General features: G+C 43.1%; 1 protein-coding gene across 1 annotated transcript; it reads right to left on the reverse strand.

Moving 5' to 3' along the window:
- Positions 1–1,710: 1,710 nt before the first annotated feature.
- SCN8A (sodium voltage-gated channel alpha subunit 8) lies at positions 1,711–115,669 on the reverse strand. The gene is made up of 27 exons (XM_073788662.1): positions 115,467–115,669; positions 114,092–114,421; positions 88,724–88,842; positions 86,723–86,812; positions 85,942–86,070; positions 84,216–84,307; positions 73,145–73,366; positions 72,128–72,191; positions 70,227–70,368; positions 68,115–68,321; positions 66,969–67,262; positions 55,944–56,306; positions 46,553–46,685; positions 41,310–41,548; positions 34,993–35,166; positions 32,544–32,900; positions 29,240–29,710; positions 28,588–28,705; positions 27,906–28,060; positions 24,833–25,006; positions 19,294–19,416; positions 13,013–13,297; positions 11,166–11,219; positions 10,518–10,655; positions 9,435–9,539; positions 6,129–6,399; positions 1,711–2,869 (listed from the first exon to the last, which is right to left on the reverse strand). Exons 2-27 carry the CDS (start codon positions 114,365–114,367, stop codon positions 1,722–1,724), a joined length of 5,943 nt encoding a protein of 1,980 aa, XP_073644763.1. The 5' UTR covers positions 114,368–114,421; positions 115,467–115,669; the 3' UTR covers positions 1,711–1,721.
- Positions 115,670–144,179: the final 28,510 nt, after the last annotated feature.

A 144,179-nucleotide genomic window follows, 5' to 3' on the forward strand; every position in this document is an offset into this window, starting at 1 on the left:
GCAAAGCCACCCTCCAATGACAATGGGCAGGTCCCTAAGCAGATGGCAAAACTGGCCGAAAGAATGTGCTGGGGGAAGCTGGAACTTCTTAAGAATTCATATTAAGTCGCTTTCTCGTGAGAACCAATGCAGTAAAGAAACCAAGTGGGCTGGGTTCAGAGGCGGCCCCATCTCTACTGAGGTCCCACCAGTGACTATTCTAATAATAAATGAAAGAAAGCACAGCTGTAGCTCCAGTGCTGTGGCCCTCACCCACCTCTGTGGGTAAAGGAAGCCCTGCTTGGTGGAAAAATGTGACGGAGGCAAGAGGAACCGTGCAGTGTGTCAGCTTGTGACAACCCCTCTGTAGAAGAGAGGCCTGTTCAGAATATCTGAACCCCTCTCCACATGAACCCAAGCCCAGAGAAAGCCACAATGCAGAAGGACGTGATACTGATGAAGTGAGCACCCCTTTACCCCCAACGAAAGGTTGTTTTAAGTTCCCCCAAATGACCCTCTAGAGATACCATGCTACTTTGAATAGCACTTTTATCTCTACCCCCAAAAAAGTCAGTTCTCCAGTATGAAGGCTAAACAATCATCATAAATATTGCAAGATAGAAATGAAAAAAATTTTTTTGATTTTTGTTTTTAGCCCTAGGATTTGGTTTTACAGTGACGTTAATACAAGCCATTTGAGATCAAAATCTCCCCATGTATGGGACACGGAGAGCAGCATTAAATAGTTCATCTTTCAAAATGTGCAACAATGGCTGTATGTTAGAGATGTCTGTTAAACATATACACACAACGGATCCATCTGCTTGTTGGACTGGGTTTGTTTTTTGTTGGTGGTGGTAGTCAATTGGTTGGTTATGTTTCCCTACCCGGAAGGTGTACGAAAGACTTCTAAGAATTCAGAAAGAATTGCAGCGGGTATGGAACGCTTACCATTTTTTTCCTCCAAATACAGTGAACGGTGCAGGGCTGGGTCCTGTCCAAAGGCTGACCCAGTGCAGGGGACAGGATTAGTAGTGTCCTGTGGTGTATGGTTCTCATGCATGACTTCTGATCACGGCATGCCATCATGCAAATCATTTCTACGCATTGAACGAGCACAATGTTTGGAATTGGCCTGAGCAAGTCCTCCTCAGCCTGAAGAAACCTGATTGTTTTCCCCCACCCATCTCCAAACCACGTGAAGCCCATGTGGAGAAGATGCGGCTTATGTCAAAGAAACTGACAATTAAATGACATGGGCTAAATGTGAGTGTGTGTGTTTTTTTCTTTTTGCTGCTTAGCCTAACTAACGTAAGAATGCAAATAGAGTTTGCATGAACAAACAAACTTTTAAATTGATGCTTTCTGCTTCTGAGAATCAACAGAATGAAAAAATAAAATCCATTTGGCTGCAACGGAAATACACTGGTCCCGGCAGCCTCGCCTCTGTTTTTGTATCCTGTTAGTTTTGTCCTAAGTTGCATTGACTGATGTGGAACATGCAGTAACCACCTGCCCAAGCATTAGAAAAATCTGTGAGTCCAGGGAGCAGGGTCCTTTGCCCTTGGCAGGTCACTGCTCAAGATGCAACCGTGTTACATGGTAAGCAGACTACGTTTGGTATAGATCTTCGGGTTAAAGTGTCTCCACAGCTGTTCTGCATTGATAATATTCAGGAAGTTTGTAAACAATCTTTCACTTGCGAGTTTTAAATCTGTACAGTGTTTAGTTTTTGCTTCCCTCTAACACTTGGATTCTCTGACCTCTTTTTGTCTTCTGGCTCTTTCCCTTCTTCCTTCCTCTGCCCGTTGCTGTTTCTCCTTCTCGGGTTTAGTTACACTGTCATAGGATGGGAGGGAGGCTGTAGACGGGGTGCTCTCTTTCTTCTCCCGGTGGGCGCCTCCATTCTCCAGCTTATTGGAAGTTGTCTTTTTGCAAACGAAGCCCCGCCTTGCTAAATGTCCCCGGTAGGCGCGCTGCAGGACCACCGCTGACACCTCTTCCTGCTTGCGCCGCAGCGTGGTCGTGATTGGCTCGTAAGACATTTTGGAAGGATTGGATGCCACGAACCTCTCCTCCATCTGCTGCCGGAGGATGTCCAACTCTCCGCTATCTCCCAGGACCCGCTTGGTGAAGGCAAAAAGGATGTCCAAGCAGTGGATGCGATCCCCGCTGACCATTGGCAGATCCATGGCGATGAGCTCGATGGTGTTGGGCTTGGGCACCCGCAGAGGATGCTCCAAGGCGTCTGCAAAGTCTGCCAGCTTACTGTACTCGATGAACTGGGTGGCATCGGGGTCGAACTTCTCCCAGATCTCGTAGAAGGTCTCAAAGTCATCCTCACTCAGAGGGTCTGCACTTTCCTCCGTGGCTACGCTGAAGTTCTCCAAGATGATGGCAATGTACATGTTCACCACGATCAGGAAGGAGATGATGATGTAGCTCACAAAGAAGAAGATGCCCACCGAGGGGTTCCCGCAGTCTCCTTTAAAGCCACTCCCTGGGTGTTCCTTATCCAGACTGCAGTCGGGGGGGCGGTTTAGGATGGGCAGCAGCAGGCCATCCCAGCCGGCCGAGGTTGTGATCTGAAATAGGCAGATCATGCTGTTGCCAAACGTCTCAAAGTTGAACATGTCATCAATGCCAGCCTCGTGCTTTACATACGCAAAATTGGACATCCCAAAGATGGAGAAGATGAACATGACCAGGAAGAGCAGAAGGCCGATGTTGAACAGAGCAGGCAAGGACATCATTAAGGCAAAGAGCAGGGTACGAATCCCCTTGGCGCCTTTGATCAGACGCAAGATGCGCCCAATACGGGCCAGTCGGATGACTCGGAATAGGGTTGGGGAAACAAAGTATTTCTCAATTATGTCAGCCAGGAACATTCCTAAGAAGAGGAACAGAAGATGTGTTACTGAGCCCGGAGATGCCCTTTCTCTTTACGTATGTCGCCTGGCACTATGGAACCCTTAACTTCAAAGGACTTTATAGAATGAGTGCCTTGCTATTCAATCTGAACCCTCACAATAAAAAACTTTCTCAAAAGAAAATCGCATGTCTCAAACATATAGAGAAGCCGAGAAAACAAGAAAATGGACACCTAGGTACCTGACACCCAGATACAAAACTTCCTTCCACTCATCACCCCCAGAAGCGACCACTATCCTGCAGATGACATGTCTCACCCCAGTGTCTTCATAATTTTGCTATGTACGAACCCATAAATAATATATAGGTAGCAGCCTACTCTGTTTAAGGAATTATACCGTATCTCTCTTTCTAGATCTCTAACTTGCTTTTGAGACGTAACATTATGTTTGTGAGATTGATCTCTGGTGTTAAATTCGTTTTTTTTTTTTTTCAGATTTGTCCGTGCATAACTTTCTGAGGTGTTATGGCTTCTTCTCCAAAATGCTATCAAATTACCACATCCACAAACAGTGAATGAGAAGTCCTGGCTCCGCCCCGTAACTTCACTACCCAATGGCTGTGAAGCCTTAGTCCGCTAATGCCGCTAATTCTCAGGGCATCTTCTTCCTGGCTCTGAAAAGATATTTTTGGTTCTCATTGCCCCATGTTCCTACCTTACCAAACTAGCCTACAAACTAAAGGGACCTCTCGGGAGTAGTTTTCAACTCAAGAGCTTCTAGATTTTTGTGTTTAAAGCCATCCATCAAAACCCAGTATCACCAGGTAAAAATGTCCAGACGTTAATAGGATATAAAAGTAGAGGGTGGGGCTTCCCTGGTGGCACAGTGGTTGAGAGTCCACCTGCCGATGCAGGGGACGCGGGTTCGTGTCCCGGTCCGGGAGGATCCCGCATGCCGCGGAGCGGCTGGGCCCGTGAGCCATGGCCGCTGGGCCTGCGCGTCCGGAGCCTGTGCTCCACAACGGGAGAGGCCACAGCCGTGAGAGGCCCGGGTACCGCAAAAAAAACAAAAACAAAAGTAGAGGGTGAAACACGCACATCAGAGGGCCTTTTTCTGTTTACATTCATCCAGGGGTCCACTTCCACCAGACCACTTGCCTTTAAAACTAAAGAGCGATAACGGGAGCCCAGTGAGGGGCCGCAGAAGGAAGAGGAGATGAAAAGGTTGGGAGACGACAGCTGAAGGCACGGCAGTGACACCACGTGCTCTTCCTTCAGGGTCTTCTCTTGCTGTCGAGGCCCCCACAAGACAGTGTGAGCACATCTTCATTTAAATAAAGAAATCTCTTCCAACCATAAGGATTCATAAATATTGGGGTAGTGAACTGCAGGTTTTAAGGTTTTAAGCTATGAATCTTAACTTTCAGCTTTCAAGAAAATCTCTGCCTCAGCCAGGACTCAAGATGATTTCTCAGCTCTCCTCTTTTTACTTCTCAATTAAGTCATAACCAGTGACCACAAGAAGTCAGGTAATGTACGTAATACTTGCATTCCGTACATGGTGGGCAACTAAGGCTTCAGAGAGGAGATGATGCCTCAGTAAGGTTCTGTAGGATGAATGTGTATTTGTGCCCAGAGACAAGGGGAGAGAGATGGGCAGACAGCAATCCAGGCAGTGGGATCAACATTTAGGGGGTCCTCCAGGAGGTTCCAGGGAGAGTTTTACCCAAACTCCTCTTAAATTAAAAAGATTTTTTTCTAGCTTTTGTTTCTGAACAGATTAATGACATTTAAAAAAATCCCAATTATCAGAAGAAACTCTTCTTCCTCCTTATTTTCAAGTACCATCTGAGAATAGGGGGCATGGTTTCGTCTGTGGGTTTTCCATCCCACTTAGTGATGGGTGGGCAGAAAAAGTTTAAGAAACGTGGACAAGGGTAGCATGGTCCAAAGTGTGTTTTGTGGGAGGTTAGGAGTGCGGAGCTGAGGCCGGGGGCTGGGCCTGCTCGCTTACCAGCTGCGCGTCTCAGTAACTGCTCTGCCTTTGTTCGTCATGGTACTCACAGGGCTGTTGTGAGGGTTACATGCATTAAAACATGTCAAGCACTTAGAATGGTGACCAGCACATAGTATGTTCCATTAAACTCTTAGAAACATTATTATTACTTGAAAACAGGGTGTTGTGATTGAGTAAAGGTGGGATGATGTATTAAACGGAATTCTTTACTCCAAGACTTTCAAGAGCCTCCTGTAGGCTAATGTGCCTTGTGACCCTCCAAAGGGAAATTCAATGTATTGTACAGTGTTGCCCAAAGTAATTTCATCATGGGATTCTTTTCTTGGGGAGAAATGTATGAGATCAGTCAACACATTTTTGGACACGCTGCTCTGGAGGACAGAACTAGAAAGTGGGAGCGCAGCTGCCTTCTCGTGGCCGTGGTCACCACCTTGCTAAACCAGCTCTGGAGCTGGTTCCCTGGGTCTCGGGCACTCTACCCCTGCTAGCGGAAGTCAGTCAAACCCACCTGGAACCAAGGTAGTGTTTCACCATTCGAGATGCCTTTTAGGAAGGCAAGGAAATTTGGGGGAGGGCGATCAATAGGACAGCATTTCCACTGCCTGCCAGGACATGAGCCCTTCCAGGCCCTTAGGCTGAAGCAAATGCCACACAGTCAGTCACTGTTAAAAACCAGCTTGAGTTCTGCCTCTGCCACCTCCTAACTGAGTGACCCTGAACATCTTCACAGCAAAGATAGTAACATACCTTGCTTCCTGGGCTGTCATAAGGATCAAATGAGACAACACAAGTGAAGAAACTCTCCAACTACTTGGCACCATAAAATCTTAGTAAATGAGCATTGCCATCAGCAGAAGTGCTGCCACCACCAGAACGTTCCTCATTAATGTCCAACTTAACAATCTCTTACCAGGCCTTTTTCCACTTTATACTGCTACTGTAGCCAGATTTTAAAATATATTTCTTTTACCTTACCTCTTAGAATGTAAACTCTTTGAAAGCAAGAACCAAATCTAATCTTTTCCCCCTCTTCAGCCACAAAATTTACAACCCGAGACTACTATGAAGACTCATAGAAACTTGCTGACCCATATCAGGGATTTGGGGCGGGCCCACAAGTTGACTTGGGGGCCGCCCGCCCTGGGCGTAACCTGAGAGTAACCCGCCCACCCTTCAGCCCTGTGTCATTCGTTGCACTCCCCGGAATCCCATCCTCAGGGCCAGTCAGGTCCCTTTCCCGTCCTCGCCTGCCCCACTCACCCACAATGGAGAGGATGACCACCACGAAGTCGAAGATGTTCCAGCCAATGGTGAAGTAGTAGTGCCTCAAGGCAAACATTTTGAGCACACACTCACAGGTGAAGAAGATGACAAAGACCAGGTTAATCCAGTAGAGAATGTTCTCCATCTGCTTGCTCTGAGTATCTGTCTCCACCATCATTGTCACCATGTTAAGGCAGATGAGCATCATGATAACAATGTCAAAGGCTTGTTGAGTGACAAAATCAAAGACGATACCTTGGATTTTGTTCTGGGTGGGGAGGGAGGGAGGAAGACAGAAGAGGCTTCATGAAAACCTTCCCCAGCAGACTGTGGGAGCTGCCACCCTGTTTTCTTTGCTGGAATACCGGCCAGCTCTCTGCTGCTGCTCTATCAGGGTATCAGGAGCATGGCTAAAGACCAAGGTCAACATTCCCTCACCAAGAGTTTTCTAAAACTGCCACTCTTCTCTTTGTGGCTGTGCCATCACACGTTTCTGGGTGTCTTCCCACCTCTCCAGCTGCTCCTTCTTAGTCTCATTTGCTGGCCATTTCTTCTCTTAATCTCTTCTTCCTGCCTTGGAGAGCTCATCTACCATCTATTCCTACCGCTCACATATTATCTAGGTACTTCAGTTTCCCAAGTGTTTTCTTCTCCAGCCTGTATCTTTCCTCTGAACTCCTGGGTTGCTTGTTTGATATCGCTCCTGGATGACGCATAAGCATCTAAAAGCTCAGCAAGTCCAAAGCAAGTCCTCTGCCCCTCTCCCAACTCGCTCTTCTCTCACCGCAATTATTTATCCAGTCTCTAAGCCAGAAATCTGAGGGTCATTCCCGCTCACCCCTCTCCCTCATCCCCCATCGAATCCACTGCAGGTCCTGTGGAGTCTTCCTTGAATTCAGCCACTGCATTCCATTTCTGTGACCCTCCTCTAACTAAGCCACCAGCATCTTCCCTTTTGGACTTCTAGAAGGGTCTCCCGACTGGTCTTCCTGCTTCCTCTCTTGCCCTCATCCAATGCAGTCTCCACAAAGCAGCAAGTGTGATTATTTAAAAACATAAATGGTTCACATCACTCTCCTACTTAAAATCTCTCACTAGCTTCTCACTGGACTTGCAACAAAACGCCTATGGCTGACTGACTTAAAAATGCCTTTCAGGGCTTCCCTGGTGGCGCAGTGGTTGAGAGTCCGCCTGCCGATGCAGGGGATGCGGGTTCGTGCCCCGGTCCGGGAAGATCCCACATGCCGCGGAGCAGCTGGGCCCGTGAGCCATGGCCGCTGAGCCTGCGCGTCCGGAGCCTGTGCTCCGCAGCGGGAGAGGCCACGGCAGTGACCTGGCCGCACAAATGTTTCCTGCTTTTAGGGCCTCATTTGCTTTCCCAGGATTCCTTTCCCCAGCCTTCTGCCTCCTTCTCAAACACTCAAATAGACCCGCCGTAATGAGGCTTCTCCCACGACTCCGTTAAAGGAGACCCCCCAGCCCAGGCCTCCATTATATTCTGTCATGGCCCTTCGGTTGATTTTTTTCTCACAACACTCTGCATTTTATTTATTTATTTATTTATTTGATGTGGACCATTTTAAAAGTCTTTACTGAATTTGTTACAACACTGCTCCTGTTTTTTTTTTTTTTACGTTTCTGGTTTTTTGGCAGCGAGGCACGTGGGATCTTAGCTCCCCGACCAGGGATTGAACCCGCACCCCCTGCATTGAAAGGCAAAGTCTTAACCACTGGACCGCCAGGGAAGTCCTTGCATTTTATCATAACTGTTCTCTTACTTATTTATTATCTATATCCCCACTACACTGTAAGCTCCATGATTGCGTTGTCTAAATTTGTTCATCACTTTTTGCCTAGTGCCTGGTACACAGTAGGAGATCTGTAACTATTTGCGGAATAAGTCTTTATTAATGCTTCCTACCACACTGAGCGTTTATATTTTAGTGTGGAAGAAAATACGCTCAGGTTCCCACGTGCAAAGTACTGAACAGAACTTTAGAAATGGCAATCCCCTTGCATTCCCTCTGATCGCATTTCTGTCACAAAGTGGAAACTACCATCAAGGAAATATAAAAAATGTTCTCTTTCTTAAGATCTCCCTGATTTTTTAGATACCTAGGCACTTGAGCTCATGCTTATTTTCAGGATTACTTAACCTGGTGGGTTTCAAACTGTTCCGCAAAGCCCTAGGGTTTCCTCTCCCTCAGAAGTTGGTGAGGGGGGTATGCCAGGAACAGGGTGTGTGGGGTTAAGTCAGGAAGATGCTCTGGGACTCCCACTCTTGATTCAAAGAAAGTAGCTTCACTTTCATTTTTATAAATTAGGTTGCCAGGTAAGCTTTTAAGAGTTCCGCTGTGTTGTTGTTTTAAATAAAAAGTTACTCTATTTATTTATGGCCACGCCGCACGGCTTGTGGGATCTTAGTTCCCCAACCAGGGATCGAACCCGGGCCCCCGGCAGTGGTAGCACGGAGTCCTAACCATTGGACCGCCAGGGAATTCCCTAAAAAGTTACTTTAAATAAAAGTTACGGAAGAAGGAACTTTGAGTGTGGCGTTTGGGGGTCATGTCCCACTCGGCGGGCTGTATGGCTTCCGGAGCACAGCGTCTCCTCTGAAGCAAGAGAACCACCACCAACACAGGGTCAAGCAGAATCCCAGTCCCCAAGTCTGCTTTACAAAAGGCTCAGTTCAAGGGAGGAAATCAGGCCACAGACTCTCCTAGCTCCACCCTCTCCTGCTCCCACAGATAACCGGCAAGAGGCATTAGCTTAGCTTTCAGGCACACGCTTGCAAAGACTGACTTGTTAAGCAGAGGGCTGAGAAAATAATGACCAAATCCTATCTCGTACTGGTAGGAAAGAGATCAGCTTTCATTTCACTTTCCTTTGTTCATTTTTAGTGGGTCTCTTAAAACATCTCTCTACCAGGGTCACAGCCAATGTGGTCAACATGCCGATTCTCTGCTGCTGCCCAAGGACGCCTCAGAGGAAAGGTCAGGTGCAAATGCAAAAGCCACCCCATACCTTAACTCCTGTTCTTCTGCCATCTTCCTCAGATCCCTGCTTGCGGGATCTCAGTTCCCCGACCGGGGATTGAACCTGGGCCCTCGGCAGTGAAAGCACAGAGTCCTAACCACCGGATGGCCAGCGAATTCCCTTCCTCCGATCTTTGGGACAGCGAGGAGAGGATTGGAGGGCCCAGGCCGCCCATCATTTGCCCCTTTCCTCCCTCTGCAGTAACTCTAGCCGTGTCTTTTTCCACACGGGGCCTCGCTCTGCCCTGGGCCCACACGATGCACTCACCAGGGGGCGGGGGATGGGTTTCTGTGGTTTCTTTGAGCCCAGCTTTTTCATGGCATTGTAGTACTTCTTCTGTTCTTCGGTCATGAAGATGTCTTGACCTCCAAAGTAAAGGAGGGAAAGAGAGAACGTGCAATTACAACTGGCTTTCACATGCTACAAGTTTGGACCTAAGGTGCAACCCTGAGAACCGAGGGGGCTTTACCCCCTTTACTTTCCAGAGGTCAGTTTAGCTAATGGTTGTCCCAGAGGGAGGTAGACCTGGGACAACTAATCTAACTCAAAGAGATACCTTTGTTCTCAGCTTGGGATTTCTGAGACCTGCTAGGGGCTAGGAAGGAAAGAAGGAAGGAACTGGAGTAACAGACCTCCAGGGAAGGATAAACTTGAGAGCCATGACTCTAAACACATCTTCGTAAATTTTGGGGGGCCAGCTTTCCTGACACAATTCTCAAAAAAGCATTTTAAAATGAAAGAATTTTCAAGTCCTGGCTAATGGCCCATTTATTTCCGACAATATTAAAAATTTAGAAATCTTGGTGGGAGCAAACAATTTGGGAAGTTCCTTGGAGTTTGTTGGGACAGGCTCGATTTATAAAATGAATGACAAGGGTAATCTTATTTGCTCTGGACAAGTAAAGGAGGTGAGCTTTCCCAGGTTGATCTCTCAAATCCCAGTGTGCTGGTGGTACCAGGGATTAGCACAGATAATGACAGGTCGAGACAATGTCTGCTTCTCACTAAAGCTATTCATCTGCTGCTTTCCTTTTCAGCTGTCACTAGACCCTCTCTGACCCTACCTCCCTCTGGTGGGAGGCCAAACCTAGTAAAAAGCCTCCGGAATTGCTAGTAAATTTGGTACCAGTAAATTGCTAGTTTGGTCTAGTAAATGTGGTAAACCACACACTGCAAAATCCAGCAGAACACAACGGGCTGGTTGGGACTAATGTACAGTGGGGCCAGTGCCACAGCGAGGTGATGATGTGGTTTTAGAGAAAGAGAGGCACTTCTCTCTAGAGAGAGGGACAGAAGTGCCTCTCATCTGGGATGACCTCCGGCTGCTGGCAACGTGGGGAGGAGACCTATCTTTTTCTTTTGTTGATTGAAGTTATCAATGATGACACCGATGAACAGGTTCAGGGTGAAGAAGGAGCCGAAGATGATGAAGATGACGAAGTAGATGTACATGTAGATGTTGTCCTCATACTTAGGCTGCTCATCAGGCTGTCAAGGGACAGGAGAAAGAAGAAGAGAGTCAGCTCCTAGCTTGGGGGTCAGGTGGGGGATTCCGACATGCCAAGGCCGTCAGCCCCGCTGACCGCTTGAGCTGCTGAGCCAGCTGGGGTAGGGGAGCCCGAGGTTCTCTCTGCCTGTCTCCTTCTCCACGCTGGCAGGTCCTGCCCTGAGAAGGCATGTTATGCCTTCCGTGACGTGTGTGGAGAATATGCAAATCGTGAGGCGAGGGGGAGGGGAGGGCTGTCTGCTAGGAGCCACGCTTATTTCAGATCAGCACTGAAGAGCAGACAGCTCCATTAGGGCCAGGTGAAAACCAGGAGCCTAGCCACCTGGAGCCGCTGTAAGAGAGTGGTGACTCACTGCGGGGGAAAGTGACCTACAATCAGTGAGACAGGCAAAAAACGTTCTAACCTTCCCTCTCTTTCTTGACGAGCTCCACCATGCTGCTTGCTTTCTAACCAGTTAATAAGGTCGTGGTTTCACCAGGTATAACCTTACCTTTCGGGAATCTACAGCTGCATACATGATGTCCATCCAGCCTTTGAAGGTTGCCTGGCAAACAGAGTCAGTCATTAGACTGTGCCTGTTAGGGGGTGGGTGGGAGTCTGGGCAGAGGGTCCCAAAGGCAGGCTTAGGTTCAGCGAGAACACAAGTCAGGGAGTTTGGGTGCAGCCTCACGTGGACACAGAATTTTCTGTTTGTTAATACAGGTCCCAAGGGAGCTTTGTCTAAGCCCTGAATATAACATCAAAGATTGGCAGAGAAACGTGTTGACAGTGGTAACTGGATCAATACTTTTACAAAAGGTCTTTAAAATGGGTCTGAGAAGGTCGCCTGAAGCTAGGGCAAACTCATATTTATGAGTGGCAGGAATCTACCGAGTTTACTTAGAACTTACCCCCTCCATGAAGGAGTCATATTTTAAAAAGATGTTAAACAAGCAATGGGGGGGGGGGGTCTGAAAATTAGTAGTTGCATTAAAAAAAAACAAGGTCAGAACTTTCCCCCTACTAAGATACACATGTTTAGCCTATGGTAGTGGCAACAGTGGCTTCGTCCTAGGCAGCCCCTTCCCAATTCTCCCACTATACCTAACCTGATTTTGGAAACTAATACGGGTAACCAGTTTAACAGTCTCCATGTCTTCCTTTCATTCTATGTTTTATTTACTCAACCAGATTCTCAGTTTTTTCAGGACCTGGGCAGTTCTTTATTCATCTGATGGCTCTGGTACTGCCCAAGCACAGTGCCTTGCATGTGGTGGGGACTCAATACAATGTTTGGCTGGCTGATGTGCACTGGTTTCCTGGAGCTGCTCCAATTTAGGTTCAATCTGGGGGTCCAGTTTCTTGAACTGGGAGAGAAGAGCTAAAGAGCTCTGGAGTGGGATAAACCACTGCTCATCCCATTCATTCCTACAAGCTAACGGTAAGTGCTTACTATACGCAAGGCCGAGCTGAGAGCTCCACCTGCATTACCACATTTAATACTCCCAACAACCCTATGACATAGGGACAGTTGTAATAGTAACAAAGAAACATAATAGCAAATACCATTAATTAAGCACTGCTATGTGCCAGGCATTGTGCTAAGAAATGTTAATAAATTATCATGAATCCTCTTAACTACCGTGCAAGGTATTATTACTCAAATTTAACAGATGAAGAAATAGACTCAGAGAGGTTTAGTAATTTGTCCAAGGTTACATATCCAATAAATACCAGTGTGGCTCAAACCTACATGTTTGAGTCCAAAGACTAGGAGCTTTCATTGTACTCTACCGTCTTGTCAGACTCTCCAAAAAATCAAGCAAAGAGGAAGAGAAAACTAGACACGATGGAACGCTTCATTGTTTACTGTGATACGTTAACTTGAGACCTTTCTCTGGGGTTGAGCTGACATGAGTAGCGGCATCACAGCACCGTCACATTGTCATATGTAGTTAACTCGAGTGTAGCTGTTATGTAGGATTGTTCTGCTCCATCAATTTTTTTTTTTTTTTTTTTTTTGGTCTATGCACTTACCTACTCTATTTTTTCTTTCTCTTTAACTACATACTCCGTCATGGAGAGAGATGGTGATCTCTCTGCAACTTTATTATGCTGCAGGAATCCTTATTTGTAGATAAGCAGAACTCTGCTTCTGAGCAGTGACAGATTCCCTTCGCTGAGGTTTTGGAGATGTCAGAGTACTCAGGCAAGGTGTCTCCCTGGAACTGGTGTGGGAAATGACATTGTCCCCTGACCTATTAACAGCGATCCCGATTCTGGACGCAGGGTTGAGAAGGAACCAAATGAGATTTCTGCTAGCCTTCTGGATTTCATAGGACGGAGAACGATCCTTACCACTTGAAGAAGCGCCAGATATCCTGCCCCGACGTTGTCAAAGTTGATCTTCACGTTCTTCCATCTGATTTCTGTATTGTTCCCCTCCATGAGCTTTTCACACTCAGTTTTATTGTTGACATCTTCAATTTCAAATCGGATTTCGGAAGACTCATTAAAGCAGTAGTGGTACTTTCCGGCAAACAGGTTAACGCCCATGATGCTGAAAATCAGCCAGAAGATGAGACACACCAGCAGCACATTCATGATGGAGGGGATGGCGCCCACCAAGGCATTCACCACCACCTGCGTTGGAAGGGGGAGGTTGCTGAGTGTCGGGAAGAAGTACAGGCACGCACACTCTTTTGATTTCCAGGAGGGGAATGACACTTTGTGGCTTGTTCTGACTATGGAAACGTTATGTTCCCTTTGGAATTAGGGTAACCAAACAGATCCATACGCAGGACCGAAATTTTGTATATCTATGAAATGTATTTTGAGGAATTCTAAAAATTACATATTTATTTCATTGAACACAAATTCCCCTGCCCAAGTTGACCTAGGTCTCTCTCCTAGGCATCAACCTGGGACCGAAAAAATTATTTCATTGTCTAGTGTCCCTTCCCATCAACTCATAAAATATGCCCCCCATGGGAAAATCTGCGTGATTTCAAGCTCACTAGTTGCCTTTCGACAGACATTCCCCCTCTGCAAAGCAAGGTGAGGTTGTTCAAAATCACAGAGAACTCCCCCGTGGGGTCAGCAGTGAATCGCTCAACGGTACATAAAGTCTCTTTTATGACTGTGCAAGGCCAGTTAGCTTATTTCAGGCAACAGCTGAGCATGCATTTTTTGCAGGCTCAAGAAAAAAAAAAAAAAGCTATATTCCCTCTACCAAACAGTATGAAATAAAATCTGAATGGTTGTGTTTTTCATGCAAGATTCATTATTCTTCTTCAGGCTTTTTTTTTTTTCCTGACTTTGCAGGCTTCTAGATCTGAGTCGCCCTCTGCTTGGCTAATATGCTGGTGTCTCTCTGCTCAATCTGGGGTTTGACTCAACTCTTCACAATGTATTATTAGAAAAAGGAATAATTTGGGTTTTTTGGGAGAATTTCGGGTTAGATCACTGGTCTTGAAACCCCCAAACTGGCATATGGTTAAAAATCACTGACTACAGTAAGCTTGGGAGTGAAAAAAAGCCAAGGGAAAGGAGCTCCCTCAGGAATTAAAGTTTCTGTGTTGTTTTTAACTTTGATTTTGCTTCACACTATAGATGAGAATAGCTAGACAACAGTTCCACTGCGGCAGCAGTTTTCACTAGAAGAGTTCAAAGTGCTTTACAAAAATAGCATTTCAGGTGGTGGGGCAGAAAACAAAGCTGGTGTTCATTTCTTCCCTGATTCTCACTGGCTGTTGTCTTAAGCAGGGCTGCTAAGGCCCAGAAAGGTGACCCTAAAATGGGAAGCATGTTTCTTCTTTTTTCTAGTATCCTAGGAGGATAAGTGGAGTTAAAATAAAGACCCTGGATATAAACAAAGTCTTCTAATGTTTTGTTAGAAGGAGGTGACAAGCATCACCACCTTCCTCCATCGCTTTTCAGTGCAGGGAAGAGAGAGGACACGCTGCCAACCGGCACAGCATGGAAATGGCCAAAAGGGCCGTGCTGTAGAAGGAACACCAGGGGGCAGCTCTGGGCTCTAATTTGAGCCCGACTTGGGACCAGGTTTTCCTTATCTTCTGTTTTAGCCTTAGATTGTACTGTCACTCACTGGAACACGTGGCTGGGAAGAGCTGTCTGTTCTGTCCTATATAGAAAAGGCAACGATATTCTGCTAAGGAGTCACTCTCCTTAGATTAAAATAGTAGTTTTGTGTTTCTCCAATTCATGTATGAAGGCCTTTAGATTGAGAGGTAGTTATTTCCTAATTCTTAGACCAAGAAATCTCTTCTAGATGTAATAGCTCTGTCATTGGTATAAAATAATTATACTTCCATTGTTCATTACTTTGAGCGAGGAAAGCCAGAACACCTGAAATCTGGGAACTCCCCAACGTTACTGTGGAGAATGATACTCATATTATTAATTTATGTTACCAAATTTGTCAGGTGATCAGATACGAATTTTCTCTCCTCTTTCTACAGTTGCCTACCCTTTGATGGGAGTACTTCAAGGCAATGAAATGTGCAAAAGAATAGGCAAAAGGAAGATGACCCACAAATGGAATGATTTGTTTCTCACAAGTTAAGGGAGTAGGTTATGTAAAGTTTCAAAAGCTCAAGTCTATGTGACAGCATTTTGCAGCAGCGCTCAGGTGAGAGAGCGTGGCCTTCTACTAGACCATCACAAGTGTGCAATACAGAAGTTGGCCCCAAAAGATCTGAAACCTAGAAATCTTGCTTTTTATATCAATTCAGAGTATACCTCCTCTAGGAATTCTTCTGACTACCTTCACCTAGTCTAACCTGTCCTACATAGCGTCTGTGTGTTACAGTTAAATATGGGGTAATATTTCCAGCAGGGAAGAATAATTAGCTAATTGACTAAGAAATCTCTTTGCACTTTTAAACTCACAGATATGCTCAAAGGAATCAGTACACAAAAGCATTTACTGGGCCTCGTTCTCTGATATGACATAAAAATCCTATAAAATCCAATGTACTTGTGAGATGCAAATGTACTTTCACTTATAATGAAATGTACTTTCATTATAACCAAAAGAAAAACTTCTTAGCTTCATTTCATGAATAAAACAGTAAACAGCTGATGAACTTCACTGATAATTCTTCCTTGTTGTGAACATTAGCTAATATTCTCAGCAACCAAAGAGCAAGAAACCATGCTTTCTTATTTTGAACTCTTACACTATAGACATATATATAAATGATAATTTAAGTTTCCATGGACAGTTACATAATAAAGTGGATCTCCCCTTCTGCTCCCTAATAACTCGTTATTCTGTGTCACTTTTAATTATGAAATGCATTATTGTTAAAAGTTAGGTATAGAAATATTACTCAAAGCTAGCAACCTATAAAGTTACTTTTTGCAATGGAAGTTTATATTTAGCAGTTGATAGAAATCTCATTTGATGAAAAAATTCCAATGGGTACTAATTCTTTCAGCATTTTTGTCTTCTCTATAATGCCTAGAACGTTATTGCTCATTAAATACTATAAAATCTGTCAAATAGCTTTTAGTATCTGGCAGAGGGAACATGGCTTTAATGGACAACTATATACTGACAATCAACAAAAATGCATGCATGTTTCAGAGCATTACTATTCTGTACCCTCAAAAATTTAACAGCACAGCAAAATCCTTAAATGAAGATTACTATGGAGGAGAGAAAAGCAAAGAACTACATTCAGCATTCCTTTGCCGACAGCATGAGTGTTTCAGTGTTCTGGTCTTTGGTTTGAGGAAGAGACTGAAGCCAGTGTCCCAGGACAGGCTAGGGCCTTATGTTCCCTCTCGAGCGAAGGTCTGAACCTCTCACCGGAGCAGCACAGTGACAGTTGAGCCCATCTGCATTGATGGTATTCAGTTCATAAAGATGTCTTGTTTAAAATTTTCTAAGGGGATAATCTCTTAGATTATGCAAGTGTTGGCACACACAAGGACCCAAACCAAGAAATGAAAAACACGGCCCTGCAGAAGAGTAACGTTCAAGTAAAACCTAGGTCCCTAATTCTGTTTATTATTGGGGCAAATTCACTCCTCCCTTCTTGCAGTTATTCTTGCACAGAAGGGCTGGGGAACTGCAGGAAAGGAATGGGTCCTGAGTTTTCACCTCCGGCCCAACCAGAAGTGGCCGTGCTGTCGCTGACTGGAGCCAACCAAAGGAGGTGACATCCCTTACCATAGTTTTCCTTACTGAATGTTTACTGTTTGAAAGCCCGGCTTTGGGTTCAAACTTGTTCCTGCCCTTATTATCTCATTTGAGAAAACCTTTACTAATGCTTTTCAAATGAAAGTGTCTGCTCTTCTGGTCACCCATTCCAGACCTCTGGGCTCCTCAACTACTTGAAAGTTGACAAGTAAAAGTGCTGAGGGAATGGAAATTGCGAGTCCCGGAAAGGTGAGGAAAGAAGGAGGAGCTAACGGGAAGAGGTGTGGCCACCAGAAGCACTCCTGTGTTCAGACAATACATGTAATTTCCTCGTGAGCCAACTGGCGGCAGCTGGTCAGGGAGGACTGCCTCTGCCACAGGTTGGGACTGGCAGTAATGGGCACCCAGATGGAGAAAGTCAGTAGGGCATCTTTTTTTGGGCTTTCTTTGGGTATTACCAGTCTCCTTTTAGGAGTTCCAGGACCCCTCCTGGGGCATGTGGAGGATCACAGGCTACTGAGTTTAGGTACAATCTTGCAATTATTATCTTCAGCTTTCAGTCACCAAAACGGATTATCAACTTTATAACAAAACTAATACGACTTATTCAAAAATTTTAACTAACCCTTTCTGAAAAAAGTGGGAAGGTGGGCTTCCCTGGTGGCGCGGTGGTTGAGAGTCTGCCTGCCGATGCAGGAAACACGGGTTCGTGCCCCGGTCCGGGAAGATCCCACATGCCGCGGAGCGGCTGGGCCCGTGAGCCATGGCCGCTGAGCCTGCGCGTCCGGAGCCTGTGCTCCGCAACGGGAGAGGCCGCGGCAGTGAGAGGCCCACGTACGGACAAAAAAAAAAAAAAAGTGGGAAGGTGGGAGAGGAGGGAAGAGCATTTAAATTCCGTTTTCAGTGACACCACGGCCCCCTAAAACACTGAGCCCTCTGCAATATACTTTCCCCTTACATTTAGCCCGAGCATAACAATGACCTGATTGCACACATTCTGAAACCTCTCTTACCTGTGGGAGAAAGACTTAGAATCCCAAGTTTTGTTTCTTAAATTAAAATAAATTTATGCTGCTGTGGAACTGACCTTCCTGCAGATGGTTTCAGGTGGGTTGCATAAAGCTTATATTTAGTAAACCAAACTGTGACTGTGCTACAGGAGAAATGCACATTTCCTGCAGAAAGCATTTGTCTGGATAAACTAGAATAATAAAATTCCCAAGTCCCAGTGAAATTTTCGTCTTCCTGTACAGATGTGGGTGGCTTCACGAAACAGTGGCCAGGAACCCACAGATGAGGACTGAATGAAGCAGCACTGTCCTGGCACCTCGTTTCTCTGAGCAGTCTTGCTTCACGTGAACTACCACAAGTTTAATTTTTATTCCTACATTCTGATATCTGCACGTTTAAAAACGTATCCTCTGGTTTGCTCTCCTGCATGTATTCAACATCTGAATTAAAATGAGTTTTCTTGGTCTCGTTAAGTATAACAGACCTCTCTGATTACCATAGGACAACCATTACCACCAAAAGCCAGTGGTCCATTTGATTTTACGGACTTGTCTGTGTGTGTGTGCGCACGCTCACGCACGCACGTGTGCACACAATTTTTTAAACCAAGAGAGACAGCAAAAAGGCACCAGAAGAGGGAGCCTTATTTCTATAGTTGGCAGGGTGACAGCACCTTGCACTGTTTGGATTTGGGTGGAGCTGTCGCCAAAGAAGGAATAGCAGGTGTTGAGAAATTTCAGGAGAACTAGCTGATAGTCACCTAGCATCGTACCCGGTTGTTATTTTGACAGTGTTAGGACAGGGGACCATATAGCGTGGGCAGAGGGGTGGGGGGTGAGGAGGAAAGCTTTGCTATCAGACAGAGGCTGCCAGTCCTTACGGGACTGGGCTGAGAACAACAAGGTGCAATAAGAGGAATCAGAACAGAAAGAAAAGCATTTCTTTTCCCAGGGCCATGCCAAATTCTGCTCCGTCCCCAGTTCCAGGCCTGCCATCCCGTCTTCAAGCCCCTTCTCGGCCGCTTTCTCAGTGACTCCAAGGCCGCAGTCCTCACCTGGCTGACGCCCCTACCCTGCACTCTCCCTGCCTGCGGCCTCTGCTTTTCAGTGGGTCTGTGGGTGACAATTCCCCTTCTTTGCACCTGGTGATTCTCCCTATTAAATCAACAGCCCAGAAAGCCGCCCCGAAGTGCTACAGATAAGCCAGGCCAGATGAGAAGAGCCAATGTTAACATGTTCTGCGATGGCATGTCGTCGGGGGTGGGGCCGGTATTAATGTGATGAGGCAGCTAAACGCGACTGCCCTTGGGGCAGGTGCGGGGGACAAAGAGTGGAGGGTCAAGTCAGCAGCTGCATCCAGAGTGCGTGTGTGAATGACCTTTCCACCACGTGATCAGTTCTAGCATGCTTAGACGGTTTCCACTGGCATGCAGAAGGATCAGCTGCTCTTAGTATCTTACCCTCATCCCTTCAAATCGTGATAAGGCTCTTAAGGGTCTCAAAGCTCTTAGGGTCCTAAGGGACTTTATGGCACCTAGTTCCGAGTAGCCCAGGGCATTAGCTATAAGGCTGACTAAAGAGACCTACACGGAAACAGAAGAGAAAAACAAAAACAAAAAAAGGAAACAAAAGAAAAAGAAAACAGAGGTTCCAGAGTGTTAGAATAAAGCCCCTAGCACTGATTATACAGACTGGGCCCCGCCCCCCCCAGGAAGAGGAAGTGGGTAACACCAGCTGCCTACTTCAACTTGGACTCAAACGACCTGGAAGGAAAGGTGGTTGAGAGGCAGAAGAAAAAACACAAAGGGAAGAGAACGCGGAGAGAGGGCAGTAGAACAGACATACGAGTTGGCAAAGGGAAGAGGCTGGAGGGAGAGGGAGAATGAGGAAGTTCCATTGGAAGGAGAGGAGCCTGAACAGATGACAAAAACCTTACCCTCGCCCTTTATAGTCTCTGCAGGTCCCCGAAGTTCCCATTAAATTAAGCCAGACAAATTTAATGGTACCTATGGAAAAGAATACAGATAAATACACACACTCCATACAGGCTGCCCCCTCCTCAGCTCATTCACCATGGACTTCCAACAGGGACAAGCTCTCTTACTCCTGGTTGACAAGAAACCATTTGAGAATTGGATGCGTTACTACATCAACAAGGAAACGTATTCAGTAAGTACCACAGCTGACTTTGCAGTTCCCAACAAGAAAAGGACCAAAAGAAGAAACTTCTTGATGGAGGTTTGGCTCCATGGGAACTCACTTAAGTGATTCTCTCACTTTTAACCGCAACAATCCTTCCATCTTTTAACTATAACCATGACTCCTTCATGGCCACGAGAGCTTGGGTGAGTCTGGACAACTGAATCCATATTTTTCCCTTATAACCCCCATTCTTTCTCTCCAGAACAGCCCCAAAAGAACTGGCCTCAGGTCTGTCCTTTCCAGGACAATCTTCTATTACTCTCATCATCAGAGTAACAGCTGGAAGGGTTCTTGGACTAATTCTTTATTTATAGATGAGGAAAATTGAGACCCATATACAGGAATTTGCCCGGCGTCACACTGACAGTTCTGGAGCCAGGATTAAAGGCTCAGATGCCTGATTCCCAGGCCAGAGCTCTTTCTCCCATGGATAAGTCACCTCCCTCACTGGAAGGCTGGATGACAAAATCTCAATAGAGGATTACGGTATCTGAACAATTTGGGGTTGAATATGTTGCCATGCTGGGGAGAAGCAGTCTGGTCTCTGGGCCTAGAGTTACGGTCAAATTCTTTCCTGCTCTTCCACTGGCAAACTCACCTTATTCTGCCAGAGGTCTCAGAACAGTTACCACGCCGACCCTTAACTATACCTAAGGCTGCCTGGGCCTAACCGGAGAGAGGTATGTAGCTCTTCAGGGGGCACCAGACCTGAAATACCTTTAGTTAGAATGTTTGGGCTCCTGGCTTTCTCAGAGCAGTCTTTCCTTTATATTGCACCACAAATTCTGGGACCGGTTAAGATGTTTCCATCAACAATTCTTAAATTCCCTCTACTGGGAAGTGGTGATGACAGATCGGCTTGGCCTGAACTGGCATTTTAAAGCAAAAATCCATAACTCAGTTTCATTTGTTGCTTTTTATCTCTAGCTGAGGGACTTACTTCTTTGATTCTGTATCTCTGAACTGTAAAAAAAAAAAAAAAAAAAAGTTGCTTTAAAGGAAGATATTTATAATTAAGCAGCAGGGGTAGAAGTAGCAGGTCAGTGACCCTAGTGAGGGTCACGGATGAGCAGGCTCAAAGGTTTCAGTTTTTCAAAGGGTTGTGAACCTTCAACTATGCCTGTCCTCGTAACCCATTAGTGCAGGTCTCTCCTCTACAGTCCTGGGCTGTATCTGAAGCAAATCTGGAATGAAATGCTGCCCTATTAGGCCGCTCATGCTCTTTGAAGGGTAGATGGCTCAGAGGTCAATTTCTGTTCAAAACAAGCGCCTCCAAATCCTTATCTAGAACACAGGAGTACCAACCAACCATCTTCCCTCCATCCATCATTAACAGGAAGACTCTCCATGGAGGTGTCTTTTGCCTACTATTGCCAAGTGCAGCCAACTCTTAACCCCAAAGAATCTATAGGTACATCTGAAGGTAAGTTACCTCAACCAAATACACGAGTTCAAAATACCTGAGTCAACTTCATCCTGTGAAACTATGCCAGGTAAAGACTGCAAAAAACTAAGTTTCACACAAGACAAGACAACCCAAGTTCTTCTCGGGGCGGGGGGCGGTGCGTAATTTGTCTGGTAATAAATAGGCCTACCTAAAGTGGGGGGAAGGGTGGAGGAGGTACAGAGGCCAATTCAGAGGCTGGCTCTAAACGGTGCTGAGAGGGAGTCTGCCACTCAACTCATCAATCTGGCCAAGATCGCCCAAGACAGGACCAGCAAGCATCCTATCTGGGTTATTCCTAAACGGTTAGGGGCAATTTTATAATCTGCTGAGTCTCCATGTTAAACTCTCACTGGACATAATCAGAACATTGTTTAGAATTAAGGAAAGAATCAAACCTGGGAAAAAAAAAAAAGGAGTTGAGGGCAAGTCAAAATCCAGGGTATCTGTGGCTTCAGGCACTGAAAAAAAGGGAGAGACACTGGGTGACTTTTTCAAAATGATGTGAACATTTTCAGATGGAGAATGGTTTCAGTAGTCTGAATTCAGGGTGAGGTGAATGGTCTCCGCAAGTTCCCATCCCTGGAACCGATATGCTGGCTAATCTCCGGACCTGATGTGGTAAATCTCCCTGGGAAAAGATGACAAAATTCCTTTCCAGGACAAGATCTCCAGTGCAGCCAGGGACCTGGGCAAAAGAAAATGGTGTCTCTGTTTGGGAATTCGCCTGGCTTACAAACACAGCGAGTTAACCTTGGAAGTTGTCTAGATCATCCCCATGATCCTAAAGAGTGCTCTGAGCAGCTGTAAAGGGCAACAAGGAAGAATGAAAATCCATTAGGGAAACAAACATGGTGATGAATAACAGATTCAGATATCAAGCCACCGGTGGATGAAATGGGAGGAAGAGAGTCTCAGAGATGCTCCGAAATGAGGACCTAAAATTTACACCTGCTGGACGTTCTAAAATGCCAAAGGCACTAGACACTCTGTCCAAAAGGACAGCAAAAACTGACAGTTCCCCATGTCCAGGTGTCAGTCTAAGCCTTATTCTCCGCCCACAACTCAAAAGTGGCCAACAGTGCAGCCACGGCATGGACTGGGGCTCCCCCCGCCCCCAGCACACTCTGCTTCACACTGGTTACTTGTGTACGTGTCCCATCTTTTCAGTCCTTTGAGAGAAGTGACCTGGTCTTCTGCTCTCTGTATCCCCCCACGATACCTGGCAGGAGGCTTTGTGTTGCGGATGCTCCGTAGACATGAGACATGAAGAATAGATGCACTGCTCTGTCCCAGAGAAAACAGAAGGAAGGTCCTGGGAAAGCCCTGTTCCTGGGATGCTGGATTTCCACAGCCTGGCATCAGGTCACAGTGGCCCTGCAAGCCAGTGTGAGCTTCCCAGGGGCCGGGACTCCGCCTGCCTGTCCCGTGACTCCCTACGGCTTCTGGGACAATTCCACATGGAGAATGGTATTTCATTTATGTCTGTCTACTAGTCACTGGTCCAGAGGTATTCTCAGGAGCCAGTGTCAGGTCTCATGGCAATGTAAGAATCCAGCAACTCCCCAAAGCTAGGGGGATTTAAGGGTTCTTGTCAGTTGGCTACATGCCTTTCTCATGTTTTTTGTTTCCCTGCCACCTAGTATAAAAAGTACTAAAGATATTTGCTAAATAAATAAATGGTGACATGCAGAATCGTTAATGCTTCTAGCAGCTTATTTGGGTACCAGAGGAATGTGGGATACCTGATTGATACTCACAAATTCTGGGGTTGCCCACCCCAGAGAGAAGAGGAATAGAGTAGTAGAGGTTAGGGTGAACAGGAGGCAGGTCATGGTAGGGAAGATCTGTTTCTGAATCACAGCTTTCCTAGGGCTGTTGGAAGTGTGGTAGTGGATGTATCTATCCGAGTTCTTGGAAGGTCCAGAAGATGAGGGGCTTCTAGGATTCCCACGGGTGTCCCTCCTGACTCTAAGTGGTCCTGAGGAGTTACAGTGAAATGAAGACTCCAGAGCACTTCCCCTGTGCTGGCCCAGTGTCACTTTAGTACTCTGGGCCTTATCCCAAGCCCATTCCTTAGCTCCTAGAACTCAAGCTTTCCATCTGTGGGAGGGAGAGTCCGTTCCATCCAAGGTTGCTGAAACCTCTGGCCAGGAGGCTCTCTTGCTGGCAACTCTGGGGCGATACCTCTCCGGTTCACTCGGACGGCAGACAGTGACCCCCTCACTTCATTTAGGGATCTTCCCGAAGGCTTGCTTTTTGAAATGGGGAATGTAGATAGGAGCATAGTGACAGCTCTTGGAAGGAGTCATTAAACCATGGAAGTTGCAGATGCTGTGTTGGGAAAGGAGTGCATTAACAGAGCAGAACGCCAGGTGCCTGTTACTTCCCTGCTGCTCTATGCTAGATCCCGGAGGCACTCTACACGTAGTTCACCATACAGCCAATGAAACCCATATTCTAAATGTATCAACCCAGCCGCCAAGCACGCCACTTTCTTGGCGCTTCTCAGCCCTCAGAAGGAAGTGAAGTTTCCATGGGCCCTGCTCCTGAAATTCCCATTCACTCCCATTCAAATGCTGATTTGGCTGAAAGAAAAAAAGCTGTAGTGATTAGACAGAATAAGAAACACTCATCATGGTTAGAAAACCCAATAAGGAACAAGTCGTGGTGGGGTGAGAAATAGTGTCAGGTGACGCAGCTTCCACCCTGAAAAAGAACATGGCAGGCGAAGGCCGCTGAGCTGTGGAGATGCTCTCAAAACCTGGCGGAAAAAGGATTTCTTAAGAGTTTGATCACCTCTGTGGAAATGCGACGTGTGGGAAGAGGGGGGGCTTTGTTTCGGGGTGACTCCTCCTCGCCCTGACAGTCTGACTTGTTCAGATGAGTCTAGTATGAAGACTTGAGGTGGATGGGAGTGTCCCCGGGGACGGTCGGCAAGAGAGTCTACTTAGATCCCACCACCACCTCCGTCCCAGCAGCACCCACCTCGTCCTCTAAGCCCTCTCCTGGCGGCAGGAGGAGGAATCACACTGGCTTGGGGACACAATCCTCCTGTTCCCAGCCTAATAGCAAGGCTCTGACACCAATGATTCTGCCCAATCCTAACCTCTGAAACTTCTAGGCCAAACCACCAGAGTAAAGAGCTGCTGAGTTAGTCCCTGGAGCAAATGCAGGACTTCAGAGTCCCTTTCCAAAGTTACGATCTGAGTGCTCCAAAAGGAGCTGTAGTGCTCTATCTACATCTTGGCCTACACCCTGGGCCCCAGGCAACTCCAGCCATTAGAGGAAGGACAGTCCCTGTTTTTGCTTTCCTGTTGGCATGGGTGGGAAGTAGAAAGCAGGACACGTACAGCCACGATGAGGAAGTCCAGCCAGCACCAGGCATTGGTGAAGAACTTGACGAAGCCATAGGCTATCCACTTGAGCAACATCTCCAGGATGAAGATATAGGTGAAGACTTTGTCAGCGTACTCCAGGATGGTACGAATGGTCTTTCTCTGCTCAATGTAGATGTCCTCGAAGGCCTGGAAGAGAGGCAGCAGCTGCCTATAGTGCCTAAAGGGAAACAAGCAACACGGAGGTACTGCCCCCCTCCGCAGCCCTCCCACCTGCGGTGGCCCGTCATCAGCTCCCTGTCTCTTTCTCTCTATCCCCTGCTACACACGGCTTTTCTCTTTAAAAAAGCGTTCTTGAGATGGAATTCACATACCTCACAATTCAGCTATTTAAAGTGTACAGTGCAATAGCTCTTAATACAGTTCAGAGTCGTACATCCGTCACCACAATTGGAGAATATTTTCATTACCCCCCAAAGAAACCCCACACCTCTAGCTGTCACCCTCTAGTCTCCCAATCTCCCCCTAGTCCTGGCAACCACTCATCTATCTTCTATCTCCACAGGTCTAATCCTTCTGGACATTTCGTATAAATGGAATCGTATAATATGCGGTCCTTGGCGACCGGCTTCTTTAACTTAAAATAATGTTTTCAAAGTTCATCCATGTGGCAGCACCCCTCAGCACTGCATTTTTCTTTTTATCGATGAATAATGTTCTAGTTACGGCTATACCAACATTTTGTTTATCCTTCGTCAGTTGATGGACATATGTGTTGTTTTTACTTTTTGGCTATTGTAAATAATGCTGCTATGAACATCTGTGTACACGTTTTCATGTGGACATGTTTTTATTCCCCTTGGGTATATACCTAGGAGTGGAATGGCTGGGTCATTGGTAACTCAAGTTTAATTTTTTTGAGGAATTGCCGAACTGCTTTCCAAAGAGGCCGGACCAGTCTACATTCCCACCAGCAGTAGATGAGGGGTCCAATTCCCCCACAGCCTTGTTAACACTTTATATAATTTATAGGACAAACATTTTTCTCCCTTCAGCCCCTGACACCACAGACACAGGTGGAGAGTTACACGACTGGAAGACACCGGGTGAGGAGAATCTCAACACTCCTTTCTTTCTCTGGAACTCCCAAACGAGAGGATGAGCCTCTGTCATGTGAAGGTCTGAGCACTCGTGCGTGCAGGGGGGTGGACTGCAGAAGCTCTGTGCTGGGGGGAGGGAATCCCTGAAGCGTGGAAAAAAAAAGAAACCTGGAGGTGGACAAAGGGTCCTGTGCCCTGTGGTGGAGGAGCCTGCTCTGAACAGTCCCAGAAGGAAGGACAGAGCCAGGCTGCCCGCAGACTCTCCTTCCCAAATGGAGGCACATGGACATCCAGGTTCACTGCTGGGCAGTGGGGACAGAAATCATGGGTCCACAGTCCTCAGGGTCTGGTACAAATCAATCCCCTCCGCTCAGTGGAAAAGCTATAGCTTCCACGTCGCGTTTCCCCTTAGCTCCACCTGTAGAGACCCATTCTAGAACCCAACATGTGTGAGCTGAGACTGTTCATCCTGTCACTGGGGGCTCTGATCCCCCTCTGAGATCTCCTCACAACCACATTCTAGTCTTTTCTTGGACATTTTAGCTGTGGCTTCACTTGACTTGAGTCTCATGCTACTACTGCACAGGGTCTTCATGTCCTGAGCCCGGTCTCCCCCGTTTTATTCACCTTTGATAAATACAGACTGTCACAGGTAGCAGTGAAGAAGGTTCAATACATGTGTTTCACTGCTGCTTCTACTCTTTTGCGTAGAGACGGGGGAAGAGAAGAATCAAAGGGTGAGGCATGCCCTCTCTTATTTTGGGTTTTCATTTACTAGATCTGAAGAATAAGGATGACAACAGTAATAAAAGACCTTCCTCAATCCCTGGCCTGAGTCTGATCCTTTCTCAAGGGCAGGGCCTGCGCCGTCCTCTTGGGGCCTCCACAGGCCTCAGGAGGTGCTGAGTGGATGCCTGTTGCTGCAATAAACGGCCCGGGGGCAGGCAGGATGGTCTGGCTCCCCTTCACTAGGGATGGAGGCTTTTTTGTCTCCTGCTCTAGTCCTGAGGCTTTCCTGCATTGCTCACCATCCCCCACAACTCCCCACTGTTCACCGTCATCCTCACGCTCGGGCTCTTCTTCACCACACGTCACTTCCTGTCTCAGCTTCTCCTATTCTCCTACCTCACAAGTCAGAGAAACTTCTCGAGTCACTGGGGCTTCTCTCTTGTTATTTTTTGCTTCCAGATTAGGCTCTAATTCCACACCTACATGAATGTGCCCACCTTCTTTAAGAGCATTTCAAAATCCAGCATTATTTACTTTTCCCTTAATTAAAAGAAGGAAAATGTGTTGTGTCTCTAGTTCCTGCTGTCTTCGAATCTACTCAACTAGGAAGCAGCTCCCTCAGAGCAGACCCTGTGCAGATCTCCTCAGTTATAATCCTGCTAAAAAATGAAAGTAAACACCAAGATAATTAGTCCTAGTAGGAGAGGAACCTGTGTGTTCAGTGCCCTGTGTGCCTCACTGACTAATGAGAAGCAGGTACAACCACGCAAATATAAATGACCTTTGTATCAGAGATCTGACTCCTAATATCTGCTAAGGCCACGGGCTCGCCAAGTCCAGCAGCGTATGACGGGAGAGGGGGTGGAGGGGTACCACCTCCCTCCTACCTTGGGCAACTGAAAAGTCAAGAACTAGTGATTCAGGGTATTAGGCGAGAAAGGGAAGCTCATCTTAGGAAGTTGTTTTGAATGGCGCAAACTAAGCAGTGAAGATACTTGGTAACCTGTATTCTCTGCCTGATGAAAAGGGGTTCCTAGGCTTCAGAGGGATCGTGCTGGGTCTAAAGATGAAGATTTGCACAAGTTTGAATTCGAATCCCAAAGGCTCAAAACACCAGCTCGAAGCACTTCAGTAGATCATTATTCTTGGGCCTACAGTCAAGCTGTGTTCTCAGAGAAACTGGGCTTGGGCCCATCCAGTCCTTCCTGCTCTACCCCTTCCCCAGCCAATCCCCCATGGTTCTTTCCCCCGGACCTCACCAGGGCGCCACTGCTGAGCAGAATCATGAAGATGATGAAGGTCTCAAACCAATTGTGCTCCACAATGAGGAAGCAGGTTTTCCGCAGGATCCACCAAGACTTGCCCAGCCCTTCCTCAATGTTGACCTGGCAGCACTTGAATCTCTGGACACAACCTGGCACCAGCGGGAGAGGCAGGTCAGACTGTGGGACGTGCCCCGCCCAGATGTGCCCTCTCCTCCTTCTCCCAGGCCCCACCAGGTGCTGCCCCACCACACAGCCAGGAGTTCAGTGGCTGAATCAGAAGGTCTGACTCAGAAGTGGAGAGGGTGGCAGGGCTGAGGCTATGCTTCCAGGCTACCAGGGCAAGGCCCTCTGGCGCTGGGAAGAAGTCCTATAAAGAAGCAGTGAGAGGGAGGAGAAAAGGGTAGTCAGGAGGCGGGCACGGCCACGACAGGAGAGGCCTTTCTAATGGAAGTCTGGGGCTGACGTCAAGAAAAAAGGACAAAGAAAAGCCTGAGAGTAAAAACTTGTGATAGCTAAGACTCAAACAGGCAAAACAGTATCAACCTCCCTCCAAATGATGAGGTGGGGTGAAGACAGCCGTAGAGCCCCCTCCCCAGCCAACCACTGACCCTGGCAGAGATGTGTCTGCGAGCAGTGCAAGTGCTACAGGCCATCCCCTCTCCTGGCCCCCTTTCACCTTCTGTGAAACAGGCATCTGGATCCAAGTATTCCTCAGGCTGTTCCACAGGGACTTCTTCTACTTCTGGTTTGATATCAATGGTGCTGCCTTCAGAGGAGCTAGTGTCATCCAGTTTCTAGATACACAAGGAAAAGGGAGAGAAGCAACACTGCAGCAACACGTCCACTCTACACTGACGACGCTACCTTGGTACAGATGATGTACCGGATACAATTCTTGTGGCAAACCCATGATCGTCCAGTTCATCACAGGCAAACGACTACCACAGCGCCCTCAAGACTTTGTCAGGATGGGGTACAACATTAAAGCCCACTCACAGGTGACAGTGATCTACCCTAAGCAGAAGGTGGGCTATAGACTGGTCTCAGTGATACAGCTCAGATAGATTAATGGCAGGGAAGTACTTGACGGTTTTCTCCAGCCTCTGGACCCAGATGATCCAGAAGCCATGGAGACAGATCTGGGAACATCTCAGGAATCTAGCTCATCTAGAATAACGATGGGGGGTGGGTAGGGTTGGTTCTCAAAGTTGAGAGTCGGCTCTTCCAGAATCCCTCTGCCAGACCCAGAGCTGAACCGAAGCCTTGGGGCTGACAGAGCCGTTTGTCCTCACATAGGAGCAAGACTGGTTTCTAGGCTAGGACCTTACATCTTTGCTGCCTTCAGGATCCGACTCGCTGCTAACGTCCTCGGTGTTGAGGTTCTCAAAGTCAGACTCGCCTACCGCGATGGGCACTCTCACGGTCAGGTTGGGGTTGTTGATGAAGGACATGTGGTCCTCATCGATGATGTACTTCTCCACGCTGCTGCCAATGCCGCTGGTTGTGCCGTTGCCATTCTTCTGGAAGTCACCGTTCCGGTGGATGTCGGCGCCAGTGTGGTTGGCGATGCAGTTGGCCTTCTTTTCGTACAGCTCGTCCAGAGGTTTCACCTCGTCGGCCTCGCGCTGCTTCAAGTGGGCCTGCATGAAGGCGCGCACTTTCAGTTTGGTCCAGGCCACGCCCTTCTTGATCCGGATAACTGAGATCTGTAGGTTGTTCATTTCCCCATCATCATCTGTGGCTGCCAAGTTGTCAGCACTGAAGGAGCTCAGGAGCAAGGCCAGAAACAGGTTCAGCACCTGGACCAGGAGCATTAGGAAAAAGGAGAGTGAATGTAGAATGGTATTGGGTAAGGGCATCCACTAAACTAGGGTTGCAAACTGGGAGCCCACAGACTTACGTGAAAGACTCAGGAGTTTCTATTGTGTTTCACTTGACCCACGTAGTGTTTTAAAAATGTCACTAGGTGGGCATTTGGTTTGGTTTTGGTTGTAATACAAGGAGTTTAGTACCCCTTTTCTTGGTTCTTTTGTAGTGTTATATACATATATATGTACTTCAAAACATACTGCTTTTCTTATAATCCAAGAAAGCAAAGGCTGTATCCACTTTGGGAGAAAATTCCCCAAAAATAATAACAAAAAGGTGGGCATGGATTATTGGGGAGGATCAAAGAATGCATAGATGCCATGTGTTCATGAGCAGCAGATGTCCTGGAGGACCCAGGTTAGAAAAAAAGTAGGCTTGGAGAGCCAGACTCTCATAGCACAGATCTAGAAGGTGGAACGGTAATATATTTGATGTCACCCTATTTTAAGAATTAATTTTCTTTGTTTTCCTAACATTTATCAAAATTAAGTAGCTCTAGCAAGACAGTGATGGTGACTTTTGTGTACTATCATATATCGAAGTGTCAAGCCATCAGAAACAAGCTTTATTTATATTGTCTTTTCCCCTATTTCACCACATTGGGCATTAAATTAATTATTTTTATTAAGACTTACTTTTGAAAAGTGGGAGAGATGTTCACTTCTTGATTTACACTTGGCCCTTACTTTGTCACACTTCTGAAGAAGAGTAAGGCATAGTTTTTCAGTGGAGATAATCATATGTGCAGAGTGGGAGAAATGGAAACAATATGTGAACTATATGTATCATCATTACTGCGGCCATTTGCAGAATTACAAAGGGATATGGTCGGTAAAGTGCGGGTCAGTTGCAGAAGGCTCTGAAGGCCAGGCTGAAAGATCTGAATTTTATTTAACTGGATTCACTACTGGTCCTTGAGCAAAGGAGTCACAGGTGATGACAGAGATTTGAGAAAGTCATTCCTACTAGCTACGTACAAGGGTTGGGGGTGGGGGGTGTGAGGGGGAACTAGGAATTAGGAGGTTGTTGCTTGCATGAATTGATGAGGGTCTGGATTAGGCTATAGTAACCTCAAACCTTAGCATGCAGAAGAATCTCCTGGGGTGGGATGCTTGTTAAAAACAAGCATTTCCTTGGCCTCACCTGAAAGATTCTGATTCAGTAGATCTGATGTAAGGCCTGGGACTCCGCCTCTTTTAATGAGTGAGACTCAGGTGATTGTGATGAAGGTGGTCTTCCTCACACTTTTAGAAATAACAGATGGGTTGTAGAAATGGAAAGGAAGGGGCAGATCTCAGAAATACTATGAAGAAAGATGTAGGTATAGAAATGCTAAGAAGAAAGACATATGAAAGACATCAGATATTTACTAGGAGTGGAGAGAAAAATCAGAAAGACTTATAGGTTACTAGAGACTACATGGGCAGAAGAACTGAGCCAAGGGGAACTGGGAAAGGTGTCATCAGAGGCAGAAATAATAGTGGATTCTGTCATGTGCTCAGGTATCTATAGCCAGTCATGGGGAGATGCCCCTGAGACAACTGAGAACAGGAGGCTAGAGAAACGGTAGGAGGTCAGGGCTGGTAATGTTGATCCCACTACAGACCAGTAGGCAGCAGTTGTATTCACTGAAGGAGTGGAAAGACCAGAGGAATCAGGACTGAGGGGAAGTTGGCTGGGCATGGAGAATGCAAGTGAGTAAGGAACATTACAGTGTCTATTTTTATAGTCCAATGAAAGAACAGGGGGAGCATGGCTAGTTCAGAGGTTGGTGAGTAGGAACCCTCTACTGGCATATGCTTCTCTGTGGCAGAAAAAGGAAGACCCCTACTGCGGATGCGCTCATAAGGGGTCACCTGAGTATGCCTTCTTCCAGCCCTCCTCGCTCTACACTTGCAAGCGGGCTTTGGCCTGACCTGAAAGATGAGTGCTTCTCAAACTTTAGCATGCATGGGAATCACCTGGGGATCTTGTTAAAAATGCAGATGCTAATTCAGTAGTTCTGGGGAGGGGTCTGAGATTCTGCGTCTCTAGGACACTCTCAAACAATCTCATTGTTGCTGGTCCTCAGATGACACTTTGAGAAACAAGGTGTGAAGTCTCTGTTGGGGAATGTTCTATATACAGAGGCAGAAGACAGCAGGCGGACAGATCAGAGTGAAGCGAGAAACTGATCTGCAACTTATACAAATTAGATAAAATCCTGGGAAGGTTTAGATCCACGGTTCTCAATGGAGGGCAATTTTGACCCCTGAGGACAGCTGGCAACGTCTGAAGACATGTTTGGTTTTCACAACTTGGGACGGGAGTCACTACTGGACAGTAAAGAGTAGAGGCCGGGATACTGTAAACACCCTACAACATGCAGGAAAGTTCCACAACAAGTAATGATCTAGCCCAAAAGATCAATATTGTCAAGGTCGGGAAATTCTTTTTTTTGTGTAGCAGAAAGAGCATAGACTTTGAAGTCAAGGATCTAATATAAGCCCTGACTCTTTATCAGCTGTGTGACTTTGGAAAAATGTCTTAACTTCGCTGAGTTTTGTTTCCACAACTATGAAAGAGGGTTGACAGATTGTGGGGCTCATGACCTAAAACAGCAGTCTCCTTTCCTTCACTTGTACCTTAGGGTTCTTCAGCCAAGAAAGGATAAAGACCAACACAGACATGGAAGGTGGTAGAAGCACTAAGCAGGCTGGGCTTCTGGGTCAAGGGTAAGACGTTCAGAGCGAAGAACAAAGAGATCTACACGTTAGTACTAACCACCAAGTTGCCGATAACCATGACCATCATGAAGACGATGAGGCACATGGCCTGGCCGGCCACCTCCATGCAGTCCCACATGGTCTCGATCCACTCCCCGCACAACACTCGAAAGACGATGAGGAAAGAATGAAAAAAGTCATGCATGTGCCAGCGAGGGAGTTCACAGTCCTGGTTGATCTTGCAGACACACTCTTTGTAGCTCTTTCCAAAGAGTTGCATTCCCACCACGGCAAAGATGAAGACGATAATGGCCAGCACCAGGGTCAGGTTGCCCAGGGCACCCACTGAATTTCCAATAATCTTGATCAGCATGTTCAAGGTGGGCCAGGATTTGGCCAGTTTGAAGACTCGGAGCTATGGGGAAAAGAAAACCCAAACAAAACCCAAGTGAAACTCAATTCATTTATTCTTACCACATGGCTACAATAAAAACATATGAAATTACTAAGATCATCTTAACATTTATCGAGCACCCTTGGGAAATCCCCAGGACTTTCTAACAGTATCTTAGAGGAAAATGAGAGAAACTGAGGCAAAGATGAAGGAAAACAGATTAACTGCACAGGAAGTGAAAGGTTTAGAACTAAGAACCAAGAATACTGCCTCTAGTCCCCTGAATTAGTCTCTGGGTCAATCTACCTTTTAAAAATCCATATACCTGAAATAATCCTTTTCCCACTGATTTTCCTCTGACTTCTCAAGGGTCATATCAAGGAAAATGTGATTTGTAGTGAACCAAAAGGTCAGTGGGGTAAGGACGGTGAAAATAAATCATCTGTCTCTTCAAAAAAGCAAGCATTTAAAAATTCTACATACCTCTCTTTTTGCTTGCCAATAAATAATCAATCGCTGATACGAAACTTCGTGACATGCTTGGAATAACTTGGAGGAAAACCACAACCTCCAAGTAGGGGAAGTTCCAATATGTCAAATAGCTTATGAAAAGGGACTATACTGATATTAATTCAGAGGACAGAACTTTTGGTATCTTTCAATCACGAGATTTCTGTATTCTGTAATGAATGATTACAAGGTCTTGGCTAATAGCCTGAGAATTATAATGCCTGAAGCCCATGAACAGAGATCGTCATCATATGTCTTAAGTTAATAACTAACACGTGATGTAATAAGAATTCTGGTAGAAGGCAACAGCACTGATTAGGACTTTTTTCTTCCTATTTAAAACTTGAGTCTTCATACATTGTTAGTGGGACTGTAATTTGATGTAACCCTTGAGGAGGGAAATCTGGCATTACGTGGCAAAACTATCTGCAGATCTATCTCTGAGCAAGCAATTGCACTTTTAGAAGGTTAAACTTATTGTATTTAGGTTAATGGCGTATGGTAAATATTTGTACTATCCTTTGATATAAAAATAAACCTCAATAAATCTAAAAAAAAAAAGAAAACTTGAATCGTATCTGAGAGTTCCAAGATTTACCAGATGTGGCTCTGTGCACACTCTGGGTCTCTCATATTTTTTCCCTATTCTGACTGGCTTTTAATTTATCTAGAGTATTAGTGGCAAGGCTTCTATCTCTTAATTCTTCATCTTATCTTCTAGAAAATAAGAAGTATTCTCAAAAAGTCTACTGTGGGCTGGATCCTAACCAAAGACCAGTAAGCAGAGGTTCCAGAAACTTGACAAATATTTGTGACTTGGATTCAATGAGATTTCTGTTTTATAAACAGTTTCACTCTAATCCAATTCTATTTCTTAGATATGCTGAATATCCTGAAATCTTTTCAGTTGCAAGTGCTTAGGTATCTTCCCAATAAGGAGCTGCTTTGTCTGATGCTTTGTCTGAGTGGGATATCCCCATGATAACTCAGCTGCTCAAGCGACTTCATCAGGACATCACTTATGCCTGTGCATATGGGAAGCTACTTCGAGGATATCATTAACTATTCTTTCAGAGGCATTTTAGTAATTTGAACACTAACTTCTTCAAATACATTTGAAAAATCTTTCTTAGCTAATGATGGATGTTCAACTACTAATTTCAATATAACTTTAAAAAACATTACTTTATTCTCATATTTTGGAAGGGGTCACCATGATAGAAGAAGAGTGGAGCCACCTTTGAAAAAGAAGAAATTCTTGCCACTTCAGGGAGATGTTCAGATAAAGAAAGAGGCTCACTAGCAAATCCAAACTGGACCTCAGAATAGCCCTTGGGAATCCTTCTTCTTCGTCTTTTAGATTAACCATTATTTTCTGAGGAACTTCATAAAGTTGATTTCTGTTTGTTGACTGATTTTAACAACTACTTTCTATATTAGGTAGTTAGCAGAAAAGTTTTCAATATTTTAGTTGCTAAGCCAATAAACAGCCAATGAAATATAGCTAAAGATTTTAAAAAATCATCAGATTATCTTATGCAAAACTCTTTCTAGTAGCTGCAAGATAGGAAATATAAAAAGAAATTGGAGAAATATGGAATACCAATCGGAAAGATCGCAGCACCGAAAGCCCCTCCACGTCTGCTAGACTCAGTTCCATTAAACTGAGGGAGACAATAAATCCATCAAAAATGTTCCAACCTTCTTGGAAATAATAGTAGGGATCCATGGCTATGAGCTTCAGGAACATTTCCGCTGTGAAAATTCCAGTGAAAACCTAAAGAGGGGAAGGCAGGGGTAAGAAAAAAGAAATAATAAAAAGAAAACGCCTTTATCATTATCTTTGAATATGGCACGTCCAAGAAGCCACAAGCACCAGCCTTGGCTAAATTCTGCACCTGAGGCCGACAATACCCGGATGTCCCCTGACCATGCCACATGATGCAGGAAAGTCTTCTTATTTTCCTCTTTTTTTTTTTTTGCGGTACACGGGCCTCTCACTGTTGTGGCCTCTCCCGTTGCGGAGCACAGGCTCCGGATGCGCAGGCTCAGCGGCCATGGCTCACGGGCCCAGCCGCTCCACGGCATGTGGGATCCTCCCGGACCGGGGCACGAACCCGTGTCCCCTGCATCGGCAGGCGGACTCTCAACCACTGCGCCACCAGGGAAGCCCTTATTTTCCTCTTGAATGAAGGGGAAATGTTCACATCTTTGTTGCCAGAACTACCCAATTCATATTGTTCAAACGTGCAGTTAAAAAATTATTCTAAGCAACTGAAAATATCACACAGGTGACTCCTAAAGGGTCAGCAGTCGTTTGAATGCGTATGCCACATTTGGGATGTTGGCCAAAAAAAAAATCACTCGTGTTATAATTATATTTTAAAAATACAGTATTATTCCTGATTTGACATTATGTGCCTTCTCAAATGTCGACATATACTGCAAGCCTTCTTATTTTAAACGGTAAAAGCAACAGAACATTGCTAAAAGTGTGAAAAATACAGGAGAAACGTTCAGTCTCACCACCTTGCATACAACTATTATTTTCATATACTCCTTTTCTTTTTTTTTTCTTCAAATGCATATATATTTTGTCAGAGTTGTAAACCACAGACTACATAATATTTTAGCTTTACACTTATCTTGACTTATCACGACTCATTTCACGTATCACGTATTTTTCATTTAACCATGACTCCATTCATGTTGCAACACGGTCTTCCTAATTCTCACTTTTATTGCTTGTATAATATTCTATTGGGTAAATATATCCTCAAAGAATTTTCTTATTGTTGGAGACTCTGGTCCTTCCTTTTGATTTTTTCAATATGATAGTCAATAATATAGTAATTCTTTTAGATTTGGAGCTTACTGGGCACGAGAATGACGTCTTCCCTGTTACCTGGCTCCCACTTTTCTGCCTCTCAGAGCACCTTGGGTTTCCCAATGCTTTCTGTATCCTTCCCAAGGCCTTAGTAACATAACATGCAGGGAGAGAGTAAAATCCCATGAACCCCAGTTTTGACAAGACCAATACCCTCATTCTAGCCTAAGCATGTAACATACGACTATGACTGAATATTCTCTTTTTAGAGGAGAGGACTTTACACGCAGCAGATTTAAAATTCATAGTAAGTTAGTACTTGTAACCACTCCGTTACCAACTTTACATATGAAGGAGTTTGAGGAAAACTTTGGAGATATGGTCTGAGGACAGAATTAAAAATAGTGAAAAAGACTTAGATTACAGACACTGTTTTGAAACACACTGAGTTAATGTATAGCAATAAACAGAATGACTTGATGAAAACACAACAAAATGGATAAACGGGCTGGAAATTTTGGGGGGTCCATATACGTTTCTATGGTTCCCCCACTTTGCTAAATTGAAGATGCAGTATTCTAAAACTGAAAGAAAATATTCCCTGAAGAGATCTGGTTAAGTTAAATCAAAGTTCATAGTGCAAGCTAAGCGTCTACAAATAGAATACCACTCTGCGTGAGGTCAGGAAGGTAGGGGCAGTGAATCAACTCCTGACACACACTTTACCCTTAGCATCAGCCCATCAAAGGTTTCTCTACGTAGAAACATTAACCCACTTAACGCACACTAAGTAGAGACTGAATTTGCTGTCCCATTAGTTCTTGGTGAGCATACAGTAAGTGCTCAGTAACAAGCACGGGCTGACTGGCCTCGGAATATCTATACTGTGGGAACTCTGGTTCCTGACAGAAGATCAATGACACAGTTATGTGGTGCTGCCTTTCAATGGGATGAAAGGCCTCCAGGTGCCTGGTAGAAATGCCTGTGACAGAGGTCGGCACCCACGTTGTTTCAGCACATAGTGTGCCGCCCTTGTTTGGGGTTTGGGTGAAAATAAATTTGTAACTATTGGAAGGAATTAAATGGAGAAGAGTAGATTTAAGGTTACCCATTTGATGCCATTCTTCTTGGCACTGTGATATGCTTCTTGAGGAGAAAAAGGAACTACAAGGACTTCCTCGGTGGTGCAGTGGTTAAGAATCCGCCTGCTAACGCAGGGGACACGGGTTCGAGCCCTGGTCCAGGAAGATCCCACATGCCGCGGAGCAACTAAGCCCGTGTGCCACAACTACTGAGCCTGAGCTCTAGAGCCCGGGAGCCACAACTACTGAGCCCGCGTGCTGCAACTACTGAAGCCTACGCGCCTAGAGCCCGTGCTCTGCAACAAAAGAAGCCACCACAATGAGAAGCCCGTGCACTGCAACGAAGGGTAGCCCCTGCTCTCCGCCAACTAGAGAAAGCCCACGTGTAGCAACAAAGACCTAACACAGCCAAAAATAAATTAATTAATTTTTTAAAAAAAGGGAACTACAAGCAGCACATCAACTGTATACAAATGTCCCTCTTGTGAATGTCATCAAATATTCACCTAAGAATTTATGTTCTAGTGCAGCAGATCTCAAAGTGTAGTCGGGGATCCCTGAGGTCCCTAAGACCTCAATGGTCTTAGAAAGGAAGCAATGAGGATGTGTTGAAAGGATACAGAAGCCACCTTGAAGGGACTCCTACTGGCCAAATCAGGAATGGTTTAAACATCTAAGTACATGATAGTAATGGATTAAAATAAAACCCACTGAATAAGACTGAAAACTTTGAGTCCATACAGATATAAGTAAGTAAAGGAATAAATCAAAAGTTTAATGAAAAACAGGAAATTTAGATAGCTTCAAAGTGTCTTCCTCACAAACACTTATTAATTATAAATGGAAAAAGAGTAACTGTACAGGGGAGAAGCCTGGCAGAACCTCCTTTAATCAAGTGATCCAGTGACCACGGGCAGAAATGGGACAAACGCAAATCACGTGCCACCTGGTAGATGTAATGAGAAGATGACAGTCTTGCTGTGCGACAGTCCTGCCAAAGCCCAGGAGAATGTACTTGTTTGTTAAAAGCACACTACGGTATTTGGGGGTGACAGGCTGTGTCAGCAACGTACTCTCAAAAAATAGTTTTTTATGCTGTACTTGAAACTTTTCTGTAAGATTAAGATTGTTTAAAAAACCACGTTATAAACTCACTGTTGTGTTCAAATGGTTACCAAAAAAAGGCAAGAAAAGAATCATTACGTTTATCTACTAAACAATACAAAAGTCAAGTAGCTTCCCTGGGTTCACTTTCCTCTATAACACATGGGGGTTGGATCGAATTATCTTTACTCTTCCTCCTATTATGAACATTTTTTTCTTACGGGGAGGATGGAAGAGGCAGGGATTGCCAATTTACAGAATGCTGTTCTCATCTTCCCTCAAAAACATCTATCTGCACGTTTGTGGACAAACACAACTCAATTCACTGTCCCAGCTGTGGGAAAAGCCTCACCGTCCAACCACAAGAGAAGGTCCTAGGGCTTCCCTGGTGGCGCGGTGGTTGGGAGTCCGCCTGCCGATGCAGGGGACGCGGGTTCGTGCCCCGGTCCGGGAGGATCCCACATGCCGCGGAGCGGCTGGGCCCGTGAGCCATGGCCGCTGAGCCTGCGCGTCCGGAGCCTGTGCTCCGCGGCGGGAGGGGCCACGGCGGTGACAGGCCCGCGTACCGCAAAAAAAAAAAAAAAAAGAGAGAAGGTCCTAGTCTATTTCACAAGCTAGTCCACCCATGTTTTGTTGCTGTTGTTCTCTTATTCTCAGGTTCAGTCAAAGGCTGTATCCAAATCTCCAAGCCTTTGAAAATCCTCCTGCTGAACTACACTTACACAGTTTCTAGTACGGAGAGGACGTTTCACTAGTCCAAATACTTCTGTAGAGGTTCTCATTTTCTCCTCCCAACTACTGATTGACACGGTGTCATCCTCATTTTACAGATGTAAAACATTTCCGGACAGAAATCAATGGCTCATTTAAGGCTAATATGTCCAAAACAGAACTCCTGATTTTAAACTCCACCCCTGTTCCTTGCTCAGTCATCCCCATTTCCCCCTCGGTTACCAAACTTCCCCAATCTAGGCACCATTCCTGGTTTCTTTCCCTCAACCCTCATGTCCAATTCACTGGCCAGTCCAAAGTATCCTGAACCATTCACTGTTCTCCATCCCCACTGCTAATCAGACATTACTTTTCCCTTGAAAACTCTGCCCCCGGAGTGCTTTCTCTTTGTAGAACTTGGTTCTGGTTGGCTTAGCTCAGGAAGTCCCTAAATATTAGCTGCTGACCTTCTCCTCTCTCCCTCTTCTTCAGTGATGATTCTGAGCAAAGTCTTCTGAATGCTCACCACTCTAATTTAGGTTTTCTTTTTTTTTGGGGGGGGGGGGCGCTGTGCTGTGCAGCATGCGGGATCTTAGTTCCCCAACCAGGGATGGAACCCGTGCCCCCTGCAGTGGAAGCAGTGGAAGGGTGGAGTCTTAACCACCTGACTGCCAGGGAAGTCCCCTCTAGATTTTCAAGAAGCGAAAAATAACGTTATTTGCTGGCCTGGTCTGAGGGCAATTCTGCTGGTAGTATGTGAAAAGGCCTCTCAAAATCCCTTGGAAATCAAGGACTGATTCTGTGAAAAGCAAGTAGAAGTAAAGACTTTGAGAAAAACAAAACACTGCAGGAAACACATCACTGCCACTACCATCAACAACAAAGTTGATCAAGTCGTATCTCTCGTTACATAACTATTGGCTAATAAAATAAAGCTTATATCGCTATGATATTGTTGATTGGCTCAAAATGCTGCCTGATGGCCAAGCCCCAGGGTCGGCCAATCACACAGCAAGCTACCTTCAGAGGCCTTTCAGAGACAGTTAACAGGTTTCCTGGATAGTCTATGAGGGTATCCTGTTTCAAGACTCTGGGTATTTCATTGAGCTGCACATTGCAGTAGTGAGTCGGAAGTGTGTTACTAACTCAGACATAAAGATTGGAAAGATTAGAGTATCACCTTGGATGTGTACTAGAGCACATCAGCTGTAAGGACTAACCAGTGTGTGTTTTCCGAATCAGCAGTCAAAATGATATTATAACACTTTAATAGTGTATTAGGACTTAAGGTAGAAACTCTGTGTGTGTGTGTGTGTGTGTGTGAAAGAGAGAGAAATGCCAGGCAGAGATCATGCACAAATTAAATGGTAACAACTAGATCTGACATGCCTATAGTGCAACTCCTAAGGAATAATGTAGCCAGATGACCTAGAGGATTCTTTCCAACTAACTCCTTACAGTCGATCAAAATTCAATCAACTCCTGATTTTTGTACTAAAGAAGTAAAACAGGAAATTCCCAAATTACAACTACTTGACTTCACAATACACGACATAATCTATTTTTTTAATCTATTTTTTAAAAACTGCATACTTATCTTCTAAATAATATAAATGAATCACTTAAACCAACGTTAAAATAAATTTGGCACAGATCAACTAATGGTAGAAACTAGATGACACTCAGAAGTTGGACAGGAGGGGAAACCAGCCTAGAATTTAAAATTTCCCGTGGACAGTCCCCATATGGATAATTAATTATGATGGTGTGGGCAAATTTATCATTAGATTTAACGACCTGAAAGAGCTCCCCTATTTTGTGGTGGTTGTTACTGAAGGTGAAAAAGGGGAAGCGGTTTGCTGGAGTAATGCAGGAATTAATGTGAGAAACAGAATGAGAAAGAAATCCACAAGTCCTTGGCTCAGGTTGAGGAAACCAACCCACTGTACCATGCCTCCTATTCTGCAACCAACAGCTCCTAAATGACGTCTTCAAAGTTCTGCAGAAAGAGGAAACAGCCAAGGGATCACAACAGTGAGCGGAAGCGGCGGGGCTGCGGCATATGTGGAAGCATTTGTCTTCCAATTAACTATTACTTTCTTTTCAACTAAACTCCAGCTTTCAGTCTCAGAAAAAAAATTCCTACAGGCAAAACCCATTCAGATGGTCAAATCAGGAGGCCGTGCTCCATCTTACCAGATTTCCTACAGTCAAGACATGTTCGAACTGTGGCGTCATAGGATGGTGCTCCATTGCCATAAACAGCGTGTTCAGGACGATGCAGATGGTGATGGCCAAGTCCACAAAAGGGTCCATGACGATCAAGTTCACAATCTCTTTCAGCTTTATCCAGTAGGGGTGACACTCCCAGATGAGGAAAGTGTTGGCAAATTTATACCAGCACGGCGGGCACTTTCTCTGAGACTCTTCCAGCTCTGTAGTGAGTAGAGAACAAAGGTAGCCCCTCAGTCTTGGGAAGAAAACAAAAGGGTTGGACTTGGTGGGTATCACTGCTATTAACACAAGAAGGAAGGTGGCCAGGGAGTGCTGACTTTCCTGAGGGCTTCCCTCAGTTTTCCTTCTCTTGAAGGCAGAGAGGAGGAGGCATGACCAGTGCCAGGTCACATCCCAGTTAACAAGGATCTAGTTAGAAACAAAACTCAATCCACCCGTTTGGGAGGCATAGCAACCCTGGTTCAACTGGCTTCCACACTCACGAGTGTATGATCTCAGGCAAGGTACTGCGTCCTCTATGCTTCCGTTGCCTCATCTAAAAGGGCACTGACTTGCAGGCTATAGGACTAAATGAATCCTATAATCCTCCTCCATTGCTTACAGATAGCACACAGCACAGGGCCTGGCACGAGGTAAGTCCTCAATAAACGGTAGATATTTTATTACACATGGTATGATTAAACTATTTATTATCAGAGAAGCAGTCAAAAGCACACACACTGAAGCCAGACATATACGGGCGTAACCAGCTCAGGCAGTTGCTAACTGTGGGCCCTTGAGTAAATTACTTCAGTTTGCTGCGACAATTAAATGAGCTAAAACATATATAAAGTGCCTCAGAACACCCCAGCATACAGCAAGTGCTATGAAAGCATTTGCTATTGTTGTTTATTTTCTTTACAGCAGAACCAGCATTGTCAACCAAGCCACCACGTGGACCGTCTGTCTTAGGTTCTCAAAGATGTATGAGTTCACAATGTGAGTTTGCAATGCAGTCAGGAACAGAGGTTGCATTCCTTCCCCTTTGCTCCTTCCTTCCTCTTTCTCATCTCAGCTCTTCTCTCCTTCTCCTTCTCTTGCCCTTTCACCCTTTCCCACTCTCATCCTTTCTTTCTCTATCTTCTTCGTCTCCCCGTCCCTCAGTCTCTTTCTTCTTTCCTTTTTGTTTCTCTCTTCTTTTGTCTTCGTCTCTTTAGTCTGTCCCTCTTTTAAAAGCAGGACGCATTTTTTCAAACAAGATCTTATGTGACCCCCAATACGTAAAATAGACAAACCAGGAGCTGCTCTAGTTCAGGCAGGAAGAGGAGCTTGGAGTCCAGGGCAATCCAAGTCTTCCCTCCCTGAGGTACTACCCCAGGGTCCTAGGACAATCACTGGACTCGATGAGCTCTGAGGTCGTTTACAAAGCAAAGACTAGAAAGGACAATTAGACACTAAAGGCGGAGAGCCATTCAGCTCCAACAATCTAGGCGTGAGGCCCTCGGTAACAAAGCCCTCCTCAAAATTCAGTATGAAATACAATAGCCAGCATCACAGAAGTCCAAGGACCTTGATCTGGAAGGATGTTCTTGAAGAGGGGTAACTTTGAAAACCCATCAGCATGATAACCCTTAGAGGCCAGGTCTTGGCTCTGTGGGGTTGGATATAACTGCATCCGCTACCACCCTGACCCCACTCAAATCCACTAACAAAATCAAGTCATTCAGGGAATAGAGAAAAAGTTTCCCGACATTTCACGAAGAGCAAGATGGCTGCTTTAACTCAGTCTACTTTCCCTTTTCCCAACCAGCCGGTTGGTGCCCATGGTGATGGCTTTATTTTAGATGGGGTGCTTTGGTTGGGCTTTTAATTGGCTCCCTGGTTGCTAAGAAAATGGTTGCCTTGGTTTTTCAGACTTAAGGGCCACAGTAAGCGACACGTGGGAGTCTGCGTGGGAAAGGAAGTCTGTGAAGAAAATTTGCTTTGGTTTCTTCCCCATAGAACTCCCTCCCTTCCCAAGGTAAATTTAGTCTTCCTCCCAAAAAAGAAAATTGAAAAGGTTCTCTTATTTCCATGAATTCTTATAGTACATATTTGGAAATCTGGTTCCGTTCCTTTTTTTATCTCCTCCTCTCTCCAAATGTCCGCTGTTCACCTGCACGTGGAGGTTGAAGCAGCGGACTGTTCACGTTTCTAACAGTTGACAACTGTAATGTTTTACAAGGAACTAGGCTCCGAGTCCTTGCCAGACAGACAAGGGTAGGGTTTCCCTACCCTGTGGGGCACCGAAAAGGGATACTAGGTATCTAGTATCCCTGCCATTTACTGAGAGGGGCAGATCCTCAGGATACTCGTTTCCGTTCCACAAAAACTAAGACAGTGCGGAGCCTTAGGAGCTAGAAGAGATCAGTCAGGTGAATACGGAGGTTTATAAAGGGACGCACAGCTCTGCACACCGTTACTGGCCCTACACACCCACAACAGCAAAGTCTGGGCAAATGTGTTAACATATGGGGGTGAGATGTCCAAAAGTTTGTGAGGTTCCCCTTAGTTTGCTCCTGGACATTTTCAGAGAGAACCTTGGGGGCACTGGGAATTGTAGTCTCAACCTTGGGGCCACTGGGAATTGTAGTCTCAACCTTGGGGCCACTGGGAATTGTAGTCTCAACCTTGGGGGCACTGGGAATTGTTTTCAGAGAGGGCCTCATGATTCCTCCAAGGTGGTGGCCTTTGTAGACCAGGAGGTTTCTGAAGGCCAGGGCTTCTCCCAGGTCAATTCAACAACGTGCTAGGCACTGGGACTGCGTTGATGAACAAGAATCGCCACCCTCACAGAGCTTATAGCCGCACCTGGAAAGGTAGACACCAGGTAAGTAATTGCACTGACACTTTTGAAACTGTTTCACCTGAGAATCAATAATGCTAAATACCATCACTGCTTCCTCATTCTTACTTCAACCCTCTCCCCTTCTCCCATAGCTTTACTGCTTTGAGGAGAAGTAAGACCACATGACTCTCTGCCGACACCCCATGCCCCGTCCTCTGAAATATCCCCAAAGCTTACGGCTCTGCTGATTGTGAATTCCGCTGAGTTTATTGGATCCTGGTGAGCATGCTTGCGATAGGATAGGGGTGAGGCAGGATAGGGGTGAGGCAGAGCAGGCAGGATTATCTCATTATTTGTAGGATTATCTCATTATTTACAGGATTCTGGAATTCTCCACTGTGGTTTCTAAACCATTAGATAAGAAGCCCGCTTCTTTGGATTAAAATAATGTCAGAGTTTCCTAACTGAAGGCTGAAAAGCAGAAACAAGTATTCATTCAGTGTTGGCTTTCCATGTTGTAGCAATTGTTAAATACAGAGGGAACAGTGGTTACATAGGAATGGATCTTCCTTAACGTCCTTTAATTCTCTCACATCATTCAGCTCCAGCCATTCACTGTCCTTTGATTACAGCAGTTCTGTCTCATCCGCTTTAGCAAAGGGAGTCAAATCCTACTAAGCCCTCCGAAAGGAATCCTGGAGCCCCAGCACTCCTCCCCAGTTCCAAGCACAACAAGATTCAGTTCCGTACACATTTTTTGAGCATCTACTTTTGCCAGACCCTGCACTAGGCCACCGGGGTAACCAGTAAATCACTGTTGCATTGAATGGATAGCTCTGCTCTGATGTTTTTACCAGGAATAAAACAGGCCTGTTGGAGGCTGTTCGTCTTTCTTTCTCAACTGCTACAGATACTCAGAGAAATCTTGTCTTGGTCTCCAAGTGAAGAATAAAATTTGCTAAGGTTCTTAAGCTAATATTGATATATCTTATCTTGGAATTCTTATGATCTGCAGTTACTTACCTGTTATCTCAAAGTATAAACTATAAAGCTTAAAGATGTTCTATCAGACAATGACCTCAATGGGAATTAAAGAAAACAGGACAAATGAAGCTGGTCAGGAGCTGGAAAGTAGTTAGTTCAGTATTCTTTTTACGTGATACACCTCAAGATTAGCCTAGGTTTAGTCTAACTCCTTGCCCATATGTGCAGGGGAGTTTCGGGTTCCCTTCTAGGGATTCTCCTTTCACCACAGATGCCCCTGCCCATCTCTCTCTCTCTCTCACTCTCTCTCTTTCTCTCTCTCTCTCTCTCTCTCTCTGTCTCACACACACACACACACACACACACACACACACACAGACTAGAAGTGGTATGTGGCTTAAATGACTCAAAAAAAAAAAAAAAAAAAAAACTTGTTCCAAGGACACCAGAGTAATTTGAGTCTCCTTATCTCAGGGACTCTGATTATTACTGGGTTAGCCTGGGTGTGTGGATTCTGCAGAACGGCAATCAGGAACAGTACAGTACGGATCTATAATGGGACAACTCAGCTAAATCAGCATGAATCAGGTGAAGAAGAAGTATGCAGAATCAATCAGAATCTTGTGAGAGAAAACCTGGTCACTGAATCTACTGCCAAAGAAATCAAGAGGAGCCTGGAATACAGACCACAGTCGGACAGAAAGCTGACAGTTGCGAGGGAACTGCAGTGTAATGGGAAATCCTCAGCAAGCCAGGCTGTGTCACGGAGGAGCCACCTGCTACGGAGTTCAGGCTCTGACGGCTACGCTGCTGCAGGCACGCTATGATTCAACAGCGGCTGCCCTTCCCCCGGGCACAGAGCGCCAGCGTTAGAGGGGTTTCAGCTTACCTGTTCACTCGTGCAATGTATTTATGGATATATGGGGGTGTTTAAAGCGAGGCAGAATTAGGTATAATCACAATGCACGGTACATTTGTCCTTAAGGGAAAACCAAAAGATCTGTAAGTAGCTAAAAAGGAAGAGAGGAAGGTAAGTTTTGTGGTCGAGGGCAGGAGGGGGGTTTCCATCATTTTCTGTCATCACAGTTCTTCCGTCTCTGTTCCTCTCTGCCTCACGTCACCCTACTGGCTCCTCATGGTGCTGATTACAGAGACTTCTTGAGGTCCTCTAGCTCGCTCTTACGTTGTTCCTTCATACTTCTTACCTATCTGTGTACAGTGCTGGCAGCGGCTTTGAAGTCCTTCCTGGATTCTCCGCATGTAGATCTGAAATGCTAGTTTCTATAACCAGCAGACTCTATTCCTAAAGCTGAGACAATTTTTGCGCAACTCAGCCCAAGGGACTATATTTATATTATCATGCACACCACATATTTATAGCTCAGCAGCTTGGACAGCATCACAAGGCACATACCTTCTACCAGTGTATTTGTAACAACGCTCAATATACTGTTGATCCTGTCCTTCCGCCCATAGGAGGCCAATTGGTCCATGGAAACTAAGAGAGATCCAGGGCCTTTCTTCTTAATTTCCACCTCGGTTGTAGCCTGGAAAAAACAGCAAGTTGGGTGAGTAAAGTCTTATCAACGTTAAGGCTGGGCCTTAGCGGATATACTCTAGAGTGAGCGAGAACCTATGCTCTTCCTTAGATCTTTTTACTTTGATCCTACAGTCCTATTCGCCTCAAGGAGTAGAATGAAACGAGTTGGCCATGGATCATCCTTAGCTCCACAGATGACAAGACCAAGTCGTTTAAGTGTGTATAAAATCTACAGTGAACCCAAGAGTCTGGCTGGGATCCAAATACATCATCTGCTCCACGTACGCAGAGAGTAGGAAGACCAGATCCCCTGGGAAAATGCCATCAGAAGCAGACCCTCCTGTCCTCCTCTCATATCCAGAGCATTTGGCTAGAATTGGACCACATGATAAAATAAGTCAAATTCACCTGTACGTGAAATTTCATGAAGGGCCGGGGGCCTGATCACACTGAGTATTACAGACACGGTTTCCTTCACTTGTAGGAGCACCACCATTCTACCAAACTGTCACTTCCAAATGTCAAAACTGGGCCTAACTGAACGTTAGCAAGTGGAAGTTCTACTCCAAATCTCCTCCAAGCCACTGCAAACGAGAGTGGTAGGTTTTGCCATCTTAATTAAACACATTGCCTCATATGTCTTGTTACATTTATCTTGTTTTTTACATTTTTATTTTATGAGTTAACCTGAAATTTTCGAATTCCCAACCGAATAAAAAGGGCAGAAAACACCATCAGACTGTTAAACAAAATATTTTTTACACGCTCCTCCTTGGGCGATACCAGTATGGTAGATTACGGCAAAGGGTTTCTGAATGTCCCTAGCTTGCGCTGTTTGTGCCAACCTGAATATTCTACATCAGGTCAGGCTTAATGGGGTGGCTTAAAACCTAGCTTTCTAGTTAACTATGCTGTCCACTGTAACACGTCAACCATATAAACTTAGCTGCTCCTTCCATGTGAAGGTAAGAGGACGGAGACAGTCACCACAGGACAGGGAAGACATGTGTTTGTATGACGCTAGAGAAGTATCTGTCTGATCAGTGACAGTAAGTTTTGAAAAGAAAATAATCGTCTCTGGAGAGTTACATCAGAAAGCCTTTCTATTCTTACATATATTTAGATTTTAAGAACCGTACTGAAGAAAGTTCCAGGCAGATTACAATCCCATCATGGTGTTTTATCAAATAGTTCCACTGATTCAGAGATTTGGTTTACCTTAGGGTTTTGTTTGTTTTGTTTTGTCTGTCTGGCAGAGCTACAGAAAAATGGAAAAGAAAAAGAACTGGTTTCCTTGGGAATTCCTGGATGCATTACTATACAAGCATCTGTATTTGTAAGAATAGCTTAACCATTAGCTCAGGTCATGATACAGTATATTTCTTTGAGAAATCACTTTTTGCTACAATTCCCAGCATAATATTCATGACATTTAATAAATGAGATTAAACTACTATATTTAAAAAATGACAGGACTTCCCTGGTAGCGCAGTGGTTAAGAATCCGCCTGCCAGTGCAGGGGACACGGGTCCAAGCCCCGGTCCGGGAAGATCCCACATGCCGCGGAGCAACTAAGTCCGAGCGCCGCAACTACTGAGCCTGTGCTCTGGAGCCACAACTACTGAGTCCACGTGCCACAACTACTGAAGCCCGCGTGCCTAGAGCCTGTGCTCCACATCAAAGAGAAGCCACCGCAATGAGAAGCCTGCACACCGCAACGAAGAGTAGCCCCCACTCATTGCAACTAGAGAAAGCCCGCGCACAGCAACGAAGACCCAACGCAGCCAAAAATAAATTAAAATAAATAAATAAATAAATTTATTTTAAAAAATGACAATCATCTAAAAATAAACACAGAAGTCCCAATACAATGGACATTCTTATTTCTGACATTTATTAATTCTAGATTTTTATTGAACTGCCCTTCTGCAAATCTACAATAGATAGACTTTATAATGCTGACCCCCAAGGTACTGGAAGATCTAATGGACTGGCTGGTTTATCAAAGAAGGATGAAACTGCACTTAATATGGCTTTGGTATTAGTGTAGCTTACTGTCTTTTGGGCATGCTGGATGTAATAAGATATAAATTCTTCAGGCTTTAATAACACCAACCTTAAAAAACAAAATTCATGAAAATGCTATCTAAAAAGACCTAGTCAAATCATTATATTATCATTTGTTGATACCTATTCAAAAGATAAAACAATTTTTAGCTTGGATAAAAAAATCCACAAAAATTAAAGAAAAATTTATCCCCAAACTTAATATTAAGATGGAACAATTACTATTTATCTCTTTCTAGGTAAAATGAAAGTAAACTGTAGCAGAGCTATGTGGAGACAACTTCTGAAATATTAAAATTTGTTCCATAATCCATAATGTGTTATAGAACTATAATCTATACTGTACAATTGCGTAACTTTTAAAAAAGAAACAAATGAAAGAAGATGCTGAGAAATGAACATTTCAAAGCCCATACTTAGGAAATTCTAGAAGGTAAAAAGAGAAATCCATTAATTATCTTTTTACAAAGGCAAGAGCATTTAGCATAGATCCAAATAACTGGTTCCATCAAATGTCTTGGTAATAATAAGATATCCAGAAAAATTCCCACATATTTGTAAATGAAACAACAGACTTCTAAAGATCTGTGAATCAAAGAGGTTTGCACAGGGAAATTTAAAAAATACTTTAACTGATGACAATGAAAACACAATACATCAAGATTTATGGGATGAAGCTAAAGAAATTGTTAGAGAAAATTTTACAGCTTAAAAAAGATATAAGATCAATGCTCGAAGCTTCTGCCTTAAGAAACTAGAAAAAGAGGATCAAATTAAGCCATAGGTAAGTATATGAAAGGAAATAATAAGAATGGAAATTAATGAATTAGTAAATGGACAAACAATAGACAATCAAAAAAGGTCAAATGATGGTTCTTTAAAAAGATTAATAAAATTGATAATTCCCCAGGCAAGACTGATCAAGGAAAAAAAATAGAGAAAACACAAATTATAATTTTCAGGAGTGAAAAAACAGGATATCACTATAAATCCTATAGACGTTATTAAGATAATAAGGATATGTTGTGAATAACTTTATGCCATTTCATCTTGGATGAAACAGACAAACATACCCAAACACAACTTATAAAAACTGACATAAGAAGAAATAGAAAATCTAAATAGCTCATATTAATTCAAGAAATTATAATAAAAAATCTTATCACAAAGAGAACTCTAGGCCCAGATGGGGCTCCATAAGTGAATTCTATCAAATGTTTATGGAAGAAATAATACTAATTTTACACAAATTCTTTCAGAAAACAGAGATTAAGAGAATACTTCTCAAATTCTTTTATAAAGCGAACATAACCCTGATACTAAACCTGACAAGAACATTACAAGAAAAGAAAATTAGAGATCAGTATCCCCCACCAACAGAGATGTGAAATCCTTAACAAAATATGAGTAAACAGAATCCAGCAATATATACAAAGGACACTACATCATGACCAACAGAGTTTATCCCAGGAAAGCAAGGTTAATTTAATACTAGGAAAAAAGTCAGTGTTATTCATCATGCTAACAGAATAAAGGAGAAAAACCATATGATCATCTCACAGATGCAGAAAAAGAACATTTAACAAAATTCAACACCTCTGCATAAAAATAAAATTCCTCAGCAAGCCACAAATACAATGTAGCAGTTTCAGTCTGACAAAGATCATCTAGGAAACCTATAGCCAACACCATGCTTCTTGGTGAAACATTAAATCCTCTTCCTCTAATACTGGAAACAAGGAAGGATGTATGCTTTCATCAAGTCTATTCCATTTTGTATCTAAAGTCTTAGCTAGTGCAATAAAGCAGGAAAAGTAAATGAAGAGCATAAAGATTGCAGTTGCTGTTACTCACAGAAAATATTACTGTGCATGTAGGAAACACTATGGAATTTACCCAAAAAACCCAAACAACAAAAAACCCTCCAAGGCTAATAGAACCAATACATTAATTTATCAAGGTCATGAGATATAAGGTTAATATACAAAAATCAACTGTATTTCTATATTCTGGCAACAAATAATTGAAAATAAAAATTTTAATTATACCTTTTACAATAGTATCAAAAAATATCAAATACCAAGCAAAAAAAATCTAATGAAAGATGTCTAAGACCCCCACTAAAAACTATACAACTTTGCTGAGAGAAACTTGAGAAGACTTAAATCAATGGAGAAATGTACCACATTCATAGTTTGGAAGACTCAATATAATTAACATGTCCATTCTCCCCAAAGTGATCTATAGATTCAGTACAATCACTACCAAAATTCTGTGTTTTCTGAAAACACATATACATATATTTATGTATAAATTTTTGTGTGAACACCTGTTTTCCTGGGTATATACCTATGAGTAGAATCTCTGCGTCATCTGATAACTCTATGTTTAACTTTATGAGGAGCTGCCAACCTGTTTTCCAAAGTGTCTGTACTATTTCACTTTCCAACCAGTAATGTTGGCTATTGTTTCTTGTGTCAGACTATGACCAGTTGAAGGGAAGAAAACCTGGAGCAGACTCTTCATCGTCACCTTCCACCTAGAATCTGCTTGGGATTCTGTGAGGTATGTCTCTACTATTGGTTCAGCTGCCCAATTCTCATCACCTGGAAGGTGGGAAGGAGGTGTCTTCCTCCAAGCATGCTGAGACCCAAGGACCAGAGGAAAGATCACATACTCATTCTCTCCCCTCCCTTGTTTCTTGGGGTCATCCTTTGGGGGGGCGGGAGATGAAGGTGTATATTTTTATTTGTTTCGTTTTCTTTCATTTTGTTGGGGAGGGAGGAGGAGAACTAACAACTTTTTAAAGTCAGGAGCCTCTCTGCCTTGTAAAAATTCAGCCCCTAAGGAGCCTTGGTGCAAAACTATCAGTAACAGAGGAAGCCATTGAGAACCTTAATTACTTTAAACCCAATACAAATTTATTGCATTTCTCTTAACTCAAACACAAAGTTTATTAGGCCACTGACTTCCAACCTCCTAAATTGTAGCTGTCCTTCTCAAAGAGATATTCTACCATGTCTGCAGATGGCAGGTTCTGCCCACATTTCTATAGATCTATCCAAGGAATCTCAACTTGTTATTGATTCTGAACTGCTTTCACATGGAAATACATAACTGGCAACTTACCAGCCAGTCACCTTTCTTGGGACTAAAATTTAGAGCATTTTAGAAGTGGGCTTAGGACCCAGCCATTTATCTCCTGTTTCAAGCCTTTCTAAAATTTTTGCAGTATTCTGCTTTAAAATACTGTACAATAATTTATCCTTCTCAAAGGATCTTTGGAATCTTAGAAGAAATCCGACCCTCTCCAAGTCAAGCGATTCAGCAGAAATCCCACTGTCTACTTCTCAGGCTACAAAGGCCAAAAAAGTATAGGGAAAGGAATGGAAACTGGCTTTCTGAATACCAAGGATGGGCCAAGTAATATGCTTCACATTTTATAAATGTTATTACCTTTAATCTTCAAATAGCCCTATAACAATGGTCCTTTTTATCTCTTTTTTACAGATAAGGAAATGGGCTTAGAGATGCTAATTTTTCAGGATCACTTGAGTAAATAAAGAACCCGGGCTTCGTAGTTAGCATAGCATAATGGTTAGTGGCTAACGCTGTGGAGTTTGATTGTCTGGATTCAAATCCTAACTCTACTGCTTACTGTGCAATCTTGGACAAGTTGCTTTATTTCTCTAAGCCTTGGTTTCCTCCTCGTAAAATGCACACAATAGTAGTATCTAACTCAGAGGGCAGGAGCTGTGAGCATGAAATGAGATAATGCTTTGCATTTACAACATGATTTCTGAGTTATGTGCGTTTTTGGATGGTCAGTGGCACCTGCTTCCTTTACGAGTGAAGAGCAATGATTTTCCAGCTCAGAGATGAAGACATGGGGAAAGTCCCCTTATCCTGTGCTTCAGCAAAATGCAAAAGTTCTCAAACTATCAAAAAATTATCACCACTCAATCACAACTGAATAATTAATGAAGATGTGAAATAGTTTTTGATGAGATTCTAATGAGGTGATGTCTGGATGTCTTTTTTTCATAGGGAATATCATATTTCTTAATTTGAGCCTAAGGAAAAAAAAATACAGATGTGGCATAGCCCAAGCATTAATGTTGTGTGAGATCAGCTTATGGACCATCAACGGCTCCTACACCAGTCCATAAAGCGTGAGTATGTAACTGGAAGCACTCTGATGGTTCAGGCGAGGACAAGTTCATCTGTAGCTGCAGACGCATCCAAAACGTTTTGACAGTGAGAATCGCTATCTTCTCACCCAAAGAGGTATAATAATTGCTCACTTGGCCCAGGCTGCATATAACATTATGAATATATTAATTCCTTCTAAGAGAAATGACTTTTCCTACTTCCCAAATAAGCAGTCAGGAAGTTCTCTTGGCGTCAGGAAGACCTTGGTTCCATTTCCACAAGTCACTAAGTCTCTGAGTCTATCTGTTGATTGGATAAAACCACCTACTGAATGGGGAAGTTATAAGAATTAAATGAGATCACACATATAAAGGTGCTTAGCATAGTGTCATCAGAACTCAGTCTATGGCAGCTATAAGTATTAGGCCCATTGTAGAAAACTAGAAAGAACAGAAAAGTGTTAAGGAAGGGAAAAAAAGTCACTCATAATTTCCCCTTCCAAAGGCAGCTACCGTTAACTTTTTCTATATGCAGTTTGTCTTTATATAGATGATATCATACCACACAAACTATATGCATTCTGTTATTGTTTTGTTTTGTCTTTTTGGCCTATTAATGTAACTTAGATATTTCCCCACACCATTAACCACTAGGAGGTGCTTCTAACAAAATAATTTTTCCTCGTTATGAAGCCCTTGGGAATGATACAGTCCTACCTACCTCATCTTCCTGCCACTTTGGGATCTGACCTCTTGGCCTTGGGAATCCTCAGGTCGGTCACCATCATCACTTGGGGCCACTGCAAAGCATCTCCTAAGTGCTTACAGGGTGTTGAGTGTGCAGGACCCCCAAAACCCCAAAGGCAGCGTTCTGTCAGCCACAACGTAAGGCAGCGCAGACAGCCTTACATTCCACAGCCATCTGCTCAACTGCCTCTCAGATTTATCTCCCACACAATATAACAGAAGCTGCTAAAAAAACAAAAACAAAACCCGCAAACCCGCTCAGCTGCCTTTAAGCTGAAGTTCAAGCTCCTTCTTCCTGGATACCTTTTCTAATACCTTCTCTTCAAAGAAAAAGCAAGATATATTATTTCGCTTAAATATTTTTTAAAACTGCTAGGATATCAAAATTTACTTTCGTTTTCAACATCTGAATTATGCCCACTGTACTGTCCAGGCTGATCCACCCCTCATTCTCCATTGATATCATCTCTTGTTTTATTAGAGAACATAATTATCTATCTAATTACGGAGCCAAAAAATTTACATCTAGACATAGAACCAGTGAAGATCAAAAAATTATATTTCAAGTAAAGACAGTCACTCATAACATTTATTCTGGCCAACTACCTAGCTTGGAGGGGGCGTTGGAGCCACCGTTTGTTATCATTATTGTTCTTATTACGCTTGATCTGAAACAAACAGTTCTCCAGAAGAGCAATGGCCACGTGACTAGGCGGAGAAGACATGAAAATTAACTGAGAAGCAGAAGACTGAGGTTTCTGAAAGGTCTGTCAATGATGAGCTGTGTAACCCCAAGGAGTACAAACTCACTGAGCCTGTTTCCCCGTCTCAAAAACAGGAATAATCAGCTCCATTTTGTCAGCCTTATGGAATTTTTATTCGAAACAAACGAAGCATGCAAAAGTAATGTATACCTTGTAAAGAGCTATACAAACATAAGGGGAAAAACATTTTGCTTTTAAATAAAAAGTCAGGAAGAGGAAGGACAACGTCAAATATCCTAACTGTCTTTTGAATTTAGGACAGTCAACAACTGTCCTAAAGTGCTAAAAACAGATCATTCTGAATAATTCCATCCTTGATTGTCCAATTTCCCTCCACACATGCAACATGCTAATGAAAGGGCTGGCTATCTTCATGCTGTGTTAGAGGAAACTGAAGTGTAGCAACAAAACAGACCGACATGCTATCTCAAGAAGCTGAGACCGGCTAAGGAGGGACTGAGGAAAGTTAAGGAACTAGAGGTAGAAAGGATTAGGATCACTAAGGTTATAAGAATTTCAAACTAGAAAAAAAGGTATAAACAGCTTAGAATCTAAAGAAATGTTAAGGGATGGCTTTTCCCAAAGAGGCGAGCCATTATCCTAGCCCCTAGACAAGCGATTTTGTGAAGCTATGATATACAGCTCCTCTAGAGCTTGACATTTGATTACATTTAAAATTCATCTTTCACTTCCCTTTTCCTTCCTCCCCCATATACCATGTGTTCTTGCCCTGACCACCTACCTTCCCCTCCTTCGATTTATTTCCATCTCAATCCCTTTTAAATGTCTAGGTCCAGTTCCCCACTGGTTTCCTTAACCTCTCCTTGCCTGGCTCTCCCAGTGCCTACTTCCTACCCTCAGCATCACCCATGCACATTCCTCTTTGGAAAAAGAGGAAAAATCACATCTCACTCTTGTAGAGGAGACTAAGAAAATTATTCAAAGCTATGTTACTTTTTTTTTTTTTTAAACAGGAAGACAAGAACTTTAAATTCCAAGTTGTTTCCCTACGAGGAGGGAGGACGTAGGGGGAGAGAAGCAATGATAGTTCCAAACCCGCTCAGACTTGGTCACTGGTGACGGCAGAGGCCCTTCTCATTCCATCCGGGCAGGATCCTCTGGCCAGAGGCATTCAGTCAAAGCAGGTGTGGGAAGGAAAAGAGATAAGCAGGCAGAGACGTGCAGAGATGGAGAGAGAGAAAAAGGGATAAAATAAAGGAAAGAGTTGATGGGGAAAGGGCCAGAGTCAGAAACAAGAAAGGAAGATGGGGGAAAATGGAGCAAGGAAAAAAGGGAAAACAGGGCGAGTAAAAGAGGAGGGCTGAAGAGAGAAATAGGAACAAACCTGGAGGGAGAAAACAGAAGTGGTGGGGGGCAGAGACACGAGTTGGGATGGAGCTCGGAAGAGAGACCGGGTGGAAGGGACAGAGCAGGGAGAGAAGAGAGGAAGGGAGTGGGAGAGAAGGCCATGCCTAGCCTCGGTCTACTTTTTTACTTCCTTACACTGTCATCAGTAGCTGCCTTATCTATTTTCACCTCTGGCAGGAGACGCCCGCTGATGTGGGAGCCGGGGCCGCCGATGAGGGACACCACACCGTTGCAGTCCACCGTGCTGTTGCGCTTGACGCTGCGCCGCAGGCTGGGGAATATGCGCGAGGAGCGGCTGCCCTGGCTGTAGCCGCTGTAGCCGCTGTAGCTGCTGCGGCGCTCGCGGGCTCGGATGGGGATGAAGAGCGAGTCCCGGCGGCCCTCGCTCTCCTCTACCGTGCTGTGCTCGTCGTCCGCAAACTCGTTCTCGGAGCCCGGGTCCCGGAACCGCCCAGGCCCCCTGAAGCTGAAGATGCTGCTTTTGCTGTTGTGGCGGGACAGGAATGGGGAGCCCGGAATGCTGAGCAGTGACTGTAGGGGCAGGAAGAGAGAGAGACAGAGAGAGAGGCATGAGACAGGAAGGGGACCCCGCAGAGGCTGAACAAAGGCTGTCAGCTTCCCCAGTCTGGCCCCATCCTTGCATTCCTGTTCATCAGAACACAGGTGTTTCCAGAAAGCACTTCGGGATGTTGAATTTCTACTGCCTTTCAACACCCATCATTACTCACTTCTCCTTGCCCCATAACCTTGCGATACACCTGTCTTTGACCTGTTAACCGTTCACAAGTTCTATTCACTGTTCACCCATGTATTGAAAGGATGCTTTTGTCTCATGCTCTGTGTATTGAATCACCAGGAAATACATTCAGTGTCTATTTCTCATTACTACGAGCTCACCTGGAGTGTGCCTTTAACCTACCAAGTTAGATTCTATGCCACACTTGGCAAAAGGAGAGAATTTAAAAGTGCCCAGTCACTTGCCACTCTCTCAATGGGTACCACATGCCCTAGAGGCTAAGAACTATGCCAATAGTTTTTTAGTTCAGTTGAAAATGGTATGTCCCCTCCTCCTCCATTTTAAAGTCAACGTTTTTTTCATGAGAAGTTTAAGTATTTGTAAATTATATAATTCCCAGCATTGACATTTTAAAGTCAAACTTGTATTTATCACTTAGAAATTTTTCATCTTTTTCTCCTTCAGCTCATACTTCCATTCCACCTGCCCTAGAGAATTTTATGCTAATGTATATTTTTATGCTTTCATGCATTTTACTGATCACCTTTCAATACTTTTCGGTAACAAAAAATTATAAATAAACTACTTAAAATTAAAAGAAAATTTTCCTGTGACCATGAGTCTCCAAGAAATTTAAAAAATTCTCCTGGATTGTGTTTTTATTACAATTCTCATTAATACAATTGATCACAAATATATTCTACATTTTGTAAGTAATTACTAAGCTTAAAAAGAAAATTTTATTAAAATATATCTCAGTGAGATGAATTTTTTTTTCCAATTAGTGTTTTGGTGTTTAAATATTTGTAGATAGTATTATTTATTATTAGAATCAAACATGGCTCAACAGAAACCCCTCTCTCCCTTCTAATATTATTTAGGTTTTAAGTGCTGAGAAACCTTACTCATGTAAATGGTACCTTGGAACAGAAGAATATTGTTATAAACAGTAATGTCACTCAATTCTTTGAACTCCTTCTAAGTTATACGCCAAAATTGCATAGTAAGCTATCAGCAAAATGTATCTTAATGCTCTATCAGCTGACAATTAAATCAAGTCCTCTTTCAATTGTGTTGAAAGCAAAGAACTGAAAACCACCCAACTTGCCAAAGGACTTGTACCCAGTTGATAGAAGTATTCCACTTCCTGATTCCTGAGGATATCAAAAGGGCCTTATTTATTATTAACTAATAATTATATCGGTACCTCTTACAGGGGTTATTCTTTGACTTTAAAGGAACCATATTTAACCCAACAGAAAAGGCTGGAATAACCAAAATATTGTCAATTTCTACACATCACTGCCAACATTAATTTTTTAATAAAATGATGTTATCACATGCTTTAAAGATATTTTCATCAAAACCTTAAAGCCACAGACTTAGCTCATTTAATTTACAAAAATGCCCACCATATGATCTAATGAGCAAAGCCAGTCCCCAATGTCAAAGCAATTGGCCAAATCAGACTTATTTTCATTGGGAAAAGTATGACTTCATTTTTAATTTTTAATAAATGTATTAATATGTATCCCAGGGACATCCATCTTGCTCCTGAACTTAAAACATCCCATTGCCCCTGATTATAACTCTATATTTCACTCTTATTACAAGTATATAAGAGATAGGTAAATTCAGAAAGCCTTACAATGGGTTTGTTTCCTAGATTAAAGAAAACTTTTTAGACCCTAATATTTTCAACTGTCCCTTTGTTTCGCACCTCCAAAGATTTTTATATCTTAGGGCAATGCACCACTTAGGATTTGGGATGAGAGAGAGATATGCCTTCCTTTTGTAAAGTGGGAGAAGGCTGACTGTGAAAAGAAAAGTGGAAAAGAACTGGTGTGACTTTGGACCACAGGCCTCACCCTAGGCGCAGGAAAATGTAACTTAAAGATCTGGAAATCAGGTTCCTTAAAACTGTGCTTAGAAAGTCTTCAAGTACCCTGAGGGGATGCAATCCCAGTTTGAGGACCTCTGCTCTAAGAGAACAAAACCTGACAGACAACTGACCTCAGACAATCCTCCTTGCTACCCTGAGATACTCAGTTTGCCCAATTATGGCTTTGAAGGAATTTCAAAGTAACTTTCAGCTATATAAGATTTTTGCCTTAGAGTTTAGGCCTTACCCTTCTGGTAAAATGATTCCACTGTGGAAGTTCTTTGTGGGCCAGGACTCTGCCAATATAGTATACATATTAAAAGTGCTAAATAAACATTTTAAACTAATACTTTTGATGATAACCCTGGAATGGCTGTAGGGCTTCTCTTTAATATTTCTGCCCATATCTTTTTTTTACCTAGAACTCCACTTCTAGTTCTAGACTCAAAATGATCCCAGTTCCATTCTCTTCCTGTAATGTACAAAGCCCCCATGCCCAGGTGGGTACATTTTTTTTTGGATATTTCTAGTTTTATCATACTTCATTCTCTAACCTGTATTTCCCTTGTTATGTAGTCTCTTCTTGCGGTGGCTTGAAGCAACTCACAAATCTCTGAGATAATAAATGAATTTGATTACTGGAAACTGCATCAAGAAAACCACTTACCACAGATCATTTTACACAAATGTTACTGTTAAATACATACTATATGCTGTATGTAGACCTCTAAAAAAAATAGGATTCAGGTATGCAGCATCTCTGACCCGTTTCCTGATCACTCTGACTTGTTCTGCTCTTCTGCCTCATCCCTGCACCCGAGAGGAGGAGCTGCATGGGTTAGATTCTAGAATGTTCACTGGGTCTCATTTAGGAGTGGAGGGTGTCACTGTGTATTAAAAGGGCACATACATGGCCATGTTCCTTCTCCATGCTGTTGAGCTGGTAGAGGGGTCAGCGCCTCCTCCAGCTTTTTGCTTGCTATTCCTCATTTCACATATATGTTCGGGCACCCTCACTGATTCATTCCCCTGAACCATTCACAGACCGATGCTAGTATATAATCTGCTACTGGCTTGCAATGAGACAGTAAAAGCCTGAGAGAAGCATTTAGAAATTTTAACAGCAAGTAGGCATTTTTACAACATCCAAGAATGTGATGATTTTTCTAGAAGTTTATTGCAATTATATTTTACAAGAGTATCATTCATGAAGAAATGGGAAAGACAAAAACTGGTCCTTCGCTACAGATAGTTTGAGAAACACTTCTCTAAACAATGTGGCTGGCCAGAAGATTTGTTAAGTGTTAGAACGCACCTATGAGTTTTGGTTTCTTTCTTTCTTTTTTTTTTTTTTAATATTTATTTATTTAGGCTGTGCCGGGTCTTAGTTGCAGCATGCGGGATCTGGTTCCTTGATCAGGGATCGAACCCAGGGCCCCTGCCTTGGGAGCATGGAGTCTCACCCACTGGACCACCAGGGAAGTCCCACCTACGATTTTGTTTTAATCAGGTATGGTAAGGTGACAGACACAGAGATAACTGTCTTTGAAAGAAGAGTTTATTACTTCCAGTTCCCGAAATAAGGGGGCATGGCATGCCGCACCATGTCATGCCGGGCCACACAGGGCCTCACGGGGGGTGGGGGTGGGTACGAGGGTCAGTCAGGAGGCAGGAGGAGTGAGGGGAAAAGCCTGGCCCAGGGCCTTTGCTGTGGAAGGGATGGGTGAGGCAGAGCAGGCACCTTTGAACAAGTTTAAAATTGGATAGTTTGAATAATTTCAAACAGGTTCTGGGCTATAGGAATGGTCCTGGCTCTGGAGTGATTTAGGGCACGGGAGATATCGGCTGGGTGTGTGAACTAGATACCAGGAGGTTGGGGATAAGGGTTTTGGACTGGTTGATCTGCACATGAAAGGCACACTTCCTGGCAAGTTGTTCGCTCTCTCTAGGAATTAAACTAGCGCCAAGAGGGGCAGCTCCTCCCAGCCAGCAAGGCTCCTAACGCGTCAAAGCCCCATAAAATACAGAAAATAAAAAACTGCCTCCCTTCTCACCGCAAGCTTCCCTGGACTGAATCTGTGATTTTCACAAGGCCGACGTTGGGTGCTGACCCTACCTACTATATTAGGTCCCCATATTAGGAAAGAGGTTTGATTTTTATTTGATAAATGATCATTAAATACCTGTTGTGTGCTAAGTGATGTGGAGATAGTGGTGAACAAGACATATAACATGGTCCCTGCCCTCTCGAAACCTGCAGCCTAGTAGGAAATATTATGTACTACATGGGGAAATACTATATACTATATTAGATCTCATATAGTATATAATACCTGACTATTCTTAACTGATAGGAAAGTGAGAGGAAGTGATAGAAAGATAATGGCCAATTCAGTGACCCAGGAACACTTAGGAATCGGGATCCTGAGACAATACACACTAAAAGGAAACAGTTTATCTATTATCCTTTAATTCTTTGTTCCATTCTTGGCAAAAGAGTTGACTGCAATAAATGTGGAAGGGGAAAAGATGAACTTGTCCCATTTCTCCTTGTACCCCTTGTATCTAATCCTGATCTAGCCAATTCCCTAAGGAGACATACCCTGAGGGTAGCCCCTGACCCCCCAGTCTCAATTCTCCTGGACTGGAGGGTTTTAGTTATGACTCAGGACCCGTGGCCCTATTAACTCCTGGGATCCAGGCTAGTTTATGAGATAGGTCCTGTTTTCAAAATCTTTCCTGTCAACAGACCAGGAGCTTCTGGTCCTTTCCAGGCAGTCACATCACAGCTAACTAAAAATACTCCCTCAGATCTAGGTGTTTGCTTGGGAGAATAGCTCTGGGGTGTTCTTGGTTAGAGGGAGGAGCCCTCACACTACACAGAAAAATTAATTGGGAATTTCAGGGCAGCCATGTCAGCTGTTTACTGGGATAAGGCTTAACAATGACTGGGATGTTTAGAATGTAATAAATTGATGATTTAAATGTCCTACTTCCATGCCATATTTCACCTTTTCTTCACTTTTTCTTTCCAACACAGCAGTTGGTTCTTAAAATGTGGTCTGGGAACTCCTGGGGTCCTTGTGACCCTTTTATGGGGTGGGGGGGGTCACAAGATTAAAACTACTTCATAATAATACTAAGATGATGTCTGCCTTTATCACTCTCATTTTCTCACAGGCATACAGTAGACTCTGTGAGCCTGACAGTTTCACAGAATTTAAAGACTTTTCTTATGAGCTTGATAGAGATAATAATATACGTGATTTTTTAATATTGTGTGTCAGTACTTCGAAGATCTGCATAACTCAGTGAACCAGTATTTCCCAAATGGTCAATGTAAGATGCTACAAGTCATTCATGAGTTAAAGACCTATAGTGCAAAATACAGCAGAGGATTTTAATGTAACAGTACCAAGTTACTGATACAGTTTCAGCTTCCACATTGCAACTAACCATTTAAAAATCTACCATTATCCAGTTTTGGAAAAGCATCAAAGAAGAATATTCACAATTATCTAAAAAGGCTGTTAAAATATTTCCCCCTTTTCCAACTACATCTGTATGAAACTAGATTTTCTTTAAATACTTCAACCAAAGAAACATGCATCGCAACAGACTGAATACAGGTATATTCCAGCTATCTTCTATTAATCACAGATTAAAGAGATTCGCAAAGATGTAAACAGTACCACTTTTTACACTAATTTTTTTTTGATCTGGAAAACAGTTTATTTTTTCAAAAATATGTATGATCTGTGTTAAACATATAATGGGTTTATCATTATTATTTTAAATAAATCAGTAAACATTTTAAAATTTCTTAATTATAATTTCTAACACAATAAATTGAAAGCACATTTAAAAAAGCTCTTTGGGGTCCTCAATAATTCTTAAAGATATAAAGCCCAAAAAGTTTGAGAATTGCTGCAATAGAATAATTAAAATACTTTGCAAAAATGAACTCAACCTAATACTTGTTTTCACCTAAACCCTAAAAACACAGCAGTAATTTTACAGAGAAACAGGTAGGAAACAGGTTGGGCAGATGTCTCGAGAGGATCTCAGCAGATCTGAAATACAGGAAACTGACATTCACTTGAACTGTGCGGTGGGAAAACTGAAGCCAGTCGCCACAGACGACCAGGTATGTGTGGAGGTGAGTGAGGAGGGGGTGGCTAGAGACTGCAGTACAAGGCTTATAGTCAGGAGCCCCCGGTTCAAATCTTGCCTGCAACACCTACTAGCTATATAACCTTAAATAAATTAGTAAATCTCCCTAGGGTTCAGTTTCCACAACCATTCCTCCAGATAAAATCAGAGAAACTGCGGGAGAGTCCTGGGACAAAGAGTATTACTACTGTGTGGGGCTTCTAAGCAAGTCTTGGCAGTCAGCCACGGACTCTAGGAATGCACAGTTTTTCTCAAATGGGGAGATTAGAGGAAGTGAACATTTTCATGCAAAGCAGGACATCTCAGAAGCCCAGCTTTATTTCTGAGCTAGGGAGCAATCAGTGCAACTCTGTGCTGAAGCCTATGGATTAATCAGAGCCCATTCAATAGCAAAGTGTTAATGGTACTAAGGTATTCATTAACTAGCTCAGGATGGCTCTCAAGACAAGGGCTGGATTACAACAAAGCTACAATCACAGTTTTCCCCCATAAGAGATTGAACTAGGAGAAAGGTGAGGTGAAGGTGAGACAGAGATGGTTCCAGGCCATAAAGGAGTCCCAGAAGGGGTTAAATCAGATTTATAAAAGTTCTTCATTCATTTTTCCAAAAAATATCTGAATGGGCATAGAAGCAGACCTTGTTTTTAGGATTTTATCTGAGAGAGGAGAGGATATGAACATTCGTAAATATAAAACCACATACAGTAAAAAGCAACATGCAGAGAGGTACGTATAAACATAACGGAAAGGTGAAATGATAATTTCCAATTGCGGGTGGGATGGAGGAGGGTCAGGGAAGGTTACTTGAGAAAAGGATGTGAAGAATAAATACAATGTGGACAATTCAGAAATGGAAAAAACAGGGCATCTTAGAGAGGCTGTTTCTGGAGCAAAACAGAGGGTAGAAAAGAAGCATCGTGTATGAGAAGCATCTAGTAGTTCACTGTGGTGTAAGTATAGGGTGCTTGAAGGGGCACAGGGACTGGAGACTGAAGAGGGGGTCTGCATCGGGGAGGGGGAGTGCTATGAATTCCACCCCAAAGGGGAGTTCCCTCTCCCATTCTTCTTAGTAACTACTCTAAACTGTCACTATTCTCTTCAAGCTCCCGACTCAACCTCTCAAACCCTTCGATAAGATTTTTAATTTCCTACATTATTGAAAACTAGAGACTGACAGGTGCCATCTCTCTCCACTTCCTACTCCCCATCTACAAACTTGCCCACACACACCCACCTCTCTTGTGCTGGCGTCTTTGGGGGGGACAAGGTACCCCCTTTCCTGTTAGAGGCTACGCCTATTTTCACATCTCCCAAGACTGTGTTCTACTTTCTTTTCTGTTCTACTCCATTTTTACTTCCAACCCTCCTTCTTCTGGGTTTCCTCTCCAACAGATTATAAAAATGCTTATTTTGGGGCTTCCCTGGTGGCGCAGTGGTTGAGAGTCCGCCTGCCGATGCAGGGGACGCGGGTTCGTGCCCCGGGCCGGGAAGATCCCACATGCCACGGAGCGGTGGGGCCCGTGAGCCATGGCCACTGAACCTGCGTGTCCGGAGCCTGTGCTCCACAATGGGAGAGGCCACAACAGTGAGAGGCCCGTGTACCGCAAAATAAAAAAAAAAAAGCTTATTTTCACCCACATTCTTTTTTTTTCTTTTAAGATGTTAGGGGTAGGAGTTGTTTATTAATTAATTTATTTATTTTTGCTGTGTTCGGTCTTCGTTTCTGTGCGAGGGCTTTCTCTAGTTGTGGCAGGCGGGGGCCACTCTTCATCGCGGTGCACGGGCCTTTCACTATTGCGGCCTCTCTTGTTGCGGAGCACAGGCTCCAGACGTGTAGGCTCAGTAGTTGAGGCTCACGGGCCTAGTTGCTCCGCGGCATGTGGGATCCTCCCAGACCAGGGCTCGAACCCGTGTCCCCTGCATTGGCAGGCAGATTCTCAACCACTGCACCACCAGGGAAGCCCCCACCCACATTCTTTAAAGAAGTTTGAATGAGAAGTCTTTACTTCCCACTCAACACGGCATCCACCCTTACCCTGGACTGAAATGTAACTTTCAAGTTCTCAATGACTTCTATTGCCGAATCCAACGGATATTTCCAGTTCTGATCTCATCAAGCATCTCTGTTAAGTTTCAATCCATTGATCACTCCACTGCCTTCTCCCACCCTTGTGCTCTCCAGCCCTCACTGCACTGTCGGTTCTCTTAGCACCTCTAACGACCGTTCACTTGTCTTCCTCCATGAGTTCCATCTCTGATGGCCGTGAACATCAGTGGCCCACTGTTCTTCCACCTGACACACCTCTCCAAGTCATCTCATCCAGTCTCATGGTTTCAGTCCCCACCTGTCAGCTCAGGCCTCTTCCCTGAGCTATCATTTGACACTCCATGTGTCTACTAGGTTTCCCAACAAACAATTCAAACTTGGGATGTCCAAACTGGAACATACTTTTCTTCCAAACCTGGAATGTCCTTTCTTCCGTCTTACTGCTGCCTCACCAACACACATGTACATTACTTGACTAACTCCTGTTTATCCTTCATTGATCTTCCCCAGAAAATCTTTGCTGAACCTCCAGGTTGGGATAGATCGGTGCCCTCCAAAACACCCCAGTGTATCTCAATTATGGAATAATATCATCAATGCTATTACACAAATAATTTTTTTAATGTATCTGGTTGCCCCATTACACTGTAAGCTCCCTAGGGCAGGGATAGTGTTCTAACCACCTTTTAATCTCTAGGACCTAGCACAATCCTTTCTTTTTTTATTCTTTTTTTTTTTTTTTTTTTTGGCGTTACGCGGGCCTCTCACTGTTGTGGCCTCTCCCGTTGCGGAGCACAGGCTCCGGACGCGCAGGCTCAGCGGCCATGGCGCACGGGCCCAGCCGCTCCGCGGCATGTGGGATCTTCCCGGACCGGGGCACGAACCTGCGTCCCCTGCATCGGCAGGCGGACTCCCAACCACTCCACCACCAGGGAAGCCCCCTAGCACAATCCTTGACCTACAGTAGGCACTCCATAAATGCTTGGTGACAAATAATGAGAGATATGTTTTAGGAAGTGATCTGCTGACAATATATAAAACATAAAGGAGAGAGAGACAGACAAGAGTGAATGAAGCTGCAATGGGTAACTGCAGTAGAACAAAGTAACACAAAGTCTGAACTAAAATAGGATTAGTACCAATAAAAAGAAGGGGATGGACATGAGAGATTCTGCTGTGATAAAATGAACTGGACTAGCAAAAGGCTGAACTGGGAGGTGAGAGATGTAAGGGAGAGGCACAATCAATCATCTCTGGGAAACAAGAAAAGACACTGAATACACTGCCATAACCAGGAACTGTAATCTATTCTATACCTTACAAAACTTTCTTTGAAAGGGGGAATTAGGGCTTCCCTGGTGGCGCAGTGGTTAAGAATTAGCCTGCCAATGCAGGGGACACGGGTTCAAGCCCTGGTCTCGGAAGACCACACATGCCGCAGAGCAACTAAGCCCGTGCACCACAACTACTGAACCTGCGCTCTAGAGCCCGTGTGCCAAAACTCCTGAAGCCCGCGTGCCTAGAGCCTGTGCTCCGCAATAAGAGAAGCCACCGCAATGAGAAGCCCATGCACCGCAACAAAGAGTAACCCCCCTCACCGAAACGAGAGAAAACCCGCATGGAAAAACGAAGACCCAATGCAGCCAAAAATAAATTTAAAAAAAAAATTGGGGAATTAAATGGCTTAAGAATTGGATTTTGGTGGTGTTCTCTGAAATCCAAAAATACCTATTATGTGATGAAATTTATAGTAATACAATGCTCAATAATAATCCATAAGTCCTCTCCCTTCTCTTTCTTTTAGTTTCCCGATTTATCAAAGTTGGGTAAAACTGGAGGCTTTTAATATATCATAGGCTAATTTATCAGCATGACACTATATATCTAGAATAATTAATTACTAGAACTTGCTACACTCAAATAAGGTGACCTAAAGAGTTCCATGACTTTTTTTTTTAACCTAAAATTATATGCAACTCTTAAAAAGAGGTATTTGATCTAAATTCTGAAGTTCAGATGCTAAGAGGAGAAAAGCTCTTCATGATGTTTTAGAACATAAGGCTTGCTGGTTGTGACACAGACTTTACTGCTATGGTAAGTTTGCCAAAGGTGACCAGGTTGTCCTAGGGCTAGCTTTAGAGCAGAGAAGGGAGGGCAGGATTAGAGCACAGGGCAGCCCTAATACGCGAGTAACACTTCCTCCTAAAGGAAAACAGCGTGTAGGTATGGAGAAAAAGGCCTGAGAATGCAGGAATGGGTGTGGAAAACGTAAACCCAAAGGGGAACATGAGAATCAAGTGAGATTAGGAAAACCAAAATTTCTTAGGCTTATTTGACCCAGCGCAAAGAGTTTACCTGATTCATGATGGAAAATTTCCTCCCAATTCTGTTGTCTGGTAGCCGAAAGCCCTTCCTCCTCATACCATCTTCTGACTCTGACTTGAACACCTTCTCGGGATCCCCTTTCTCTTCTCCTTCAGAGAGCTCCTTTTGTTTCCTCTTCTTTCTCCTGTTACGTCTCTCTTTGGCACTCTTGGAACTGAGCTTAGAGATTTCAGATGAGCTTCGGGGCGAGCCTGCCCCTTCTTCACCTTCTTCCTCTATGGCATCTTCTGAGACAGTTCCTGCTGAAGTGGCCATCGCCGCCGCCTGCGAAAGGAGCCACAGCAACAGTGCAGATCAGAAGCCATGAACTGGAGCCACCCAAAGCCAAGCAATTAGTACAGGTCGTTTCCTTTCCCACAGATAGGGGAAAAAGGGAAAAAAGGAGGAAGGAAAACCAGCCCGTCAGAGGAGCCTGTGGCTGGGGCCTGGCATCCCTTCTTCCTAGCTGAATTTGTATCGTGGCACACAGCCTTGCATAACCAGAGCAGAACGGCATGGTGAGAACTCTGGGGTTTATTCTCTTGAGTATCTCAGACAAGAACGTGGCTGCCACCTTGGTACCAAATGATCCTTTTTTTGGACAACTCTGCAAATCAATGCTAAGAAACTATACTATACATTACGGGCCCAACAATGTAAAAATACATGTATATTTGGATAAAGATAAAGATGAAAAAGTAAAGTGTTAGGGTGTTGGTGGAATCACAAGTTTGTTTTTCAAATTTTACCTGTATCTTCTTTTCAAGACTTGCTATGACCACAGAGAATCTCTGAAGGAGACCCTAATGTTTTTCTCAACAAAAAGGCTATGCTTATATGAAGCATTATATAGACTGCTCTGGCCACTTTCTTTTCTCCCCAGCCAGCACAGCAGTTGTACACTGAACAGTTGAGAAATTCAACAAAAGATCATATTCACAAACAATGTGGCCATTAAGACAAATGGAATAATTGGACTGACCATCTGCAGTTGTTACTTGGGTTATTTTAATCAGATCAGTGACTTCTATTTGACAGTGACTGATGCCTAAAAAGATCAATTGGAATGGCAATCAGGTGGGGCCTTAGTCACCGTGATATGGCAGGAAAGACCAGAGCAAAGAATTGGTCACCAACCTGTGCCTCTTCCTGTTGCTTCTTAAGTTGCTCCAACATTGCTTTGAATTCAGCCTCTTTCTGCTCCGCTTCCTCCAGTGTTGCCTGATTCTGTTCTTCATAAGCCATGGCCACCACAGCCAAGATCAAGTTCACCAGATAGAAAGAACCCACAAAGATGACCAAGACGAAGAAGATCATGTACGTTTTCCCAGCTGCTCTTAAGGTCTGTAAAGACAAAGACCACTTTCTGAGTTGCTTGCATCAAACGAATCAGGCTGAAAACAACTCATGGGCTGGTGTTCCTCTGCAGGGGCACTACTGAATTTTTACACTTTTTTTTTTTTTTTTTTTGCAGCATGTGGGATCTTCCCGGACCGGGGCACGAACCCGTGTCCCCTGCGTTGGCAGGCGGACTCTCAACCACTGCGCCACCAGGGGAGCCCCCACTACTGCATTTTGAACAGGACAGTTACTTCACTGTGTGGTACTTCTTCACACTGCAGAACACTTAGCATCCCCAATGGCCAAACGGCCTCCCCTACCCTCAACTCACAGTAAATGTTGGTAGTACGTCCTATTCATTATGACAAAAAAGTCCTCTTCCACTTCCAAATACTCTTAATATACTCCTTTTGTAGAAAAATGCTTAATTTTTTTTTTAAGGAAAAAATCGCTCTGGGCTAAGAATTACATTTGACTTTGTCAGCTCGTTCTAAAACAAGTCTGAAGAAATGAATACAAGACCTCAGCTCATTTATCTACTGGTCCTCAAAGAGCATTAACAGACAAATTCCATCTCTGGGATCAGGTCCAAGTCATAGGAAGTCCCTATCTTGAGGGACATCCTTCCTTAGCCTGTTGCAATAGGATGAGTTTTTTGTGTGTGTGCGTGGTACGCGGGCCTCTCACTGTTGTGGCCTCTCCCGTTGCGGAGCACAAGCTCCAGACACGCAGGCTCAGCAGCCATGGCTCACGGGCCCAGCCGCTCCACAGCATGTGGGATCTTCCCAGACCGGGGCACGAACCCGTGTCCCCTGCATCGGCAGGCGGACTCTCAACCACTGCACCACCAGGGAAGCCCCGTAGGATGAGTTTTTAAAGAGGGGTATGACATAAAGGATAGTGGAGGGAAAAGAAAACAGGAAGGAGGATCCCAAGAGTACTCCTTGGGGAATACTCAAGGAATACTGAGTATTCCTTGAGCAAGCACAAAGACATCAAAGAACAATTGTGTTTTAGGTTATGTACACAGGACCCACTATTACTTAGTTTGCATTTTTGTTCTTCTCAACCACAAATTGAAACTTAGCATAAGTCACAAATATTTCATGGGAAAGATTCAATCCTGAGGGAATACTAGGTTGTACAACAGAAAGGAAGAGTTCTAGGAGATACGAATAAGAAACTTCCCTTAAAGAGCTTCCTTCATGCCTGAGGAGAACACATTTCTTATCCTCAAACTAATTTGCATTACCAAATGCTAGAGTCAAATGGAAAACAATGGATCATCAGAGAATCTCTAAACTGGAAGACCCTTAGCAGTCACCTAGACTAACTTCTCCACCACAACCAGCAAAATTAAACGACTTGCCCAGAGTCACCAAAGCGGCCCAACAGAATAGTCGTGACCTTTTAAAAAAAATCTGTCACAACATTCTGGAACAAACACAAATGTGTTACAAATTTCAAAACATGGACAAGATCTTATCCAAGATCCCTGTGGATAAGATCTCATCTTTATAATGTCTAGCATAGTGCCTTGTACAATGTGTTTAATAGTTCTTAAAAAGATGCCCTAAGCCCAAAAATCCAAAAGGCGAAATACTGAAGATGCTCTGGTGAAATGATAGGAAGCAGGCAGAGAATGCAGATTCCCAGGCCAGGCGAGAGGCTCTCAAGTCTGTGAACCTCTACAGCTACCCATGATGAGCATTAAAGGACCAGGCCAAGAGCTGGGAGAATTCACTTACTTTTGTAAACCAGCTGACTCTGAGAAATACCATCCTAAGATCCTATGTAACGTCTTCACCAAAGGTCTCTCACACAGAATGTCCCCAACCCCACATAGCCTCATGCAAATTCTATCACCAAAGAAAAAGAGGTAGCACTCGAAAAAGAGGTATTACTTACTAATTGATACAAGTTCTCCCAGTAGTCCTGGGTCATAAGGCGAAACAATGCCAAGAAGGCCCAGCTAAAAGTGTCAAAGCTTGTGTAACCATAGTTGGGGTTCCTTCCTGCTTTCATACACTGGTATCCCTCTGGGCATTGCCTGAGGAAAGAAAGGGAAACAAACGGCTTTTCAATGTAATCCTACCCAGTCATCAGCTGTAAGGCATCTCTATGACCTTGGAGATAATAAATATATAGATGGTTATTTATTACAGGCCAACAAACAGGAATTAAAAAAAAGAAAAAGAGGAAGGAAACAAAGTAGCAAGGTCAATTTTTCAAAAAATGATGTCATGGGGACAGTCAAGGATCAGAATCACCTGAAAAATGTTGATTCCTATGACCTACCCAAGACCTAGGAATAAAAGCTCTGGATATGGGATCCAGGAATCTGTATTTTTAAGGGGCGTGTCAGATGATTCTTATGCATGCCAAAATTTGAGAATCACTGTCCTAGATTCATATCAATGTGCAATTCAACCCAATTTAACTTAGCTGCTATCCGAAATGACAAACGGCTAGAAGTTCCTCTTAATCATCTCGATTCTCTTAACACCCATTGTGACAACCATGTCATACTGGGGATTTCAGTGACCTTGATTATAACACTTCTTCTGCTTTAAGACTCGCCTGATATTTATTTCAGTGTAATTTCTAGTATCTACTTCAATACAGAAATTAAATGAACTTCTAGTCGTCATGTCATCTTAAAACACCAACTCCTGTATTTACCAATATACTCTAAATAATGACACTACACCCTACATTTATATGGTCCTCTGTTTACAAAGCACTTTCACATATGTTATGTAATTGGATCCTTACATAACCCTTTGAGAAAGTGAGAACATGATTAAATCCGTTTTTAGATGAAGAAACTGAGGCTCACATAAGTTAAATGGCTTGCCAAAAGTCTAGAAGTAGCAGAATCAGGACTAAACTTTGTTGCTGTACACTCATGTTCATAGCAGCGTTATTCACAAGAGCTGAAATGTGGAAACAACCCAAGTGTCTACTGACAGATGAATGGATAAACAAAACGTGATATATACATACAATGGAATATTATTCAGCCTTAAAAAGGAAGGAAATTCTGACATATACTATAACATGGATGAACCCTGAGGACATTATGCTAAGTGAAATAAGCCAGTTGCAGAAAGACAATTACTGTATGATTCTACTTAAGTAAGGTACTTAGACTGGTGAAAATCATAGAGACAGAAAGTAGAATGGTGGTCACCAGGGGCTGAGTGGAGGGGAGAATGGGGAGTTACTGGGTACAGAGTTTCACTGTAGGAAGATGACGAGTTCTGGAGATGCATGGTGGAGACGGCCGCATAACAACATCAGCATACTTAATACCACTGAACTGTACATGTAGAAATGGTTAAGAGACCAAATTTTATGTTACGTGCATTTTGCCACAGTATAAAAAGGGGAAAAGATATTACATTGCAACTCTTTCCCCTCCCCCATGTTGTCAGGCCCGGCATATTCTGGGTCAACGTTGGGTGCTAACCTATCATGAAGATGGTGTCCTTATTCGATATTTTATTAACTGTGTTAGGATAGAATGAGGAGAGTCTTCAAGAGACAGGCAAGACATCTGATGTTATAGATTCTGTCTTTAGCCTTTTACATCTTTAATTTTGGCTTGAGACTATGGACACCTTCACCTACTAGTGAAATGTCAACTTTGGACGGACCAATATAAGACAGAAAGAAAATCTGAGTCACCCAATACGTCGGGCCCACTAAGGATCCACTATATGAGCACAAAGAAAGAGAACATATTGTCCATTTTTGTCTGACAAATTATTTTAAGGGAGGAGAATAAAATTAGGTGAGCTACTTACCCAGCATCAGAACTGTTCCCACAGAGCAAAGGTTCCAGCATGCCAGGAACTGTGTAAAAATTTGCTAGAAAAGTTTGAAGAGGCAGGAAATGAATAAGGCAGATTTCAGTGAATGAGAGAATAAACAGTTACTGATTTTAGCTCATATAAATCTTTCCTGACAGCAGTGAAACCTGATAAGAATTCTTTCCCATTAACTATTTTCCTATATATATTTGACAATGAAAAGTGCTGCTGTGTAGCCTTTAGTGCAGTGTTCTTTTCACGGACACCTGACTTCTACTCGTACTTCAGATCTGTATGCCACGTTCTAGCACTTGAATCAAAGGGTTTTTACACCACTCTACTCTTCTATCCTATAACTTCTCTCTACCAAAGATAAACTGATCGCTAGTTACCATGCCCCACTTTAACTCAGAAGGCACGCTTGCCTTTCGTGTCCCTGAAATCCCCTTTGCAACACTTTCTTGTAGACACCAACTGCCTTTATTCCTCAGGAGTGACTAACAGTGAGACCGCTAACTTTCCCCCATTGTTTTACAGAAGTACTACTATACCAGATATTCCTAAGGGTAAGACCCAAGTGCCTTGGTTCCTGAAATGAACCTGTTAAAACTCCTTAACTGTAATAGGATCAAATGATTACTTAGAGATTACTCGACTCCCTAAGACCAGATTGATTCCTAAGGTCTAAGTAGTATTCAGAAACCTTACTAGGTATATACTCTATAAACTAAAGGTTTACATATCTCAGGGAAAAGAGGATTTTTATCAAGTTTCTAAGCCTGATTTTCAAAGCAAAAGTTTAGGGGTACATGTGAAAAAGATCTAAAGTTTCATTTTTGCTTTTAAAGGGAGAGAAAAGAGAGAGAGGGAGAGGGGGCTGATATCTGAGAGCTTCTGAACATCATCCGACCTCACGGGAAAGGAGTAAGTTCCCAAGGCTCGTTCCAGCAGTCCTGGCCTTCCTTTCTGGAAGGCTTTTTCTTGCCCACTCGCAGAGACGGGGCCACCTACTTCTATTGTTGATGTACTCGTCCCAGTCAAAGCCCTTGGTGCCATTTTCAAGATAGCTCTCGTTGAAGTTTATGGGCCACACCACACACTTGTTTCGCAGGTTTCCCATGAAGAGCTGCAGTCCGATCAAGGCAAAGACACTCAGGCAGAACACTGTCAGGATCATCACATCCGACAGCTTCTTCACGGACTGAATCAGGGCGCCCACGATGGTCTTCAGGCCTGAGGGGAGAGAACCCCCAGAGTCAGAGTCATCCCACAGCCCTCCCCACCTCCCCCAGCCTCCCCGCTCCGCCACGGCTCTTAGTCTGCCCCACAGGGCCGCCCACGAAGCACGGCCACTTCACCATTTACACCATGGGAATAACAGTGGGGCGGCGGTATTGTCAATTCTTCCAGGGGCATCAATTTTTAAGTCAATATTTTTTTGAAAAAGAAAGTCCCTTCTCCAGCATGTGGCTCTTTTCTTCCTGGAAGCACTTCCCTGTCTCTGACTGCTTCTCAGCGACTCAGATGAGTCAAGGTCTTACTTGCCTCAGTGTTGCCACACATGCTGTTCCCTCTGCCTGGAACGCTTCCTTCCCTTCTCTTGTCCCTCCTGCCTGTTTGCTATTCATCCTCCACTCTCGCTTAAAGAGCAATTCCCCCAGAAAGCCTTCCCTGACTTTACGACTCTTCTCCCTCCCCTACTATTACTATTTTAATAGCACCTTTTACTTCCTCTGTAGCATTTATCATGGTTATAGTTAATTATGTCTGCCTTGTTCACAGGTGTATCTGCATGGCTTAGCCCACAAGGTACTCAGTAAATATTAGCTGAATAAACAAATAGAAACTCAGTAATTGAGGAGGCTTCCAGTTTGGAAAGAGAACTACAGGTAAGTTTAAAAGCCAGTAATAGGTGAGAAGGTACAATAATATTTTCCCAAGAGCTCTGGAAATGCCAATGTATTGAAAAGGTTAATCAGTATCAATCTAGTATTTGTGGTTTGTATTTCCACTAAAAAATATACCTTCTCTGCATCACATATACCTTTTTGCTGTCCTACATTTAAAACTTTAAAAAGTTTAAAAAACATATAACCCACTTGAATTGGCGGTTTAAATGCAAGCCACCGGTTCAAATTTGAATCTGCAGGCAGATTTCTTAACTGCACAGGGAGAGATCGGTGATAGGAGGCAAAGAAAAGTATGGTTGTGGGCTCGTGATGTTTGGATCAAGACTGAGTCTACATGTGGTTCTCCTGGGCATGCTCACACATCAGCTAACCATAAACCATAAGACATGGCCAAGAAAGCACTGAGCACTCCCGGGGTGCCAGAACACCAGGACGGACAGCAGGCAGACACACAGCCTTGACACACAGGCCTCAAGAGGGATCTTATCCCTAATCTACTTCTTTTCTGTTTTGTTTTGTTTTGTTTTTGCGGTACGCAGGCCTCTCACCGCTGTGGCCTCTCCCGTTGTGGAGCACAGGCTCCAGACACGCAGGCTCAGCGGCCATGGCTCACGGGCCCAGCCGCTCCGCGGCATGTGGGATTTTCCCGGACCGGGGCACGAACCTGCGTCCCCTGCATCGGCAGGCGGACTCCCAACCACTGCGCCACCAGGGAAGCCCCCTAATCTACTTCTGAAGACAAGACTATCACACTGAAATTCTACAGAAATCCTAACCCTGGCTCTGATCCTAACCCTAATCCCAATTCTAATCCTGAGTCTGGGTAGATAATTACTAATCAAGTTATACAACTTACTTACGTGGCCTGAGCAATAAACCTAACCTCCTTGGACCTCAGTGTTTTCATCTTTAAAATGGGGGTGATTATAGTAGAATATCATAGGGCTGTTGCGAGGATTAAGCATGGTTCATACAAACACTTAACACAGCACCTGGCACACAATAAATGAATCAAATGTTAACCATTTTTGTCTGAACCTTAGTTTACTCATTTGTAAAAGGTATTTAAAATATCAACCTCGCTGGGTTGCTGTGAGGTTTAAATAAGATAATGAATGTTAAATACCAAGTACAGTGCCCGGTACTTACTACCTGTTGGCTATCACTATTATACCTATGTTGCCCTCCTCAAAGAGACAGGATAATGGGATAATGACACTGCATGGCTAACCTCGTACGATGGTGATCTAATGGGTGGTGTGGACGTGCCTCTTCTTTTGCTGTATTTTGCAAGTGACTACCTAGAATTTTCAAAGTTGAGTCCAATGGTGGTAATGGATGCCGTGCCTAGCACAAGCCCTGGCACAAAGCAGACACTTAATATGTTTTTAAATTCTTTATTGAAAGAGTAAATGAGTAAGAAGCTTTCTTTCATACAGATATCCTGAAAGGGATGTAAGGGAAATTAAAGAAAAAAGAGCCAAGAGTTAGACTGTAGAGACGTGGCAGTGTGCAAAGGCTTATGTTTGCTCACAGAGCGGGCCTTCCATGGACACTGTGGCCACCAAAGGGATCAGGAAAAGCTTGCCTGGGCTCCAGGGATAAGGCATTTCTGGCCTGATTCCTTGTCTCCTCACAGGGCTGTTCAGAAAGAGCACAAGGCAGGAATCAGAAAGCGGGAATTCTGATCCTGGCTCAGCCACTATTTATGACCCACTGTGTTTCAGAACAAACTTAAGGTCACCTCCCGGTCTCATTTTCTCATACACAGAACATGGATAAACACAGGAGCACCGGCAGTGGGCAGTGGAGGAGAAGCTGAAGAATCGTCTCTAGAAGTGTTTCGTTTTTTTTTTCTTTTTTAAATCTTTTTACCTGTGCCTTGTGGCACGTGGGATCTTAGTTCCCCGACCAGGGATCAAACCCGTGGCCCCTGCAGTGGAAGTGCAGAGTCTTAACCACTGGACCGCCAGGGAGGTCCCTCTAAAAGTCTTTAAAAATAGGGCAGAGATATTTACTTGTTCGTGATTAAGTAGCTGAAGTTTCAATCTTTTATTCCTAAGTCCTGGAAAATTGTATCATAATCTCACAGCTAGGTAAGAAGGTATTGGTGGTATAGAATAAAAGGCAGCTATAAAGAAGTAAAAATTGTTCCAGTGTTCTGGAACTCATTTCAATAAGTTGCTAAGGAATAGAAAAGTCCTTCACTGTATTTGGCTGGGTTGAGGCAGGTGTATGTTGGGCCGATAAGTCAATTCTAGGCTCCTAAAATTCTGCTTCAAAGTCAAGAGTGAACTTTGAAAGTTCTGCTTTCAAAGTCAAAGAGTGATTTTTAAAAAAGAGTAGTTGATAAACCATAATGGAAAAGAATATGAAAAAGAATGTATGTATTATGTATAACTGAGTCACTTTTCTGTACAGCAGTAATTAACACAACATTGTAATTCAACTATATGTCAACAAAAAATAAATTAAAAAAAAAAGAGTAGTTGAATAGGTCACTGAAGAATGGCTGTAAAGTTTATTTTCCTGAACTTCTTTATGAAGAGCTTATGTAGCCATCTCTCCTGAATGGTTCAGACAATCACCTGTCTCAATACTGGATGATAGTTCAAGGCCCTTTCTACTTCTATTTTAATGAATTGAGAAATGAGCTGTAAGCTGTCATTTGTATTAGTAACAAGAGGATAAAACTTTAAAATAGTCAAACCAATGTATTTGTGACATTAATTAATTTTTAAAAACATACAATTTTAGCATAAGTCTAATCTGATTTTCCTGGGCTGGGAACTCTTGGGACAGTTCCAAGCCCATACAACAGGAAATTCCAGGCTATGAGCTCAAACTATCTTCTGTTCCATAAGGGTGGGCTCCCAGCAGCCTTGTTTGTAGGAAGTAACCTTCTCTTAGCAGTTAGATGTCAGGATGCACACCTGACCTAAATCTAGATCCTGTCCTCCAGGAATATAGAATGGGACAAGAGACAGTCCAGTAGCCTTTTCATGTGGTGGGAATGATAATGTATAAATCTGGAAGCTAAATGGTAGTCATATTCTCTCATTATATTAGGATATGTCTGTGAAGTCAAGACAGCATTCTAAGGGACAGAAAAAGGAAATAGGAGCATGGAGAAGAGAAAGATGAAGACAAGGTACTCCCTGGTGTCTGGGGCCTTCTGGCTCTGCATTCTGCTTTCACTGGCTTCCAGAAGCCCCAAAGCATTCCAGCCCTTAGTTTCCTTGAAGTACTCCTGTATCTTTTTACTTGCAACCAGAGATGCTCAAATAATACACCAACCCTACATGGAACTCCTCACTTTTCTGGGGATTGACGTGAACACTCACAATCGGCTGGTTCAACATCTCTTCTCCATAAACCAGATGCCACTGCTGAAGAAATCTGTACACATGAGTCCAGAAAGCCAAAAAAAAATTTTCAAGTGTTTTCCTTTGAAGTCTGAGGCTTAGATCAACTCCTCTGTGGAGTTCTTTCAGCTTTCAAGAAGGTTAAAGTAGAGATTTAAGTTGGAAATGGTATTCAGCCGCTTATACTTCACAGGGTCTCAAAGGAACAAAACTTAATTAAGCAAAAATGATCACTAAATAACACTATGGCCAACCAAAAAGTTTACTCTCTAAGATTCTCATCCAGATTGTTAGGAGAAAATTAGAGGAAGGCACAGGAAGAAGAAAGGTGACGTAACTTAGTATCTGTAAGTGAAGCTAGGCACACAATTACTCAGCAATATTAAATGGTTACTGGATTATACCCAGGCCTCAGCCAAGACTCTTCTTCCTTCCGTCAGTGTTGATAATTGCAAATGACCATATCTGCAGACACTGACGCCAATTTATGGAAATGACGCCATCAATGCTTTTCTTTTTCTTTTGCGGTACGCGGGCCTCTCACTGTTGTGGCCTCTCCCGTTGCGGAGCACAGGCTCCGGATGCGCAGGCTCAGCGGCCATGGCTCACGGGCCCAGCCGCTCCGCGGCATGTGGGATCCTCCCGTACCGGGGCACGAACCCGCGTCCCGTGCATCGGCAGGCGGACCCTCAACCACTGCACCACCAAGGAAGTCCCATCAATGCTTTTCTTAAGCTCAACCTTCATAGTCTTGCCAGCAGTGGCTGCCACATACTAGTAAACACAGCCAAGCAAAAGTGCTCTCCCAGCAACAAGCAACACGGGTCAAAAAATGTAAGAAGTCGCTGGTAGAATTTCTGACCCGAGGCGTGCAAGAATGGAGACTCCACTGTTCTGGTTGTGAGCATAAACTGTCCTACTTCCTCAACCAGTTCATAACACCACATACCAGAATACGCAAGAAAACTAATAATCCGAAACAGAGCAGTGAGCTCCTTCATGTGACTCCTACACAACAGAGTGTGACACGGAAGCCAGGCGGCGGCAAACTGGACAGCGAGAAGAAGAGGCGAACGTCCACCAGCACTGGGACGTGTCTGAGCAGAAGTAGTTAATAGACTTACTACAGAACAAGGAAAGACAGCTGGACCCGATGTACAGAAAGGTCAGCTACCAGACAGGAAGTCGGACACTTAAGAAATTTTGAGAAGCAGGTGAAGCCGCTGTCAAAGAATTTCACTCCGCTCTATGTCCAAAGGCGCCTCTGAACCTCCTGTCACCTTTCCCAAGGCCCAGCAATCCCTTAAACAAATGAACAAAGCCTGCTTATGTGCTAAGTCCAGAGAAACCAGCCATGCATGCTGGGATCAAGATCGTCCACCATGCCGGTGCCAGATTATAAATAAAGTCCATTTATCTTTCCTAGTTCGTGGTTCAGGTTGAGAAATCTAACTGGTTTGAAGCAACACGAGCCACCCCTCCTACAAAATGAACATCAGAACAGGCCTCAACAGCAGTAACAAGCAGCTCTCCCAACAGGGGGAAGAACAACTCCCCGGTCCCACGGTCTGGCTCGGTCCAGACAAGTCCTGGGGTACAGTCATGCCAGGTCACCTTCCCTGCTGCAGATTCAGTCCTCACAGTGACAGTTCTTGCAGGTTCTTCAGATCAAGAGTAATGTGGGAGAGACCTGGGGGCCCCTTGATTTATTTACTCAAGACTAGATTCGTCTTGAGTAAGCCTGACCACAACTAAACGAGCTCTCAGAGGTGGGGCTGGGAGGGGGCGCTGGGAGTTCTCAGTGTTGCTCCCATCAGGACCACTGTGGTAAACTTCAGCTGTCTTTCCTGAGAAACAGTGTGGAAAAAGGAGAAACACAAAAGCAACTGGATTAATCACTAGAATATTTTAAAAGAAACAATGACTCTGAATAGAGTCTTAACACACTTTCTATCCCCCTTCACAGCGCAGCAGAGATTGCCACATTCATAACGGGCACATTTAAAGAAAACACCTTCTTCGTGGATACTGGGGGGGGACGGAGAAGGGCCTCTCATTTTCCCTGCTTCTTATCTGACACCACAGGTAAAGAGAGAGAGACGGTAACAAAAATGAAAGCAGAGAAATAACAAATCCAAGAGAAAAATAATCAAGAAATTACAGCTCGAAAGAGAGCAAAATGACCAACAGAAGTAGTGCTTTGGGGAGCCATTTAAATGATGATGGAAATGAAAAGGGACTGGCAGCGAGGCCCTCCCAACCAGTTTTATTTACACCGTTAAGTGCTACACTCTAAGAAAACCCTGAGACACCTTCTTTGAGATGTCCACCCTATCTTGGGGGCATGTTAGTCCCGTGGCTCATGGCCAAAGCATGCAGGAGATGAAAATTCTGACAAAGTCACTTAGAAGTTCATTTTTGTACCCAGATAAACACAAAGTGAAAACAAAGTTTTAAGGTATACGACATTCTCCACAGAATACTTCAATGTCAAGTTGAATCCAGCAAGTTCCAGACCAAAGAAAATATTCAAAGGGTCTTTTCCTATAACTGACCCTTTTAGCACAGTTTGCATGGCACTGTTCTTCAAGTTGAGTTCTCCGAAGCAGAAGGGAAACCATGAATGATAGGTATCCAGGTCTTGAGTTGGCAAATAAAAAGGGTCAGGATGTGAGTTCAGTCTTTTCTAAGCCACAAGAAGGCTCTAAATCAAAGTATCTCTTGTATAAAAGGCTGGAGCTAACTGGTGCACTGTACTCTCCAATCTTCAGGGAGTCCTGACTGCCCTGACACATTCAGAGTATCTATCAATACCAAAGATGCTAAGAGGGAGGACGGCATCAGCCAGGTGAGCAGGGTGAGTGCTCTAGGAAAGGGAAAACTCTCATAAAGAGCTCTGTGAGAACTTGCAGGTCCCACATCAGTTCTGTGGCTGCTCTCACTCCTGTTTTTGGCAGCTTCGGCCGCATAGCACAGGGAGATCAGCTCGGTGCTTTGTGACCACCTAGAGGGGTGGGATAGGGAGGGTGGGAGGGAGGGAGACGCAAGAGGGAAGAGATATGGGAACATATGTATATGTATAACTGATACACTTTGTTATAAGGCAGAAACTAACACACCATTGTAAAGCAATTATACTCCAACAAAGATGTTAAAAAAAACCAAAAGCCGATCATCAAACCAGGAGCAGGAAAAGGCAAAAGAAAGCAACAATTCCACTGAAGTGGCCTATGAGAAAACTTGGTACCCAAAGCAATGGCTTTACTCAGAGGGAACTATGGCCTAACTCTGTAACTGTGGAGTCAAAATGACTTAGATTTCCAGTCAAGAGAGGGCCCAGGTCTACTGCCTCATACACTGGTGTTACCACCTGGGAAGGAGACCTGGGTAACAGGCAGGTAGGAACAAGGCAATAGCCCTCTACACGTAGAATGGGGAGCAAAAGGACTTGGGATTAAAAGTCACACTTTAATTCCAGTATCAATTATACCATTCACTGATAGTGATCTATTATTGGCTTTATTACCCCTTAAAGTTATTTTCCAAAGCCTCCCAAAGCCATCTCAGTTGCGGGGTGCTTCTAGAAATAGGAATCCAGGAATCTATTTCAAACTGTGAAGCTGGTGTCTGAATCTTCATACAAACCCTTTCTTTGGGTTTAGGTTTCTTCTTTATAATTGCTACTGCTAAAATCATTTATGGAGGACTACTATGGGCCAGGCACTGTGCTTATAAATATATATTTGTAATACAGAATATAAAACTAGACATGAATATATATCTATAAAACGAAAGTAATAAGGATAAATTACGTGACATCAGTCAAGAGTTATCTTGCAGAAATGCTGTGGTCAGAAGTTAACCATACAGCAGAGACAGAGACAGAGGCTAAGAGCTGGAGCAGAGACAGCATCTGCTGCCCTAGTTAGTGAGCAGAACGCAGCTTTCCAATTTAATTCTGGAAGAGAAGTTTTGAGATCACAAGAACATAAAGAGACAGATGCCTTGCGGAGTACGCTGGGGGAAGTGAGCAGAAAACATGGGATCATATTTAAAAGAGGCCAGAGGAGGAAAGAGACCAAAGGAAAAATGAAAGTAAAGATTTGGTGGTACAGATGTCTCAAAAAAAAAAAAATAAGACAAGGCCTGCCTAAGGGTTAGGCTGCCATCAACAAGCTTCATGAAGCTGCCTAAAGAATGAGCTGAATTTTCTGTCAAACGGATTTGAAATGGCTAGGAACTAAACCTTGATAAGTCAGGGTTATAGTTTTTTGCCAAGGAGAATATACTCCAACTGACACCCAGCCTCTGGCTGATAAGCAGTAAGCTACCATTGCTAAAAATAAAGGAATTCATTTAAAAAAAATATTTATTTATTTGGCTGCACTGGGTCTTAGTTGCAGCACATGGGATCTTTTAGTTGTGGCATGCAAATTCTTAGTTGTGGCATGTGGGATCTAGTTCCCTGACCAGGGATCAAACCCAGGCCCCCTGCACTGGGAGCACCGAGTCTTAGCCACTGGACCACCAGGGAAGTCCCAAGGAATTCGTTTTCTTTTTCATTTAATAAATTTATTTATTTTTGGCTGCACTGGGTCTTTGTTGCTGCACGCGGGCTTTCTCTAGTTGCGGCGAACTGGGGCTCCTCTTTGTTGCGGTGCACGGGCTTCTCATTGCGGTGGCTTCTCTAATTGCGGAGCACGGGCTCTAGGCGTGCAGGCTTCAGTAGTTGTGGCACATGGGCTCAGTAGTTGTGGCTTGCGGGGTCTAGAGCGCAGGCTCAGTGCTTGTGGCTCACGGGCCTAGCCGCTCCGCGGCATGTGGGATCTTCCCGGACCGGGGCTCGCACCCACGTCCCCTGCATCGGCAGGCAGACTCTCAACCACTGCGCCACTAGGGAAGCCCGGAATTTTTGTGTGTGTGTGTGTGGTACGCGGGCCTCTCACTGTTGTGGCCTCTCCCGTTGCGGAGCACAAGCTCTGGACGCGCAGGCTCAGCGGCCATGGCTCACAGGCCTAGCCGCTGCGTGGCATGTGGGATCTTCCCGGACCGGGGCATGAACCCGTGTCCCCTGCATCGGCAGGCAGATTCTCAACCACTGCGCCACCAGGGAAGCCCTGGAATTCATTTGTAATAGGGCCATAATTTACTGGCCCGCTTCATAGCCCAAATCTGTAAATGGAGAAACTTGAGGTTTACCTTCCTGAGGTTCTCAGTAAGCTACATTCTAAGTCTTCCCTCTCTCGGATTCTACCTCCGTGCTTCCCTCTCTCTGCATCTGATATCTAGATAACGTGTTGAAAAGGGGAAAAGAGGAATTATTTTTGGTTCAGCCACAAGGAGAAGAGCCACGTGATGCCAGGAATAGGATGCCTCTGTTCTTCATGTCCCTGTTTCTACAAAACTGCAGTGGAAAGCCTGGCCTCTCGGGAGTCTTCCCTGGAAACTCCTGAACATAACCAAAGTCGAACCAGCAACAACATAGTCTTGACTTCTGCCACATTTCTGCCAACAATATTTTAGTTAGCAGACTAACTAAAATATCTTTCCTTCCAGATTTCAAGACTGGTCTTTAGAAAAATAGTGATTACCTGGTAGAAAGGATTTGAATTAAATTAATGGATCTCAACCTGGGGGTCACAGGTGGGCTTTGGTGTTGGGGGGTGGTGCCTGTGACCTTTCATCTGATTCTCAAAAGGATTCAAAACCTTCAAAAGGTTAAGAACCACTGAGCTAGCTCAACCAGAACCAAGGGAAAAAAAGGCAAAAATTTTAGAGAGACTGTCAATCAACTACCTCTCAACCACCCGCGGATTCCTTTTTTTTTTCCTTATGAAGTTTCTGTACTTTTTTGTTTGCCCGCATGTTTAGACGTATCTTACCTTACCTTTGACTTTTTTTTTTTAACAGCACCTGCATAAGCTTTCACTGGGATTTATGTTTGAGAATGGTCTCTGAATACATACGTAGTAGATGTCTACTGGTTCTTATTCTAGTGAAACAGACAGCAACAGAATGTGATAGACAGTGATTATTAAAGTTCAGGCTCTTAAATTTGTCTGGAACACTGGACTAGTTAACTGGGTAAGGTCTCTTCTGTGATTAAATAATTCCATTAACACAGTAACAATAAAAGTACAATTCTTCGAATAACATCCCATCAGCAAACCATGCGACAGGAAGCCTAGAAATCATAAGCAATGGAATGATGGTGAATGTTAAAATTACTGTAATTCCATGAGGCTAGGAAGCAAGTGATTGATATTCAAAGAGACAGCTAGCTCCGTGACGATTCTTTCAGATATTGTAAGATCCAAGTGATTCTTAAGCACGTGCTTTTTCAAAGCATGGATGGAATGGGGGCCGCATGCCTAGCAAGCACTGTCAGAGATACTGCTAAGGACCAAAGAGCCATTCCAGAGAACGTCTCCCAGGACAAACATGCGGAATGCAAGGCCATATCAGCTGTGCTGATGCCGCTTTAGAATGTGGTGGACAAAATGAATGGAGGAGAGAGAGGAGATGAGGCAAAGTCAGTCTTGTGTTTAAATTTTCTCACCTGGAATTACAGAGATAGTTTTCAAAGCTCGCAGAACCCTGAATGTTCTCAGCGCTGAGACATTGCCCAGGTCCACAAACTCTGTCACATATCTGTAGTGAGGGAGGTCACGCACAGACACAAATGACAAACACGGACACAAACACAAACACCGAAGGAAAAAAACAAAACCACAACAAAACAAAAAGTACAATACGTCACGTCAGGGCCCTAACCCAACACCTAACACCAACCCCGGGCCATCTTACCTGGGATTACCGAAATAGTTTTCAAAGCCCTCAGTACCCTGAAAGTGCGTAGAGCTGAAACATTGCCTAGGTTTACAAACTCTGTTATATACCTGCAGAATCAAACCAAAGTTAACTTGTAATGGTACCACTGGGCGAGGGTTTGAGAACGGGGGTAAGAAAGGGTCTTATATACAAGCTATGATTTCATTTATTTCCTTGAAAAAGAGAAGTTTCAAAATATAAACATTTAAGGAACACATTTTTTTTTCAATTGGGCAAGGAGAATTCAAAAGTGTATCTGAAGGAAGTGATACCACCAGAAGGTTCCTAGGGCTTCCTTTCTTCCTCAGCATTGTGATGTGCAGATCCCAATCAGAATGACTACTTAGTCCATTCACTTCTTTTTTAGTAAAAAGGAAGGCCAGGAGGTATTCAAAGGCTTATGTCTCCAAGTTTTATGAACAATTTCTTAGGAAAAGGAGACAAATTTCTGCAACAGGAGTCTCATAAAAACAAACCTACATTAAAGTAACTCCCTAGTTGACAACGGCAAAAATGCCTAAATCTCTGCATAAATGACTTATCTAAGAGTTGTATGCATATCTTTGCAGTCATGCCTATAGATGAAGTTTTAGCCCGTGACATACAAAAACAGGGCTCAGGAAAAATCTAGATCATGGGATCAGAGCCAATATTGTGTTAAGTGCTCATTTAAGTGCCAATGTGGCACTGTGGCACTGTGTTAAGTGCCCATATTGTGTTAAGTGCTCACCAGCTCTGTGCCTAGCAAGGACACTTAAATTTTAAATGAACACCAATGTGTATTCATAATGCTGGAAAGCTAGAAATTGTCTTAATATAACAGAAAGTCAAAGTTCCAGTTTCAAATATTCAATGCATATCATTCATTCACACTTTACAGTTGAAATACATTTTTCTATCTGACGTTCAGACCCATACATACACAGATGCACTCAATTTCTTACACGTCTGTGTGCATACACATAAACACACACACAATCTAGACAACACACTTAGCCCCTACCAAACCGCAAAGTACTTTCCCAACCTGAAAATAAAAATAAAGTCTGCTATAACTCTTCTATCACCAGCTAAACTTCCCAAAGAGATACACTTTCATTGTTAAAACAACACAGATTACCCTAGCATACCAATGTGGGGTTACACTGCTCCCTAGTAATAATAGTTTGAAGCTCTGGTCGGTAATTCTTTACGAAGTGACCAGATTGGATACACTTGGCTCATGTTTTGACTCTAAAATATGCTCTGAATTCCGCAACATCTGGATAGCCTCATGAAATTACATGTGATATAACATACCCAGGACACTGAGTTCCAGCCTAAGGTTTACACCTAAAAAATCTGAGGTCTTCACCGAGGCCGCCTAGTGATAATTGTGCGACCCCGGGTCAATGCTGTAGGGGAAAATAAAATATGAGGGAGTGTCAATGGGAAATCACTTCCTACTTTCTCTCCCAGCTGTCAAGCCTCTGCTCACCACCTCCCATATATACATGCTGTCATTTCCTGAACCACAAGAGGCCCTCATAAGCAAGAATCATAGGCATAAGTCCATACCACCACCTTACACGGTTATCCATTAATTCCTCATACAACTAAGCCCACCAACTCACACTTACAAACTGTCGTACAAACACACCCAAGAGTACAACCACACACACATAATCACCCAGAACACCAATAAAGTAAGCAGAGAACTTACGCCATCATGATGACACTGAAATCTAACCAGTTCCACGGATCCCGTAAAAAGGTAAAGCCATCTATGCAGAAACCTCTTGCAATGATTTTCACTAGTGATTCAAATGTATAAATCCCTGTGAACGTGTACCTGTCAAAGAAACGGATATCTTGAGGTAATTTCTGAACAGACAGAAACTTTAAATGAATCTTTTAAGATAACACTTGCCGACGGATGGCTTCAACTAACAGAGACAAAACAGAAAGAACACAGCCAATGCAGCAGAAAGGAAGTGAGGAAGAGAAAGGGATGCTTCAAATGAAAATTACTGAAATGCACAAAGCAAGAACTCTGGAATGTTGCACTGGGCCCTGACGGGTATTGCAAAGAAAAAACTCTGTATTGCCATCTAGCACATGATCATTTTGAACCAGGCGAGGAGGCCCCACAGCTAATTTTAACTTGAGACAAGTCAAAAAGAAAGGGAAAGCTAATGTTGGAGAAGAAGGCAGTATCATCAGGAACTGAGGGTACAAGATGGTGATGGGGCAGCAAGTCAAAGCACTGGCTGACACAGGAGAGGGCAGAGGTGATGAGTAGTAACTTCCAGGGCATACTTTCTCTTTCTAGAGTTGACTTCTAAGGATAGTTCTTAAATTCCACACGTATCCTCACACATCTTTGTGACATGAAAAGTGGGCAATAATTTTCTTCCTTGGTGGATAGGCTGTGCAGTGCAAGATTCAGTGACTAAAAATACTTAAAACAAGCTGGCAGAAAAATAAATAAATGAGCTACTTACTCCACATTCTTCGACCATTCAGGAGGGTTACTAAAAGTCATGAATACACAGTTGGTCAAAATAGTGCACATAATGATCATGCTAAACACTGTAGAAAAAAGTCAAGGGAGAATATACAAAATCTGGCCAGTTTTTATCCTCAGGAAGCAAACACACATCGCATTGGGTATCACAGGAATTAAATCAGTAACCTGAAAGGAGACAAAGCACAGAGAGGAGGAAAAGGCGAGGTGATAATGAAAACTGTGGTCATCACCATGAACAGAGAGTGCCACCATGTGGACCCACACCTGGCCAGAGAATGTGAGTGGACACAGCAGCATGGCCACTCTCTTTCTTTCAAAAGCACTGTCACTGCTCTACTCCTTTTGGATAAACATTTCTCCCTCTTACCACTTATGCCTCTAAATACCTCTCTGCCCAATAACCAGAAATCTTGCAGTCCACCAGATGCCAAAGTCATCAGGTGAGAAAATAAATTAAATCTAATCTATATTATTCAGTAGTCATTTATTGTTAATTATCTTGCATTACCCGTTATTTGGAAATGGGCATGTCATTAATGATTTTTCTTTTTTTTAATAGTCTTCCAAAGGTCTGATTGTTCTTGTGGGGCAAGGCAACAGTCAATGTACGCTGAATTTGTCCAATCTGGGAAACCAGTTATGGTACATTGGGTAAGGATTTTAAGGACATCTGCACCACCGTACTCCTAAGAATTAGGTAACGAGGCAAATTCATCTGATCATTCTGAAAGTGCCTGGGAATGTTTATGGGTAGCAAATCATTCTGTTGCCATTTTAATTCCATCCAGGATCTCTCTCAGCCCTTCCTGTTCTTGTCTACTGAGAAAAATTAAACGGCTTCAGGTCAATATGAGTTACTCGAACTCAAACTGTCACTTTAATAAGCACAGAAGCCATATCTCATTTGTTGCTAATTCACTCTCTCTTGCTAATGGCATTCACTATCTTCATTCTATTAGTGGAGTTTTAAAAAGAAAAACTACTTCTTACAGCTGGATTTTTTTCTTCACTACAGCTGTATTTTTCTTCAGGGAATAACAACATGTTCTGGCTAGACGAGAAAAAACACCATCTTCTGATCCAGCAAAAAGGGAAGAAGTCCATTGTGAGTTATTTATTTACTTATAAGCCTTTAGGTTTCAGATCTATGTTGCTTGTAAACCAAAGATTCCAGACCAGGTTACTGTTAATAAAACGTGCAAAAGCTCAGCAAACCTATTTACAAAGTAGCAACTGCTGGTTTCCTCATCCTACTTGGAGGGTACAAAAACCCTGAAGCATGGGACTAAGTACTGTCAAATTGAAGGCCAACCATGAAAGTTTAAAGTCACTATGCAAAGTTGCTAACCCCATCACATAATTTGTCATCTGTCATATACTCTCCTATATTAATAAGACATAAAAGTCAAGCCACATGAATAAATGGGCATTTTCTGTTTAAGGGGAGCAAAAACACCAAAACAGATTCATAGCAATCTTGCAATCTAGATCTAAACCTCTGTACCAAGGAGGCCATTTAATCTGAAAAACTATCCTAGATACTTTCTAAGCTCACTGTTCAAGAAATCAAAAATATTCAAGGCAGATCTCTAAAACACTCATTCAATTATTTGTAACTCAAGAAGTAGCCTTTCAAAAATTCTAATATGGACTTTAATATATAAGAAGCTGAACAATCTTGAAGTCTGAGTGCTTTAAAAAGTAAGACTTCAGTAAAAGGTTACCATCTTCATTTGTTGCTCTTAATGATACCCACAAAATTCCAGACTCCCATGACATCATCCTAAGAAAAAAGAATTTGCTGCAGCTCAACTCAGGATTCAGCAGAAGTCACTCTTAAAACTTCTAACTGGTGGGATAGTCACGTACACTATTGGTAAAATACTTAATATACAATCAAGTTGTCCACATTCAGAAACACACACCAGCGACCATGCAACTCCTGCACACACTCCACATTTGCAGAAAAGGATATGAATGTATCAAAATTTTAATAGCTATTCTTCGTATCAGGTTAAAAGGACTTAAAATGTACAAGGCAGGCGTGGCACTAAATCTGAAGAGAGTTTTCCCTCTGTTTAATACTACAAAGGTCTGTGGAAAAAGAGAGAGAGAAATTATTAAAGCATGGGAATTAATCATCACATGAAACAACATTTTTCTAGGCAAGAAATAAACTCAAATGTACTTGTAAGTTTTACTTCCCAGTTTGGTGTCTAGGGCAAGAAACCTTCAGGCAATATTAAGGCAAGAGAAACCTCTTTCCCTCACCTCCCTCCCCCCTCCCTGCCCCAGATTACATTACAAATAGATGACACTATCTCAGCAGTTTTACAGAATAAACTTTCCTTTCAGAAACAAGACATTTGAATTATACGTAAACTATTTTATGCCAGCTCTGGACAAGATACTTAAGTTTATTTTTGTTTCCCTTTTTTTTGTTTTTTTGCGGTACGCGCGCCTCTCACTGCTGTGGCCTCTCCCGTTGCGGAGCACAGGCTCTGGACGCACAGGCTCAGTGGCCATGGCTCACGGGCCCAGCCGCTCCGCGGCACGTGGGATCTTGCCGGACCAGGGCACGAACCCGTGTCCCCTGAATCGGCAGGCGGACTCTCAACCACTGCATCACCAGGGAAGCCTTAAGTTTATTAATTTAGGATTCATTCACTCAACAAATATTTACTCAGTGCCTACTATATGCCAGGCAACGTTCTAGGTGCTTGGGAAGTATCAGTAAACAAGGCCACCCTAGTGTAAGGAGCTTATACTCTAAGGGGGGAGACAGATAATAAATAAAAAACATAATGAGTAAGTAAATTACACCAAATGTGATAAGTGCTAGGGAAAAAGGAAGAAGATCAGGGAAAGGAGGCTCTAGAGTGCAGGGGTCAGGGGATGAGGTGAACGGAGAGATGACAGGTTTGGTGTTTTTTTTTTTGAAGTATAGTAGATTTACAATGTTGTGCCCATCTCTGCTGTACAGCAAAGTGACTCAGTTATACACATATACACATTCTTTTTTTTTTTAAATAGTCTTTTCCATTATGGTTTATCCCACGAGATTGGATATAGTTCCCTGTGCTACACAATAGGACCCTATTGTTTATCCATCCTAAATGTAATAGTTTGCATCTATCAACCCCAAACTCCGAGTCTATCCCTCTCAGGTGGTCAGGGTAAGCCTACCGAGAAGAGAGATTTGAGCAAAAACTCAAAGGAGGTGAGGAGGGTTCTTCATTCCGCCAGTATTTACCTACCAAGTCTACTCTGTCTGGCTTTTAAGAGCCTCCATTATCAGCCTTGCCAAAATCATTCCTGGCATGAATCCTCCTGTCTTGCCAAACCAGTACAGGTTATAGTCATTTAAACTTTGGTCTTGGCTCTCATTGCTCATCCTACCCAGAATGCCTTTTCCTGTCGCATGACCTCAATTCAATTAAAATCTTTTTGAGCATGTTTTGTGCCGAGCATTGTGCTAAGCTCCTTGGATACAAGATTGAATAAAATTGTACTTTTAGGGAAGACATATATATGAACTAGTAATTATGATGCAGGGTAAATACAAAGTTCAGTAACAAAAATATGCGTAATGTATGAGGCAGCAGGAGAGAGAGATTTTTCCCCCATTGGGTGGGAAATGCAAGGGAAGAGAGTGGGTTGCGAGGTGTTCACAAAGGCAGGTAACTAAACATTTGGAAGGGGTTTTAAAGGACAAGCGGAGATTAAGAGAGATTAACTGGGCAGATAAAGGAGGAAGGGTTGGCAAGGAAAGGGACCAACATAGGATTACAAAGGCACAGTAGCACAGACTGTGGGTGTTTTCAGGGAATTGATAAGTAATTCAGTGTTGATGGAGGATAAAATAGAGAGGGGGAGCAGCAGACTGTGAAGCTGGAGAGAGATGTAGGGGCCTACTAGACTGAGTTCCTAAGGACACAAGGTCAGTGGCAGGTACACAGCCCTAGCATCTCACCATGCAGGTGAAAAAAGCAAATGGTCAAATGCTAGCCATTTTAAGTAGGTTTTTGGGTTTGTTCTGTTTTTTAATTTAAAGCAAAACACGTTCATAATCATTAAAAAAGGAAGAGAGGACGGGCTTCCCTGGTGGCGCAGTGGTTGAGAGTCCGCCTGCCAATGCAGGGGACGCGGGTTCGTGCCCCAGTCCGGGAGGATCCCACGTGCCGCGGAGCGGCTGGGCCCGTGAGCCATGGCCGCTGAGCCTGCGCATCCGGAGCCTGTGCTCTGCAACGGGAGACGCCACAACAGTGAGAGGCCCGTGTACCACAAAAAAAAAAAAAAAAAAAGGGACGAGAAGACAAGTTCCATCTCATGACCCAACGATAACCTTTGCTGCTTGTATATCTTTTCAAAACTTTTCTGTATTAATATAACATAAATATGCCTTAAAAAGACTCTCCTTCTCTCTCTCTCTCAAATGGGATTCTACCATAAATACTCTTCTGCACCTTGCATTAAAAAAATGAACGCTCACAAAGAAAAGCCCAGGACCAGATGGCTTCTCTGATGAATGCTACCAAATGTTTAAAGAATTAACACCGATCCTTCACAAATTCTTCCAAAGAATAGAAGAAAAGGGCACACTTCCCAACTCATTCTGTAAGGTCAGTACTGCCTTGATACAAAACCATACAAAGACATTACAAGAAAAGAAAACTATAGACTAATATCCCTTATGAATATAGATACAAAAAGCCTCAACAAAGTACCAGCCAACAGTATCTGGTAGCATATAAAATAAGGATTATACACCACGACCAAGTGAGATTTAACCCAGAAATGCAAAGATGATTTAACATATGAAAAGCAATCAATGTAATACAAAATATTAATAAAATAAAGCATAATTGCTGCATGATCATCTCAATAGATGCAGAAAAAACGTTTGACAAAATCCAATACTCTTTTGTAATAAAAACATTCAACAAACTAGAAATAGAAGGGAACTTCCTTAACCTGATAAAGGGCATCTATGAAAAATCCACAGCTAACATCGTTTTTAATGTTAAAAGACTAAAAGCTTTCTCCCTAAAATGAGGAACAAGGATTCCACTCTCACCACTTCCATTCAACACTGTACGGGACGTTCTAGACAAGCCAATTAAGCAAGAAATACTATTTCTATTTGCAGATGAAATGATCTCGTATATGGAAAACCCTAAGGAATAGATACACACAAAACTATCAGAGCTCATAAACGAGTTCAGCAAGGTTCCAAGACACAAGACCAACATATAAAAATCAGTTGTATTTCCATATACTAGCAATAAACAATCTGAAAATGAAATTAAGAAAACAATGCTATAGAGCGGCTGGGCCCGTGACCCATGGCCGCAGAGCCTGCGCGTCCGGAGCCTGTGCTCTGCAACAGGAGAGGCCACAACAGTGAGAGGCCCGTGTACGACAAAAAAAAAAAAAAAAAGAACACAACGCTATGGGGCTCCCCTGGTGGCTCAGTGGCTAAGAATTCACCTGCCAATGCAGGGGACACGGGTTCGAGCAGCCCTGGTCCAGGAAGATCCCACATGCCAAGGAGCAACTAAGCCCGTGTGCCACAACTACTGAGCCTGGACTCTAGAGCCCGCGAGCCATAACTACTGAGCCTGCGAACCACTACTGATCCCGCACGCCACAACTACTGAAGCCTGTGTGCCTAGAGCCCGTGCTCCGCAACAGGACAAGCTACCGCAATAAGAAGCCCGCGCACCGCAACAAAAAGTAGCCCCCACTCGCCGCAACTAGAGAAAGCCCACGTGCACAGCAACAAAGACCCAATGCAGTCAAAAATAAATTAAATAAATAAATGTTTTAAAAACTATAAAAAGAAAAAAGAGAAAGAAAACAACTCCATTTACAAGAGCATCCAAAAGAATAAAACACCTAGGAATAAATTTAACAAAAGAAGTATAAGACTTATACACTGAAAACTATAAAACATCATTAAAAGAAATTGAAAAAAACATAAATAAATGGAAGGACATCTTGCACTCATGGATTGCAAGACTTAATATTGTTATGGTTCAATGCAATCTCTATCAAAATTTCAACTGCCTTTTTGGGCACAAACTAACAAGCTGATCCTAAAATCTGTATAGAAATTTAAGGGAACCAAAATAGCCAAAACAATCTTGAAAAAATAAGGACAAAGTTGAAGACTCGCACTTCTCCATTTCAAAGCTTACCACAAAGCTATAATAATCAAAACTGTGGTACTAACATAAGGATAGCCAAACACAGCAATAGGATAGAATTGAGAGTCCAGAAATAAACCCATACGTCTATAGTCAATTGATTTTCGACAAGGGTTCCAAGACAATTTAAAGGGGAAAGAGCAGTCTTCGATAAATGGTGCTGGGACAACTTGATAACCACATGCAAAAGAATGAATCTGAACCTCTATCTCACACCCGATATGAAAATTAACTCAAAATGGATCAAAGACCTAAATGTAAAGGCTAAAACTATAAAACTCATTGAAGAAAACATAGGTGTAGATCTTTATACCTTTGGATTAGGCAATGGTGTCACAGGTGTGACACCTGAAGCACAAGCAACCAACGAAAAAAATAGATAAACGAGACTTCATCAAAATTCAAAACTTTTGTGCAGCGAATGACACTATTAAGAAAGTGAAAAGACAACCCAAAGGATGGGTGAAAATATTTGCAAATCATGTATCTAATAAGGGTTTAGCAGCCAGAATAGATTAAAAAAAAAAAAAACACCTACGACTCGACAGTAAAAAGACAAATAATCCAACTTAAAAATGGGTAAGGATTTAAATAGACATTTCTACAAAGCAGATATACAAACAGCCAATAAGCACATGAAAAGATATTCAACATTATTAGTCATTAGGGAAATGCAAATAAAACCACAATGAGATACCTCTTTACATCCACTAGGATGGTAATAATTTAAAAAAAGAACATGGAAAATAACAAATGCTGGCAAGAATATAAAGAAACTGGAACTCTCATATATTACTGGCAGGAATATAAAATTGTTAATCCACTTTGGAAAACAGTTGGCAGTTCCTCAAAAGTTAAACAATGAGTTACCACATGACCCAGCAATTCCACTCCTAGCTATATATCCAGGAGAACTAAAAACAGGTTCACACAAAAACGTATACATGGATGTTCATAAAAGCACTATTCAAAATACTGCAAAAGTGGAAACAACCCATCAACTGACAAACAGGTAAACAAAATGTGGCATATATCCATGTAACAGGATACTCTCCAGTCTTAAAAGGATTGAAATTCTGACATATGCTACAACATAGATGAACCTGGAAGACATTATGCTAAGTGAAATAAGCCAGACACAAAAGGACAAATGTTATATGATTCCACTTATCTGAGGTATCTAGAATTAGCAAATTCATAGAGGCAGAAAGTAGAATAGAGTTTATGAGGGGCCTCAGGCAGGAGGATTGGACAGTTATGGTTTAATGGGCAAAGTTTCTGTTTGGGATGATAAAAAAATTTGTGGACAGTGGCAACATGTACAACATGGTGGATGTATTTAATACCACTGAATTGTGCACTTAAAAATGGTTAAAATGGTAAATTTTGTGTTATGTATAGTTTACCACAATAAAAATATATTGACCCTTGAACAACGTGGGTTTGAACTGCTCAGGTCCACCTGTACGTGGATTTTTTCAATAGTAAATCCTACAGTGCTACACGCTCCACAGTCGGTTGAATCTGTGGCTGCGGAAGCACAGGTACAGAGGAACCGCAGACACTAAGGGAGCGCAGGTGTGGGGGACACTGCATGTTTGGAGGGCTGGCTAGAAATTATATGTGGATTTTCAACTATGCTGAGGGTCCATGGCCTTAACCCCTGCATCGTTCAAGGGTCAACTGTACATTATTACCTGAAAAGTGCCCAGTAAGGTGTTATTGATACATTTTTAAAAATCAGTTTTATTACAAGCCAAATAATAGAATTAAGAATAGTCATAGCTAAAAGTGGTTCCCAACCCATTCTGAACTTCAGAAAGATTTAAGGAGCTTTTTGAAAAATAAGGACATCTGGGCCAAGAAAAAAAAAGAAAGAGAATTTAAGTGTTTATGCATGCTACAACATGGTCTTGCAAAATCCTGAAAAGAGTTCAGACACAAAAGGCCACGTGTCGTACGATTTCGTTTACGTGAAATGTCCAGAACAGGCAAATCTTGATGGAAAGTTGGTTACTGGCTGCCTAGGGCTGGATGGAGAGGGGATTAGGAACTCGCTGCAAATGGGTCTCTCTAGGGTGATGAAAGTGTTGTGAAACTAGATAGTGGTAATGCCTGCAAACCTTGTGAACAAAAAGCCAATGAATTGTACACTTTAAAATGGTGGATTTTCTAGCTTGTGAACTGTATCTCAATGAAAACAAAACACCACAAAAACACGCACAAAACTGAACCATGTAAGAGGTATAAGACATATAAAAAGTTCTGAAGAACGATACCACATTTATGCACCCATCAGTTAGCCTAGGAAATAATGCCTTACCAATACTGCTCCTTTCTGCACTCCTTTCCAAATACACACTCTCCTTCCCACAGAGGTCAGCGGTATTTTGAATTTGGTACTGAGGACCCACCTTTCTGTGGTATATTTCCAGTTACTCTGAGCTCCCCCTTTTCTACACTCAGAGTTTGTGTCTTTCATTATTCTCCCAGCTCTTTTTGTACCCTCCCCTCCACCCTCTCCACCTACTCCTAGAACTAAGTTTCAAGCTCTTGGAGAGCGGGAACCAACCTCACTCCTCCCACTGCCTCCCACAGCTCCAATATAACGCTCAGGCCAAGCACTCCCAATAAACGGTGGCTGGCAGACTTTTCAAAGTTCCTGTCTTCTCATCTTCTGCTCTTTCCTTTCCTAATCTGACAGAGCCACACCGGTCTCTCCACAGTAGAAAAGCAGTGCTGGTACTGAGCCATATACATCCTGGAAGTGCTCAATGCACCATCCCCAGGGTGAGAATGCACTGCAATAATGTTCTTCCTGTACTAGAAGGGACTGGTTCCAGTGGGGCACGCTGCAGGGAAAGACTAATCCTAAAAGCAAGAGGAAGTAGTAGACTTGGGGTTAGGCCGAAAGAGGTCAAGGGCTGAGCTACTGGCTCTTCCATATTTTGGCTTCCCAAAGAAACAAAGAGGCCTGCACTTTCTCAAAACCCCCTCTCTGAAGTACTTGTACTCCTCTGTGTTTCTATAGCAACCCCCTCTCTGAAAATGCCAAGCCTTTTAAATAACCTCCTCATTCAACCTCATAATATTCCCGTGAAGTACGTGTGAAGGAGGGATTATTATCCTCTGTGCATCTCACAAAAGCTCAGGAGAGGGACGCCACCTATCAAAGGTCAGGCAGCAAGGAGCAACGTATTATTCCAAGTTTAGAGCCTCTTTACAGCTCCTATTGTACCAGATTGAGAGGCAGTTCAATGGGAACATGGCAGAGAATGAACCTGGTGTGGGGGGTGGGGTCTCTGGTGAATGAGAACGTTGAGCCCCTGGGGTACGCTGCATAAAAGCCTCAGTAACAAGGGAGGAAGCACTGGCCTGTGCCCCAGGATCCAAAACCACCAGGCTGGGCCTTTCCAAAGTCACCTACCTGCCTTAGAAGAAGACAGGCAACAGGGTTGTTAAAAGTTAACAAACTCTGCACCTTCCCAATTTCTCATCTTGTAGTTTGGTCATGATGGAAAGGTAGGTCTAGAGGGACCACTGAGGGTGTTTCCTATCTCAGAATCAGAGCCTGCACAGCACCTGGCATGGAGCAGATGCTCGATAAATGCCTGTTGCTTGGTGACTGAACAAATGCTTGTATGTCTGAGGTGAGGGAAAAGGAGAAGAGGAAAAGGAAAAGGAAGACGTTAGGAAACTGAAGTTGTTAGGCCTTGGTTGAAGAAGAACTAGGAGGTAGCTAGGATTCTGAATGAGTACAGTGCTGAGTTGGCAAGAAAGAGACTGATGATCCTGAGGGAAACTAGGTCTTTTCAGTGAATTGTAAAACGATGGTTTTGTAGGTATAAAGGCTTCCTTATGGCCATTTTATGTGTGAAGTAGAAATTTCACAATTAATTTGGATACTGAATACTGTATACAGAATAGTTTATCATCACTCCTTTCTAGATATTTACACCCTCTATCTTTATCAAGTATAAAAACAGGAGATATTTTTTCTATTCAAAGAGGAAAAAACATCTAGCTTTCACCAAACCTCCAGAAACGAAGGTGAATCCTCCATACTTCAAGCAGCAAGTTGTATTACAATAAAACATACTTTACTGTTAAAATAATTAGATTTACATATGCTTAATTCATATGCAGTTTTTCAAACTTCATCTTTTGCATAAAGCAAGATGCTGTTTGGACCAACACAAGTTCTCAAAGCTTAGCAATCTCCGTTTAACACTGGGGCTTGCAGGGCTTATCTGAGAGATAGAATAATATATATCAGGGGTCAGCAAACCTTTTCTGTAAAGGGTCAGATAGCAAATATTATAGGTTCTATGGGCCATACAGTCCCTGTTGCAACAACCTGCCATTGTAGTTGCAAAAGTAACCACAGACAATACGTAAACAAATGAGTGGCTGTGTTCAAATAAAACTTTATTTACAGACAAGGAAATTTTAATTTCATAAAATTTTCACATATCACAAAATATTATTATGCTCTTGACTTTTCCCCAACCCTTTAAAAATGTGAAAAACCTTCTTTTTTTTTTTTTAGCCACACCATGAGGCTTGTGGGATCTTAGTTCCCCAACCAGGGATGGAACCTGTGCCCCCTGCAGTGGAAGCGCGGAGTCCTAACCACTGGACCGCCAGGGAAGTCCCGTGAAAACCCTTCTTCTTAACTCATGGGCTGTAGAAAAGCAAATGGCAGAGCTGATCTGGGCCAGGGATCAAGGTTGGCCAATCCCTGTTATGTACTAACACCAGTTCTGACCTAAACCAGACTGGTTGCTTAAGAATGATCTGATCAGCTTTAAAAAAAAAAAGCAGATTCTCAAGTCCCACCTCAGAGGTTCTGATACACAAGCTGCAGAGGAATCTGTGCTCATCAGGATTTGAGAACTGCCACATCACCTGTCAGGTATTAAAACACATAGGTTGTCCTTCTTCACCTGCCTCTACCTGGCTATGTGGCCTGGGGGAGCCCCTGCAGCTCTCTGGATCTCGTTTTCCTCATCTCTAACGTGAGAGAGGGGGCTGCCTGACGGGCGTACCCAGGTCCTTTCCAGCTCTGCAATCTGTGAGTCTACAGTTTGCAAAATGCACAGAAGCATCCAACATTCAGTGCAACAAAGCAGCAAACCGTACCTTTGAGGAGAAAACCTACTGTTATTCATTCCTTCACATTACATCTTGCTAGAACTCTCCTGAGTTACTTATTTTGCTCCTTCAACTGAAACTCTGTCAAGTCCATGGTCAACAGTGCTTAATACTATCCTGACAACTATACTTATGTGGGCAGAGGGCAGCATGGGGCAGAAGGGTACCAGACAGAACTGTACCACAGGCTGCTTTTTCCCTGCCCTATATCCCTTACTTATACCCCCTGTTCTTAGCGGGACAGTGACTATGGGAGAGAGAATGGATAGGGATGACTGGTGATGGGTTGGCTTTTAAAAAAATATATACAAAAGCATTTTAAAGTCATACACATGGCTGATTTAAATGTCAGTCATCATTGTTAAACTGCTGGTAAGAATCCAGAAAAGAAGATTCGTCCCTTATTCGATACTGTGCTCCAACACCAGATCCTTTAAAGCTCAGGAGGAACGGGAAGGACAGCAAGCCTTGGATTCTTACGAGAATATTTCTTAAGCAACAGTCACTTGGTACTCATGAAGTCCAATAATATTCTACCTAATCTGTCTTAAATTAGATCTTCGTGAAGTAAATGAGTTAAAAGGGAAACTGAAATTGAATTGCGGTTTATGGCCCAAGGGAAAATATCAGTTTATAACAACAGTCACTGAATGTGTGTGAGCACAAGGCCCATTAGCAGCGGTGGAACAGCTCTTCACAAGTTACGGCATGGAGTATTAACAAATGTGTCATGCCGGCATAAGATGAGCCTTCTGAAAAGCACAGGTTCGGGCTTCCCTGGTGGCGCTGTGGTTGAGAGTCCGCCTGCCGCTGCGGGGGACACGGGTTTGTGCCCCGGTCCGGGAAGATCCCACATGCCACGGAGCGGCTGGGCCCGTGAGCCATGGCCGCTGAGCCTGCGTGTCCGGAGCCTGTGCTCCGCAACGGGAGAGGCCACGACAGTGAGAGGCCTGCGTACCACAAAAAAAAAAAGGCACAGGCTTTTCATTTCTAATTAGCAATGTGGGGATGGAGCATACGATGGGGGAGCTTTGCCATTGCTAATGCAGGGTAAGAGATATGCTCTTCCGTCTACAGTAAGGAGCAGGGACATTGTGCAAGGCCAGGTGCGAGCGCATTCACGGTCATGCCAAACAAATCCTAGCACACCGCAAACACAATACAATAAACGCACAGTTACCAAAGTACTGCATGCAGCCAACTCCTGAGCATTTCCCCACCCTCACCCCAGGACTGGATTAAGCTTTTTAGCCATACGAAATGTATACATTAAAGTAATAAAGGGTGGGTACATATGAAAGGACATTACAGGGAGGAGTACTCAAGGCAGGGGTGGAGTATATCACAGAACAGAAAGCTTCTTAGGGAAAGGTTTATTACCCAGCTCCTGGTTTGCTGTGGGACACAAGGCCCAGGAGAGCAGTTCTCCACCCAACCAAGTTCTCCCTCCCCTGAGAGGTCATCATTTCAGTTGGGGCGAAGGTAACCCGCAGGTATCTGATGGCCTTCCAGCTATAATGAACACCTAGGGGCTCAGGGATTGAGCTAATCTACAAGAGGGCAGTTGGCTCCATCCGGCTCTAACTGTTATCGACACTGATTTACGACCATCTCCCCAGGGTTTGGACCCTAGATCCTAACTGTTTTGACTTCTGGAATTGCCTGACCATCTCATTGTTAGCTGACTTCTAGCCTTAAATTCTTGTCTGCTAAACCTAATATATACATATGTACCTTTTTCTCCCAGACATACGTCACCTCTTCTGAACCAGGCAACTAGCTAATTTGACTTACAACAGTTCTTAGCTCTTTCCTGCCTAACTATAAATTCTTAATTCTGGTACCTTCTACGGGGGCAAATCCTCTCTGCCTATTGGTTTCAGAGTGTGCACGCACAGAGAAGGACTCTGCTACCCAATAACAATACAAATATAGCTGATCTGAAGAACAGCTATAACAGTGATAAGAGCAGTAGCCAGTTGTCCACTAGTCAATGGCTACAGTTTTTGGCATTCGCTTCTAAGTAACTATACAGCCAGTACAGCAGGCAACAAATAAATGTCCTTTCAAGTTTTCCCTGTTTTACTATAGAAAAAACGTAATGCTAAATCTAAACAGATTCTACCTCAGACTAGGAAGCTGTTCAGAAATAAATGACCTGCACTGTCAAAATGACTTACACCCTGCTGAAAAGGAGTCCTGATGCCTTTCTGAATGCTAATCTGCTCAGTGGGTCCCTCAAGTAAAATTACAATTATAGTCCCAGTGTGTCCCAGGAAAGGCTCCAGCAAAGGCACAACTGCCTGAATTCCCAGAGTGCCTGTGTCCTGGTGCCCAGCTGAGAAATACTGAACTAAAAAGCAGGACATCAGGACACAGGCAATTTCCTTTTTCATTTAGGCTCATACTTCTGTTTGAACTATATATTTAGAGCCGTCATCTTCCAGGTCTCTATTCCACTACACTGAGGAGTGAGCAAGAGAGACCTCCAAATCCCATATTTATATTCCTTTTATTCATTGATAATTGTACCTATGAGTCTGTTTGAAGAGATAATAACATTTAGCATGTATTATGCAGGTACTATGCGGCAGGCACCCTACTGAGATGCCTTATACAATACCTGTCTGTCTCACAGCCACCACTCGATGAGGCAGGGACATTTTATAGATGATGAAATTGTAGCAAGACCACAAAGTTGTTTAGTGGTGAAACTTAGAACTGAGCCAAGGCAGTCTAACTCCAAAGCTTATCCCTTTTTCCTTTATAAATTTATTTATTTTATTTATCTTATATTTGACTGCGTTGGGTCTTCGTTGTTGCGCACAGGCTTCCTCTAGTTGCGGCGAGCGGGGGCTTCTCTTGTTGCGGAGCACAGGCTCCAGGCGCACAGGCTTCAGTAGTTGTGGCTCGCGGGCTCTAGAACGTAGGCTCAGTAGTTGTGGCGCACGGGCTTAGCTGCTCCGCGGCATGTGGGATCTTCCCGGACCAGGGCTCGAACCCGTGTTCCCTGCACGTTCCGCGGTGGCGGATTCTTAACCACTGCACCACCAGGGAAGCCCCGAAGCCTACACTTAATTATCACACAATACTGCAATTTTGAAAAAGCTTCAAAACTACTTATCAAGTCTAACTCCTCACTTTACAGATAAGAAAGCAAGCACAGAGCGCTCTGCCCAAGCTGAGACCACAGAGGTGGGAACAGGAATAGAAGGGTTCCTCAGAGTCCTGAACTCTTTTCAGCACACCAGGTCATCTGGTCCAAACCTCAGGCCAATGAAGAAATCTTTTTTACTTAATACCTTTAACTCTGGCAAAAAAAAAAAAAAAAAGCCCTTGCGCATGCCACAGAGTTCACAGCAGCTATTTACGGTATTTTCCCAAGCTAAGCTCCATGCAGATAATGCTAGCACCCCATCTGTCTGTGGCTTTGCTGTTTCCCACTGCTTCTGCATACACTTCCTCATTTGGTTTGACCTTATAACCCCATGCCCTTCAACCCACATTTGGAGCAGCTGACACCCCCTTCCTGCCCACATCCTGGTCACAGGAAGCCACACCTGGCAGAACAGCAGCTGCTTCAGCTCTGAAACAGCATATGCTGCTCCCCAAGGCAGGGCGGCTCTGAACCTCCTACGTGGCCACCCCGCCTCACTGCCCTTCAGTATGAGCTTGCTTTTGATCTCCTTCCCCCTTCCCCTCTTGGGGGTACCCAGCCTGCAGCTGCTCCGGGGGTAAAGCAAAAGGCAAAAAGCAGGTTTATTACGTAAATGCCTCTCTTCACTGTACTCATATTCTAGAATTTATTCTCATTCTCCTTTCTCTTAGAAAGCAGCAGAGGAGACTGGTTTAGAGGCTTTAAGCCACAAAGACCTGGATTCAAGGCCCAGCTCCATTGCTTATTAGCTGTCATGATTTTAGGCAACCAACTTAGGTTGCTAAGGCTAAGTTTTCTTATTGATAAAATAGTGATAATGAGTGACAGCACCTACCTTATCAGATTATGAGGATTAAGTGCAAATTCACAAAAAGTCCTTACTACAGTGCCTGGCACAGAAGAAGGACTCAACAAACGCGATTACAATAACGCTGCTGCTGCCACACAGATGCTGCTCTTCCTTCTGCAACTTGGCACCTCAGGCAGGGTAGCAGGAGGGGACTAAGGGGTAATATTCAAGTTACTTAGTATTCACACACTTGACAGAAACCAGTAGGACACTTGTGCATAAGCTACTCCAAGAGTCCAAAGTCACTAGGACCAAAGTCACAGTACAGCTGCACTGGCTCAAAATGGGCCCCAGAGGTTACTTCAGACCTGAGAACTCTGGAAGCAGGAGAAAAAAAAAAACAAAAAAACTGCTGAATGCACACAGTGGGATCCAGCCTGTCTCTCTCCTTTATCTCCCTTCTTACCAGACCAAGCCCCATGCTCCAGTCACAATGAAACTCATGGTTTTAAACACTTCAACGTTTTGCACGCCTCTCTGTCTTTTCATGTACTGTTCTTTATACCCAAACTACTCTTTCTTCTCTTTAACAGATGAAATGTTTTTTAACCATACTTTAATACTTCAAGGTACAGCTCAAATATCACCTCCTCTCCATTCAACTCTCTCAAACAGAATTATCCTTCCTTCCTGTGTGTTCCCACAACACTTCTGTTAGAGCACTTAACATAGTACTGTCACTCTGTTTATACATCAGTAACTCTCACTGGACCCTGAGATCCTTAAAGGCAGGGGTATATCTCCAACTACTGTGACTTTCTTAGCTTAGCAAGCAGAAGATGTAATCTGATGCCCATCTGGTACAAGGTAGACAGTTCATACCTATTTGTTGAATGTATGAATGAATCTCTTAGTCATGAGGCAATGATGCAGCTAAAATCAACTAACTCATAACTATATCCAACTTTATGCTAGGTGTCTAATCGACCTTTTCCACTCTTTAGCTCATCCACCCATAAAAATTTATTAATTTTAGTTTGAAAAGTCTTTTCATCTTTTCTACATCTTAGATACCATGCTGAAGATATGATATGCAACAAATGAACTAAAAAAAACCCATACTATATTCATATTGAGGCCGTGCAAAATGACAGAAATTATCTAAAAATGATAGTAAAAAACAAAACCCAAAAATCATCCTGCAATATACTCTATAGAGACAGCATGATACGGTAGAAAGACCATGAGTATTAAGTTCACATATCCCGGGAACTGAAACCCGGCTTTACCACACACTAGGTGAGGGAATTTCAACAGCAAATATTTCTGAGCCACAATTTTTTCTTACTTGTAAAAATGTGCAACATTCACTGAGAGCTTCCTAAGTGATCCTCAAGGACTGCAGAAAACTGGAGAGTCAATCATGATACCTAGAATTGGGGTGGTATCCTCAACTAAAGCAGCAGATGGAGTAAGTAGGTTTGAGGGGAGAAAACGAGTTCAACTTTGAATACACTGAGTTACCTATGGGAAGTCCAGGTAGAGATGCCTGGCAAGACACTGAATATCTAAGGAGTGCTCTAGGCTGGAGATACAGATTCATGTGAGAGAATGGGTAAGATCAGCCAGGGAGAATTTGCCAAATGAGAGGAACACAGGCCAAGGACCAAACCTGTGGGAATGTCAACATTTAAAGGAAAAGTGGAAGAAATGAAGGAAAGAGAAGGAACAGGCCGGGATGGAAAGAGAATTAGGCCAAGGAAGTGAAGAACTGCAAGAATCAGGGAGTAGTAAACAGTGTCAAATACAGCAGAGAGGTTCAGTGAGATAAGAACGGAAAAAATGTCCATTAGATTTGGTAATTTGAGATCCTGGAGGATCTTATATTGAGAATGCCAGTAGAGCGGGGAGGATGCAGACTCAGCTGCAAGGATGGAGGAGTGGGTAGGAGATGTGCAGGTGGTGAGGGTGAGCAACGGCTACTCTTTAAAAGCTTCAATGGCATGAGAAGAGAGATTATACCTGCTGGAGATATGGGGTCAAGTGTGGGCTCATTAAGATGGGAGAGGCTTTTCGTATGTTTATAGGCTGAGGGGAAGAACCACTGTGAAAGGGAAAGATAGAAAGTACAGAAAAGAGAGGGGATAACTGAGAGAGTGAAGTGCTAGAGGAAGCTGGGAGGCATGGATGGGCTCAAAGGCACAGGGAGAGGGATTGACATTGAACAGCAGATGGGTTGGGTACCTTATCCTCTGAAATGGGAGGAATATTTTATTCAAACTTCATTCCATAGGCCAAACTTTGTAGACTCAAAGTGTCTGGAACAGGAGTGCCTTTTCAGAGCAGGTATCAAAAATTTTGCTAGAATCAGTTGACAGAAAATGCCATATAATGGGGAAATCCTAATCTTGAATTGTGTCAAATAGGGTTATATATAAAGAATTTACAACTCATGTGAATTTGGAATCAGTCAATCCCTGTATAATGATGTCACAGTCTTACTCTCTTTTACTAAGAATGGATTTAAAATATGGCTAATTATAGTGAGAAGACGATCAATATCACTGCAATCTTGAGAATCCTCCAACATTTATACGGTCATTATTAAATATCCCATTCAACAGGTTAATTCTTTTTTTAAAAAACAAACTTATTTATTTATTTTTAATATTTGGCTGCATTGGGTCTTCGTTGCTGCACATGGGCTTTCTTTAGCTGTGGTGAGCGGGGGCTACTCTTCGTTGAGGTGCGTGGGCTTCTCATTGCAGTGGATTCTCTTGTTGCAGAGCACAGGCTCTAGGCATGCGGGCTTCAGTAGTTGTGGCACACAGGCTTAGTTGCTCCTCGGCATGTGGGATCCTCCTGGACCAGGGCTCGAACCCGTGTCCCCTGCATTGTCAGGCAGATTCTTAACCACTGCGCCACCAGGGAATTCCCCAACAGGTTAATTCTTAATAGAATAAAAAGATTTCATAAACTACACCCTGGAGAAACCATCAGAGATTAATTCCTAAAATTACCAGTCAGCGTAATGTTATGGCTCAGGTGATTAGCTAATAATATACACCCAAGAATTCAGGTAAGGGCTTCCCTGGTGGCGCAGTGGTTGGGAGTCCGCCTGCCGATGCAGGGGACGCGGGTTCGTGCCCCGGTCCGGGAAGATCCCACATGCCGCGGAGCGGCTGGGCCCATGAGCCATGGCCGCTGAGCCTGCGCGTCCGGAGCCTGTGCTCCGCAGCGGGAGAGGCCCCAACAGTGAGAGGCCCGCGTACCGCAAAAAAAAAAAAAAAAAAAAAAAAAGAATTCAGGTAGAAGTTGTCTCTTATACACTATGTGGCTCAGAACCTTGGAACTGCAAATTAGGACTTGTGCAAGGACTAGAGAAGACCTGAGGTTCTTTTCTGGGGAAAATTTTCTTTTCTGGGGAAAATTTCAACACTAATGTTGAAAATGTCCTGCCTATGTAAAAATCTAAGATTGGCAAACTCAGTGGAGTGACAATACTGGCTTTTAAACAACTCAGAATACCTGTGGTATGGGTCCTTTTGAAGATTATAACTTAGTACTTGCTAAAAGCGTATTTAAGACACTGAATATTTAAGAGAGCACGTAGCCTTTGACTCTTCTGCATTCTCCACGTTTGGGTCTCTGTACCAAGTTACAGCACCACAATCTTTAAGGTACCTGGACTATATTAAATTCATTAATGTACCTATGGTTACCTGTAATAATTTTATTTCTTTACTTGTCTATTATCTGTCTCCCCAACAAAAACTGACTTCCAGGAGTGGTATATAGAGCTTGCCTGCTTTGTTCCCAAGGGTATGGAACAGAACCTGGGTATAAAGAAGACAATAACAATTGATCCAATTATCAAATGAAGGACTGAATGCTCAACTCTTTCCTTAAGCTTCTACAATCAATCACAAACTCCTATCAGTTTATCTCTACATCACTTCTGACTTCATCTATTCCCCTTACTTTTCACTTCCACCACCACACTTCAGACCCTCACTACTTCATAGCCGGTCGCTCTGTCCCAGTTCTCTTTCCCTCTGGTTTATCCTACACATCACTGCCACATTCACCTCCTCAAAACACAACTTTGATCACATATCCTTGCTCCCATTCAAAAGCCTTCAGTAGGGCTTCCCTGGTGGCGCAGTGGTCGAGAATCCGCCCGCCAATACAGGGGACACGGGTTCGAGCCCTGGTCCAGGAAGATCCCACATGCCACGGAGCAACTAAGCCCATGAGCCACAACTACTAAGCCTGCACGCTAGAGCCCATGAGCCACAGCTACTGAGCCCGCGTGCTTACAGCCCGTGCTCCGCAACAAGAGAAGCCACCGCAATGAGAAGCCCGCACACCGCAACAAAGAGTAGCCCGCACACCGCAACAAAGAGTAGCCCCTGCTCACCACAACTAGAGAAAAGCCCTCACGCAGCAACAAAGACCCAACACAGCCAAAAATAAATAAATTTTTTTTTTTTAAAAAAAGGCTTCAGTAGTTCTCTATTGCTTATCAAGTGAAGACCAGACTTCTCAGTCTAACACCGTTAAGTCCTCCGTGACTTGGCTCCATCACACCCTTCCCAGACTCATCACCCAACTCCCCAAATTCCAATCAAATTAGCCTATTTAGCTTTCTCTTACATTATCTTATGCCCTTGTTTCTGAGCCTTTGTTTATATTGTTCTTTCTGCCTAGAATGTTTCAGTCTATCTCTCTTTTCTACAATCCAAATATTATGCCTACTATGAAGTAATAAGGCCCTTTCTGAGGCCCCCTTATCAAAAGTGATACCACCCCACACACTACCATGTTATAAGCTACGTAAGGGTCAAAAATGGACTTTATTAATCTGTGATCCCCCCAACAGAGCCCAATACCCCCAAGGTCTCACACATAGGAAGTACTCAAGAAGTATTTGTTGAATAAATAGATCATATTTTATATGAGACAACCCAAACTGGTATATACCCCACGTCAGCTTCTCTCACTTCCTTTAGAGTCGGTTAATACAGGGAGGGTAACACAACTCCCACAGACGAGAAAGAAGCAAAACACTTAATAAAGGCAGGTATGACAGAACAACTTCGAATATTCAGGACATAACATCCTTTGTGTAATAAAGACTTGATACCAATAAATCAGGAAGAGCACTAGGTAGCGGCTATTACCTAATGGTCTTTGATAAAGTCCCTGCTAATCTAAGGAGCTACAAGAGGAGAGTTAAGACTGGTGCACTTACCAAAAGTAATTCAGCCCTCCAAAAATCCCCTAAAATGTCAGGAAACCCATTTCTTTTTTTTTTTTTTTTTTTCTGTACGCGGGCCTCTCACTGTTGGGGCCTCTCCCGTTGCGGAGCACAAGCTCCGGACACGCAGGCTCAGCGGCCATGGCTCACGGGCCCAGCCGCTCCGCGGCATATGGGATCTTCCCGGACCGGGGCACGAACCCGTGTCCCCTGCATCGGCAGGCGGACTCTCAACCACTGCGCCACCAGGGAAGCCCCAGGAAACCCATTTCTTGATCTAATTCCTCAGCCCCTAAAGGAAACTAATTCTTCAGGAAAGGAAAAGATATATTGATAATCAGTGTTTTTCCCCCTAGAGTTCCATTCATTTTGGTAGATGGGAAAACTCTTCATTAGAAAAAAAAAAATCATAATGTCACCTTTCATGTTCAAAGCACTTAGAAAAGTACATAGTGTTTCCACAGGCATTATCTCATAAGATTGACTTGTTCATTCAACAAATATGGATTGAACACTTACTATAGGGCACGCACTGCGCCAGCTAATGAGCATACAAGAGAATGAACAATAAACAAATAAATATATGCTAGGTGTATAATGGAGAAAAATGAAGGCGGGCTAGCACAACAGGCTGTTTTGTTTTGTATAGTGTAGGCAAGATATAATCTTCACAACAACACTGTAGAATAGGTGGGATACTAACTATTAGCATAATCTTAATTTTCTCTATGAGGGAGACTGAGATGCTGAATGGTTACGTGACATGCCCAAGATCATTTAGAATTAGGTGGAAATGGGATCAGAAATAAGGTTTCTCAGCTCCTGGTCTATTGCTAAGGCTATGAAAGAGGAATCTGATTTAAGATTGTTTAATTAAATTCCTTTTCCTCTAGATAATGATACTTGGAGAATGGAAAAGAACCCCATACCACGCACTACCTTAACCCACCACGCTGAGAATGGCCTTCCTCCCATTTGCTCACAAGCATTTGCCTCAATTTGATTTGGTGAATAAAACAATGGAAACATTTTGTTTTTTTATATTGTTGCAAAACGTTTTTTTTAAACAAAATAAAACGTCTAGCTTTAAAACACCTAGTTTTCGCTCAAAACAGAAAGTGGCATCTAGGCCTGTTGTGCAGCAACAGGCAATTCAACGCTTCATTAGCGATACTTCAAATCACACCTAATGAACATAAATTCTCCTTTAACAGCCTGTCTCCACTCTGCACACCTGCTGAAAGTGTGTGAAACTAGATTCTGCAAGGATTTTCTGCCAGGAGCTCACGGGCATGCATGCATGCGGCACGCGCGTGTGCGTGTGCATGTGCGTGCGTGTGTGTGTGTGTGTGTGTGTGTGTGTGTGTGACTTAAGAGTTCTTCATTTGAGGAAGCTGATGGCATTAATATTAGGGATGTAAGGAAAAAACTGTAAACATTGCTGGGCACAGGGTGCCCTGCCATACCTAACCTGAGTTACAACTAAAACCCACTTCTCAGGGCTGGGATCTTAATGTATTATAGAAATTCAGGAGGAGGAATCCGTTCCAATGTAAACAATCAAGTTAGGCTGTAAGGAAGAAGAGGCCTCAGGGCTAGGCCTAGACAAATGTGGTTAAGTGTCCAAAGGTGAAGTTAAAGCACAGAGTATATTCCAGAAGAAGGGGATGGAGACCAGAAGGCAGGCGACACCAGGGCAACAGAATAGTTTGCAACAGATAAAACATAATATGTGACAGGCATAATATGTGAAATACAATTAGAAAGATACAGATATAAGCGCAACTCTTACCTTGCATATATTGCAGATAAGGAAATTTGAAGCCCAGAGAATTTACGTGATTTGGCCAAGGGCAGACAAGAGGCAATGGCAGAACTAAAATGAGGTTTTTCTATTCCCAGTTAAGTGCTGTTTTCACTATATCATTCTGCTGGGGGGGATGGCGGGGGCTAAGAAATAATCTTCCTTTAAAAAGCAAAAATATGTGAAGAGGTGAAGTAAAATTCCCTCCAAATTACATGTCCAGCTGAACAGCGGTAGCAGTATCGATACTGAGCCCATGTCTCTGGAACAAGTCGTCTAGGCCGCTAGACTACTCAGAGCTCCTTCACCTGAGAAGGTAAAGTACTGGAGCTAACACAAATGCCATCCTTTCCCCCAGAAGCACTGCATTTCTTAGGACCCATCCTAAGAAGGGCTATTAAACCACAGGGATTATAAGGGATGTGAATGAAAAAGCAGGGTTTTTTTCTCTCTCCGTATCTGCATGCCTCACTTCAGAAGGACTGAGCCAACCGAGGCTGAGGATCGATCAATGAAAAATTAGAAGAGTGGAAAACTAGAAATATGTTGTAACAAACTGAGAGTTAGGAGGTGTTCGCAAATACTTTTGACAAAGCATTTCACCTTATTAAGTTTATAAAATGAGGAGGCTGAACTAGATGATGTCTAAGCCTACCATATTCTAATTTTCTTTGATTCTAGGTTGACTCCAATTTGCAGGAAAAGACAGACATGAAAACTTGAAGGTAAAATGAACTTTGGGAAACCATATGTAATTTTTTTTTTTTTTCCATATGTAATTTTTTAATGCAATAGGTATGTGCCCAATTTAAAGGAACATAATCAATCCTGTAATTTGGATTTTTGCTTACAGGGCTTTCTTATGGGAGGGCATATCCACAGAACAAAAAGGACACCAATAACAATTATTGGTTTTAATAAACAGGAAAAAAGGGTAGGAGCCAACTCTGAAGGCCTTCTTTCAACTTAATACACTGACTTTCTTGTTGCCCCACTTAAGACAGTTCTTAGGACTAAACACGGCCATTTAAAATTCAACAAGTTATTATTAAGCATTGGAGAGTATATTTTGTAGTAAAGATAGAAAGACACTTCAAGCAATAGAGAAGAAGTCCTTGATTTGATTTACCAAAAAGCATGTGGAAGGGGAGAAATGAACAGAGAATTTACCCTGATAAAACTTAAGATTCCATAGTATGAAAGAAGGGAAAACAAATAACAAAATTAAGACTTCAATTGGCTTAATAAAATAGAAAGAAAACCAAGAGCAAAGGCATTCAGGACGGCTCAAGTTCCTAAAATACCTATTTGGTTTTGGTTGTACATATGCAGTATAAAGAAACTCTGGAAGATACTACTAACAATGGTTACCTGTGGCAGAGAGGCAGGAAGTGGGCTGAGGAGAGAGAGGTGTAAAGGGGAGACTTTTACTCAATACCTTTTTTACTGAATACCTTTTATTGAATTTTTAACCATGTAAATATATTACCTATTTTAAAAATTAAATAAATTAAAAAGTTTAAATGTCCTGTAAATTCAATTCTTTTCAGGTGACACTCGAAAAACAAGAAAGCCAAAGAATGGAGACATGCGAACAAAGTACCAAGAGGCAAGGAAAATGTTGTAGCACTGGGAGTTCTGAGACAGTCCAAAGAGAGGATGATCTGGATCGTTCTGGGGGCCATCCGGGAAAGTCAGGTGAAATGCAATATGGACACCACCAAGAAGCTTAGGATAGATAGCTCAAACCAGCACCAGCTGGTACAATGGTATCTTGAAAACGTGATACACATGTTTTATGACCCTGTGTCCCTGGACAGTGTGAAATCCACAACAGAGAACTAGTTCTCTTTCACCCTCTAAAATAAAGAGAGAAGGAAATGAGAAACCAGTTTCTATGAGAGTCACAAAAATGATCAATCAGGTAGAAAACAAGACCTATGAGGAAAAAATAAAGAAACCCACTTGTACCATTAAGCAAAGAAAAGAAATTCTACTTTGCAAGAATTATTTAAGGCAGCCCTTAAGAAACAAATGGAAGGGAATGTCCTCTTAAAGTCCTTTCTACTCTCAGGATATTTCAATATGTGGGTTGATTCCCAGCGTGCTTCCTTGTAGGGGAGACCTCGCTAATTTGGCCCAGTGAAAGGCCTGGTTAGTAAGCCGTCTTAGTAATGCCAGTGAAGATATGCAAGTGAACTTGAACAAGCACATTATTTTTAATCAATTGAAAAACGCTTTATTTAAAAAGACAAATAATACCTTGAAGTGCTACTAATGTTCTTTCTTGTCATAGGTGTTCGTTTGCTTTTAATAATCATTAAGCTAAGCATTTATGTTTTATGAATTTTTCTGCATGGTGGTATAGTTCAGGTTTTTTTTTTTAAAAAAAGAATTTAAAGAATACAATTAAAGTTATCCTTTCCACAAACTATCTACCCTTGTGGTGAGGCCAAAGGCTGAAGTCAGATTTTCTATCATGAAGAGCCAGTCCCCTACTGGAGTGCCATCAACAGCTGGCCTAACCCGGAGAAGAGTCCCCATTAGCGCCAGAGACCACTCTCTGTGGGTCCTCACTCCCAAGCTAGGAGCACCGAAATCTAAGGCACTGGGAATGGAAAGAGGCTGTCTATAAGGCGGGAAGCAGGGAAAAAGGCAAGCAAAGGAAAACTAGGCTCTGACAATGAAGAGCTCTCTACATTTTTCATATATTAGTCAGGCTTAAGAAAAGGAAGTTTAATTTGCATCTGAGTTAGAAAAACAAATAGTTCAAATAAAAGCAAAGAGGTTTCAGGCACCTGAAAGGCCAGAGTCCAAAGGGCTTTACCTATCTGCTTATTGCCATGAGAGTATTTTCTGAAAAAGTTACACCAGTTGGCCAAACTTATCTCAGTAGGCACGACCTAAACTCTGTGTTTTGTTATTTCTTTTTACCTCTAAAAAGACTAAGGATGCAAGGACAGGAAAGAGGAGGGAAATATATCTTAAAATATTTCAAAATTTTACAATCAATGAAAATATTTTTTTAAAAACAGTGCAAGATTCCATGTTCCCTTACTCACTAACCCAGAAAGCTAAAACCTTGCCTCCTTCCTCACCCACCTACCCCCATTCAGCAAAGGCCCAGATTAAATAGTTAGATTTTAAAAAAAGGATAAGTAAGTAAGGAAATCAATGACAGTTTATGGAAACTTACTTAGCCCCAGAATTTGACATTTGAAAACGTCCTTAGAAGTCTTGTCCAACTTCTCAATTCCTACATGAGAAATTTAGGCCCAGAGAGGTGAAATGACTTGCTCAAGGACATGAACTAGTTCTGAGATTTTTTTTCTTTATCTACTACTTTCTCTTCCCATGAACTATTTGTGGTAGCTTGAAAAATACACATACTAAGGAAGGAAACTATAAATAATAAACATGGTGAATTACGGTAGAGTGAAGATTTCTTACTTCTAGTCTACTTTTCTTTATATCATATCATGTTTTGTTCCTTAAACATTCTAAATTTCCCAGTGGAAGTTACAGGCTACTGATTCTACTTTTTCCTATTACGTAGCTGTTCTGAGCTGCAACAGAAGTACCAGGGTGAAGGGCCATTTTCTGTAGACAACGTCTTAACTAGTTTTGCCATTCAGACCTAAGATGCCTCCACAACTATAGCTAAATCAAGAGATCTATTCGCCTCAAGTCTTACTTCTGTCCCATTATTAAGACAAAGAAACAGAAACTTCTTCCATAACTGAAAGACTAAAAGGCAATTTAGTTAACGGCAGTTTATAAGACAGTTTTGTTAATAAAGGCAGTTTAGTTAAGCTTTATATTTGTTAATATATAATTACACAAAGCCTTTTTACCCTTCATCTGGAAACACCTATGGATTTAATTCTTTAAATGACATCTGTCAAATGGGGGATCCCTAAAATGGTATCTGATGTCAGTCTTCAGTATTCAATGGCTAATTACTTGGCCACCGGATTAACTGGGGGCTCTGCTTCATTACCTGTTGCCTAGTTTCAAAAGATAATCGTGAGAAAGAAACCCAAGGTTTGGTCAAACATTTGTCCGGGAAATTTGAAACTCTTGGCAAAATGAAGATTGGTATTTCTTTCACTCATGCTTCTTACTAGCAGGAATAACAGAATTGACTCTATGTAAGAATCAGTATTCGCTGAATACAGACAACTGTGTAACAAGGCTACAGACCTGGTCTCCTCATTGGCCCAGTTTGGTTTACTCTATTCTATTCTTGTCCCCAAAGGCTATGATCTAATGTCACAAAGGGGGTTAGGTAAGCAGACAAAGCCAGCATCTCCATTATATTAACAACAGGCTCTGTTAATGCTGCGATAGTAACATCATCTTTATATATAAAGATAGAATTCTGAATGTGTGAACAAGATTCTACAGGGCTGTGCCGTCTCTCACTATGCCATCTTTCTTGTACTCTATTAAAACACTCCCATTTATGCCCCCCCCCCCATTTTTTTTTTTTTTTTTTTTTTTTTTTTGCGGTACGGGGGCCTCTCCCTGTTGTGGCCTCTCCCGTTGCGGAGCACAGGCTCCGGACGCGCAGGCTCAGCAGCCATGGCTCACAGGCCCAGCCGCTCCGCGGCATGTGGGATCTTCCCGGACCGGGGCACGACCCCGCGTCCCCTGCATCGGCAGGCGGACTCTCAACCACTGCGTCACCTGGGAAGCCCCCCCCCCCTTTTTAAATCAATCTTTTTCTACTGTCAAATCAGTTAAAGGAGCCAAAACCAGAAGTCTTATTAACAGACTGAAAAGTGCCAAGACCCACAAATGACCCTTAGCAGCAATTAAACCAAAAAAGAATCCGTCAACTGGAACTGAAACAAAAGGCTAAGTACTTATCCAAACTCTGGCAAAGACACAGCTCTTTCCCCCCATCCCCCCTGAGCCTGTTAGGAGCGGGGTATCTGAAGCTGCTGCTCCGTCTCCTCCAACTCACTTTCTGCGTCAAATAGTATGGGTCAAAGTCCTCCAGGGGAACCGCAACCAGGCCTTGGGGGATGTCCCCATAGATGAAAGGCAAACTCTTCCCTGCTTCCAGGTCACTGTTTGGCTTGGGCTTGCTGTCCTCATCATCTTCCCGATGACTGCCATCGGCCTTTGGCGGTTTCTTGAGCTTGCTCTCGGCAATGCGCCTCTCAATGTTTGCCAGTGACTCAGGGGTGAAAGGCTTGAAACTATCAGGGCCTGGTGGTGCGAGCAGCCGCGCTGCCATCTTCTCATCCTGCAGCAGCTTCGTTAGTTATGCTGCGTCCAGGACAGGTCAGCTCTGGAAGAAACGGCAACACAGACAGCATTAATCAATCGCTGCTCTAAAAAGAGGCCAGACCAAACCATCTCACTCTCAACCTTTAGTCACAACCTTCGCAACACATAGTTTCTCCCATGACATGGGTATTTTTCTCTTCAGAAAGTCTGTGGCATGAATGGACGAGGCAATGTCCATAACCACCCCTCAGGGGAATGAGCAGCCAAGGAGATCAGAACATGGGAGTCTCCTGAATTGCTAGTTTTTATTATTGACTTAGATGCAGCTCACAGTTAGGAACCACGTACAGCTACAAAGATATATTCCATACCCTCTGTGCTTAGTGAAATAAGTCAAAGACAAATGCTGTATGATAGCACTTATATGTGGAATCTAAAAAATACAGCAAAAACTAGTGAATATAACCAAAAAAAAGCAGACACAGATATAGAGAACAAACTAGTGGTTACCAGTGGGGAAAGGGAAGGAGGAGAGGGGCAATAAAGGGATTAAGAGGTACAAACTATTAGGTATAAAATAGGCTACAAGGATATATTGTACAACATGGGGAATATAACCAATATTTTATAATAACTATAAATGGAACGTAACCTTTAAAAATTGTGACTCACTATACTGTACGCCTGTTAACTTATATAATATTGTATAGCAACCATACTTCAATAAAAAATAAAGTGATTTTCTTATAGACAACATTAAAAATATATATATTCCATACCCTCAAGTAATTTCTATTCTAAATGAATAAGGTATGTTTAACATGACCGAGAGGCACCTATTAGCTTTGGAATCCTTATATGCTCAAGTCATCTTCCTTTCCTAGAACTCTGCTCCCTAAAGAAACACTCTTTTTCCAAGGACAACGCAAGGGTAAACTGCCTCTCTTTTCAAATTTCAGTTTCTGAAAACACTAAACCCTTCAAAACTTTGGAGGCACAAAAATATAGACAGAAATGCTTCTATTTGCTTTGGCTCTTCTGTTTCAAGTTCTTTTTCAATTCACCAAGGTTTGTAAAATCCATCCAGTATAAAAGTCCAGAAGTACCTGCTCTGATGACCAAGCTCGTGCCAGGGACAAACACAAAGCGCTTTTCTTCATGGAGAGGGCAGCTATTGCTCTACGTACCTCCCACTCAGCAACAGGAAAAGCAAATGGGAGAGGAATCTTAGAGACCTTCCTCTGATGCAAGAGCCCTGCAGCACTGCAGGGTGAACAACAGCAGAAAGGCCCCTGAGCGGGGCTCACGCCAGAAGGACAGGAAGTGAGAAATGAATCACAAACCAAATTCCTTTCTAAACAGAGAAACTGAAGTAGTGCCATACTAGAGCCAAAGACTTCTAAGCATGGTATCTGAAAAGCCCATTTTCATTTATGTGTATACAGAGTCCTAGGTTATTGAAATACACACCTTGGAACAGGGGCCTCCCTAATGTCAAAGCAATGGGACTCTTCCCACGAAAGCTTTAGGGCTTCACTGGCAGTTCATCTGGCGCTCGTGGTGCTGCTTCTTCCTTTTGTTTTATGAGCTTCACAAAGACAATCTGGGACATTTTTTTAAAGGCTAAACACAGTTGTTTCCCTCCTACTTAGCCCTCAGGGTCCACTCCAAGGCTAGCATCCATAAAGCTTGAGGCTCCTTAAGAGAACAGTAGTAGAGTTGGCGCTAAATAATCTGGGAGTGAAATACCCAAGGGCTCTTTTCATAAATACCCCCGCAGAGAGCCCAGAGTTTTCCAGTGGTGGTGATGGCTGCGAAAGGCAGTGTGTGGTATCCACATGGGCTGATCAGCTCACTCGGTTACAGCCTGGCACTGACGAGGCCAGAACCGCAAGTCAGCTCCATGCCGCACACACACAAAACACCATTCCTCAGACGATGGGGTCGAAGAAATCCTTTTCATGTGTGAGGCATGCGATTCTAGAGCTGCGAGGGATTTTATAGATCCAGTCCACTTCATTTTAAGAATTGGGAAACTTGCAGTCTGAAGAGATGAGGTAACGTGCCCAAAGTCACAGGGCCAGGAAAAAACACACAAAGAGCTCTGACTCCCCCAACCCAGACTTCTTTTATTCTGACAAATATCAGTGACCCCTCTGCCTGTCCCAGCCTGACTCCCACTACTCCGCAACAGGAACAGTCTGGTTCAAGTAAACCGCACGCAAATGCCAATGGTTTTACTGATCTAAGACTTTACTCCCACTGTTTCCCCCAAACCTAAAATTCCTTTCCTCTTATCAGTCCCTGAACTGCCTCCCGTAAATCCCTACTCCTCCGAAGAATCTTCCCATCAGCTCCAGCCCTTACGAATTATTTTCCCCTTGTGAACTCCTACAGCTTTATCGTGATCTCTCAGCTGGCACTTATCACATACTTGCTATGTTTCAGGTATTGTTCCAAGCGCCTTGTTTGTATTAACTCGTTTAATCTCCAGAACAGCCTATGAGGTAGATATTATTATTATCCCCTTTTAACAGATGAGGAAGAAGAGGCACAGAGTCCTAACGGAGCTTGGCCAAAGTTACACAGCTAGCAAATGACAAAGTCAGGGTTCAAGACATCTTATTCACACTGGCTTTGGCTCTCAGTCATTGTCTAACTGCACCATATAAATCCCTAGGGGCATGAGTGGTGTCTTAAACTTCTTTCGTATTCTTCTCACAGAGAATACGATTATGCCTGGAACCCATAACTGGTCCAAATACTTGGGACTCCTTGGTTCCCACAGCCACACTCATCCTCAACCCTGGGTCACCCTACTTAGAGGACAGAGAATACTGCAAGAGGAAGTCACTGCAGATGCTGACAAAGTCTTGTAACCTGACTGTACACACCTGGGCTCTTCATAGGTAAAGCCATCCTAGGCTAAGTCCTCTGCCTTTGTTTCCTCCTGCCTTCTCCAGGTTCCCTCAACGATCACGGGTCTCCAACACATTCTCAATCTTCACTTTTCCTCTCCTACTTCTGTATTTTCTCCCTTTACATCTTCATCCCCCCCCCCCACTCTCTCTTCATTTGGCTTAAGCGATTCTGGTTCTCTTCTGATACCCTGGTTCTATCCTGGTTCTTCCCCTACCACCTTTTTCTTCTGTAAGGGCTGGTTTTCTGCAATCTCTCTGCATCACTCCTCCTTTTAGGAATCTCATCTACTCAAAATAATCTGTATGTGGGTGATTTTCAGATTTCTATCATCAGCCCTGATTGCTCTTCTGAGCCCCACAACTGCCTGTCACCACTTCACAATTAAAGCATTTAAAACCACTCATCTTTTCGCTTCCAAGACGGAGTCCTCCACTTGGCTTTCTTAATTCTGTGATGGGGACCATCGTTTTTCCAGCCATCTAGCGTGGACCTTCAGTCATCTTTGCCCCGTCATCCTTTGCTGTCCTTGCCCAACCAGTCACCAGCCTCACTAGTTCTTCTTCCTTCAGAGTTTCCATTTTCAACCTAATTCAGGTCCTACTGCAATAGCCTCCCACCTGTGGACCAGTCCTCAGCCCACCAGGCACATCTCCAAAGATCCGCTTCCCTAAAAAATCTGCTTCCATTTTGTCATTTTCCTCCCTCGAAGCTACTGGAGTTACAGAAAAGAATCCAGACTTCTGCCATTTCACTGCCATTCAAGGCTTTCTACAACCTTACACTTCTCAGATATTCATCTACAACCTTATACTTCACAAACATGCTTTTCTACTGCTTCCCTGCAAGAACATCTACTCTGGCGACTGGTTTTGTTTTAATTTTCTAGTATTTTTTTTTTTTTTTTTTTTTTTTTTTTTTTTTTTTTGCTGTACGTGGGCCTCTCACTGTTGTGGCCTCTCCCGTTGCGGAGCACAGGCTCTGGACGCGCAGGCTCAGTGGCCATGGCTCACGGGCCCAGCCGCTCCGTGGCATGTGGGATCTTCCTGGACCGGGGCACGAACCCGTGTCCCCTGCATGAGCAGGCGGACTCTCAACCACTGCGCCACCAGGGAAGCCCTTCTAGTATTTTTTTTAAAGGTAGAACAATAAAGTGTATACGAATCTTAAGCGCACAGATTAGTTTGTAATATGTATACACCTGCGTAACCACCACTTAGATCAAGATACAGAAGATATGTCTCCAGCACCCCAGATGGCTCTCTTGAGCTCCCCCGTCAAAGACCACCACAACCACCCCTGCCCAGCAAAAGCGCTTCTGACATCTACCACCATAGATTAGTTTGGCCTTAGCAGAAGATAAAATATACTCTTCAAAATCTGGCTTCTTTCATTCAACATTATTTGTGAAATTCATCTTTACTGGCGTGTGTAGCAGCAGTTCATTCTTTTTATTGCTCTGTGGTATTCCATGTAGGAACATACAATTTATTTACCCGTTCTACTTTGCTGGACATTTAGGTTGTTTATAGTTTCAGGCTATTATGAATGAAAGCTGCTAAGTACCTTTGTGTGCACGCCTGTTGGTGGCCATATGTGCTCTTCTCTTTCCAGCACATAGGCAGGAGTGGAATGCTGGGCTCAGAAGAGAGCATACGTTTATTTAGCTTTAGTGATACTTCTACCAGCGAGATAAGAGGGTTCCAGTTGCTCTACATCCTCACCAACACTTGGAAATGACAGCCCTCTTAATTTTTACCCATTCTAGTGAGCATACGTATAGTGATAGCTCATGGTGTTTATAAAATTTACCGAGGTGGAATTAACCACTTTAAAGCGAACAACTCCGCGGCAATTGGTACATTCACAACATACTGCAACTACCGCTTCTATCTAGTTCCAAAACATTTCCATCACTCCAAAGTAAAACCCTTTACCCGTTAACCAGTTTCTCTCCATTCCTCTCCCCTGCACCCACCCAACCCCCCAGCTCCTGGCACCCATCAGGCTGTGTTCTGTCTTTATAATCTATTGATTGATCTATTCCAGAAATTCATATAAATGGAATCATACAGTATGTAACCTTTCATGTTTGGCTTCTTTCATCCTCATTGTAGCATGTATCAGTTCTTCACTCCTTTCTATGGATGAATAATGTTTCAATATATGTCTGTATCATGATCTGTTTATTCATCCATCCACTGAGGAACAACTGAGGGGGGAGGTCTTTCCACTTCTTGGCTATTGTCAACAGTGCATGCACATGTACTTATTTTAGTTCGTCCCTGGTTTTTTTTGATGTGAACCATTTCTTCCTTTTTTTTAAAAAAAATAATAAATTTATTTATTTATTTTTGGCTGCAGTGGGTCTTCGTTGCTGTGCGCAGGCTTTCTCTAGTTGCGGCGAGCGGGGTCTACTCTTCGTTGCGGTGCACGGGCTTCTCGTTGCGGTGGCTTCTCCTGTTGCAGAGCACAGGCTCTAGGCACGGGGGCTTCAGTAGTTGTGGCTCGCAGGCTCTAGAGCACAGGCTTAGTAGTTGTGGCGCACGGGCTGAGTTGCTCCGCGGCACGTGGGATCTTCCTGGGCCAGGGCTCGAACCGTGTACCCTGTGTTGGCAGGCGGGTTCTCACCCGCCTGTGCCACCAGGGAGGCCCTGATGTGGACCATTTCTAAAGTCTTTACTGAACTTGCCACAACACTGCCTCTGTTCTATGTCTTGGCTCTTCGGCTGCGAGGCGTGTGCGACCCCAGCTCCCAGGTCCCCGACCAGGTATCCAACCCTCACCCCCTGCATTGGAAGGCAAAGTCCCAACCACTAGACCGCCAGGGAAGTCCCTTAGTCCCTGTTTTTAATTCTTTTAAGTATACACGTAGGAGTGGAACTGCAGGGTCACATGGTAACTCTAAGCTTTATTTTTTGAGGAAATGCCAAATTGTTTTTCCACAGAGGCTAAACCACTTTGCACTCTCACCAGCAATATAAGCAAGGTTCCAATTTCTTTACATCTTAGCCAACATATATTTTCCTCTCATTATTATTATTATTATTTTTTTGCGTTACGCGGGCCTCTCACTGTTGTGGCCTCTCCCGTTGCGAAGCACAGGTTCCCGACGCGCAGGCTCAGCAGCCATGGCTCACGGGCCCAGCCGCTCCGCGGCAATATGGGATCCTCCCGGACCGGGGCACGAACCCGCGTGCTCTGCAGCGGCAGGCGGACTCCCAACCACTGCGCCACCAGGAAGCCCTCATTATTATTTTTTTTAACAGCCATCTTAGTGGGTGTGAAGCAGTATCTCACTGTGGTTTTGATTTGCATTTTTCTAATGACTAATTATGTTGAGCATTTTTCCATGTGTTTGTTAACTCACTGGAGTTTTAATTTGCTTTTCTCTGACGACACTGAGCACCTTTTCATACGTTTACTGCCCATTTAGAAATCCTCCTTTGTGGAACGCCAGTTTCAATCTGTGCGCACTTTTTTCTAGAGTCATCTGCATTTTCTTATTGATCTGTCGGAGTTCTTTGCACATTCCCCATACAAGTCTTTTGTCAGATATATTTCAAATATTTTTCTCCTTTTTACTTTCTTAATGGTGTCTTTTGATAAAAAGTAGTTCTTAATTTTACTGAAATCCAATCTATCAACCTTCCCTTTCATGTTTTTTGTTGTTGTTGTTATAAAGAGATCTTTGTTTATCCCAAAGTCATGCAGCTATTAGCCTAAATTTTCTTCTAGAAGCTTTTTTGTTTTACCTTTCTTATTTAGACTTCACATAATCTGGAACTGATTTTTGAATATTGTGCGAGATAGAGGTCGAGGTTCATTTTTTTTTTCTACGTGGGTCTCCAATTGACCCAGCATCACTTAATAAATGGTCACCGTTGTTTTCGTTGACTCCTAAACACACTTTCATTTTCTTATTTTAAATCTCCCGAAGTCTTTCTCTCTTTCTCATCTAAATTCCATTCATCTCTAAAACCAGCTTAAATTCCTCCTCCTTCTGAGGACTAAAAATAAAAATAAACTTTTTAGATTTAGAAGGAATTTAGAGACCATCTAGTCCAACTTTCCTTAACTTTACAGATAAGAAAATTTAACAGTAAGTTAAGTAAGAGAGGCTGAGTTGTCTAACTGCTAATTGGTGACAGATGCAGAGCTAGGGCACAGGTCTCTTGGCCTCCAATATAATGCTTTTTCACTATGCCACACAGTCTCTTAGGCAATACACCTCATCCATCATAACAATAAATGTGACTTTTAGCCCTGAGAATTCTGAAAGAGATTGAACCAGACTCAAAGTTGGGAGAAATCGATGATTAGGGCTCCCTTCTGTTGGTCACCCAGGAGTATTAAGACCTTAAAATGTCAGTTGTGGCTTGAACACACTAAAGATGACTCTAAATTAAGGAAAAGGGGGTGGAAGAGGGAAAGAAAACGGGCACTGGAGTGAGGTTATGACGGAGATGAAGGAAGAGAAGTCATCTAGGAGGAGTTGTTAAGGGAAACACTATAGGCGGGGGTACACAAAAAATGTTAGAAGGAGGATCAAATAGCAAGTAGTATTAAAAACTTGTCAGACTTAAAAAAGAACAAGTTGGAGGACTCATATTTTCTGATATCAAAAATTACTACAAAGATACACTAACCAAAGCAGTGTGGTACTGGCATAAAGACAGACATACAGACCAATGGAATACATTAGAGAGCCTAGAAACAAATCCTCACATATACGGTCAAATGATTTTCAAAAAGGGTGCCAAGGCCATTCAATGGGGGAAAGAACAGTCTTCAACCAATGGCGCTGGGAAGATCGGATACCCAATGTGAAACAATGAAGTTGGACCCTTACCTTATTATACCGTATACAAAAATTAACTCAAAATGGATCAAATATCTAAATGTAAGAGCTAAAATTATAAAATTCTTAGAAGAAAACATAGGGGAAAAGCTTCACGAAATTGGAGTTGGCAATGATTTCTTGCATATGACACCAAAACCACAGAAATAAAAGAAAAAATAGATATATTGCACACCATCAAAATTAAAAACTTTTCTGCATCAAAGGACACTATCAAGAGAGTGAAAAGGCAACCCACAGAATGAGACAAAATATTTGCAAATCATGTATTTCATAAGGGATTAATACTCAGAATATATAAAGAATTCCTACAACAACAAAAACAACAACAACCAAAAAAAACCCTAATTTAAAAAATGGTCAGGACTTCCTGGGTGGTGCAGTGGTTAAGAATCCACCTGCCGATGCAGGGGACACAGGTTCGAGCCCTGGTCCAGGAAGATCCCACACGCCGTGGAGCAACTAAGCCCGTGCGCCACAACTACTGAGCCTGTGCTCTAGAGCCCACGAGCCACAGCTACTGAGGCCGCGTGCCACAGCTACGGAAGCCCGAGCACCTAGAGCCCGTGCTCTGCAACAAAGAGAAGCCACCACAATGAGAAGTCCACGCACCGCAAATGAAGAGTAGCCCCCACTCGCCGCAACTTGAGAAAGCCTACGGGCAGCAACGAAGACCCAATGCAGCCATAAATAAATAAACAAATAAATAAATTTAAAAATAAATAAATAAATAATGGTCAAAGGACTTGAATAGACATTCTCCAAAGAAGATATACAAATGGCCAATAACCACATATAAAGATGCTCAACATCACTAATCATTAGGGAAATGGAAATCAAAACCCCAATGAGACACCACTTCACACTCGTTAGGATGGCTATTATAAAATGAAGCAAAACAGAAAATAACAACAGTTGGAGAATGGGGAGAAACTGGAACTCTTGTGCTGCTGCGGAAAACAGTACGGCGCTTCCTCAAAAAATTAAACACAGAATTGCCATAAGGTTCAGCAATCCCACTTTTAGGTACATACCCAATGGAACTTGAAGCAGGGACTCAAACAGATATTTGTACACCCATGCTCACAGCAGCATTATTCACGATAGCGAAAAGGCGGAATCAACCCAAATACCAACAGACAGATGAATGGATAAATAAAATGTGCTATATACATACAATGGAATATTATTCGGCCTTAAACGGGAAGGAAATTCTGACACATGCTACAACATGGATGAACCTTGAGGACATTATGCTAAGTGAGATAAACCAGACACAAAAGGACAAATATTGTATGATTCCACTTATATGCGGTACCTACAGTCAAAGGCATAGGGACAAAAAGTAGAACAGTGGTTACCAGGAGCTGGGGGGAAGGAGCAATGGGGGAGTTACTGCTTAATGTGTACAGAGTTTCAGTTTGGGAGGATGAAAAAGTTCTGGAGATGGACAGTAGTGATGGTTGCACAACAATGTGAATGTACTCAACACCACTGAAGTGTACACTTAAATGGTTAAAAAGGAAAATTTTATATTATGTATATTTTACGACAATTTATTTAAAGAGAAAAAAACTGAAGCATTTACTGTGTCCCTACTATATGCCAGAAACTGTACTCACGATCAGTATAGCTCCTTGCCTTTAGGGACCTTTAAAGTCTTCTGGGAGTGGAAGACAAATAAACAGGCAAAGTACAGTAATGATAAATCCAGTAAAGTAAAACGGGCTTCGACAGACAGATACAAGCAAGACACCTCATCGGGGAGATCAGGGAAGGTTTCCTGAAGAAAGCGACATCTTAGCTAAAGCCTGAAGCTGCTGAAGTACAAGGTGGCAGGAAAATGGAGAGAGCTTTGCAGGAAGAAAATATAGCACACATAAAAGACCACAGACAAGGGAGATCAAGCCCCTTAGGGACTGCAAACAGTTAGGTGTAAGTGGTCTTTACAGAATTAACTAACAGGTAAACAGGTGCCACATCAGGGGGGCAAAGCCATTATCATGGCAAGTGGTTCTGATTTTATCCTGAAGGCAATAAGGAGATACCGAAGGTCCGAATGACTTGATCAAAGTTACACTTTAGGAAGATTATTCTGGCTACAGTGTAAAGAGACCGTTGTAGCAATTCAGTTGAGAGGAAATGATGGCCTGAACCAGGCAGCAGCAATAGGGATGATGTACAGAACGGAATGTCGACTAACTGAAGGGGGAGGGAAGGTAGAAGGAAAATCAAGAAAGAGGCCCAGATTTTTGCTGTGGGCAATGGATGCAGGTAGTAAAACTCAGAGACAGGGAATAAGATGTGATGCACAGCTCTGGGGTTTACGGTTATGACTTCACTTCTGAGTTGCTTTGGTACATCCAAATGGAGATTCTGAATAGGCAGTAGACACGTGGTCCTGAAGTTCAAGGGAAAGACTTAACGACAAGAACTAAAAGGAGAGAGGCAGCTTTGTATAGAACTACAGCTAGACTCTGAGGACTGCCAGCCAGTCTCTGCATGTTGATACATAGCTCATTTGGAATTAGCCAGAGGAACAGCAGTGCACTGGGAGGAAGGTGGGCGGCTCTCATCACAGGAGAAGAGAGAAATGCAGCCAGATGGATAGAGTTTACACTGTCCCCACTCCCTGGGCCCCTCCTTCCTCCAGTGACAACTAGATTCTAGGCTGCCAATTTTCTACTTTGTCACTTACAGATTTCATTTTGGAAAATCATATAACAGCTCTAGAAACTGAAATAAAAACAATTTTGTCAAATCTTAATTTTACTCATTTGAAACATTAAAAATTGCTGTCTCTCGATAACATTGAGATCTGGCTCTCCCTCCTACAAGATGTTATGGCCCATCCTCACCCTGATGCGTGTCAGCACCTGCGCTAACTGACAGCGGTCCTGTGCATCCTTCTGTCTCGCTGGCTTTCCACCTCATGAGGCCACTTCAAAGTTCGTTCTTCTTAAGCCTCACTCCCACCCAACTTTTCCAAAGCTGAGCTATTTGCCTCTGATTCTCAATAACTGGTCTCTTCTTAATCCTCTGAGATAGTCACTCTTGGTTGATTTACATCTGTCTTCCTGCAGATACCCTTTGAAGGATGTGTTTACAGAATATTTTGAAAGAGGGCTAATATGGATATAAATTTAAGATTAACCATGGTAAGTAAGTAACTCTATCTGGAGGTACGTGTGAAGCACCTACACGTTGAGTACTTGAATATTTTGATCTAAAAATTCTTTTAAGTGAAGTCAAAACCAATGATTATAATGAATTTACATGGATCTAGAAGCTTCTCTGGGCAGGTCCCATCAGCCCAAAATGAAGATAGGTTTCCACCTTGTCTATGTATCCATGCAACTATCAAGCCTAGTCTTCCATCTGCTACTCAATATACAGCCCAATCAAGAGGTCATTAGACTTCCATCTCCCTGGCCCTGCAGACACCACAAGTCACATTTTCCCTCAATTTTATCACCTATCCCCCATCACCAATTTTCTTTTTTTCAAATTTAACTGGCTTTCCATGTTCCTCTTATTTCTTCCACAAGGTACAGGAGCCTTTCCCCTTTCTATCCCTTTGTAGGCTCTGGTTGTTCCCCCACCCTCCCACCTATTGCCATTCTCTTCACTAGTCTCCTGATTCAAGTTACGATGCAAACAGTTTTTCTTGCCTATTGCTTTACAGCTGAGAAGGGTTTCATTTCTGTGATCTGTGGTTCTCCACTTCTTTCTGCCTCAATTCCAACATACACATTAGATTCTACCCTCCATTTCCTATGCATTTCTTTCACAGTAATATTGAGATTCCCCCTCACCTATGTGGTCCCTTCCTCCCATCTCCGCGCAACCCCACGCAATTGTCTAAAGAGACAGCAGATGTCGTCTTATTTTCCACTAGATTGTCTCCGTGTATTCCAGAGAACTAAACTACTGACATATGCTTGACGCTGAGAAAAGAAATGTCAATTCATAGGTGTTCCCACTCTAAGGGAAGACCAAAATGTTTAGGAAGCCATATTTTATCTCAAGTATCTAAGACAGGCTTCTAGGCACTACTCTAGAGCCTGGATGAGAAACTCTCACTTTATACCATCTCCCATAAGCATTTACTGGGCGTGGTGGGAACAGGAAAATCCCTCCATATGAAGGAACATGTTGGGAGTGGAGGAAGGAAGTAGCTGTACACACACAAACATTATAAAGTTCCTAATTATAACTGAGGGAATCAACAAATCTCATATTTGATGTTGTTTTTTCCTTTATAATTATATACAGTTAATCAGCTTAAGTCCAATGAATATGTGATTTGGACTCATATATATATGATTCACTGCTCTGACCAAAAATCCAACGGTTTTAAGCTTTGCCTCTACTATATAATGACTGTGAGATCTACTAATATGACAAAGAAAGCACAGGGTTAATATGGTGTCTAACATGCAGAAAGGGCACAGTAAATATTAGCTCTTAATACCATCTGTATCACCAGTTTCATTTCTTCCATTCCACACAACCTTCATAAAATAAATAAAAATCCAAAACAATTTCTGCAAATCACTGCATAAATCCTGCTGAACAAAGATGCCATCACTGTGGAAATTCATTTGTGGTGGGCAGTCAGTGAAGGAAACATTTTATCTATAATGTTCACTTTTCAGTTGATACCAAAAAAAAATCTAAATGTGGGTATAAATGGTAGGTAAGGGGTATCAATATATCATGTGTACAAAAGACAAAGGTAGCCGAGTTGTAGATATTCTCTACTACATTACAGACTGCATATAGCCAGAGGCACACCTGCCAAGCTCAACTGAGGAATGCAGACGATCTCACTCTTAGCAGAGAAAGAGATGGTGGAAATGCTTGCTGGACTTATCTTTCACAACTGAGGATGAAGGTATGGAGTACGATAATATTAATAACATCACAGGGTTATATTACTTTCATCTGCATATACCCTTTGTCATTGCATATAGAATTCAGAACTTAAGTCACAAGATTTCACAGCTAGCTTTAACTTTGCCATCTTCAAAATATGGTGTTTGACTATAATGAGGATAACAAGGTTTCTGTTTTCCACAATTGATAAGACCCCAGCCCATATGCGTCTATAAAGCTTGACAATTTGCAATCAAAGTAATGGTTGTAGGGCTTCCCTGGTGGCGCAGTGGTTGAGAGTCCGCCTGCCGATGCAGGGGACAGGGGTTCGTGCCCCGGTCTGGGAAAGATCCCACATGCCGTGGAGCGGTTGGGCCCGTGAGCCATGGCCGCTGAGCCTGCACATCCGGAGCCTGTGCTCCGCAACGGGAGAGGCCTCAACAGTGAGAGGTCCGCGTACCGCAAAAAAAAAAAAAAAAATAATGGTTGTGGACAGCTGACATCACCTATGCCATAAAGATTTTTTTTTACATTAAGACATCAGATCAGGATCTCTACTACACCCCCCAAAGAGATACAGTCCTAGGCCATGCTTAAGAAACTGATGTTGTAATTCAGATATTGTCACTGACCAGCCGTATGGCCCTTAATAAATCAATTCACCTACCCAAGCCTTGGTCTTATTTATAAAAGGAGGGAGGTGAGTGAAATGATTTATAGAGCCAGATCTATATTATGGAGGTTCCATAATATTATGGAATTTGCCCAAGGTCAGTTAAATGACCTTGGAAAAATTCCATAATATTATGGAACCTCCATTTCCTCATTTGAGGGTTAAATGAGACGATGCATGTGAAGTAGGTCTCAATAAATAAATGATCATCATAATATTACCAATAATAATAGTTAATATGAAGTATTTATTACATGCTCTAGGCACAGCTCTAAGAGTTTTCATTATAATTCTTTTGATCCTTCCTACAACCCTGTGAGGTAGGTATTATTACCATCCCATATTACTTGTGAGAAAACTGAAGCACAGAGAGATGAAGTAACTTACCCAAGGGCACAGAGTGGTATTCAAACCCAAGTTGTTTGGCTCCGGGGTCTGTGTTCTTCATCATTTCACTATACTACTTCTTGTTATCAGCACTCCTTTTCCCTTTCTCTGAACCTCTTCTAAGATCCCTTTCAGCTCTGCTTCCAGAAAAATAGACTAATTAGCTACCCTGGACTCTGACAGGCTAAGCGAAGTTGGCTTCTCTGAGAGAATTACAAAGGTTTGAAATGTACAGAGGCTTACATCAGAAAGAACTGTGTCCGGATTCAATACCTATCATTCAATGATTATGTGTTGAATAAAGGAATGAACACAGAGGCTAAAAAGAAGTCAAGTGCCATTCGGTTGATCCTTATGACAACCGTGACCAAGAATTCATTCATTCAATAAGCACTTCTTAGGTGTCTACCATATGGCAGGCACTGGCAAGCTCATAACTTAGAGAACTGATATCAGAACACTGATATCATATTTGGCAGTCACGTTGTAAAGTAGATTCCTGTACTGGCTAGTAGAAAGTTGGATGAAAACTTTAAAGCTTTTTTGTTTTTCAAATGAAATCTCAGATGAAATGTCAATATATAACATACACGAAAGCATCTCTGCTCTGGTTGAAGCAGGGAGGGAGCCTGAAGTCCACCCCGCTCTGCCCATGTCGCCCCAAAGACATTCCCGAAGAGTGTCAGGATGGCTCTAAAAGTATTACACAAGACAGTTACTGGGTCTCTTTGAACTCCAGAATGCAGTGGACACCTCTTATAGCAATGTTCACTAATAAAGTTCACTTGATATGGACATGCAGGAATATATGAATGTGGTTATGCGCCTGTATGCAAAGCTGGTGTAATGTCTATAAAGATTATTATAATATCGATGGGCAGGCATTTTATAAGCATTACCTGTAATTGTCACAACCACCTAATTAAGCAGGTATTATTGACAGCTTCATTTTACAAGCGAGGAAAGTGAGACTCATATAAAAAAATATGAATTGCCAAGGTCATATGGGAAGCAGCCTTCCTCCAAAGCCCACAGGGTTTCCCTTGTAGACTAAGGTCAGGTACTTGCCTACTCCAAAGAAGCTCTATAAACAGGAAGAAGATGCAAGAATGGACAGCTTACATGGAGTTTTGCTACTCAGGCAACTCGCAGGTTGTTTCACTGGTCAAAAAAGGTGACACCCCAACTGGGTCAGACCTAGGGCATTCAGCAGCATTGAGAACCAAAGCGTTGCACGTGGCTAAGAGGTTGGAACACAGGAACCACAGACGTCTCGTGGAGCGCGTACGGTTTTTGCTCTTCATTTGCTGAATCAATCTCTAACGAAGAGCAGGGCAGACCCACTAAATGGTCACTAGAAGATCACCTACTTACCAAACTCAGAAGCACGGCTCACACTTCTATGAGGTTGTACGGGGGAAGGGAAGATGGGTCACCCAAGTAGCTGCTGTGGTTCTCAGACACGGTGACTACAAGCAGGGAGACACACACAACAGGGGGGTCTGAGATACTGCTTCAACCAGGGGCTCATGAAATCCTCCTCACGGGGTTACCGCGAGGAGCTGATGGGAGAGTATCTGCGAAGAGCCCTTGAGGTGTTATACAAACGTCAACACAGCAATACACAGCAGCCTGCCCGTGAAGTGCTAGGAGGTCATCGCAGCAAACAACCTGGTGTGGTCAGCCACGATGAAAAACAGCACAGATCTTTCCTGAACAAGATTTTAGACTTGCTAGGAATCCTAGGAGATTCAGCTGACAGAGCGACAAACTCTGCAAACAGTTGCTGAGGCTACAAATTAATGCAACCTCATATTTGTATAGGGCTGTAACATTTACAGAGCATTTTCTTATCCTTCACCTCATCTCAGCCTCACTTGTGAGGTTAAAGGAGCAAATATTGCCAGATTCAATTTCACAGAAAAGGTATTTGAGGTTAGGGAGGCCAACTGACTTGCTTGTTTCAAAGAGCCAGTGACACGGGGACAAAGTATTAAATGCGCCCCTATCCATTTTCTAAGGAGGGAGAATTCCTTACCTGTTAAAACTAGCTATCTTCCTAATGCTGAAAAGAACAATAGGTAAGAAGGGAAAGGGGAAAACTCTTTAAATAATGATGATGGTAAAGAAGCCACGAAGGAAAACTCCGGGAACGTGGCTGCTGCTGGAGGTGGCTGTCAGTGCAGCTGGGAAGTTTGGGGACAGAAAGAAAAAGAGGAGAGAGGGCAACTATTGTATGGAGTGGCTAAAGAATACTCTTCAGGAAGTCTAGCAGTTTAATGCCCAACACGCTTTGCTAATCTCTTCAAGAATCATGCACTGAAGACACCCATTACTCATTAAGTCTTTCGGAGGCGAATTTGAGGGTGTTTTGTTTCTGTTGCTGTTCTGTTTTGTTTTTATGGTGCATTAAGACAAAAGCAAGGTAGCTTACAAAAGCAGACAGTTACATCTGAGTTACACCGGCAAGTGGCAGGGTGTGGGCTGCTTTCTACCCCAGTGCTTTTTTATGACAACACATTGCCTCTAGGCACTGTGGACGTGATGTAGACAGTCTTTTCAGAAGCATCCATGAACATCATCTCCGAATATATAGCACAGCAACATGCATCCCAATACTGTTAGTAATGCTTTCACAACTATGTTCCAACTGAAATCCCACAACCACCCTATGACAGGCTCACAGAGGTTAAGTGACATCTTCAGGGTCACAAAGATAGCAGGTAGCAGAGCCAGGACTTAGACTCAGGATATGACTCTGCATCCAGTGTGCTTTTCTGTAGGTTGATGTTCCTCATTCAGGAAAAGAATGTCATAATGGGACGAGCACAGTGATGACAAGATGAGAACTCTATTTCTAATCTCATTTGTAAAGCATTAACAAAAATTAATCTTATGCTTTCCCCTACAACGTTCAAAGTTCTCTCTCTCATCTTCTCAGAGATGATGGGACTAGCAAAAAATCCTGTAGGAAAAATCAAAGCAGAACATTGTTCATGATTGTATGGTGCCTTAACTATTGCTAACCACCTCACTGATGACAAATGAATCCTTTCAGCCAGCACAACCCATGCAACCTCTGGACAGTACAGTAATTCTAAACTGGTGGATACACTTGGAAACTGGTATGAAGTTTAGGTTTGATGGCCATGGCTCCCTTCTGCTCAGAAACCTTCAGACTCTCCATGGCTTTTGATTAAAGTTTCAAATCCTTAAATGAGCACTCAGGGTCCTTTTCAGCCTATTAATAGCCATTCTCCGCTTGTATCTCATGCTCCATGAAACCACTCCTCACTCCTTCTGTGCTTTTCCATTCCCACACCTGTGGCTGTGCCACTCCTTTTGCCTGGAATGCTACCTTACCTATCCTTGCTTGGGATAGCTGTCCATATTCCCCTAGTCAAAAACAATCTCACCCTCCCCTCAGTGTTTTATATCACTCCTAAAATACTACTGGAAGTTTTATGTTTCTGTGTTTCATTTTCCCAACCTGATCGTAAGTAACTCAAGGGCAAGATCATGCTTATCAATCACTGCATCCTCCGAATGCCTTTGCCTTGTGCTTTGCCCACAAAGAGGAATACAGTGGGATGTCAGATAACTGTGGCATAAATGAAAGAATGAGATTCAGTTTTTGTCCTAGGACAACGGCTATACTGGGAAGCAAACTGACTCCAATACCTTTTAAATAATGCATCCAAAAGTCTTGAGATCGTCAGTATCCAAGAGAACCAGGGCTCAAAAATCGACTATATGACTAACCTTCTATTAATCACCTTTCCACATACCCATAGTCCAAGATCTCTGTGATAAAAGTTAAGTGATGGCTCGGGAATGTGGCATTCATTGTCAATAAAATGAAGCATCTCCTTTGGGCGGAAGCTGCCATGCCTTCGTTCAGACCACTGGATGGAAGATGGCAACGATCTGAATAGTCGGACCCAACAGGCTGACTTACTCCTGATATTAATAGGAGTATGACAGGTTGAAGTAGTCTATAAAAACTGTATTATTAAAAAAAATGAAGACTCAGGATAGTAGCTCCATTGGGGAAAGGTAGAAGAGGCAGGAGGAGACTTCTGGCTTACTGGTTACAGAGGTATGTTCACTGAAAACTTACCAAGCGTACAGTCATGGTTTCCGCATTTTTCTATACGCATGCTACATTTCAATATGAAGTTTTTATAAATGATGATTAAAGAAATTATCTAATATTAAGAAACCAAAAAGAAAACAAAAAAGAAACCATACCATTTAAAACAATATCTTGAAACAGCACTTAAAATCAGATAAGATGAAGGAGGAACCAATTAAAACTTTTTAAAATCATTATTTATTTCAATCCTAGGTATACTTTCTTCATGTCACTACTTCCTCATTCATTATGTCTAGTAAGGCAATGGCATTTAAAACTCTGGCTTTTCGTTTCCCCACTTAAAAGTTCCAGACAGGGGCTTCCCTGATGGCGCAGTGGTTAAGAATCTGCCTCCCAATGCAAGGGACGTGGGTTCATGCCCTGGTCCGGGAAGATCCCACATGTGGTGGAGCAACTAAGCCCGTGAGCCACAACTACTGAGCCTGTGCTCTAGAGCCCACGAGCCACAACTACTGAAGCAAGCCCGTGCGCCTAGAGCCTGCACTCCGTAACAAGAGAAGCCACCGCGATGAGAAGCCCGCGCACCACAACTAAGAGTAGCCCCGGCTCGCCACAACTAGAGAAAGCCCGTGCGCAGCAATGAGGACCCAACACAGCCATAATAAATAAATAAGTAAATAAATTATTTTTTTTAAAAAAAAGTTCCAGAGAGAATTCTGGAATTCTTATTACTCAACCTAATGACTTCTCTTGTACCTATGAGTAGAAAACCCTAGTTTAAAGTTTCTTATCAGGGTGGGGGGGTGGTGGTGAGATGAATTGGGAGATTGGGATTGACATGTATACACTGATGTGTATGAAATGGATGACTAATAAGAACATGCTGTACAAAAAAATAAATAAAATAAAATTCAAAAAAATAATAATAAATAAAGTTTCCTATCAAATGGCTCAGTTTCCAGAATGTCCCCTTCAGTTGTGACATTTTCATTAACTGATTCATTCAATTTATTCATTAATTCAAGCATTACCAGTGCTTTCTATGTGCTGGACATTGTGCTAGATACTGGGGATTAATTGAACAGTGAACAAAATATGTGTATCCCATCCTGTGGAGCTTAAACCCCAGTAGAGATAGACAGATTATCAGCCAATTACAATGCAGTGACATGACAGGATTAAGGATAACCCAGAATTAGGGGCAGATGGGTGTGGGTGGGGAGGGGGTAGAGGTAGAGTTTCCTATAAAAGTAATACCTAAGGTGAGAAGAAAAGGTAGTTTGTTCGATGAACATGTGAAATGTGAAGTCCTAGGGACAAGACAAACAGAAAAGAACTTAAAATTAAGTTTATTTCTCTGCAGTCTGATCCAGCCTGTCTTCAACTCTATGAGAATTTCTTCAAACTAGGAAGTGGCTAACTTGTTAACCATGCTGTCAGTCTTTGAAAATCATTATTTGTCTTAACATGATTTTACATAATATTAAATAGCATTCTTTGCCTTTAAAAATCCTAGCAGCTTTTTCCTCTAAACCCAATTCTTTAAGAAAAAAAAATTTTTAATGCAAACAGAACAATAAAGCACTCATCAAATTAAAGTGTTTGAAAATTACAGCTAGTAAAATAGTCTCAGGTCCAGATTGGAGAAAAACTCTGAGTGGCTGCCAATACTACTTTACTGCCTTATTTTGATATCCTGTGATCTCTTAAATAAATATTAAATGAGTAATATTTATTATCGTTTTTCCTACAGAAAACTCGAAAAATAGGAAAATATAGAAAATGAAAACCGTCTAGAGATGAATGACTATTAAATCCTTCCATGTTCTTTCCTTTGTCCGTAATTTTACAAAGTTGAGGGTCATATTTTATATACATTGCTATAAGATATCTGTGTCCTCCCAAAATTCACATGTTGAATTACAAAAGATGAGTCCCTTATAAAAGAAACCCCAGAGAGCTCCCTTGCCCCTTCCACACATGAAGACACAGTGAAAAGACTGCCTTCTATGAACCAGGAAGCAGGTGCCCACCAGACCTGAATCTGCTAGCACCTTGACCTTGGACTTCCCAGCCTCTAGAACTGAGAAATCAATGTCTGTTGTTTATAAGTCACCCAGACTATGGTATTTTGTTATAGCAACCTAAATGAACTAAAACATACATTTTGAATTCTTTTTATTACAGTTGACTTATTTTATGAAATATTTCAGGTATTAAAAAAACACACAGGGAATTCCCTGGCAGTCCAGTGGTCAGGACTCCTCGCTTCCACACCAGGGGGCATGGGCTCGATACCTGGTGGAAACTAAGATCCTGCATGCTGCAGCCAAAAAACAACAACAACAACAAAAACATATAGATAGTAACAGAACTTTACAGATACAACTGAAGCCCCCTGTGTATTCTTTTCCATACAATTCCTCTCTTCCCTCCTCAAAAGAAACCACTATTTTGAATTAGGTGTTTTTCAAATTCTTGCACTTTTTATATTATTACCACATAAACAGTGTATCCATTTATAACATAAAGGACTGCTTTGCATGTTCTGAAACTTTGTATAAATGCGAAATATTGATCATATCCTGAAACTTGCATTTTTCCGTTCCACATTATGGCTGACATTTATTCCTTCTGACATATTTTCTGCTAATTCATGCATTTTCACAGCTTCATAGTAGAGGGTCATTGTTTGACTATACCACAATTTATTTACTCTCCTATTGATGAATCTTTGTTACTAACAGTCTTGCACTATTGTCAACAACACTACCATAAACATTCTTGTCCAGGCCGCCATGTGCTCACGTGAGAAAGTTTCTCTTGGGTATATATATACTTAGGAGTTCGATTACTGGGTTCTAGAGTATACACATTTTTAATTTCTACACTTGAATCTTAAACGTTTTAAATAATAAAACTGAATAGTTCTTCAATACAATTATTCAGGAATACCTTCACCCAAGTATCCCTTCTCTGGTTTGGGCCAGGGTATCATAATTTAGTAAATGTGGACGCCTCAAGACAATGAGCGGCGACCAGGATCTATACAGACAGCCTGCACACAGTGGCACAGAAATGGTTAAACAGTAGTTACACCTGACTATCTTCAGTTTAATGCGCTATGAAGTAATTGTTGAGGCATCCTTAACTCTTACCAGGAGAACTCTCTTCAGACTACATTCAGCAGGAGAAATAAAGAACAAAGGAGAGAAAGACGTATTCTGGGGTCATAAAGAATCGGTAACAGGGGTTTCCCTGGTGGCGTAGTGGTTGGGAGTCCGCCTGCCGATGCAGGGGATGCGGGTTCATACCGCAGTCCGGGAGGATCCCACGTGCCGCGGAGCGGCTGGGCCCGTGAGCCATGGCCACTGAGCCTGAGCGTCCAGAGCCTGTGCTCCACAACGGGAGAGGCCACAGCAGTGAGAGGCCCGCGTACCGAAAAAAAAAAAAAAAAAAAAAAGAATCGGTAACAGAAATTTTGCAAAGCATATTGGTAAAAGCAAACCTCCTTAGCCAAACAGTTGATGAAGATTCTCACTGAAAATGTGCTTTTTGAGCAAACAGAGACTAAGAAAATGACTTTTTTTAAGTGGACATTCCACAGCAAAACAATGTGGGAGATAGGTCAGAAAAAAGCTCAGAACCTTGAAAATGATAGAAGGGAATATAGAATGATTTCCCCTTGGTCTCTACTTCCCAAGTATTTCTAACTCTCATCTGTGCGTATGTACATACGTGTGTAAACACATCCAAGTGTAAAGTAGATATGTTAGAGTTTGAAACAGCCCTTGGGAATTCTGATATACCGCTTCCCTCGGCAATCTCCTTTCCTCCGCTCCCCCTCCCACAGCCTTGGAAAACATCGCTGTGGGTTCTCTGTCCAGATGACTGATGCTACGTGTAACACAGAGCTTTACAAACAACCTCCACATACGTTACTGCATTTGATTCTCAAAATAACTTGGCGACGACAGGTGCTGCTATTATTCACATTTTACAGAAGAGAAATATAAAGCTCAGAGAGGTAAAGCGATTTGCCCAAGGTCACAGCAAAGGATGGGGAGGGGAGCTGTGAACGCACTTGAGGAAACAGAACAATGAATATAGGCTTTGTAAGGCAGACCTCCTACAGGGAGGCTAAGCGCTCTGCAAAGAAGGTTTGTTCAAAAGAGTTGGGGAGGGGGGCGCACACGGCGATTCTGGGCTTCAGGGGAACCCATGATGATTTCTGACATTCAGAAAGAGACCTAAAGCAAATATTATATTATTCTCTATGTTTTTCTGTATGCTTAAACCATTTCATATTAAAAACAAAAGAATTCTGTGGGCAAAGTTTAGAGATACCAGCATATTGAGGTGAGGATGCCAAGGAGTAGACAGTACCTGAGGCCCAGGTAGAAAAGGTTTTACTTCTCCAGGAATCAGAAGAGGTGAAAGGTATAACTATGTTTAGGGTGGAGGTTGACACAAGAGCACACAAGCAAGAGAGACAGTTATGCAAGCAGTAGACCTAGAGGGGAACTAGGGAGCCCCCAAAGAAGCCAACAATACTTTACACGGGGTCAAGCTGATTTCAGTAACCTGAGGCCACACACCTAGGACGAACTTTCTCCGTAAACTGTTCTGAAATGATTCCCCCGCTTAACAGAAAAATCGTTTGTGCTTTTTAAAACAGCTGAATGTATCCAAGCACAATGCAGTGAGTCCCGTGGCAAACAGGCATGACTGGTTTGAAAAAGAACAAAGACTAGGAATGCTGGGGTTCACCTTGAAGGAGAAATTCCTCCTTACTTTAAAAGTGGAGGGCTTCCCTGGTGGTGCAGTGGTTAAGAAACCGCCTGCCAATGCAGGCGACGCGGGTTCGATCCCTGGTCTGGGAAGAGCCCACATGCTGCGCACAGCAACGACTCCCGTGCGCCACAACGATTGAGCCTGCGCTCCAGAGCCCACAAGCCACAACTACTGAGCCCGCGTGCCACAACTACTGAAGCCCGCGCACCTAGAGCCCACGCTCCGCAACAAGAGAAGCCACCGCAACGAGAAGCCCGCGCACCGCAACAAGGAATAGCCCCCGCTCGCCACAACTAGAGAAAGCCTGTGCACAGCAACAAAGACCCAACGCAGTCAAAAATAGATAAAATAAATTAATTTTTTTAAAAAAAGCTTGAAAGAAAGAAAAGCGGAGGCTATGGTAAGTTACTTGAGCAAGGGTGGTGACAGCCTGGCCAACCAGGAGTCACAGGGTAGGGGGCCATGCTGCCTCATAATCTTGCTGGGAAGACCATTTTATGTAAAACAAGTCTTCTATCTCATCTGTCGTGCTGGCTTTACCTATTTCCCTAATCCTTCCACGTTAACACGGTGGGGGTGGGGGGGGGAGAGGGATGTATCTTGCTGAAGGTGCATGGCTGAGCCAAGAATAGAACTCCAGCATCCTGTCTCTCGGTTCACTTCTGGATCATGCTACCTCAGGAAGGAACATTTGGAAATAGTGATTCTCTCCCACCTTGCAAACAAGCTGTGCACAAGCACATGATCAATGAATGAAGCTGGCTAAGTGACTCAGCACTGGGCTGGCTCTCTTGTGAGTCAGGCCCAGAATCCTGAGTGGCTGGAAGCACAATCTCTTTAAATGAGACTTTAAAACCAAGGTCTTTACCATCCAAGAGCACTGAAATATTTCAGGGGTATTTTATTTCGTTTGAACAAGGATCAGGATGTCACTTCTCACATCTTGGGTGTGAATCAGCTTGACTAATTATATCGTCCATAATTTTCATGGATGTACTTTCTTTGTACATCGTAGGTGGATTCAGGTAGTAGTCTTCGAGTCCAGAACCAGGTGAAGTGGATAGAGGCAAGAGCATAGACAGGACAGTGGATAAGCGGCTGGACTACAGGAATTAACTAACGATTTAGGATCACATCTGCATCCTTCCTCTTTAATGCAAAAAAGACCCCAAAGTAAGGCCTTCTCATATTCCTCTGAAGATAACAACTAAACACACAGCTTTGGGGGCATACGGGTAAGCTGCCCCAACCTGACCCTGTCAATAGCCGTTGCTTTTGACCACCTGCTCCCAGTAGGGAAGAAGCTAGCCTCTGAGCAATGACCCCTGTGACAGATGGCACGGCACAGACAGAAAAGGGTCAGCCAAAAATATTCCTTCCCACACAGGGAGGGAGCCTGGGTGTTTAAAGGCAGGAGTCAAAGGAACAAAGCAATGAAATTCACCAAGTGTATCTAAAACTTACCCTCAGGATATCAATAGTCTTTTGAATGACAAATGAATCAAAACCCTTGATGAAGGGACCTCAGGACCCTGGGCACAGCAAGCTGCCACCAGCAAGGTTTTAGAACAAATTATCTTGGGGAAAAATGTGACAATGGAGCCATTAAAGAGAACCTGAGCACTTAAGGCAACCTTAAGATCAACTCCAATTTCCAGAGACTGACTAGTCTTGATATAACACAAAGAGTTCAGAGCACAGTGATTGCAGACATCCGTCCTGGAATGGACTTTAAGTGGCAGGAAAAAAAAATCCATTAGCCCCTGCTTTGCTTTGATTACCAGTACTAGGAGGGAGATATAAAAGAAGCAAAAGTGAAGAAGCTGGCATAAAAAATGGTGAGGAAAGGAAATGTCACTTATCATGTGCCCATGCCCGGCACTCCTCAAGGAGCCTTTACACACAGTACAAAGGAAGCATTATTTGTTGCCATTTTTAAACAACAACAACAACAGAAAAGAAAATACCGTAGCAGCATTATTTGCAGTAGCCGAAAAGTGGAAGCAACTCAAGCGTCCACTGATAGATGAATGGATAAAGAAAATGTGGCATATACATACAATGTAATATTGTTAACCCTTGAAAAGCAAATTCTGACACAACCTACCACACGGATGAAGCTTAAAGACATTTTGCTGAGTGAAATAAACTAGTCACAAAAGGACAAATACTATATGATTCCTCTTATGCAAGGTACCTACAGTAGTCAAATTCATAGACAGAAAGTAGAATGGTCGTTACCAGGGGTTGGGGGAGAGGGAAAATGGGGAGTTACTGTTTAAATGGGTACAGAGTTTCAGTTCTGACAGATGAAAAAATTCTGGAGGTGGATGGTGGTGATGGCTGTACAACAATGTGAATGTACTTAATGCCACTGAACTGTACACTTAAAAAATAGTTCAGGGGCTTCCCTGGTGGCGCAGTGGCTGAGAGTCCGCCTGCCGATGCAGGGGACACGGGTTCGTGCCCCGGTCCAGGAGGATCCCACATGCCGCGGAGCGGCTGGGCCCGTGAGCCATGGCCGCTGAGCCTGCGCGTCCAGAGCCTGTGCTCCGCAACGGGAGAGGCCACAACAGTGAGAGGCCCACTTACCGCAAAAAAAAAAAAAAAAAGTTTAAATGGCAACTTAAGTACCCATCAATAAATGAATGGATAAAGAAGATGTGGTACATATATACAATGGAATATTACTTGGCCATAAAAAAGAATGAAATCTTGTCATCTGCAACAAGATGGATGGACCTAGAGGGTATCATGCCAAATGAAAGAAGTCAGGCAGAGAAAGACAAATACTGTATGAGCTCACTTACACGTGGACTCTAAACACCAAAACAAATGAACAAACATAATAAAACAGAAACCATGTCACAGATACAGAGACCAATCAGGTGGTTGTCAGAGAGGAGGGAGTGGAGGGAGGAAAGAAATAGGTGAGGGAAATTAAGACGTACGAACTCCCAGTGGCAAAATTATGAGTCATGGGTATGAAATGCACAATGTGAGGAACAGAGTCAATAGTTATGTAATATCTTTGTATGGTGACATATGTAACTAGACATAGGTGGTGATCACTTTGAAATGTACAGAAGTACCGAATTGCTATGCTGTGTAACGAGAACTAGCATAGTGTTATAAGTCAATTATATTTCGAAAACAGGCAAACTCAGAAAAAGAGATCAGATTTGTGGTTACCAGAAGCGAAAGGGTGGGAGGAGGGGGAATTGGATGAAGGCAGTCAAGAGGTTCAAATTCCCAGTTGTAAGATAAATAAGTAGTAGGGGGGAAATGCTTAAAGTGGTAAACTTTATGTTATGTATATTTTACCACAATTTTTAAAAATGAAATAAACAGGGCTTCCCTGGTGGCGCAGTGGTTGAGAGTCCACCTGCCGATGCAGGGGACACGGGTTCGTGCCCCGGTCCGGGAAGATCCCACATGCCGCGGAACGGCTGGGCCCGTGAGCCATGGCCACTGAGCCTGCGCGTCCGGAGCCTGTGCTCCGCAACGGGAGAGGTCACAACAGTGAGAGGCCCGCGTACCGCAAAAAAAAAAAAAAAGAAAAGAAAAAGAAATAAAGCATAGGAAACAAGGTTAAGAAATTTGTCAGGTCAAAACTCATAAATGGAGGAGCCAAGCTTCAAGCTTGTGATCTCCTCGGGCACTCCTCCCTCCTCCACCCCAGAGCTGTCCAGGCTTTCAGCGGGAAGGAAAAGGATGAGGAAGAGAACATTGATGTGCTGCTTGACCACAGTGGACTTGGCTGTAATGGCTAATTCACATCTCTCCCCTTGCTCTAGTCATTCAGGTGTCTTTACTCAAACCTTGTCTAATCTTCTCATTTTCATCGCATAGCTCTCTCCCAAGAGTATGCCCTGTTTAAGAAACGTCCTGTATATTCCAAGCTCATGGTCACTCAACAGGTTCTGAAAACCTTCCAACCCTAGAAAGCCTCCCAGAATTGGAAAGTAACTGAATACCACGACTCCAATTATGCAGGCCCTCTGAACAGTTCTTTCTTGCTGAAAAAAAATGTATGCTGCAGAATTCACTTGCAAAGCAAAAAAAAAGTTTAAAAAGTTCTGAGGCACCTTAACTTCACCTGGCCCAGAGGTTCTCTACTGGGGCAGTTTTGCCCTTCAGGGAACATTTGGCAATGTCTAGAGACATTTTTGAGTGTCACAACTCGGGGCAAGGGGAGTGCTACTGGCATCTAGTGGTAGGCCAGGGTTGCTGCTAAACATTCTACAATGCACAGAATAGCCCGCCACATCAAAGAATTCTCCCAATCAAAATGTCACGGGTGCCAAGGGGAGATATGCTGATGCTGACAGCCCAACCATTCCATGCCACTTGCACTCCCTTTACAAACTGCCAAGAGACAACAGCCTCTGCTGTCGTGATGAACAGAGAGCTGTGACCTGAGGCAGTTCATTTCATCTGTGAACAAATAAGTGCATTCCTCACACGCCATCAGAATTTGCCTCTAAGGAGCTTTCACCTGTCAACCATGCTAATTCTTGAGGTCAAAAGGTAGTCGACTCCCTGATCTACGTGGCGTCCTTCAAAACCAGAAGATAGTTACCACATCTTATAAATGTAGTAGATGGACATTTATATATTGTCTAGACATGCTTTTATGTTTATTTTGGTTTAAGAGCCCTACACTGAAATTGTCAGGCAACATGTCTAAATTGTGTTGCCCAGTTTACCAGTAAAAATATCCAGCCTAGTACTTAATAGTCTATAACTAGTACTCATTAATATATAACTACGTTGATGGTGAACATGAAGGAGGTGACACCTGCCAACCTGCTGTCATTCCTGGATAAGCAAAAGGTACCCGTATTTTACAGAAGTACCATCACTAGCCCACACAAACACAGGCCTGTTGATATCAATGCTCGACTCCTCTTTCCACTTTAAACAGTCTCTACCACGGAGGCCAGCATGTAGACACAGACACACACACACACACACACCCCAGCTTGTGAGAATCCCTACACAGCAAGAATTCTCTTCATCCTCCAGAAGGAAAGCAACCCAAACATCTCCCTAAAAGGCTGCTAATTCCTGGCCTATCTGCTTATCTGAGCTACAAAACTGCTAAAAGCCCCTGACACTCTACATGGATTATATTATTAATGACATCAGCAGTCTAAGAGATTGGCTCTGCAGAAGCAAGAGGCTTTGTAAGCATTAAGTCTAAACCTTGAAGAGCTACTCCATACAATGACAAGGACTCATTTCTGAACAAAGTTCAAAGGTTGCTTGTTTGACTCTGACAAATGTATAGCCACAGTGAATAACTGCAAGTTTTAAATGATTCCTAAAACCTCAACAACTTAGCCTTTACTATTGTCCCACCAGTTCATGCACCTCCTAATACGCCACTGTCATTCCGACCTCTAACCCTCCATCAGGCATGCCCTTCTTTTGTTTCCCAAACTAAACCTCCAGTGTCTTTAAGGTCTACATCAGGATCTGCCTCCAACCTTCTATCAAGTCTTTTTATTAAATCCTTTCCTTGATGATCTCTCCCAGGCAGTACACCAACTTCTCACTCACTTGCATATATTCCGCTTTAGAATTAGTTCTCAAAGCGTTTATTTAGACACCCTAAACATTGAACCAGTATCAATGAATCAACAAATATTTATTGAGTACCTATAATGTACTTTGCACTCTAGGTTCCATAGGAGATAGGAAATATATATACTTTTTAGTTACTCCCCTTAAAGTGCCAAAACTAACTCACTCAAAACAATCACGAAATATAAGGAAGAACATAATTACTAAATTATAGCTACAGATGATAAATACTGCCGAAGTTCAGAAAATAAGATCAAGGTCGCTCAGTCCTCATTCCTTGGAGTGAATGTCAGAAACAAAAGAAAAAAGAGATATAGTCATTCATTCCCTCAATATCTTCTGAGGCTTTTTATGTATAAGGCATTGTAATATACCTTACATTTATAATGGACTTTAAGTCTTATTATCTCATTTCATCTTTAACAACAATATGAGATAGGTAGACAAAGTGGTAATCATCAACCCCATCTGTAAATGAGGAAACTAGGCTCAGAAGGAAGAAGACATCTGATCCAGATGCACATGTTAACAGCAAAGTCAACAGCAGAACAAGTTTCCTGACTCTAACTCTCTCCTCACAGGCCCAAATAGTGCCCCACAATCCCTCCTCCCCTAACTCCTCCAGCTACACGCATATGACTATGCTCCTTCCCCCATCGCTGCTTTTCAGATGCAATAGTAAGAAGACAACTACCTAAACACAACTTTGAGTTTTTAAAATATCTGCTCCAGATCCTTAAAAGAAAACCTGTCGATCATATGCCTTTCCTTGTATCTGTCATGAATGTGAAAGCTCAAATCCATAAAATAAGCTCCTCTGAATCTAAAGTATTGGGTGGGCCCAAAAGTACCTTCGGTTTTTGTTTGGTTTGATTTTGGTTTGGGTTTTGTTATTGGGGTATAGTTGTTTTACAATGTTCTGTTAATTTCTACTGTACAACGAAGTGGAGTTCCCTGTGCTATATAGCAGGTTCTCATTAGTTATCGATTTTATACATATTAGTGTATATATGTCAATCTCAATATCCCAGTTCATCCCACCCTGCCAACCCCCTTGGTGTCCATACATTTGTTCTCCACATCTGTGTCTCTATTTCTGCCTTGCAAACCGGTTCATCTGTACCATTTTTCTAGATTCCACATATATGCAATAATATACGATATCTGTTGTTCTCTTTCTGACTTACTTCACTCTGTATCACAGCCTCTAGGTCCATCCACGTCTCTACAAATGACCCAACTTCGTTCCTTTTTGTGGCGAGTAATATTCCATAATATATATGTACCACATCTTCTTTATCCATTCGTCTGTCGAGGGACATATAGGGTGTTTCCGTGACCTGGCTATTGTAAATAGTGCTTCAGTGAACACTGGGGTGCATGTGTCTTTTAGAATTACGGTTTTCTCTGGGTATATGCCCAGTAGTGGGATTGCTGGGCCATATGGTAATTCTATTTTTTGTTTTTTAAGGAACCTCCATACTGTTCTCCATAGTGACTGTACCAATTTACATTCCCACCAACAATGCCAGAGGGTTCCCTTTTCTCCACACCCTCTCCAGCATTTATTGTTTGTAGATTTTCTGATGATGCCCATTCTAACCGGTGTTAGGTGATACCTC

Source organism: Tursiops truncatus, chromosome 11 (genome assembly GCF_011762595.2).
Source record: "Tursiops truncatus isolate mTurTru1 chromosome 11, mTurTru1.mat.Y, whole genome shotgun sequence".
In the NCBI taxonomy this organism is placed as follows: Eukaryota; Metazoa; Chordata; class Mammalia; order Artiodactyla; family Delphinidae; genus Tursiops; species Tursiops truncatus.

Coding starts and splice junctions, on each gene's coding strand:
- SCN8A (XM_073788662.1), bottom strand. CDS start 114,367: ATGGCAGCGCGGCTGCTCGCACCACCAGGCCCTGATAGTTTCAAGCCT. Junction 46,686..55,943: donor GCGGGCGTCTCCTGCCAGAG/GTGAAAATAGAT, acceptor TGTTTTTTCCAG/GCTACAACCGAGGTGGAAAT. Junction 13,298..19,293: donor CACGATTTGAAGGGATGAGG/GTAAGATACTAA, acceptor CTTCCAACGCAG/GTGGTGGTGAATGCCTTGGT.